This window comes from Brachycentrus maculatus, unplaced genomic scaffold (genome assembly GCF_059751285.1).
Source record: "Brachycentrus maculatus isolate JH-2025_06_01 unplaced genomic scaffold, ASM5975128v1 h1tg000736l, whole genome shotgun sequence".
NCBI lineage: Eukaryota > Metazoa > Arthropoda > Insecta > Trichoptera > Brachycentridae > Brachycentrus > Brachycentrus maculatus.
In genome coordinates, this window is record NW_028281467.1 from 1 (window position 1) to 123,436 (window position 123,436).

Genomic DNA, 123,436 nt, shown 5'->3' on the forward strand with positions numbered 1-123,436 from the left:
TGTCGATTGAGATGATGTTTATTTTACACAATGCCAAATTTTACGACGTGAATTTAATCAGAAACTTGACCCTTTGGTTGCCGGGGACTTTTAGAGACTATACCAGAAAAACCACGATTTAAACATAAATAATTCACAACGTTTTGAGTGTGTCCAGATACTTGTTCACAAATCTGGATTATCTCAAATTAGTTATTTTTTATATTATTTTTTGACTTCTCAACATAGATGAAGGAGAATAAGGAAGTCTGGGCATTTACGGGGCTTACAACCGTCATAGGCAGGTTTAAGTAATCTCTTTACGTGTAACATTCACCAATTAAAATAATGGAAAAAAAAAACGAAAAGGATATTTTCTAGCGTTTTTCAAGTTTGTGAATATAATCCAGGGTTCGGACCTCACATACAAATTAAAGAGTTTCTGCTCAGTACAAAGCGTCTTCTATCTCAACATAGATGTCTCTAGTGAAATTCTAGTCAATTCAAGCAATTTGTTTCGAATTTGAACAAAGTTAACAATGCTTTTAATATACAAAATATATTATTACATATTTTCATATATTTTTTGACATCTCATCAAAGAAGTCTGGGGATTTACGGGGCTGACGACCGTCATAGGCTGGTTTAAGTGATTACTTTATACGCGTGATTCAAGAACAACTTTTCGGAATTGGTTCATGTATACAGAAAATCCAAGAATTTGAGTTGTGTGGTTTTCAATCATGGGTAGAATTTGTGAATGTTACAATTAGATTATTTTAGTTGCAATATGTGTTTTATATATTTGTATCAATTCATCGTTCATCGTTTATTAACCCTTACACGTACACATGTTTTTTTTTTAAATTATATCACAGCTTTATATAACTTACTTATCGCGGAAACAAAATTGGTTTAATACGCCTTGTTTTTCTCGTTTCTCTTTAAGTATTTATGTGAGTTAAATTTTTGTAATGCTACAACTAATTGTAAGATATGAATTATCATTTAAGTCTTAATAACGACGTTTAACTTATTGAAGAAGTAAATACATAATATGAATCGATTTTTTTTCACTATCCTGAAGGAGTCACTAATATACCGTTCAAAATGTATGTGATACTTTTAAAATTCTTTTTTTTTATATCTCAACAAAGATGAAGAAGAAAATGGAATTCTGGCATTTGCGGGGCTTACGACCGTCATAGGCTGGTTTAAGTTATCATTTTACACACGTGTAACATTTACCAATTCTACTCATGATTGACAACCACACTATTAAAATTCTTGGAAGTTCTATTTATATATATATATATATATATATATATATGAACCAATTTTGACACATTATTCTTGAATAGAACTTCACTAGAGGCATCTATTGGTGAGATGAAAAGAAGCATTTAATTGAGCAGAAACTCTTTTATTAGTCTATTCAAATTCTTGGAAGCTCTATATATATATATATATATATATATATATATATATATATATATATATATATATATATATATATATATATATATATATATATATATATATATATATATATATGGATACATATATATATATATATATATATATATATTTATATATATATATATATATATATATATATATATATATATATATATATATATATATATATATATATATATATATATATATATATATATATATATATATATATATATATATATATATATATATATATATATATATATATATATATATATATATATATATATATATATATATATATATATATATATATATATATATATATATATATATATATATATATATATATATATATATATATATATATATATATATATATATATATATATATATATATATATTTATATATATAAATATATATATATATATATATATATATATATATATATATATATATATATATATATATATATATATATATATATCTACATATATATATATATATATATGTAAATATAAAAATATATAATCCAATTTTAAAACATTGTACAAGAATCACTAGACTTTTCACTAGTGACATCTATTGGTGAGACGAAGAACCTTTTTTTATTGAGTAGAAACTCTTATATTTGTACTTTTATAAATCATGACGTCAGATCCGACGGATCCGGTAATTCTCGCTCGAGTACCGAAAGCCGATATTTCGGATTTTGGTGACCATAGGGTCAACATACAAAAGCGGACGCTGGATGGAAGTCTGTATACAAAATTCACTGCGCTCTATACTCTAGCAACGAGTTTCTATCATCAATTTTATCGATGTTGCCAGCTCAAAGGTGGTGCAACGGTAAAATAATAAAAATGTTGCCATGAGAAAATTTTAATATCGCAGGAGACTTCAATTTGCAGGTGTCTCAACTTGAGATTCACATTTCTTGGTGGCACTGCATTTTATAACTACTACTGCTACCAACACGCTGTTTCCCCGCAGGGGAAGACAGAGAGAATGGAACGCCATACTCTTCTGTCCCGGCATACACTCCTCGCTTCCGCCCCACACTCCGCCCTCCGATTACGCAGACTTTTGACACCACCAGATTTAAGGTTCTGATTGATTTGATCGTGCCAAGTCTTTTTCGGCCATCCTCGTTCTGTTCTCCCGTTCACATTGGCCTCATATATTTTCTTCTCTCGTCATTCTCTCGTTATCCATTCGCTCCACATGTCCACACCACCTTATAGAATTCTTCCTAATCTTTTCAATTATCCCTAGTTCAGCCTTAAATTTCATAATTATTTTCCATGCGTGTCTTTGAAAATACTGTAGTAAATATGTAAAAATCACTTATTTTTTTTTATTTGTAATTTACCTTGTATTTTTAAGCAGGAACAAACACTAAAAGGAATAAAAATATATAAAAATAAATAAATAATAAAAATAACTAAAAAACATGGTATGAGGATGGATAAAATTAAAGTTTTGGGATTATTAGAAAAATGTTCTACTCGGCATTTCGGGATACCATTTTTTGTGTGAAGTTTTTCATCAAATTTTCGCCGAAAATGGGACTTTTTCATCGAATTCGTCAGATATTTCCTTTGAAAAGGATCGTTTAAGATCATTAAGGGACATATTTTTTTACGATATTGAATTTCGAACTACACATTGAAAATTTTAGGCATATTATATAATACATACATCCGCCTCCGTAGTGTAATGATCAGCACGCTGGGCTATCGTTCTGGAGGTCTCGGGTCCGATTCCCAAGGGGGGGTCAAATAAATTTCAGTGTTTTTTTTCATTCTAAGATATTTTTAAATATAACCCTGGACTGGTACCTGACGCTGAGGGCTGATCACCTTTCCTTCATGTGCTAACGATCAAGATAACAGTGCGTTTGTATGATGCAGTGCCTTATGCACCATTGGAGGAAGGGTTTGAAGAAGAAGAATAAAATACACACATATTATGTGCCTACAAACAGCATGAAATTTACAACATTTTGAGTGTGTCCAAATACATGTTCACAAAATCTGGATTATCTCCAATTACAGGAGTTATGGATAGGTCGTCAGTCCTGTAAATGTCCAGACTTCCAAATTCTTCTTCTTCTTTGATGAGATGTCAAAAAATAACTTTAAATTTATTTACTCCATTTTGGCCGGGTCTTCCGACACCTCTTTTTGTTCTCCTAAGGTCTCTATCGTAAAATTCTTGGGGTCCATCTTATAAGGTCTTATCTTGCAATATGTCCTGCCTATTGCCATTTGAGTTTTGCCACGCGATCCATGATATCCTCTACTTTGAATAATCTTCTTCCTCTCTACATCCTAACTCAGGGGGTCAGCTCTCCTCGTCCTCAGGTTGTAGGTCCTTCTATCATGGACAACGTCACCTAGACCATGTCTTCAAACCATGTTTTCTCTTTGCAGCATCCATGATTTTTTCGGTCTCCCTCTAGATATCTTTCGAGGAACTCTACTTTAAATAACAAATACTTTAAAATATATATTATTTTTTGACATCTCATCAAAGATGAAGAAAAATATACACTGCAAACGTTAGTGCATGTTTAACCTCGGCTCGTAACGCATGTCTGTGGTGAAAACTTTAGTGCGTGTTGGTCTTGGGGGCGACCAAAAATCGCATGTGTTAAACATTTTGTATAGTTTTAAGTGTGTAAATGGTGCTATGGTGGTGAAGGGTGGTATTGTTCGCATGCTGTAATAGTGATTGTCCTGACGAAGAGACGGGTACGTCTCGAAACCGGTAGACATAAAAATCTCGGTGAGTGGTTATGTACTAATATTATCAACATTTTTGTAAAAAAAAAATAAGTAATTTTAATGTATATTAGTGGTACTTTAAAATATATATTTACAATGATTAAAGAAAACACTTGTTTTTTACCACTTGAGTTTTATTATAGACCACATGTTTCAGAAGTTAAACTTCCATCATTCAGGTCTGTATAATAACTAAAATATAAAATATAAAATTGTTCTATAAATAAGGAGAGGGGAAAGTAAGGGGAAGGGGTTAGCCAAGGGGCGGAGTTTGAAAACAAAGGAAAAATAGAAAGCAAAGGTGAAGAATTTTGAAACAATATATTATAATAAATTATTATTAGAATTTAGGTTTTTTCGGATTTCTAAATTTTCAAGATAATTCATAATTTGGCCTTTATATGGAACAAGGTGTAATAATTTTAATTTATGAGAGTGAAATGAGTGATTAGTATCTTTTATGTGATTTGCAAATTCCGAAAAATAATTACTAACAAGACCGCTATGAACATGTAGTTTATAATAAAACTCAAGTGGTAAAAAACAAGTGTTTTCTTTAATCATTGTAACATGTCTTACCACAAAGTTAATGCCGAAACAATAAATAAAATATATTTGCAAAGTTTAAAACAGATTTTCCTCGTTAGCGACATTGTCCTATTGTATGAAGTTTGGTAGCACCCTTTTCAGGATCTTTCGGCTGGGGGGCGAAACTGATTAGTCAAGAAAACAAAACCCTAAATAAATTAGCAGGACGCCGAGCGATAAGCGCCTTGACGAACAATGCCTCAGAGAAACAATGGGCGCAATGATAATAAGTTTCCGTAATATATTACTCCACTAAGCAAGGTTGGCCAGAACGCAAGGTTCGGAACGAACCGGAGCAAACCGGAGCAAACCGGAGCAAACAGGAGCAAACCGGAGCAAACCGGAGCAAACCGGAGCAAACCGGAGCAAATAGGAGCAAACCGGAGCAAACCGGAGCGAACCGGAGCAAACCGGAGCAAAGCGAAGCAAACCGGAGCAAACTGGAGCAAACTAAAAAAGGGAGCATGTAATATAATGTTGTATAAAGTTATTATAAGATAAACGAGTAAAGACGTACGCAAATTCACTGGACAGACTTTTTACATATTCGTTTATAACGCTCACTCCTTTCAAGAACGTCATATATTAAAAATCGTCAATTTTCATTTGTGCATGTTTTCGGAATGCCCAGAAAATGTACTACAACATATTCCAGCAAAAGCGGCATATTTATAACTTAATATTTACCTGCTACAGGGCAGAGAGTTTTGTTTTTGCATTTTGAAGAAAAAGCATTGTTTAATTATTTTTTTAAATAAACTAAATATTTTTCAAATGGAGAAAAGACATTCAGGTTTTACCTTAAAAGATCTGTTGCACAGTAAAAGTTCAATGAGTGGCTTGAAATTTATTTTTAATACATTGTATTATATTTTTAAACTTTAAAAACGATAATCTGAAAAATCTAGTTTTTTGTTATATACATATCACGTTGTTGAAAGGAGTGAGACATTACTATCTATCATTAGAATCCTAACTGTCCATCAAACCTTCTCCCTTAGTTTTTCCTTCTACCTTTTTCCCTAAACTCCCTTTTTCCTTTGCCCTCCTTATTATCATCTTTTGTATTTATTTTTTTAAATTTCAAGTTGTAATTTATAATATATTGACGTTGCCCACCTTATCAAGCTGATATACCTTGGGAATATTTGATGGGGGGTAGGGAGATGAAAGAAAATTCTGCACCCATAAAACCGGACCCATAAAACATATTTGCGCGCAATGAAAAATGTACCTAAGACTAATTAATTAAAACGATTGAGGATTGATTATTTTTGCCAGGCTGGAAGGATAAACGTGGTTTCACCACGTCAATATTTTTGTAATGTTTAAGTACTATCTACCCTCTGATTGCAAACAGCTATATAAGTATCAAATATGGTATAACGTTTTGAACAATATCACTAGTCTGTTTTTGGTTGGTTGGAAGATATTTCCTTTTAGCAATAACCCCGCCAATGTACTTTTTTCTTTTCTGTACATGATGTTTTAATAAATAAATAAAATTTTGGACATCCCTGCTTCATTAAACGTAGGATAGGGGAGTGTCTCCCGACAGTGGCGAACAGCTCTCGTAGATCGATTCTTAGTTGATTACCGACAATTTATTTCATGATCCGGCCATTGTATTTCACTTATTTAATGTTATAGGTATCTCAACCTGATTGTCCCTCTTTACACGAAAGAAGATGGAAGTCTGAGCATCCCAGGGCTTACGACCTGGCATTCGGCTGGCTTAAGCGATCACTTTATATGTTTTGAATATTGAAAGCATTAACTTTGTGGATCATATTGATATATTATTTCGAGAAATAAAAATACTTTGTGTTCTGATCCACTCACATTTTTATTAACCAACTAGTTTCGGCAACAACCTGTTGCCCTCTTCAGAGTAATAAATGTAACCCTGAAGAGGGCAACAGGCTGTTGCCGAAACTAGTTGGTTAATAAAAATGTGAGTGGATCAGAACACAAAGTATTTTTATTTCTCGAAATAATAGATCACTTTATACACTCGTTCACCATTCTGCCCATTACTTAAACTAACTAACTAACTAACCATCACCCCGCTTCTCCGCAAGGGTAGGCAGAGACAATAGAACGACACACCACTCTGTCTTTGCAAACATTCTTCGCCTCTTCCACGTTCATGCATCTCCTCATACATACCCACCGATTGGTTCGTTTCCTAGCCTGACCGCTTTCAAGTATTTGGCATACCTAATCGTGCCAAGTTTTTCTCGGTCTTCTTCTGCTCATTTTTCCAATTACATTCGCCTCATAAATCTGTTTTACCGTTCTATCCTCACTTATTCGTTCTACATGTCCAAACCATGTCAAGACACCTTTCTTAATTTTATCGATAATGCTTATCTCAGCTTTGCATTCCTCCCTTATTTCACTATTCGAACATCTATTATATATCGTTTTGTCGCACATTCTTCAGAGAGATCGCATTTTGACTGCATTCATTCTACTTTCATCCTTCTTTTGCCAACTCTATGTTTCACTTCCATACCATCGGATCGGAACCAGGACTCCGTTGTTGCCCATTACTGAACATCCATTTTGCATTAATTCTTGAAACCTGTATTTATATATATGCAATGGTCCCAGAACCTTTTACATGTCGGTACAATTTTCGATACGTATGGAAATATGTATGATTGTAGTGCCATCAGTTGAAAAATTGGTGACGTATTTAGAAATCCATTCAATATAGGGCCAGCCAAATGCCAGGTCGTAAGCCTTGCTATGCTCAGACTTCCATCTTCTTTCATATAAAGAGGAACGATAGATGTTACATATCAAGTTGAGACACCTATAATATTGACATCTCATCCGTAGGGTGAGTAATCCAGTGTATGATATGATATATAATAAATATTGTCACTTATTTTAAATTAAACAAGGAAGAAAAAATGTTATCATACACTATCGAATTGCTAGCCATGGTCAGCACATGGTCATAATAGATTTTTGTAACGATGTTGATTTATTAGCTAATAAATTAATATGAAAAATCACAAGACCATCGGTAACATTCTTGTTGAAATCAGTTAAGAACTAAGGGAGATATTATGGTTAAAATTGTAGATATTTGAATAAAACGAAAAACGTGCGTTCCCATACGTCATCAAATTTCCGTCATCGAACGTTTTATGACGTCATATGGTTTATAGAGCTGTAATAGTAGTAGTGTGCATTGTTTGTTTACCACTACACTACCATTTGTGTTATACGAATATGAGGAGAGGGTAGACCGTAGACATCAACAAATAGAGCCGCCAATAATTTAGCAATGTTACCAATGTTTAAATAAGTCCATCGTTTCTGTGACTTCATTCATTACCAACTTACGAAAACAACGTATTTACGAAGGCGAATTTTGCAAAACAAAATGATGAATGAAAATATTTATTATATCTCCTGTTATAATATAAACACAAAACGAGTCAAATACAATCCTGTTTAGGTTGAGTGTGTTAAATTAGATATTCCTCCCGTCTGACAAAGATCCATTTAGCAAACACAAATGACTAACTAACTAACTAACTAACCATCACGCCGCTTCCCCGAAGGGGTATGCAGAGAGAATAGAGCGCCCCACCACTCTGTCCTTGCAAACATTCTTCGCCTCTTCCACGTTCATGCATCTCCTCATACATACCCGCCGATTGTTACCACTCCTAACCTGACCACTTTCAAGTATTTGGCATACCTGATCGTGCCATGTTTTTCTCTGTCTTCCTCTGCTTCTTTTCCCGCTAACATTCACCTCATAAATTTATTTTACCGTTCTTTCCTCACTCATTCGTTCTACATGTCCAAACCATCTCAACACACCTTTCTTAATTTTATCGATAATGCTCATCTCAACTTTGCATTCCTTCCTTATTTCACTATTCGTACATCTATCATACATCGTTTTGTCGCACATTCTTCTGAAAGATCGCATTTCGACTGCATTCAGTCTACTTTCATCCTTCTTTTGCCAACTCCATGTTTCACTTCCATACATCAGAGTTGGAACCAGGACTCCGTTGTGCACTGCCAGTTTAGCTTCCGCTGATAGGTTTTTATTTGCTATAACTGATTTCAGTGCACCATTCACTTTGTTCCCAGCATTCACTCTCCTAAATAAAAATGCATCTTTTAAATATATCTGTAAAAGTGTTGAGATCAAAACGTTAAAGTGACATCATGCAGTACGGAATTTAATTTCATCGGCGAAATTCTAACTAGCCTATAAAATTTTCATCGTAAATAACAAACACATCAATACTCTTTTCACTTAATCATGAAAATAATCGAAGCATATTGAATGAATCCAAAAACCCACAAATCTATTTTTAATGTTTTTATAAGCACACTCACAGGGAACGATTGATTGAGCCGACATTTAAAGCTTAATAGCGTGTCAAACCATGTGTGTTTAAACATGTCAAATCGCTCACTCCTTTCAACAACGTATATATTTTTTTTATCAAAAAACTTGATTTTTCAGGAGATCGTTTTTAGCGTTTAAGAATATAATGAAATATATCAAAAATAAATATCAAGCCACTAATTGAACTTTTATTGTGCAACAGATCTTTTTAGGTAAAACCTGAATGTTTTTTCTCCATTTCAAAAATATTTAGTATTTAAAAAAAAAATGTTTTATTCAAAATGCAAAAACAACAGTTTCTGCTTTGAAGCGGGTAAATATTACGTTAAAAATATGCCGCTTTTGCTGGGATATAGTACATTTTCTGGGCATTTCAAAAACATACACAACTGAAAATTGACGATCTTTTATATATGACGTCTTTGAAAGGAGTGAGCGAATTGTGTGGCACTGTATCTTATTGACGCCCGTGTTGTCTTGATCGTAAGCCACGGGATGCTCAAACTTCCATATTCTTTCATAAAAAAGGGAAGAATGAAACACGTTTCATATCAAGTTGAAATACCTGTAAAAAAAGGAAATATATCGTCTATGAGGCAGCAAGAGTAGCGAGGTATGTCGGCTGACTGGGTGCGTTATGTGCTCACATAATTCTCCTCTGATCCCCTTCATAATTCGTTTGTTAGCCCAGGGATTCGTGAAGTTGATACGCGGCGTGACGTCAAGCCACTGAAGGGTGGGTAGGGACTAATTAATCCTGGAAAGGTTGTTCAAACATGTGTAAGTGTCACATTAACATGCCACAGGCGCTGTGACTACTGCGAATCCTATACAATTGAAAACATTATTTATATTTTTCTTGATTTGCTGTCATATTTTTTGCTTTTGCTCGTTCATTCCCAAAAATTATTCCGATTCCTTAACAATTCCGACTCCTTAACAACTCCGACACCTTAACAACTCCAACTCCTTAACAACTTCGACAACTGAGGTACAATAAAAAGATCAATTTGTGGCTTGGTATTTATTTTTAATACATTTTATTATATTTTTAAACTTTAACAACGATCTCCTGAAAAATCATGTTTTTCGATAAATGACGTTGTTGAAAGGAATGAGCGAATTGTTTTGCCGTTCTTTCCTTACTCGTCCACTAAATACTTAGTATTGTCATTTTAAGTACAGTAAACCCTCCTACAACGTTGAAACAGGCACCGCATTATCGGTGAGAAAGCTGTAGAGTGTAAATGTTTTTAATTTGTAATTTTACATTTTCACAAGCGTAAACGACTTAAATGAGTCATTATTAAATTTGAATAAAAATAAAACCTTATCCGCACCCCAATGGTGCATAGGGCACTGCTTCATATAAACGCAGTGTTATCATGATCGTTTTATACATGAAGGAAAGGTGATCAGCCCTCCGCTTCAGTTACCAGTCCATGGTAATATTGAATAAATATTACAGTGAAAAAATTACTTATATTTATTTTTACCCCTCTTGGGAATCGAACCCGGGACCTCCAGAACGGTAGCCGAGCGTGCTGACCATTACACTACGGAGGCGGACAAATTTGAATACAATTTTAAAATATTTACCCCCTATAAGGTTCTCTCCGATATCGCGGTACTAATCTCAACGTTATAGGGCGGTTTATTGTAGTGTTTTTTTATGTGTAATATTTTAAATTTTCAGTGTTATTTTGCTTTGAATATACGTACGTAAATAATCATATTATTTTTTTTAAAATATTACGTATATATTGTTATCAGTTTTTTTAAAGTTATATAATGATATTTTTTCCATTTTGTAAAATGGCCCTTTTTCCTTTTTTATTTTATTTATTTAATTAAGAGAAATATAAATATGCGTTTTTATTTTTTACAAAAATACTTCAATTTCATACTATTTCTGTGAGCCTAAGCGGCTCATTGTTAGAAATAGGTATTAAATTGTGGTAGAGTGGGTTCGAACCGAGAAACTCTGATACAAGAGTCCGCGACCCTAACCACAGGACCACAACCCGACAGTAAATTCTATGAAGATTGTAAAACAGTTTTTTTGTGTATTAGGTTATAATAAAATAAAAAGAACTCCACCGACAAGACACATAAGATGGTGTTTTAATTTATCAGAATCATTTTATTAAAATTAAACACTTGAATAAACCAGTTTAATGAGTTTTATTTTTATTAATGACTAGTTTCGAAAGCGACAGATGTTTTCATCGTCTGGTACAAATTAAAACTTTAATATAAGGTGTTTTAATGTGCAAGTACCATCTACCCTCTGATTACAAACAGCTATATATGGTATCAAACGTTTTGACCAATATCACTAGTCTCTTCATGGTTCGTTTGAAGATATTTCTTAGTAGCAATAAGCCCGCCGATGTCCATACTTATTTTCTGTACGTGAAGTTTAAATTAAATTAATAAATATTTATTTACTGTTTTTAAATAAATAAATAGTGCAAATTTTCCACCAAAATTTAATAATAATAATAAAACCCTTATCCGCACCCAAATGGTGCATAGGGCACTGCGTCATATAAACGCAGTGTTATCTTGATCGTTTACACATGAAGGAAAGGTGATCAGCCCTCCGCTTCAGGTACCAGTCCAGGGTAATATTGAATAAATATGACAGTGAAAAAATCACTAATATTTATTTTATCCCCCTTGGGTATCGAACCCGGGACCTCCAGAACGGTAGCCGAGCGTGCTGACCATTACACGGAGGCGGACACCAAAATTTACTACCTGTAATAATTTAATTGATTATTAAAACGTTTGAAGACTAATTATTATAATAAGCCTTCCTTAATATATCCGCTGAAATCACAAATGTTCGAAATTCAAGTCGCAACTTCAGAGTGCCGTTAGATTAACACTCGTGCTGTTAAATCCGTAATCACAAAACACGTACTCGGAAATGCATTGAAATGCATGGAATATGTATGAGAACTGCGACATTTGTGTGGAGTGTGGAATTATGCATGAGCCGCAATCGTTTACCTCCAACCGAAATTCTCAGTTTGGGTCGTGCCGAATTTACGGCATTAACTTCCCGTCGCAGTTTAACTGATAACCGAGGGCGTAATGAGGAAACGTCGGATGCCTTTTTTGTGAACAATACTTTTTTTCAAGGACGGTAAATTTCGGATAAATGCCCCTAGGTGATAAATGCCTCGGGGCACATATCGCTCACTCCTTTCAAGAACGTCATAAATCAAAAAACGTAAATTTTCAGTTGTGCATGTTTTCGGAATACCCAGAAAATGTACTATATCCCAGCAAAAGAGGCATATTTTAAACATAATATTTACCCACTACAGGGCAGAACGTGCTGTTTTTGCATTTTGAAGAAAATGTATTGTTCAATTATTTTTTTAAATATACTAAATATTTTTCAAATGGAGAAAAAACATTCAGGTTTTACCTAAAAATATCTGTTGCACAGTAACAAGTTCAATAAGTGGCTTGATATTTATTTTTAAAACATTGTATTATATTTTTGAACTTAAAAAACGTTTTCCTGAAACATCAGGTTTTTTTTATTTATGACGTTGTTGAAAGGAGTGAGCGATATACCCAACTAAGCATATAGGGAATTATTTTTCCCGAAACATGTTCTTCTTCTTCTTTTTACTTTCATCCGTACCCTTATTACGAGTGTGTCCAAATTTTTGTCCACAAATTATGGGTTTGTCTCTGCTACACTTATGTAAAGTAATTCGGGATGAATGTTATATATTTTTCATAAAGGTCTCTTCTAATAAAAACAAACTTACTCAACTCAACCATAGATGGTTCAGTTCAGTGGTTCATAGAGTAGTAGTGACACGTGTATAAAGTGATCACTTAATCCAACCTAAAATAGGTTGTGAACTCAGTAAATATACTCAGAACTCTATATTTTTCTTCATCTTTGTTGTGATATCAATAAAAACAATAAATCTCTTTTGGTCATTCTGGAAAAATGTACCTGTATTAAATTAAAAAAAATCCGGTTACAGGCATTTCAAATGTGGTTACATCTTAGAATGTTTACTGGATATATTTTAATATTTTTTCACCCAATTACGTACATATCGCTCACTCCTTTCAACAACGTCAAATATCAAAAAACTTCATTTTTCAGGAGATCGTTTTTAAAGTTTAAGAATATGTGAAAAGTTTTAAAAATAAATATCAAGCCACTTATTGAACTTTTTACTGTGCAACAGATCTTTGCAGGTAAAACCTGAAGTTTTTTTTTCCATTTGAAAAATATTTAGTATGTTGAAAAAATAAATAAAAAAATACCTTTTCTTTAAAATGCAATATCAACTTGTTTCTGCCCTGTAGCGGGTAAATATTTAGATAAAAATATTCCGCTTTTGCTGGGATAAAGTGCATTTTCTGGGTACTCCGAAAACATGAACAACTGAAAATTGACAATTTTTGATATACGACGTTGTTGTAAGGAGTGAGCGATGTGTGCTAAGATGGTTAATGGCAACAAATGTCTCCCCATTGGCTCGAATGAGCATACCCCCTTTTTCCCTAGTACGACTGTATAGTAACGCATAACGGCGCGATGGTGTTGGGCGTATTTACGACCCTCGGTACACATCTCACACATTCAGTGGTCGGGTTATGGGCATATTGTGGCGTGGTACATGACCCGAACGCTTTTATGATTGCCGTAAAAATCAACAGATGTCCTTCGTTCACGGGCTAGCAAAACACGTGGGATCTGTTGTTCCTTTCACTGAGAAAATACATATGTACTTTTGGAGATGAATTTTTATGCGTAGCTACCCTTAAGAAGGGTGAATGCTGGGAACATAGTGAATGGTGCACTGAAATCAGTTATAAGCAAATAAAAACCCAAAAGCAAATATAAATAACATAAGGTAAAAAAAAAATATATGACCAATCACTACATATATATCTTTTTGAGTGCAGTCGAAATGCGATCTCTCAGACTAATCTGCGACAAAACTTTGTATGATACATGTTCGAATGGTAAATTAAGGAATGAACGCAAGGCTGAAATAACCAGTACCTATCGATAAAATTGAGAAAGGTGTGATGAGATGGATGATGAGATGAGAACGGTAAATTAATTTATTCATTTTTAAATATATCGCATATATAAGTCATATATATAGTATTCCCGATAAATAATTTTTATTACTCATGAAGATTTATTTACTCATATAAATTTTATTACTCATAATAAAAAAAAACATGTACAGGACAAATTGTGTGTACGTACCATATATATGTATGATATATAGTATTTTTTTGTTAAATTTATATGTTTATATGTCACATATAACATGCAAATTAACATTAAAAATTTTTACAAAATTAATTATTTTTTTTGCGAAACCCCCAAACCTCATACGTGTCTTATCGATGGAGTTCTTTTTACATACGTTTTTTTATTACTTTTTATCTATTTTATTATAATACACATAAAAAAAAACTATTTTACAATGTTAATTCTTGATCAAATATATATATATATATATATATATATATATATATATATATATATATATATATATATATATATATATATATATATATATATATATATATATATATATTTATATATATATATATATATATATATTTATATATATATATATATATATATATATATATATATATATATATATATATATATATATATATATATATATTATATATATATATATATATATATATATATATATATATATATATATATATATATATATATATATATATATATATATATATATTTATATATATATATATATATATATATATATATATATATATATATATATATATATATATATATATGTGTGTGTGTGTGTGTGCGTGTGTGTATATGTGTATGTTTACATACATCGTAATTTATTTTGGAATGTAAATATAGTTTACAAATAACCCTTGAAACAATAACCAGTCCATATTTGCCTCACGAATACGTTTAGAAAATAAGTAATACATAGTTAAAGGCAAGGTAACTTTTCCATAATAACTATTTGCTTTGCACACAAGTCAACAGCTTTGTTTGAGTGTAATTATGTAAGAATGCTCGAATCGGAGTTTGTACCATGACATGTATTGATTCAGATGCTAGCTAGCTATTATGACAATAAATTACATTCCTGCTATGGGGGATGGTTTCACCCTTCTTTGTCAATATTTGGTCGCATTTCAGCGATGCGAAATTTCACTAAATCCAACGCAGAAGGGGTGGATGGAAAGTTTTCCGTCTGAGATACTAAGATATGGGTCATTGTGTTTATTTGTTTACGAAAATCTACAAAATGACCCATTTCTTTGGCATTACACAAATAAAGCATCAAAAAGTGTGTGTTTTTTAAAGAATAATGTTTTAGAAACAATATTTTTTTGCATTCTTTAACATCATAGTAAATAACAATCACACATCGCTTACTCCATTTAACAACGTCATATATAATAAAAAATCGTCAATTTTCAGTTGTGCATGTTTTCGGAAAGCCCAGAAAATGTACTATATCCCAGCAAAAGCGTCATATTTTAAACTTAATATTTACCCGCTATAGGGCAGAAAGTGTTGTTTTTGCATTTTGAAGAAAAGGTATTGATTGTTTAATATTTTTTTTTTAATGTAGTAAATATTTTTCAAATGGAAAAAAACATTTAGGTTTTTCCTAAAAAGATCTGTTGCACAGTAAAAAGTTCAATAAAAGGCTTGATATTCATTTTGAATACATTTTATTATATCCTTAAACTTTAAAAACGATCTCCTGAAAAATATTTTTTTTTATACATGACGTTGTTGAAAGTAGTGAGCGATATGTAAACAAAATATAAGTTAAATTCAATGTGACGATCACTAAAGCTTCTCTATTATCTACAACATTTTGAGTGTGTCCAAATACTTGTTCACAAAATCTGGATTATCTCCAATTACAGGAGTTATTTTCATATTATTTTTTGACATCTCATCAAAGATGAAGAAGAATATGGAAGTCTGGGCATTTACGGGGCTGACGACCGTCATAGGCTGGTTTAAGTAATCACTTTACACACGTGTAACATTCACCAATTCTACCCATTATTGACAACCACACTACTCAAATTCTTGGAAGTTCTATATATATATGAACCAATTTAGAAACCTTGTTCTTGAATCACTAGAGCTTCACTAGAGACATCTATTGGTGAGATGTACTCTCTATTATCAATGTCTCCTTTATTTTCCTTATCATTCATCGTTCCAAGAACACAACTTTCAAATGTTAGTTTTCACAATTCTACAAATGTTTGATAATGGTGCTACTAAATACATCGAAATACGTGTCACTTGACACTTATCTAAGATTCATCTTAGTTCAAATTATCATGTTAAACTTTTGATTTTTCCTCCGGAAAGAGTACTGAGTAATTTATATATACCCTTGGGTACCGGCATGTAGAAAAAATATAATAATTTTTCATGGGACACAGTATAGGGTTGCGCTTTTTATGTCTTGCCGACCTTGATATATCGCTCACTCCTTTCAAGAACGTCATAAATCAAAAATCGTCAATTTTCAGTTGTGCATGTTTTCGGAATGTCCAGAAAATGTACTATATCCCAGCAAAAGCGGCATATTTTTAACTTAATATTTACCCGCTATAGGACAGAAAGTGTTGTTTTCGCATTTTGAAGAAAACGTACTGTATAATTAATTTTTTCAAATATACTAAATATTTTTCAAATGGAAAAAAAACCTTCAGGTTTTACCTAAAAAGATCTGTTGTACTGTAAAAAGTTCAATAAGTGGCTTGATATTTATTTTTAATCCATTGTTTTTTTTATTTTTAAACTTTAAAAACGTTCTTCTGAAAAATCATGTTTTTTGATTTATGACGGTCTTGAAAGGAGTGAGCGATATATCCTTAAAGTGTCTACAAATTGACGACCAGGAAATCCCTCGTAAAACGACACTCAAAACGCTGTAATACTTTCATGCGTTCCTATGATAGAAGTATTCCGACACCGATTGAAGTAACGTCAATTTACTACGCAAAAACCTGGAATCTAGAAAAAAAATTACAATGTACTAACTGTACAAGACTGCGCTTTGCTGTGGCTCAGTCTGTTAAATGGAAAAAAAAATAAAAAAATCTAAAATCAAATATTTTTTTTTAATTTATTTATTTGGCGTTTAATTTGTAGAACTCAATTTTAATTTTTGTATTAATTTTTAAATCAAACACAGATATTTTGAGTCTACTAAGTTGTATTTTATTAACAAAAACACAAAAAATTAATATTGTGCCATTGTTTCGCCTAGTTATGGCATTTTCAAACGAATGTTTCGATTCAGTCAGACTCAGTCTGTTAAAATTCTAAAATGAAATATGTTTATTTTTTTATTTATTTTTATTTATTGATTTGGCGTTTTAATTTGTAGAATTCCATTTTAATTTATGTATCAATTTTTAAATCAAACAGATATTTTGAGTCTACTAAGTTGTATTTTATAAACAAAAACACATAAAAAAATTATATTGTGACATTGTTTCGCCTAGTTATGGCATTTTTAGACAAATGTTTTGACATTCGTTTGAAAATGACATAACTAGGCGAAACAATTGTCGCAATATTAATTTTTAATGTGTTTTTATTAGTAAAATACAACTTAGTAAACTCAAAATATCTGTGTTTGTTTTAAAAATTAGTACATAAGTATATATATTTAATTTCAGCCTAGACCTGATTTCATTACTAATGCGTTAAAATGGAGCATGGAGTTTAAAAAAGTACTGAAATTGAAAAAGACTGAAACCAGCCGAAGTGCGATCACTCGGACTGTATGATAGATGTGAGGCAAAATGATGTATGATAGATGTTCGAATGATAATATAAGGAATGAATGCAAGGCTGAGATAAGCATTATCGATAAAAACACTCTCCTTATCGTTCATCGTTCACTTTGTGTAAAACCACTTTAATAAACACTAATTCGTGACTACCGGTTTCGGAATAATCATTACATCATCAAGTCATTGAAATAAAAATAATTACGGTTTGACATTTGTACAAAAATACAATTTTGAAAGAGAGAAAGAAGACAAATTTGTCAGATTGAGATGACAAAAAACAATATGAAAAATAACTCCTGATTTGAGATGATCCAGATTTGTGAACAAGTATTTGGACACACTCAAAATGTTGTAAATAAAATATATGTGGAAAAAAACGTACAATTATTATTACAATATATCGTAGTCGTACAGGAGAAAGTGACCAACTACCAAAACTTAAAATGTTCAGCAGGGACATTTAAGTCACTTTTGCTTTGCAAGAAAGTAAACGCCAATGCAGTTAGTCATTTTTAACGAATTAATATAGGTACTATACTTGCTATTTTAAAATCCTTTGGGATTTTTCATGGCAATATTAAGCTAGTAAAATATCAAATAGTCAATGATCACGTTTCGGCAAAAAATGCACTTCGTCACTTTCTCTTGTATGACAACGATATATTATATAACGTATATTTTAAATTGGTTTTTTATTTGTTATATCATGTTCCTTAAAAGGTCGAATATTACCCTAAACCTGGTCGTAATTCTGCCTCCGTTCGTCAATTGGCAATAACGTCGTGCCAGGCTCCAGATAAAAATATAATTACATCCTTTATTCCTTTACGCTGGTAATATTTCTGCCCGTATTAAATTGTATTAACAAAATAACATATCCTGACTGCTATGAAAGCTTGAACTAAAATACAAAGAAGCTTTTTCTATTCTCAATATTATTAATATTTAAAGCATTTACTTTGTGGTTAGTCATTTTTACTTATTTTTTTCTACAAAAATTTTAGTAATATTAGTAAATAACCTCTCACTGAGATTTTTATGTCTACCGGTTTCGAGACGTACCCGTCTCTTCGTCAGGACAATCACTATCACAGCATGCAAACAATACTACCCTTCACTACCATAGCACTATGTACACACTTAAAACTACACAAAATATTTAACACATGCGATTTTTGGTTGACCCAAAGACCAACATGCACTAAGGGTTGCAGCATAAACATGTGTTAAGAGCCCAGGTCAAACATGCACTGGGGATAAAAATTATAATTCAACGAGCTTATACACTCGTAGGTTGAAAGGAGTGTTTACATGTCAATTTAGGTTAAGGAACAAGATTTTTTGTAAAAGGAAACATAGATAATAATGGTGACGTATTTTGAAACAGTATATTATTAATTAACGTTTTATCTGAATTTAAATTTTGTGTATTTCTAAATTTTCTAAATTATTCATAACTTGACCTTTATTTGTAACAGAGTGTAATGATTAAGTGCAAATCATATCATTGAAACTTACCACTCATTTGACTCTTATACACTTAATTATTACACTCTGTTAGAAATAAAGGTCAAGTCATGAATAATAAAGATAATTTAGAAATACATAAAAATTTAAAGTCAAATAAAACGTTAATTGATAATATACTGTTTCAAAATACGCCACCATTATTATCTATGTTCCCTTTTACAAAAAAATCTTGTTCCTCAACCCCCTCCCTTCCCTATATTTATCAACCCAAATATACCCCTTTATATATTTTTTGTTCGTTAGTTTTAATTTTTACCAGAAGATGAAAACATCTGTAAGTTTTCGAAACTAGTCGTATATATATATATATATATATATATATATATATATATATATATATATATATATATATATATATATATATATATATACATATATATAAATCTCATTAAGTGGTATATTCAAGTGTTTCATTTTTAAAAAATAGTTAAAAATATATAATTAAAAAAAAACACTCTTAGCTACTTTTCCCACAGTTTTGGATTGTTTTTAGAATTATCGCAAAAGGTTAGTTCGGGGTGAAGGACATTATCACAATTGTAATAAAAAAATGCTTTTATTTTCAAATTACAGGAAAAATGACATATCTTTGTCTGGTGTAATTTGAGTGTTGTAATGGGAACCTCAAGATTTAAAATAACAGATCAAATTTCAATTTTCCAATTACTTCGAATATTTTTTGCCTTGGAGAAAATTCCAGATCGTTTTCACGAATTTTCCGAACGTTGTGTCTACAGGATGGTTTAGGTGGAGTTTAACTATTTTTATATCGCAGTCGTACAGGAGAAAGTGACCAACTAACAGAACGTAAAATGTTCAGGAGGGCCATATAAGTCACTCTTGCTTGGCAAGAAAATAAACATCAATGCAGTTGACGAGTCATTTTTAACAAGTCAATATGTTATACTTCCAGGTTTAAAATCACTTAAGGATTTTTTTCAGGGAAATATTAAGCTAGTAAGGTATCAAACAGTCAATGATCACGTTTTTGTAAAAAATGTACTTGATCACTTTCTCCTGTATGACTACGATATATTAATTTTATTTTTTACTTACTGTACTAGGTCATGCATTGCAGTGGCTCACTCGAATTAAATGAAAAAAAATAGATAGCGCATATTTTTAATATATTCTTTTTCACACTGATTGTGAAGCTATGGTATGATTAAAAATCTATGAAAGACAAATCTTCGAGCCCCCATCTGCACCCAATGGTGCATAGGGCACTGCATCATATAAACGCATTGTTTTTTTTATCGTTAACACATGAAGGAAAGGTGATCAGCCCTCCGCTTCTGGTATCAGTCCAGTATTTATTTGACTCCCCTACTGGGAATCGTACCCGGGACCTCCAACACGGTAGCTAAAAACGCTAACCATTACACCACGGAGGCGGACACACAATGCAATAAACACAACGCAAAAGAAAATGCTTAGCAGCTGTCAAGAAGCACGCTGTTCGTCATGAGCAATATTTAATGTTGCGTGTGTTGCTGCTATGTTCAACACATGGCGCTACTTTTTCTCAAAAAAATGTTCCTGTCACTAAAGTCATAAAAAAATCTTTAAAAAAATTAAAACTTAATAAAATTAACGAAATACTTGGACATAAAATTTTGTGTTTTATACATAAAATCTTTCCTTTCTCTTCTCTTTCCATTTGACTTGACTGAGCCGCAGCAACACGTGGCCAGAAACTACTTAGGATAATAAAAAATAAAAATAAAATTATATCTAACAAAAAGTGACTTTCGGAACACCGTTCATATTTATCATATTATACCCAAAGCGTGTTAACTGAAATAATATTTGCAATATGAAAACGAATTTCTACCATTTTTACGATTATTTAACGCCTCGGGATATCCATTACGGTCTTAGGAATTCTTTTAAAAACACTTTTATACCTTTTATAACTCTATGGTTATTTTACCAGTGAAATCGTGCCTTATTACAAAAAATAACCAGAATAAGGTTTAGCAACTTCTTCTCCGTCTTATTACTCATTACTGAGGGTTGTGACCCTTGTGGAAGCAATGACTCTTCTCCAGTTATCCTTTGACTGCGCTGCACGTAGCGCTCCAACCACCGAGGTGCCTGTTGCTGACTTAACTTGATCGGTCCATCACGTGAGGATCTTCCTCTCCCTCTCTTCTCCTCCAGGCTTTACAGATCACAACCAGTCGTTCAAGGCTATCATTGCCACGCGCAACGTGTCCTAAGAACTAAAGAATCCGTCTTGTACAGACATTATTCAGAGTCAAGCCATCCAGGTGTAGTTCCTAGCGAATGGACTCGTTGGTGCGTCTAGCTGTCCATGGAATTCGGAGCAAGCTCCTCCAACACCTTATGTTTTTTTTTTATATTTTCTCATTTGTTATAGTTTCTCTTTTTTATGTTTTCTCATTTGTTTATTTTAAATTTGCTTCTTACCTTATGTTTTTCTCATTTATTTCTATGCCTATTTATTATACCTGTTTATTAGATGCTTTTTATGCCTATTTATTATATCTGTTTATTGTTTTTAAATTTTGCCATGTATTAGTATAAGTTTTAATATTATTTTTTGACATCTCATCAAAGATGAAGAAAAATATGGACGTCTGGGCATATAATAATAATAATAAAATAATAAAACCCTTATCCGCACCCCAATGCTGCATAGGGCACTGCGTCATATAAACGCAGTGTTATCTTGATCGTTTACACATGAAGGAAAGGTGATCAGCCCTCCGCTTCGGGTACCAGTCCAGGGTAATATTGAATAAATATGACAGTGAAAAAATCACTAATATTTATTTTACCCCCCTTGGGAATCGAACCCGGGACCTCCAGAACGGTAGCCGAGCGTGCTGACCATTACACTACGGAGGCGGCCTCTCTGGGCATTTAATATTCCATATTCTTATTCATCTTTGATGAGATGTCAAAAAATAATATGAAAATAACTCCTGTAATTGGAGATAACCCAGATTTTGTGAACAAGTATTTGGACACACTCAAAATGTTGTAAGTATAAGTTTTGGTTATTTAAAAAAAATGGTACTTTATTATTTGTGTTCTAGTCTTGTTAACCTTAATCCCATGTCCCAAAATGAGAAATAGAAATTACTCATCGGGAATATTATATGTATATATGTATGTTATACTTATGTATGTTATATGTTTTGAAAAATAAATAAATAAACACAATATTTTGTAAACGTCAATTTTTCTCCTTTCTGCTTTTATGGTTGACGTTTCAGCAGCATAGAGAAAAATGGAGTGGACCAAACTCCTGACAAGCTTTATCTTGGTGTAGTAACAAGACACTTTAAATCAATATTAATTATATTTTTCATATATCAACATAGATGAATAAGAATTTGGAAGTCTGAGTATTTACAGGGCCTTTGACGTGTCATAGGCATGGTTGAGTAATCACTTTATACGGATTTAAAGGGATGTTCCATATAAATAAAAAGGAATCTGCTAAATAATTTAACTTTCTCAATTTAACCTGCTGCTGCGAACTAATATGAGTTTTATGAGATATGGTATGTGTGAGTTCCAAAAATGTGAGTAGTTTGGTTGTCAATGTTGTTCGGTAGAAAAGGTGAATGTTACACAGCGCTCACTCCTTTCAACAACGTGATATATTTAAAAAAAACTAGATTTTTCCGGAGATCGTTTTTAAAGTTTGAAAATACAATAAAATGTATTAAAAATAAATATCAAGCCACTTATTGAACTTTTTACTGTGCAACAGATCTTTTTAGGTAAAACCTGAATTTTTTTTCTCCATTCGAAAAATATTTTGTATATTTAAAAAAAAATAATAATAATACATTTTCTTCAAAATGCAATAACAACACTTTCTGCCCTGTAGCGGATAAATATTAAGTTAAAAATATGCCTCTTTTGCTGGGATATAGTACATTTTCTGGGCATTCCGAAAACATGCACAACTGAAAATTGACGATTTTTGATTTTTGATTTATGACGTTCTTGAAAGGAGTAACTGACATGTGTAAAGTGATCACTTAACCAGCCTTTGACAGGTCGTAAGTCCTGTATATACCCAGACTTAAAAACTTTTCTTCATCTGCGTTAAGATGTCAAAAATTTAATATTTTATTCTTTCTTATTTTTGTAGTTTTACAATATATTTAGAAGGAAAAAAAAAGTTTTTTCTGGAAAAATTTAGAATAAAATCTAATTTTCCGGTTCTCGTCCTTTCTAAATTTATCCTTCGTTGATTTGAGATATTTCTTTTTTAAATTATAAGCAAATTTATATCTTTATAGAAATGTTTTCGCTTTGACTCGATATAAAAATGCGATATGGATAATAAAAGATGAATTTTGAGAAAAGATTTCCTGTATTGACTTCAGATAGAATTATGAAGTATATCAAAAGAAATAATAAAATAAACCAGCAAAGAATACTGTTTTATGTATGTTTTTTTTATATATGGAAGTGAAGTATGTATTTAAGAAAAGAGAGATGAAGGTCATTTGATTTGTTCATATATTAATTTGGCGTTTAATTTGCAAGACCTGATAATTTTTTCACCTTGTTAGATTAGGTTAGACAATTGTTTCGCCTTGTTAGGTTAGGTTGGACAATTGTTTCGTCTTGTTAGGTTAGGTACGATTGAAATATTCCTTATCATTCATCGTTCAATTTTACACAAAGTGAACGATGAATGTTATATTTCATACCACAAAGTTAACAATACTTTTAATATACAAAATATAAGTTAGGTAAGACAATTGGTTCGCCTTGTTAGGGCATTACAAAAGTACTGTACAGTAATGTACATTTAAAAATTAAATTGAATGCAGTTGAAAAGCAATTTCTTTGACGAATATGCGCCAAAACGATTTATGATATCGCTCACTCTTTTCAAGAACGTCATAAATCAAAAAACATGATTTTTCAGGAGAACGTTTTTAAAGTTTAAAAATATAACACAAAGTATTAAAAATAAATATCAAGCCACTTATTGAATGCCACAGATCTTTTTAGGTAAAACCTGAAGGTTTTTTCTCCATTTGAAAAATATTTAGTTTATTTAAAAAAATAATAAAATAATACATTTTCTTCAAAATGTAAAAACAACATTTTCTGTCCTGTAGCGGGTAAATATTAACTTTAAAATATGCCTCTTTTGCTTGGATATAGTACATTTTCTGGGCATTCCAAAAACATGCTCAACTGAAAATTGTCGATTTTTTAATTATGACGTTCTTGAAAGGAGTGAGCGATATGTAGGTGTTCGAATGGTGATAGTGCAAGGAAAAAGTGGTATTTACCAAGTTATATTTAAATTTAATAAAAAATAAATACAACACGTTTTAATTTTTGTCTTCTGATGATAATAGCTGTACTTCTGGAAACTATTCATGTTTATATTAATAATTTTATATGAATAACTCAAAAGCGGTTTATTTTTATATTTAAATTTTCATTTTTCTCCATAAAGCTAATGAAAATAAATGAATAATAAAACTGAATTATGAAAATCATGTTGATTTTTATGTTCTTCTTCTTCTGTCTGACGTCGACTATCACTTGAAACTAATTGTCCTTGCCTTGGGCAGCTCCAAACAGCCTCTCGACGGTCCTGATCCCCGTCCGATCTCGTATATTCCGGAGCCTGTCTTCTGTCTTCTGCCTTCACCGGTGTTTATGTTATTTTAAAATTTTCGCTGTTTTGAATTGTAATTAATTTATCGTTTTTCTATCTTTTCAGAGTCCGCTCTTCGATGAAATAGAACTGATCGATCCCAGCTTCGCCGAATGCAGCATCAAGAACGTCAACCACAGCTTTCAGGTGCGTCTTATTTTTATTTTTCGTTCATTAAAAATGTGAAACATTTGTGTTTTTTATTATTTATACAAATATTTCAATTTCATACTATTTCTGTGAGCCTAAGCGGCTCATTATTAGAAATAGGTATCAAATTGTGGTAGAGTGGATTCCAACCGAGAACTCCGACTTAAGAGTCCGCGACACTTACCACGGGACCACAAGCCGAAACATTATATACATACAATTATATATATATATATATATATACAACATTTTGAGTGTGTCCAAATACTTGTTCACAAAATCTGGATTATCTCCAATTACAGCAGTTATTTTCATATTATTTTTTGATATCTCATCAAAGATGAAGAAGAATATGGAAGTCTGGGCATTTACGGGGCTTACGATGTGTGTGATTATAATCCAGGATTCGGATCTCACATACTAATATAAGAGTTTCTGCTTAATAAAAAGCTTCTTTACATCTCACCAATAGATGTCTCTAGTGAAGTTCTAGTGATTCATGAACAAGGTCTCTAAATTGGTTCACATATATATAGAACTTCTAAGAATTTGAGTAGTGTGGTTGTCAATAATGGGTAGAATTGGTGAATGTTACACGTGTGTAAAGTGATCACTTAAACCAGCCTATGACGTTCGTAAGCCCCGTAAATGCCCAGACTTCCATATTCTTCTTCATCTTTGATGAGATATCAAAAAAAAAAAAAAAAACAATTATATATATATATATATATATATATATATATATATATATATATATATATATATATATATATATACATATATATATATACATATATTTTCCTAAATTTTGATGGAGCTTACAGCTGCAAGCCATAACACAGTTAGCTTAACTATTTTCTTTTAAAACGCAATCGGTTTCCAACACCCATTCGTGAATTTTCCATCTAGAGAATGGATATTGTGTAGGGTCCTGTTGGGAAATGGTCTGGTCCGATCGCAAAGTGAAATGTTTGCAGTTTCCTCTCGCAAAGCCATAATTCGCTACAAAGAGGTGGAATAAAAGCGCTGCGGGGGAAAGTTGGCTGAACTGAAAGCGTTGTTGTTTTATCACATTCGGAACGGAAAATTGTAAAACCTTTCAGACATTCCCCCGAAGCACGGGAAAGGGAGTCATTTCTAATAAAGATAATAGTTGGAACATGTAATCCGTTTCGTAAATGTTTTATCGATGACTCACAGTCAACATTTTTAATAATAAATAATAAAACCCTTATCCGCACCCCAATGGTGCATAGGGCACTGCGTCATATAAACGCAGTGTTATCTTGATCGTTTACACATGAAGGAAAGGTGATCAGCCCTCCGCTTCAGGTACCAGTCCAGGGTAATATTGAATAAATATGATAGTGAAAAAATCACTTACATTTATTTTACCCCCCTTGGGAATCGAACCCGGGACCTCCAGAACGGTAGCCGAGCGTGCTGACCATTACACTACGGAGGCGGACAAATGCATTTTTAGCGTGTCCAAATACTTGTTCATGAATCTGGAATATCTCCAATTAGGAGTTTTTTTTTTATTTTAATATATTTTGACATCTCATCATAGATGACGAAGAATATAGAAGTCTCTTCCATCTTCCCTTTCTTCTTCTTTGTCTCTATTGAGATATCAAAAAAATAACATTTTTTAAATGTTTTTATCGATTTCAATTTTCAATTTTCAATTTTCAATTTCAATTTCAATTTCAATTCAATTGTTATATCACTCACTCCTTTCAACAACGTCATATATCAAAAATCGACAATTTTCAGTTGTGCATGTTTTCGGCATGCCCTGAAAATATAATATATACCAGCAAAAGCTGCATATTTTTACCTTAATATTTACCCGCTACAGGGCAAAAAGTGATATTTTTGCATTTTGAGGAAAAGGTATTGTTTAATTATTTTTTCAAATATACTCAATATTTTTTAAATGGAGAAAATACATTCAGGTTTTCCTAAAAAGATCTGTTGCACAGTAAAAAGTTTAATAAGTGGCTTGATATTTATTTTTAATACATTGTTATATATTTTTAAACATCAAAAACGATCTCCTGAAAAATCAAGTTTTTTTATATAAGTATATGATGTTGAAAGGAGTGATCGATATAATATTACATCCATTTTCCTTGCAAATAATCGATATATTATTTACTAATTTGGCTTTAACTTTGTGGAATGACGTGTTGATTATCCACACTTAATTTTGTATAGGGCTCTGCATCGTATTGACGCAGTGTTATCATGATCGTTAACTGCATGAAGGCAAGGTGATCACACCTGCGCTGCAGGAACCAGTCCGGGGTAATATTAGATAAATATTAGAGTGTAAAATCACTCATATTTATTTTAACCCCCTCCCCTGGGAATCGAACCCGGTACCTCCAGTACGGTAGCTAAACACGGTTACTATTATACCACGGAGGTGCAAAAATTATATAATACAATTTAACCTTAGTGGAATCTCTGAACGAGCATAATTCGTTCCAGAATCTTAGTCGCTAAACGAAACTTTATTTTTGACTGGGGCGTAAAGCCCGGCAGGCGACAGGCCCAATCTCTTTTAACTCGTTATACGAAATGGTGCTCGTCAAGGGAGCAACTTATTCACTTTTTTATGCTCGCTATGCGAATTACTCGTTATAGGAGGTTCTACTGTAGATAGCAGCTGTAATGGTCACACTCTCCCATTCTACTCGTATCTCTTAGAATCCATCAAAACACTATATTTCAATCACCATTCTGTTCTCAATTCGTATAACATATACCTGCTACCGCTATGTTGAACATTATCTCATTGGATATTAATATGTTCCATGTGTCTGAAGGAGTTTTCCGAAGTTGGATTCTTCTACACCTTTAGCAATAGTATTCTTACTTATTTATTTTTGTACAAAAATGTTAATAAAATTAGTATATAACCACTCACCGAGATTTTTACGTCTACCGGTTTCGAGACGTACCCGTCTCTTCGTCAGGACAATCACTAACACAGCATGCAAACAATTCTACCCTTCACCACCATAGCACCATTTACACACACAAAACTACACAAAATCTCTAACACATGCGATTTTTGGTCGACCCGATGTGCATGTTGGTCTTATAAAAATAAATAAGTTAAAATGACTTACCACAAAGTTAATAATATTGAGAATATAATAGTATTCTTGCTTATTTTCTATTTTTGTTAATGTATACGATTTAAACTTAAGTTTTTAATGTGCTTATTACCTATAAATAAAATAATTTGAATTGAATTTGAAAACAGTATAGTATAATAGTACTCTTTTACCATTTTTTTGTTTCTAGTAATATTTTTTAAAGTCATATCTTTCTGCTTGAAATGTCTGCCTCAAAAATTCATTCATTTCTCGTATTTCTATTTCATTATCTTCAGTCTGCGGTGGTTCGGCTCTCTTACTGTTTCTTCTTTCCCCTCCCCATTCGCTATTTTCCAGACATCTCTTCTTTTATCTCCACGTTCATCGCGAATATATTGAATCCACGAACAATGTTCAAACGACGTCTTAAAGCATTTGGAGACGCTATTCAAGGACATTCCATCGTGTCATTATTTTTATTAAGCTGTTCCATCATCCAAAAATTACACGTTATCTGAATGCGGGTACTTAAAAAACCCCAGTTCATATTTGTATGGAAATCGTAGTACGCAGCTCGCAGCATAGTCATGATGAGTCATAGGTGATACGTCCATTCCAATCCGCCGTCAAGCGTCGACTGAATGCGACTATAAGTAAAGCGAGAGGCCGGAAAAGGGATCAAAGTAAATCATAGTTGTCTAGTTGTCTCGCTCTTTCCTTATGATAATACCACACATTTATTAGAGTTAATAAGAAAATTTTATATTCTGCAGGTGATAACGCCCTGCCGGTCGCTGGTGCTCTGTGCCGAGACTAGACGGGATATGGAGGAGTGGCTCTCCGCCCTCAAGGGGGCCTCTCCGGGCGGGCAGCCCGACATGCTTACGGGGGACCATCACTGGTGAGTACAGATTACATGTGGATGGAAAGACAGGTTGTCCAAGTCGTTTACGTCAAGCTTCTTCTCCTTCTTACTCCTCATTACTGAGGGTTGTGACCCTTGTCGAAGCAATGACTCGCACACAAGTTTTATATAATTTTAATTATGCTGCCGATCTTTATGTCAGCGTTTTTCCATGTAGAATTTTTCAGGCATCCTGAAATGACTGCAGCCTTGTTAATTTCCACCATCACTTTACATCGCAGATCCGTTTGACCACATAGGTCTACTTTATTCGAACTGTCTGATATGTTAAATGAAAATTACTGACTTCGCCCTTAAAGGTGTTACAATGAGATAAGTTTAAAAAAATAAGTGTGATATTCTTCTCCGTCTTACTTCTCATTACTGAGGGTTGTGGCCCTTGTGGAAGCAATGACTCTTCTCCAGGCTACCAATCACAACCAGTCGTTCAAGGCTATTCTCAATGCCATGCTCAACGAATCCAAAGAACTGAAGAATCCGTCGCGTACAGAAGATGAGCTGAAAGCATATGATTGATATGGTCATCAACAAGAATGTATTCCAAAGAACAAGAGTTGATAGACAGTTGCTGACTGATTTCAAGGTCCAGAAGGTGTCCTATCTACGGCAAGTGCTTACAGGAAAGAAGTACGAGAATTGCACCTAGTCAAAAACGCATATTAGAAGGTTGATGAGGTGTGGGCAGAAGGCAGATCTCCTGGCTCCGGAATAAAAAGATTGAATGGGGATCAGGACCGTCGAGACCCTATTTAGAGCTGCCCAAGACAAGGACAATTACTCTAAAGTGAGAGTCGACTAAGAGAGGCCTGACATGACAGGCACAGAAAAAGCAGACAATAAGCCATTGTCACTTACCACGCTTGTTAGATGGGCCACGGTATAAAGTGTATTTCTTCATCATATTTGTTTATTGAACTCTCCATAAAACCGGTTTACAACGAGTCAGATCATGGTTTATAACACTCACTCGATTACATGTCGAAGTATAATAAACCAAATCCACAAGGTATGTATGCGGTTTACGACCAATAAACACACACATTCGTTCCAATCTTTCTAAAATAGTCGGAATGTCTTCACACAGATGGCGCTAGATTGTCATGCACCAATTTACCCCTTGTACTCTGTTTAAAGAGCTTTAAAAGTGCTCAAAGCTCTCTCGGGCGAGCTCTCTCGAGAATTTACACCCTCGAATAAAGTCACCCCTTTCGACGACATATTTTCAGCCCCGCCTGGCGCAACCTTAATTTCGAAAGCACCGGGTGAAATGAGCAAATAAACATTTTTTTAGATCATTTACAAACCTTATTCAATATCAACCTTCATGACATTCTTCAACTTTTTTACTTTAAACTGTTTACTTTTTAACCAAAATTACTATTATTATTTATATATATATATATATATATATATATATATATATATATATATATATATATATATATATATATATATATATATATATATATATATATATATATATATATATATATATATATATATATATATATATATATATATATATATATATATAATATATATATATATATGTATATATATATATATATATATATACATATATATATATATATATATATATATATATATATATATATATATATATATATATATATATATATATATATATATATATATATATATATATATATATATATATATATATATATATATATATATATATATATATATATATATATATATATATATATATATACATATATATATATATATATATATATATATATATATATATATATATACATATAAATATATATTTATATTCATATATGTATATATATATATATATATATACATATAAATATATATTTATATATATATATATATATATATATATATATATATATATATATATATATATATATATATATATATATATATATATATATATATATATATATATATATATATATATATATATATATATATATATATATATATATATATATATATATATATATATATATATATATACATATAAATATATATTTATATTCATATATGTATATATATATATATATATATATATATATATATATATATATATATATATATATATATATACATATAAATATATATTTATATTCATATATGTATATATATATATATATATATATATATATATATATATATATATATATATATATATATATATATATATATATATATATAAACATATAAATATATATTTATATATATATATATATATATATATATATATATATATATATATATATCAACATCAGATTTTTATATGTACGTACGTCTTCTAAGCTTATCACGAGAGTTGAAAACATCTGTAGTTCACGAAACTAGTCGTGTTTACAATAATAAATTAAAAAGCAGTCTTAAACAAGTATTCTATTTTTATATCTTAATCATCTCCCACGGAGTTTATGCCAAATCAATAAATTATACATACAGAGGTGACATAATTCTTTTATATTTTGTACACGAGAATTTGAATATACTCAAAATACTGTCAATAATAACACATTTAATTAGAAGCGGTATTTTTCCTTCGTTTATTTTCATGTTTATTTTATGCGAAGTATAAAAATAACCAAGCGTTTTTCCGAAAATAAATCGCGAAATCGTTTTTTTGTCATTTGAATACCGTGTGGAAATATGTCGCATTCGTCATATTTTTTCCTTTCAGTATTTTCGATTCAGATTGTGTTGTTCTTCCACTTGACTTGCTTTTCCATTTGAATTTTTGTTGATTCATTATTTACAAATATTTCCATCGAGTTTTTATAAACAAAATATAAAAATATATTTATATAAATATATAAAAATAACACTCCTTTCAACAACGTCATTTATCAAAAAACTAGATTTTTCAGGAGATCGATTTTAAAGTTTAAGAATATAATAAAACGTATTAAAAATAAATATCAAGGTACTTATTCAACCTTTTACTGTGCAACAGATCTTTTTAGTTAAAACCTGAAGGTTTTTTCTCCATTCGAAAAATATTATTATTTAAAAAAATAATTAAATAATACATTTTCTTAAAAAGGCAATAAAAAACACTTCTCTGTAGCGGGTACATATTAAGTTAAAAATATAATACATTTTATTTAGTATAATAGTACATTTTCTGGGCCTTTCGAAAACATGCACAACTGGAAATTGACGGTTTTTTATTTATGACGTTGTTGAAAGGAGTGAGCGATATATGAAAGCTTGTCCACCTTCGTAGTATAATGATCAACACACTCGGGGGTTTCTGTTGCCGTTCTGGAGGTCCCGGGTTCGATTTCCAAAGGGGGGGTTAAATAAATATTATTGATTTTTCCAATCTAATTTTTATTCAAGATAACCCTGGACTGGTACCTGAAGCGGAGGGCCTTTCGTTCATGTGTTAACGATCAAAATAACACTGCGTTTATATGATGTTGTGCCCTATGCACCATTGGGGTGTGAATAAGGGTTTGAAGATGTATTTATAAATATATATAAATTTCTTTGAAAAATCCAAATTCATATATTTTTTTTTTTTACAAATTACATACTTAACTATTTTTTTATTTATTTAACATCTTCTTACATATATTACATCTTTTACATCTTTTACATCTTCCTTGTGTGAAGTGAAGTCCTTGAGTGATTTGGTCATCCATCCATTAATTATTCATAGCAGATCTCGCGAGGGTTGACTGGAGTCGGGATCCTTACTCGTACAAAAGGTGGAAAAAGGATCCTGAAGAAATTACCATTTCAATGGCTTAAATGCCAAAAAGCTTGCCTGAAAAGCCAACCTTCGCTTCCTATATACATTGGAACCTCCATATAAGAATTTTTTGGAATCCTCGTTAACTCTTTGTAGCATTCAATGAAAAATATACCTCTCAATAACTAATATGCACACAAACCTTGACGTAATGATTGGTATTATGTACAAAGTCTTGATATCAATCTTTGCGAGGTCTTTGCGAATCTCATCCCTTTCCTTTTCAGTTGGATGCATCGTACAAATTGTGGTGACTTAAGTGTTTATATATTAACTTATGAATATAATATGTTTTGAAAAAATAAATAAAAAATAAATAAATAAATAAGGGGGGGGGGGTCTCCAAGGTCAATCAGTGTTAAAACAGAAATATAGAGTATATCCACTATCGAGTACGTATAGGCTTTAAAACCGCCTAAGAAGGGCCATGATAAGCAGTGTTGCGCCATGATAAGCAGTGTTGCATAAGCCGTATATATATATATATATATATATATATATATATATATATATATATATATATATATATATATATATATATATATATATATATATATATATATATATATATATATATATATGCATACAGATATATAATATTCCCGATGAGTAATTTCTATTTCTCATTATGGGACATGGGATTAAGGTTAACAAGACTGGAACACAAATAACAAAGTTACAAAAAAGATTTTTTGTTAAATAACCAAAACTTTTAAAACCATGGAAAAATATAATAACAGGTATAATAAATAGGCATAAGAAGCATATTTATTCTATTAAAAATAAACAAATAAAAAATGTATATAAAATGAAGTACACGACGGCTATTTTACTGGAGAATTCAGACCTCTTTACTGGGTATGAATATGAACACCTCCCTACCAGCACTGAAAACTTTCTAAAGGAATCAGTTTTCATCGTAGAAAAAATAAATTCAATACGTCTGATTTATTTCGATACAATTATTCTTCTTTTCATCCGCAAAGACCTTCTCGTCTTTCATTATTTCATTACTTTTTCATCTATTCATTTTTTCAAGTGCCGCTCGATCTTCGTAATATAAAAATCTCTTTAGACCTATTCCCATATTGTTTGTACCCAATTCATTATTCCATCCGTATTCAATTTTCTTTTCTCATCCATTTTTTTCATTATCCATATTGTGCAACGTCTGCGAACCGATTTCAAATATTGTTTTGTTCGAATACTACCTTTATTTTGAATAGGACTTTCACATTCTACTTTAAGTAATGTTTATTGGACTACCACTTTCTACTTTAAGTAACGTTTATTGGACTTCCACTTTCTACTTTGAGTAACGTTTATTGGACTTCCTCTAGGTACGCCACGTCGCACGCCCGTCCGACGTACTGCAACGTGTGTCGCGAGGCCCTGCATGGTGTCCCGCCTCACGGCCTGTCGTGCGAGGTGTGCAAGTGCAAGGCGCACAAGCGCTGCGCTGCGCGAGCGCCCCCCAACTGCAAGTGGACCACGCTGGCCTCCGTCGGCTCCGACATCATCGAGGACGGAGAGGGGGTAAGTCTCTGAAACTTATAAAGAAAATCGTTTTATACGTTGGGTGTGAAGTACGCGCTACACGCGTAAATTAAAAAAAAAATCGTGAAATACGCGCTAGGCGCGTATGCCTAAAAACGATGAGTCTGGTTTCAAAGCATCATTAAATAAAATCGTTGGCGATGACATATGCGCCACATTAATTTAACGTTTCCCCTGATATGGAATACGCGCTAGGCGCGTATGCCTAGGTCAGCTTTAGTCAACAGTTGATCTGATGATGGATTGGTTATTCTGACACCGGTAGTCATGTTTTAAAGTGGTATTACATTGCATGTCGGGTTGTGGTCCCGTGGTTAGTGTCGCGGACTCTTAAGTCAGAGTTTCTCAGTTCAAACCTACTCTACTACAATTTGATACCTATTTCTAATAGTGAGCCGCTTAGGCTAACAGATATAGTATGAAATTGAAATATTTGTGTATTTAATAAACAAACACAAATATTTATCTTTAAAATTAAAAATAAAATTGCGAGTGCTGTAGTCCCCACGACAACTCGTGTTTATATTCGATTGTCTCAAAGCGAGTATAAACAAGAGCTGCGCGTGAATGCAACACGCAAATAGAACGGTTTGTACTAATATCTGATTAGAAATTTCATATTTTAATCATAGTTTAGCGTTTTGCGAATTGCTATTTGGTCAGCATCTCGATTGTTCGCAATATATTGAACGCAGTGAACGTTTGAAAGAAAGAAATTGTCTTATCCCAAGTATTTAGTCATCAGATTCAATTGATCTTGGAATTTTGATTGAAATGGCATTTTATCAATCAAATCGAAGGCCCTTACAAAGCTCCGTTGTTCTTTGAAGCGGTTTTTTCTTTATTGCGTTTTTTTATTACGATTATTTATTTCAACGAATCCTAAATCTCTCTTTTAATCTAAATTAATTAATTATTTTTCTCTTCCTGGCAGTGCTATACTATATATATATATATATATATATATATATATATATATATATATATATATATATATATATATATATATATATATATATATATATATATATATATATATATATATATATATATATATATATATATATATATATATATATATATATATATATATATATATATATATATATATATATATATATATATATATATATATATATATATATATATATATATATATATATATATATATATATATATATATATATATATATATATATATATATATATATATATATATATATATATATATATATATATATATATATATATATATATATATATATATATATATATTTATATATATTTATATATATATATATTTCTTGGTTGAATTCGCAAAAAAAACGTCATCGGCCCACCCTAATATGTATGTAGGTATATATATTTATAAATATATTCTTATTTTTTAAGCTTCTTACTTAGAAAAAAAATCCTTTAACCACCCTCATTCATTCCTCTCCTTTCCTTCTCCTTTCTGCTAAACCTATTATTTTATATCATACCATTTTTTTTCAATCTCTGAACGTTTTTCAATAGTTTTATAACATAAATGTGGAATTGTTTAATTGGTTTTTTTTTTAACGTAACTATTTTTGTTAATGTAATGTAATGTTTTTTATTGTTAATGTAACTATTGTTCATAATATCTTTTTTTATATGTAAACTGTACAATTCCCGAACAAATAATATAAAATAAAATATTTAAAAAATTTAAAATTAAGAAAAATAAAATAAAATATATACATATATATATATATATATATATATATATATATATATATATATATATATATATATATATATATATATATATATATATATATATATATATATATATATATATATATATATATATATATGTATATATTTATATATGTATATGTATATATATATATATATATATATATATATATATATATATATATATATATATATATATATATATATATATATATATATATATACATATACATATATAAATATGTATATATTTATATATGTATATGTATATATATATATATATTTATATATATATATATATATATATATATATATATATATATATATATATATATATATAAATATATATATATATATATATATATATATATATGTATATATGTATATATATATATGTGTGTGTTTGTATGTATATACAAAATAAACATTTTTCTGATTTTCATTTATGGTATTACATTAAAAAAATCGCCCCAAATAACGTCCCTTGCGTATTTCATAATCAAATATTATTTGAGGCAAATTCAAATACGAATTCTGAATCAATCTCACCCATGTTCAATCGAAGAATATCAATTAATACATTTGTATATTAATTTGTTTTTTTTTTTTCAGCGTTTTTAATTTATCATACCCACCCATTAGTAAAATCGGGCGTAAATTACCATATTTCATGAGAATTTTTCCTCCCTTTTAAAGCGCACATAAACGCCCCTCCCTAATTAGCTAATGAACTATTAGAAGGTAATCAGGCATTCAATTCAGAGTCGAGAATTAGCGTCGGGCGATTGCGCCTCCAAGGTAATTCTCTGGTCATTAAAATGGCATTAAAAATAGCACAATTACGGCTAATTGCAATTTGAAACTGTTTTCAGTTTGTTCTTTTAATTAAAACGATGTCGGGAGATGTAATTATCAGCTGCGAAAAAAAGTATTTAAAGAATTAATTTATCAAGTATATATTTACTTTTTTTCTTTTTTAATTTGTTTATATTATACAACATAATAATAAAAAAATATATATATAAAATATAAATACAAAAAAAAAATGTATTAATTTAAAATCAAACACAGATTTTTTTAGTCAACTAAGTTGTATTTTACTAACTAAAACACATAAAAAAAATTGTATTGTGACAATTGTTTCGCCTTGTTAGGGCATCATCAAGCGAATGTGAATATCAAATGTACTACGGTCCTTATGTAGCTATACAATTCTAAGTGACAGTTTTAACATGTGCAGCAATAATTTATGGGAGACAACAGTAGCCGCTTCCCCGCAGGGCAGGCAGAGAGAATCGAACCCCACACCACTCTGTCTTTGCAAACATTCTTCGCCTCTTCTACTTTCATGCATCTCCTCATACATACCCTTATATTTATTTTCTAGGAAAAAAAAGAATTTATTGACATGGCAATTTTTTTAGAGAATTAATGTTCTAAAGCTAAATACAACTGTTGGTAATATTATTTTTAAGAATTTATATTAAGTTTTTAAGAATAAATTTAGTTTAACGATTTTCGTCAATTTCGTAAATTTAGTTTTAAAAGTTAATTCAATTTTATGTGTGGCGGGTATTTAATTCTGTTTGAATAATCCCTGTTATTGCTTTAATAACGGATTATTGAATCCAGTCTTAAAATTTACATTTTTGCCAGTATTACCTTTAAAATCAAATATTCCTTCTGTCATCCACAATTTTTGTTGTTGTTGATATATCGCTTACTCCTTTCAACAACGTCATATATAAAAAAACTAGATTTTTCAGGAGATCGATTTAAAAGTTTAAGAATATAATGAAACGTATTAAAAATATAAATCAAGCCGCTTATTGAACTTTTTACTGTGCAACAGATCTTTTTAACTTGAAGGTTTTTTCTCCATTTGAAAAATATTTAGTTTATTTAAAAAAATTATTAAACAATACCTTTTCTACAAAATGCAAAAACAACACTTTCTGCCCTGTAGCGGGTAAATATAAATTTTAAAATATGCCTCTTTTTCTGGGATATAGTACATTTTCTGGACATTCTGAAAACATGTACACACAACTGAAAATTAACGATTTTTGATTTACGACGTTCTTGAAAGGAGTGAGTGACATGTATAAAGTGATCACTTAACCAGCCTTAGACAGGTCGTAAGTCCAGTATATACCCAGACTCAAAAACTTTTCTTCATCTGCGTTAAGATGTCAAAAATTTAATATATTATTCTCTCGTATTATTGCACATTCCGAAAACATGCACAACTGAAAATTAACGATTTTTGATTTACGACGTTCTTGAAAGGAGTGAGCGATATATGGTATGTAGTTTTTTTTACGCGTTATATGAAATTTTGTTCGTACGATATCACAAGTCTTTCCAATACGCACAGAGCATTTTTTCTCCATTCCGCTTCCCAGTTTTCTTTTAATATAAATGTATTTATCAGATCTTTATATATACGTTTGTTATATGTAATACTTTATATTACTTTATTTTGTCCGCCTCCGTAGTGTAATGGTCAGCGCGCTCGGCTACCGTTCTGGAGGTCCCGGGTTCGAATCCCAAGGGGGGTAAAATAAATATAAGTGATTTTTTCACTGCCATATTTATTCAATATTACCCTGGACTGGTACCTGAAGCGGAGGGCTGATCACCTTTCCTTCATGTGTAAACGATCAAGATAACACTGCGTTTATATGACGCAGTGCCCTATGCACCATTGGGGTGCGGATAAGGGTTTTTATTTATTATTATTAGTTTTTTCTACGCGTTATATGAAATTTTGTTCGTACGATATCACAAGTCTTCCCAATACGCTCAGAGCATTTTTTCTCCATTCCTCTTCCCAGTTTTCTTTTAATATAAATGTATTTATCAGATCTTTATTTATACGAGACGGTGAATGTCTTTCCAGGCCTCCCCAATTCAAGATGTTTGTGTAAACAATGTGAATAGTAATGAGAAGAGGTACGTAAAGTAAAACATCCAAAGGTCAGGGGCTCTGCTACGTAAATAAATAAGGGCTGCAGTAGGACGGCGGTCTGTGAGGAAACCAACCCTTTTAAATAACCGAACGCGTATGATATTTTCTCATTCATTTTTTATCCACATCGAGAAACACATTAACGGTGAACGAAATGTTGGCAAGTAGGATTTTCTATATGTCATGGTATTGATCTTGTACATTCACATACAGTTATGTACTTACTTGAAAGTAGTCAGGTCAGGAGTCTGAATAATCGGCGTATATGTATGAACGTGAAAGAGACGTAGATGGTGTGCTAAGATAGTGAGTGAGTCTAAATATTTGTTCACAAAATCTGGATTATCTCCAATTACAGGAGTTATTTTGATATTACTTTTTGACATCTCATCAAAGATGAAGTAGAATATGGAAGTCATGCTCGGCTACCGTTCTGGAGGTCCCGGGTTCGATTCCCAGGGGGGTTTAATAAATATAAGTGATTTTTTCACTCTAATATTTATTCAATATTACCCTGGACTGGCACCTGAAGCGGAGGGCTGATCACCTTTTCTTCGTGTGTTAACGATCAAGATAACACTGTGTTTGTATAATGCAGTACCCTATGCATCATTGGGGTGCAGATAATGGTTTGAATTGAAAAAATATATACTACTACCAACATCACGCCGTTTCCCCGCAGGTAGAAAGGATGGAACGCCACACTCTTCTGTCCTGACATACACTCCTTGCCTCCTTCACATCGAAACATCTAGTCATACATGCCCTCCAATTACGCAGACTTTTGACACCATCAGATTTTAGTTTCTGATTGATCTGATCGTGCCAAGTCTTTTTCGGTCGTCCTCGTTCTGTTTTCCCGCTTACATTCGTCACATATATTTTCTTAGTCATTCTCTCGTTATCCATTCGCTCCAACATGATTTCGAAAATAAACTTATTTCTTTCAATACAAAAATGGCGTCTTAAGCAAATAATTCAATTACATCAAATGTTACCTGGGTTTAAAGAAAAATTAGTTGCGATTTATCGAATACTGGGCCTTAAATCGAGGTATCATTCATAGTTGTAACGTAAGAGGACGTAATAATTATTATCTGTTGTATTTTTAAATTAAAAATAAAGAAAAACATAACTGTAAAGCTGTAAAAAATATTTTTACAGTACTCGCCCAGTGGTTGGCGTGTTATAATATTTTATTCCCCTTCTATTAGTACGTTTAATGAAAAATATAATTTCGCTGAATTTGTCTTTGTCCACTGGGGTTAAGAACCCTCTTTTAGAAGCGTCATTCCCTAAAAGGTTTATAATGTCGCATCTGGTGTCCTTAGAATGACAAGGTTCCAAGAAACGAAATTTTCTAAAATGAATTATTCACGCGAAAATGTTCCTTTTAGTACCGTAATACGTTTCGTCCGGGGAATTTTTTTTGAGTAGGTACTTCACAAAACACTAGTCTGTCAGGATTTCGTATGGTATTTTAAGAAATATATATTTATACATATATAATAAAAATAAATAATAAAACCCTTATCCGCACCCCAATGGTGCGTAGGGCACTTAATAAATATTACAGTGAAAAAATCACTAATATTTATTTGACGGTAGCCGAGCGTGCTGACCATTACATTACGGAGGCGGACAATATATATATATATATATATATATATATATATATATATATATATATATATATATATATATATATATATATATATATATATATATATATATATATATATATATATATATATATATATATATATATATATATATATATATATATATATATATATATATATATATATATATATATATATATATATATATATATATATATATATATATATATATATATATATATATATATATATATATATATATATATATGTATATATAAATATATATATATATATATATATATATATATATATATATATATATATATATATATATATATATATATATATATAAATATATAAATATATATATATATATATATATATATATATATATATATATATATATATATATATATATATATATATATATATATATATATATATATATATATATATATATATATATATATATATATATATATATATATATATATATATATATATATATGTACATATATATATATATATATATATATATATATATTTATATATAAATATATATATATATATATATATATATATATATATATATATATATATATATATATATATATATATATATATATATATATATATATATATATATATATATATATATATATATATATATATATATATATATATATATATATATATATATATATATATATATATATATGTAAAGTAGAGTAAAAGAAGTGTCGGAAGACCTCAAAAACGATGGTCCGACGACATAGCAGCTGTGGGGGGTGGAAATAGGTAAACAAATTAAATTATGTTTTAATTTGTACCAGAAGATGAAAAAATCTGTAAGTTTTTGAAACTAGTCGTATATATAATTAAAGTGGTATATTCAAGTGTTTTATTTTAAAAAAATTATAAAAATGTCATTTCACAAAGTTAATGCCGAATCAATAAATAATAAAATTATTTCAATATTTAAATATTAAATTTTACTACGATTTCTTTCACGTACTTTTTTATTATTCTTGAATTACATATTTTTTAATTTGATCTCACGACCCCGGAAGTGGGTTCCTCTACACAATGTCTCATAGAACCGAACAGAAAACATAAGTTCAGGCATCTCTTGAACGATGCCTTTTGTCGAAAGTCCTTGAGAAAGTCCTCATTGTGAGCCTTAACTTATGCCACTTTGGCGAAATTATTTTCAATTAATTTTGTAAGCCTTCAGATAAATTTCAACCAACTTTTGTTTATTGTTCCCGAACGCTATTATGGCACACCATTTGCTACTTCAGCGGCAGTTTAATTTTATGGAAACGGGAGTATCGCTTGTGATCCTAGACTGAAAAAAAAACAGATTAAATTTTCAGGAAAAAAAATTAATAAAAGTGAGTACCTACTTTGAATTTATTTTTTTAATGTAAAGAGAAATATTTTTGTTTTTATTATTTACAAAGATACTTCAATTTCATTGTTGGGTTATATGTCCAAAATTAAACACAGTTATAAGATTGAATTCTACTTTTATTTTCATATATGATGTGTGACGCGTTTCTTCTTATTAAGACATTATCAAACACTCAATTTGAGTTTTTATATATATATATATATATATATATATATATATATATATATATATATATATATATATATATATATATATATATAAATATATATATACATATATATATGTATATATATATATATATATAAATATATATATAAATATATATATATGTTTATATATATATATATATATATATATATATATATATATGTTTATATATATATATATATATATATATATATATATATATATATATATATATACATATATATATATATATATATATATATATATATATATATATATATATATATATATATATATATATATATATATATATATATATATATATATATAATATATATATAACACTGTGTTTGTACAATATAATGCAGTGCCTTATGCACCATCAGGGTTCGGATAAGGGTTTGAAGAAGATTTTATCCACAACTTTGTCATGATGTTGTGAAATATAATTTAGTCATCCAGGACCACTATCGGCATGTTCCGTTTTATTTTATTTTATTTTATTTTTTCGGGAATTGTACAGCTTACATTTGAAAAAAATTATACAATAAACAATAGTTCCATTAACAATAATAAACATTACATTACATTAACGAAAAATAGTTATGTTAAAAAAAAGCAAATTAAACAATTCCACATTTATGTTATAAAACTATTAAAAACATTCAGAGATTTAAAAAAAAGGATTTGATATAAAATAAAAGACTTTAGTTAAAAGTTCGCAAATATTATATCGCTCACTCCTTTCAAGAACGTCATAAATAAAAAAAAAATGATTTTTCAGGAGAACGTTTTTAAAGTTCAAACATAAAATACAACGTATTAAAAATAAATATCAAGCCACTTATTTGACTTTTTACTGTGTAATAGATCTTTTTAGGTAAAACCTGAATATTTTTTCTCCATTTGAAAAATATTTAGTATATTTAAAAAAATAATTAAACAATACCTTTTCTTCAAAATGCAAAAATAACACTTTCTGCCCTGTAGCGGGTAAATATAAAGTTGAAAATATGCCACTTTTGCTGGGATATAGTACATTTTCTGGGCATTGCGAAAACATGCACAACTCAAAATTGACGATTTTTGATTTATGACGTTCTTGAAAGGAGTGAGCGATATGTATATTTGGTGTTCCTACACAGAATTTTGTCCTTACAAAAGGCGCGGCTTCCTTGTGAGTTTGTTGAATTCACGCTATGATAATTTTCTTTTCATTCCTTATCTCCGCAAATTGTGAGTTTATTGTCTCACCGGTTCCAAACGCGCGGAATGTATAAATTTATCTCACAAAGTGTATGAAGTAATCAAGATCTGTAACGAAAGGGAATCTCGCGAAAGTATAAATGATGGTCCATTCACCGGGAAATTCATGAAAATTCCCCTAAAATTTATTAATCGTTTAATTTTAATTTTTGATTAAATTTTTCTCGGTCATTCCGCATCATTTTCAAACACCGTATACGGTATTTTATCTATTTTTTCGACATTTACTTAGTGGTAAGATATGTTATGAAATTATAATAGATAACATTTGTTTTTTTTACCACTTGAGTTTATTTAAGACAGCTAGTTTCGGAAGCTAAGTTTCCAGATCTAAATGTATAATAATAATAATAATAAAACCCTTATCCGCACCCCAATGGTGCATAGGGCACTGCGTCATATAAACGCAGTGTTATCTTGATCGTTTACACATGAAGGAAAGGTGATCAGCCCTCCGCTTCAAGTACCAGTCCAGCGTAATATTGAATAAATATTACAGTGAAAAAATCACTCATATTTTTTCTTACCCCCCCCCTGGGAATCGAACCCGGGTCCTCCAGAACGGTAGCCGAGCGTGCTGACCTTTACACTACGGAGGCGGACAAAACATGTATACTAAAACATAGTAAATATTTTTTTGAATGTTTGTCAGTAAAAATAACATTAAGGAGTTTTCAAAACGTATTTATAATCATTTTTTTTTAAATCATATTTTCATATGGTGTAGGGAGTGTGTAGAAGTTTTTGGTTAGGGAATGTTATTAACTATGAGTATTTTAATAGTTTAGAATTTAACAAACCCTGATGATGACAAGGTTCTTGTCGAAACCGGTTAAAGTGTACTTATAAAAAAAGTGGTTAAAACAAAGTTGTTTAATTTTATAAAGTTTAATAAATAATTGTTCTATAAATAAGGAGAGGGGAAAGTTAGAGGGAGGGGGCTAGTCAAGGTATCGGAGTTTGAAAATAAAGGAAAAATGGAAAGCAACGGTGAAGAATTTTGAAATAATATATTATTTATTAAATTTTTTTTAGAATTTTTTTTTTTGTATTTCTAAATTTTGTTAATTATTCATAATTTGGCCTTTTTACCGTATACGGCATTTGAAAATGATGCGGAATGCATCGAATGTTGAGATGGTTTGGACATGTAGAACGAATGAGTGAGGAAAGAACGGTAAAACAAATTTATGAGGCGAATGTTAGTGGGAAAAGAAGCAGAGGAAGACCGAGAAAAACATGGCTCGATCAGGTATGCCAAATACTTGAAAGTGGTCAGGTTAGGAGTCGTAACAATCGGCGGGTATGTATGAGGAGATGCATGAACGTGGAAGAGGCGAAGAATGTTTGCAAGGACAGAGTGGTGTGGCGCTCTATTTTCTCTGCCTACCCCTGCGGGGAAGCGGCGTGATGGTTAGTTAGTTTTTTTTTTAGATATTACCGCAAAGTAACTGCCGAATCCATTAACGGATCAATCAGAAAAGTCTATTTTAAGAAAAAGTTTATTTTTCCATCAGAATTCAATTTCAGAACGCGGACGACCACGCATGAGGTCGGTCGTGCCTTCGCTGGCGATTTTTTTTAATACACATTAGCATTTGACTTTTTTTTCAGCTGAGCTCACTTCTTTCAACAACGTCATATATCAAAAATCGACAATTTTCAGTTGTGCATGTTTTCGAAATGCCCAGAAAATGTTCTATATCCCAGCAACAGCGGCCTATTTTGAACTTAATATTTACTCGCTACAAGGCAGAATGTATTTTGAAGAAAAGGTTTTGTTTTATTATTTTTTTATATGTACTTAATTTTTTTCAAATGGAGAAAAAACCTTCAAGTTTTACCTTACAAGATCTGTTGCACACCAAAAAGTTCAATAAGTGGCTTGATATTTATTTTTAATACATTGTATTATATTTTTAAACTTTAAAAACGATCTCCTGAAAAAATAAGTTTTTTTTATTTATGACGTTGTTGAAAGGGGTGAGCGATATTTATTTTTTTTTAACTTCTTATCTTTCAATAACTTTAAAACTTCTTTCTTATCAAACCATATATTTATTACGAAGAAACTTATTTTTAACCTTTTTAAGTGAAATAACTAGCTATCTTTTACTGATAATCTTTTACCACCTTACCACACAATAAATAACTCCTGAGTGGACAAACCCAGAATTGTGGACATAGATTTGGACACACTCAACGTATTAGACATAAAAATCAATTAAAAATGTAATGTTGTGGAAGGGAAAAATCTTGGAAAACCTGTTTATTATAGTCGCCAATAAACAAAATAATGAAAGCTTTTTCTACCATCTCCGGATTTTCCTTTCGGGAAAACAGTTACCGTTGTCGGCTTAGCCGGTGTTATTTTCACGATAAAGTAAAGAAAAATATTATCATTAGAAAACACGAAATCCATTCCATGAAAATCGCATCCGCATTCAAACGAATTTTTCCATTTCACGACCGTGGGTCGCACCCTTGTATCACTCGCTTAGTATAGAGATTCTGTAATTTCTTATTTTTCCTGGCTCCATTGAAACTTATCGTCTTTGTAAACTGTTGGGATCAGTTCTCTTCGTCTTCAGGTTGTAGGTCCTTCTATCATGGACAACGTCACCTAGTCCATACCTTTGAATCGTGTTATCTTTCTGCACCACCCATGAATTCTTTGGTCTTCCTCTAAATGTCTTTCGAGGAAGATCCATGGCGATCGCCTGGTTCACAATATGTTCAGGTCTCTCAAGTTTTTTGCATTATTTGCAAGTATTTAATTTTTTTTTGACATCTCATCAAAGATGAAGAAGAATATGGAAGTCTGGGGATTTACGGGGCTGACGACCGTCATAGGCTGGTTTGAGTGATCACTTTACACACGTGTAACATTCACCAATTCTACCCATTATTGACAACCACACTTCTCAAATTCTTGGAAGTTCTATATATGTGAACCAATTTAGAAACCTTGTTCTTGAATCACTAGAACTTCACTAGAGACATCTATTGGTGAGTTGTAAATAAGCTTTTTCCTAAGCAGAAACTCTTATATCAGTATGTGAGGTCTGAATCCTGGATTAAAATCACACACATGAGAAATGCCAGAAAATAGCATTTTCATTTTTATTATTAAGCTTATAATTTGACCAGATAATTTATTCACAACATTTTGAGTATGTCCAAATACTTGTTCACAAAATATGGATTATCGTAAATGCCCAGACTTCCATATTCTTCTTCATCTTTGATGAGATGTCAAAAAATAATATGAAAATAACTCCTGTAATTGGAGATAATCCTGATTTTGTGAACAAGTATTTGGACACACTCAAAATGTAGTATTTAAAATATTCGATCTTGCCAAGTTTTTCTCGATCTTCCTCTGCTTTAATCACCAACAACATTCCCCTCGTAAATTAGTTTAGCTGTTCTTTCTTCCCTCATGATAATTCTGTCTACCTGTCATAATAATGCTTTATAATGTGATCCAGTTCATTATACACTAAGGTAATAAATAGTCAAAGACGTAAGATATTGGGAAATTCGTCAAAATATGTCTTACTCCAGCGGTGATCTAAAGTAGACGTAAAAAAATATTTATGTACCTACTTCATAAGCTCGTTTGAATTTTAAAGTTTTCAATTTTTTTATGTCTGTAGGAAGGTTAGTGAAATACTTTGTTCCCAAATATTTAAAGTTCTGTTGGAATAATTTGGTAAAGCATTTTGGTATTGTAAAGTCATGTCTCAAAGGTTAACTTTTAACTAACTAACTAACTAACCATCACACCGCTTCCCCGCAGGGGTAGGCAGAGAGAATCGAACGCCACACCACTCTGTCCTTGCAAACATTCTTTAACTTTTAACTTTTATATAGATATAGGTCATTGTCACCCTTAAATAGCTGGAGAATTGCAGTTTTTTTTTTAAATAGTTTCTACTTTTGGGACTTTGAATAATGAAAACATTGATTTACTAAACAGTAACATACTTCATTAGCTCGTTTGAAATTCATATCGTTTACACAACTGTCAAAATGTTCAAGCTAATTTGAAAAGAGATTTTTACCATGATAACACGAGGTGATTTACTTACAACAAGATAAAAAGAAATCTAAATATGTATCTCAATACAAGTCAGGTACAGTTTTGTTTGATTCGATTTGTTTACCAATGTTGTAATCAGTCGCAAAGTCACGACCTCAATTTTCAGAAGCATTTTTAACCTTCGTTATATTTTGAGTGCATCTAAATATTTACATTATTTTTGACATCTCAACATAGATAAAGAAGAATATGGAAGTCTGGGCATTTACAGGGCTTACGACCGTCTTAGGCTTGGTGAATTGGTCTTATTGAACTAATACACATATCGCTCACTTCTTTCAAGAACGTCATAAATCAAAACACTTGATTTTTCAGGAGATCGTTTTTAAAGTTTAAAAATATAATAGAATGGATTAAAAATAAATATCAAGCCACTTATTGAACTTCTTATTGTGCAACAGATCTTTTTAAGTAAAACCTGAATGTTTTTTCTTCATTTGAAAAATATTTAGTATATTTAAAAATTAATTAAACAATACCTTTTCTTCAAAATGCAAAAACATCACTTTCTATCCTGTAGTGGGTAAATATTAATTAAGTTAAAAATATGCATCTTTTGCTAGGATTTAGTACATTTTCTAGGCATTCCGAAAACATGCACAACTAAAAATTTTCGATTTTTTTATATATGACGTTGTTGAAAGGAGTGAGCGATATGTAGAATTTGAGTCCTGTGGTTGTCAATCGTGGGTAGAATTTGGTGAATGTTACAGGTGTGTAAAGTGATCACTCAACCAAGGCTAAGACTGTCGTAAGCTATGTGAATACCCAGACTTTTATTTAATTCTTCACGTTTAATGAGATGTCAAAAGCGTAAAGTACATTTTTACAAACAAGGAATTATGTATTAGCCTGAAATATTGCAATTATTATAGCTTTATAGTTAGGAAGTGACATATTCTAGATATCGATATGGTCCGCGAAATCATTGCCGAGGTTTTGCATTCGGTGTATGAGAGAGTAGATGACAAAAATTGGACTTCATGACTCCCCAGTATGCAGATTTTGTATGGAGGATAACGAAACGCCAATCCACATTCTTTACAGTTGTGACGCACTCGCTCACAAACGAAGTCACATCCTCGGAGGACCTCTACTGGACTCCGAGAGGGTGAAGCTCCTACCACCAACACAGGTCGTGAGTTACATGACTCATGTTGGTCTTGGCAGTGAGCTGTAAAACACAGGGAAGTCATAATAGACCTGACATAGTCGCGCTGACATAACGCTCACTCCTTTCAAGAACGTCATAAATCAAAAAACTTGATTTTTCAGGAGAACGTTTTTAAAGTTTAAAAATATAATATAATGTATTAAAAATAAATATCAAGCTACTTATTGAACTTTACTGTGCAACAGATCTTTTTAGGTAAAACCTGAATGCTTTTTCTCCATTTGAAAAATATTTAGTATATTTAAAAAAATAATTAAACAATACCTTTTCTTCAAAATGCAAAAACAAGACATTCTGCCCTGTAGCGGGTAAATATTAAGTTAAAAATATGCCGCTTTTGCTGGGATATAGTACATTTTATGGGCATTCCAAAAACATGCACAACTGAAAATTGACGATTTTTGATTTATGACGTTCTTGAAAGGAGTGAGCGATAAGAGATGCAAGATCCCTTGACCCCCAAGGAAAAAAATGGGAGAGTATTTAATCCAGACACTGTCCGGCTGTTAATACAGTAAAATATATGACGGTTTCTCGTGTTTCTGTTTGGGGCGAAAACATTTATCATTTGTAATAACAAGGGACAGTCTAAAATATTATTTTAAATTTTGTATACATTTATTTGTTTTTTTGTTTGTTGCAGAATATCACAATGCCTCACCAATGGATGGAAGGGAACCTTCCAGTGGCTTCGAAGTGCGCCATCTGTGATAAAACCTGCGGATCAGTACTAAGGTAGGGTTTTTTTAGATCTGTGTTGCATTTTCAACATTTTGAGTGTGTCCAAATACTTGTTCACATAATCTTTATTATCTCCAATCACAGGAATTATTCTCAAATTATTTTTTGACATCTCATCAAAGATGAAGAAGAATATGGAAGTCTGGGTATTTACGGGGCTGACGACCGTCGTAGGCTGGTTTAAGTGATCGCTTTACACACGTGTAACATTCACCAATTCTACCCATTATTGACAACCACACTACCACGGAACAGTGCAAAGACATTAACAGAGGTCAATCATCGTATTACCACTTAACCATTTTCGACACTCTATTTCGGATCCCTTTCACAAGTAACGACTCATATGTGTACGTATATACACATACACATATACACATATATTATTTATTGATTCGGCATTTACTTTGTGGAATGACATGATTATTTTATTAAAATTAAACACTTGAATATACCACTTTAATGAGTTTTATTTTTATTTACGACTAGTTTCGAAAACATCTGTCGTTTTCGAAACTAGTCGTTAGTAAAAATAAAACTCATTAAAGTGGTATATTCAAGTGTTTAATTTTAATAAAATACACATATATACACACATACACATATATTTTTTTTCTTGATACACGGCTATCATAATCCTAACAAACGATGGACATAAAAAATAAAGAACAACCCTAACTCACAACCTGGCACAAAGTCCTAACGGCGATACTGAAAAACAACAATAACACAACGCAGTACTTTACACAAAGATACACCCTTACGATGCAGCACTTTAGATCAAACATCATCATTTAGAAATGTCTCTGTCCAGGTTGCAGGACTGGCGCTGCCTGTGGTGCCGGGCCGCCGTGCACGCCACGTGCCGGCCGGGCTGGCGCGCGCCGTGCCCGCTGCCGCCGTGGCGCGTGTCGCTCGTGCCGCCCACCGCGCTGCACGCGTCCGCGGACGACGCGTGGCGGCCGCAGCGCCCGCCGCACGCTAGCCCGCTGCTGGTCTTCGTCAACTCCAAGAGTGGTGAGGACTGGAAGTCGACTGTGGTACAGATTCATGTCTCAACATGGCTGGAGCTGGCGACTCAACATGAGGGGTTCTGGGCATTTACAAGGCTTACAACCATAGGCCGATATCAAAGGGTTGTTTACAGGTTTCTCATTTCAAATTGGACGTTATATTGAATCACACCAAGAGTGGTGAGGGCTGAGCACCAACTACAAGTACAAATTTATGTCTCAACATAGCTAGAGCTAACAAGTCAACATGTGGGAGTCTGGGCATTTACAGGGCTTACCACCATAGGCTGATATCATAGGATTTTTTCCAGATGGGAATTATTATTTACCTTGCTTATTACATATATAGAAGGTTTATAGATCTTGAATCCAGTAATGTTTGATCAACGCCCCCTTGAATCCAATAATTTGTGATCAACGCCTCCATGAGCCCAGTAATACGTGATCGATACCCACTCGAATCCGGTAGTTTGTGTTGTTCTTAACGCCCCTTGAATCCGGTAATCAATCAACGCTCTCTTAAATCTAGATTGTGTGAACGACGTGCTCTTGAATCCGGTAGTTTGTGATTAATGCCCCCTTTAATCCGGTAATGCGTGATCAATGCCACCTTGAATCAGGTAATTAGTAATTAACGCCCCTTTGAATCCGGTAATTAGTAATTGAAGTCCCTTTGAATCCGGTAATTAGTGATTAACATCCCTTTGAATCCGGTAATTAGTAATTAACGCCCCTTTGAATCCGGTAATTTGTGACAACTCCCCGCGGAGCTATCTAGTTTACATTCAACATTTCCTCCTTCGCAGGTGACAATCAGGGCGTGAAGTTCCTGCGGCGCTTCAAGCAGCTGCTGAACCCGGCGCAGGTGTTCGACCTGACGGCGGGCGGCGGGCCGGCGCCGGGCCTCAAGCTGTTCCGGCACATGGACCCCTTCCGGGTGCTGGTCTGCAGCGGCGACGGCTCCGTGGGATGGGTGCTGGCCGAGATAGACAACCTCAACATGCATGTTAGTACAATCTCAACATGAATGTTAGTACAATCCCTGTGACCAGATTTCATATAGGTACAGAGAAAGAACTCTAGGCCAAGAGCCTTAGTGTAAATATATATATGTATATTATAATTTATTTTTTTTTTTACAAGATATAACGAAAATGAGAATAAAACATATTTATTAAATTAGAGTTAGGCAATACAAAAAATAATCAGAAAACTTCTCAGTTCTTCTGTTACTCTTCTCTTTCTTGGCCCAACGTCTTTACTAGGTACTTGACGCCATTATATGGGTCTTGAAATTGTCACGATAGTGAAATACTTCCATGTATGGGATATAATACGAACTACGCACGGTGGAATGTTCTTTTGGTGGTTTATGAAATGAAGACCGAGTAAATAGGGAAGGGAGGGGGGGTTAAGGAACAAGATTTTTTAGTAAAAGGAAACATTGATAACAACGGTGACGTATTATGAAACAGTATATTATTAATTCACGTTTTATCTGAATTTAAAAAAAAACTAACTAACCATCACGCCGCTTCCCCGCAGGGGTAGGCAGAGAGAATAGAGCGCCACTCTGTCCTTGCAAACATTCTTCGCCTCTTCCACGTTCATGCATCTCCTCATACATACCCACCGATTGTTACGACTCCTAACCTGACCACTTTCAAGTATCAAAATTAGAAAATTAAAAAAAAAAATTTAAGTGAATTTAAATTTTTATGTATTTCTAATTTTTCTAAATTATTCATGTCTTGGCCTTTATTTGTAACAGAGGGTAATAATTGAAGTGTATGAGAGTCAAATGAGTGGTTAGGTTCCATGATATGATTTGCAAATTCCAAAAAATAATTACTTGTTAGTCCACGGCGATGTTCTCTTATTCTAATTTTTAGACTTCTCGCCGTTTGGCCAGTATATTTTTTATGGATATTGATTTTAGTGATATTGTTCAGCATAGCGGTAGCTCTTCCTACAGGCATAACCATCGGCAGGTTGGTCCTGTGTATAGGAATGTGAAACAATCTATGCCGACGCTGTCCTAAGACAGTTACCTAAGTAACTATCGGGAACATGCAGACGAATGCTCCGGACAATTTCAGTATTATCGATCATACCGCGCAACAATCGATAAAAATGCCTGATCAAATACACATTTGTGTTCAACAGAAGCAGTGTCAGGTGGCTGTATTGCCTCTGGGCACTGGGAACGACTTGGCCAGGGTGCTGGGATGGGGAGCAGCTTGCGACGACGACGCTCATCTCCCCTTGCTCTTAGAGAGATACGAGCAAGCCTCAGCCAAGATGCTGGACAGGTATTATACCCTTTTGAATATTAATTTCATACTAGCTCGCCTTGATATATTGCCTAAACTTTTATATTTTTAATAAGTATATTTTTAAGAATTTTTAGCAGGATTCTCAAGTACATAAGTATTTTAAACAATAAAACTCACAATTGGCATTCCGATAAGGTATTTGATATGAAATCTTATAAAATTGGATCTGGCAGATTTTGAAAGTAGGCGACACAATTCGCTCACTCCTTTGAAGAACGTCATAAATCAAAAAACTTGATTTTTCAGGAGAACGTTTTTAAAGTTTAAAAATATAATACAATGTTTTAAAAATAAATATCAAGCCACTTATTGAAATTTTTACTGTGCAACATATCTTTTTAGGTAAAACCTGAAGGTTTTTTCTCCATTTGAAAAATATTTAGTATATTTAAAAAAATAATTAAACAATACCTTTTCTTCAAAATGCAAAAAAATACACTTTCTGTCCTGTAGCGGGTAAATATTAAGTTAAAAATACGCCGCTTTTGCTGGGATATAGTGCATTTTCCGGACACTCCGAAAACACGCACAACTGAAAATGTACGATTTTTGATTTATGACGTCCTTGAAAGGAGTGAGCGAATTATACTTTTGCAGTTATTTTTAACGAGGCAAGATTATTTTTGGGTCAAATAAAGCGTTATTAAAATGTACTAAGATATTTATTTCAAGTTATCCTTTGGGGTTACTGAAGGAGGTCCGTTATTATCTTTTTAGGGGAGGTTAATATTCAGACTTGAAAATTTAAAGTTTGTGTTCTCTTGTCTAGGGAATTAAATCTGTGTAATATTTTAAGAATGTATTTATAATAAAAAAGGTTTGAATATCAGGCAGGTTCGTGTTATCAAAATATCATCGAAAAACGTGTTTCGATTTGATTTTTTTAACCCTCCCTTCCCGGTGTTGTGTACCTTGTACACATTACTTCTAGTAACCACCAATATCTCTATAAATATATTAAATACAAGGCTAAGATTTTAGGTATTCCTCCATAGCATATTTATGATTTTTTTTATCATTAACATAAATTGTATACGTTTATTCAAATCACAATTTCAAACATATTTAAAACAATTTATTTGCAGAGACCCACCAAGCCACCTTGTGTATCTTGTCGGTGGAGTTCTTTTTGAATACATTTTTTATTGTTTTTAACGATTTCAACCATAATATTATAATATACACACAAAAAAAGAGAGAAAAATTAAGAATATAAACATTTTACAATTTTCATAAAATTAACTCTTGATCATTCACCCATTCCTTTATTTTGTCTTTGTTCTATATTTTGTTTTGACCTCTAACATCCGTCGGCAACAAATTAAAAATGTTCAGAACGATATATTGCAGTGTTCGACTCCCATATTTACTGTTAATTCTTGGGACTATCAAACCTTCGTTGTGTGTAAATCGTGTATCATGGTTGTGTACTAAAGGATTTCGATATTTTTGTCTAGTTTGTTGTTCAACGATGATACTCATCCACAATATTCCACGTACCGGCAGTAATTTTAAATGTTTACATGTCAAGATTGGATTGTCCCTTTGATTATATTTATGACTGGGTTGATTAAAAAAAAATATATTAATAATAATCAGAATTTATCGGGTACATCGGAGGTATTTTGTGAATATCGGAAACAAATTCGCGGATAAACAGCGCGTGAAGAATGTGCGGGAACCGCGATAGTACAAATAGCATCACACTCCTGCATAATTGTACTGTGCAAGTGTGAGGAGCTCAAAGCTTAATGTTCTTTGGCTAGCGGTTAGTGGGGTAGCGGCAGTCGGCAGTCGCTTTTGGGCTTTCGACAAGAGTGGACCTATGCTTTTTCCGTGAGCGTTGCCAGATGGTTTTTTAATGTTTTCAGCAAATAAATCTAAATTATTTTAATTTTTGACTTCATTTATAGTTAATTAAAGGGATTATCTATAAATATCTGTATTTTTCCGATTTAAAATCTATTTATTTATTATTGTATAGTGACTACCCAACACCGGGGCGCGCGTTTTTATTTTAGCATCGGTAGGAAAAGGTTAAATGAAAGGTAACACGTAAAATAAAAGTGGGCAACATGAGTTGTAATAAATGAACCAAAATACAATATATTCTGACTGGGGAATTGTCCTTTATTTTACAATCGAGAGGAAAATTTTATTACAGTTTCCATTTCCGAACCATTGTAGATAATGTAAGGAGGTACATCTAACACGTTTCTGTTCTATCCTACATACAATCCTGAATGTTTACGGGTATGTTTGCATGTATGAGGGTAGTAAAGTCCCAAAAATATAACACTTTTCCTTATTAAATTAACTTTTTATTATTAATAATGTTTACAACATTTTGAGTGTGTCCAAATACTTGTTCACAAAATCTGGATTATCTCCAATTACAGGAGTTATTTTCATATTATTTTTTGACATCTCATCAAAGATGAAGAAGAATATGGAAGTCTGGGCATTTACGGGGCATTTACATTTATATTTATGTAAAGAATCATCTCACCAATAGATGTCTCTAGTGAAGTTCTAGTGATTCAAGAACAAGGTTTCTAAATTGGTTCATATATAAAGAACTTCCAAGAATTTGAGTAGTGTGGTTGTCAATAATGGGTATAATTGGTGAATGTTACACGTGTGTAAAGTGATCACTTAAACCAGCCTATGACGGTCGTCAGCCCCGTAAATGCCCAGACTTCCATATTCTTTTTCATCTTTGATGAGATGTCAAAAAATAATTAATAATGTTAAATTAATGGACATGTGGAGTGAATGGATAACAAGAGAATGACAGCATTTTGAGTGTGTCCAAATACTTGTTCACAAATCTGGATTATCTCAAATTACAGGAGTTATTTTTCATAAAAGAGTTTCTGCTCAATAAAAAGCTTCTTTTCATCTCACCAATAGGTCTCTAGTGAAGTTCTAGTGATTCAAGAACAATTTTTCAATATTCGTTCATATATTATATATAGAAGGCAAAGTGATCACCCCTGCGCTTCTTGTACCAAGAATTTTAGATTTATCAAGAAGTTTACATAATATTCCAAGGTAATATTATATGAATATTAGAGTTTAAAATCAGTCATATTTATTTTCACCCCACTCCTGGGAATCGAGCCCGGGACCTCCAAACACGTTAACCATTGCACCACAGAGGCGGACAAAAAGCAACAACAAAACTTAATGTCACTGTGCTTTAGGTGGAGTATCATGGCGTTCGAACGACCTCTGCCTACTACCACTGGACCGGAAACCAAGGAAGGAGGCGGAAGACAGCTGGTGATAGAGGAAACCATCTACGCACACTTGGACTCCATCAACTTGGTGAGTTTTCCTTCTTACATATCGCTCACTCCTTTCAACAACGTCATATATATAAAAAATCGTCAATTTTCAGTTGTGCATGTTTTCGGAATGGCCTGAAAATATACTATATCCCAGCAAAAGCGGCATATTTTAAATTTAATATTTACCCTCTACAGGGCAGAAAGTGTTGTTTTTGCATTTTGAAGAAAAGATATTGTTTGATTATTTTTTCAAATATACTCAATATTTTTCAAATGGAGAAAATACATTCAGGTTTTCTTAGAAACTTTTTAAATGTAAGTTTTACTTGGTAAACTCACTCTTTTCAACGACGTCATATATCAAAAATCGTCGATTTTAAGTTGTTAAGTTTTCGGAATGCCCAGAAAATGTACTATATCCCAGCAAAAGCGGCATATTTTTAACTTAATATTTACCCGCTACAGGGCAAGAAAATGTTATTTTTGCATTTTGAAGAAAAGGTATTGTTTAATTATTTTTTTAAATATACTGAGTATTTTTCAAATGGAGAAAAAACATTCAGGTTTTACCTCAAAACATCTGTTGCACAGTAAAAAGTTCAATAAGTGGCTTGATATTTATTTTTAATTCATTTTATTATATTATCAAACTTCTGAAAAATCAAGTTTTTTGATATATGACGTTGTTGAAAGGAGTGAGCGATATGAGATACCATATTCTTCTTCTCCTTCTAGCCTTATCTTCAAAAGAGCATTTTGACTGCATTCAGTCTTCTTTCATCCTTCTTTTTCCAACTCCATGCTTCGCTTCCATACATAAGAGTTGAAACCAGGACTCCGTCGCGTACTGCCAGTTTAGCAATTCAACTAATTAAAACTGTTTATTTTATTGAAAATAATTTAACATTGAAACTATTTGTAAGTCCAGATTAATAAAAATGGTTGATTGATATTGAATGTACTTGTCTTTCCTTGTCAATATGATTTCATTCGATTATCCGTTTTTTTCTTATCCGGAATACATTCATCACCAATTAGTTAGGATAATCGAGGTTCTTTTGTATTTGTTTAAAGTTACAACGTTTTGAGTGTGTCCAAATACTTGTTCACAAAATCTGGATTATCTCCAATTACAGGAGTTATTTTCATATTATTTTTTGACATCAAAATTATGTCAAAAAATAATATGAAAATAACTCCTGTAATTGGAGATAATCCAGATTTTGTGAACAAGTATTTGGACACACTCAAAATGTTGTAAACAATATTTCAAATTTACATAGATGGAAGCAACTGTAGCTTCCATCTATGTAAATTTAAAAATTCTTAAAACTGATTTAATTTGTACCAGAAGATGAAAACATCTGTCGTTTTTTAAACTAGTCGTAAATAAAAATAAAACTCGATAAGGTGGTATATTCAAGTGTTCAATTTTAATAAAATAATCATGTCATTCCACAAAGTTAATGCCGAATCAATAAATAATATATGTGTATATGTGTATGTGTATAAACGTACACATATGTGTCGTTACTTGTGAAAGGGATCCAAAAGTGTCGATAATGGTTAAGTGGTAATACGATGATTGACCTCTGTTAATGTCTTTGCACTGTTCTGTCGTAGTGTGGTTGTCAATAATGGGTAGAATTGGTGAATGTTACACGTGTGTGAAGTGATCACTTAAACCAGCCTATGACGGTCGTCAGCCCCGTAAATGCCCAGACTTCCATATTCTTCTTCATCTTTGATGAGATATAAATATATAAAAATAATATGTTCAAAGTTCATTATCAGGGGTAAGGTAAATGGAATAAATAAATGCATGATAAACTGAAGAAGAAGAAGAGACGTTGGCAGAAGATAGCACTGGCATTGAAGAAGTAAAGATTTTTTTTTTTGTTTTTTTTTTGTTTCTTCTAACTAAATAAAAATGTTTTATTTGAATCTGTGTTGGGAACAGGAGGGATAATCTAGTGTGGACCAATCAGTAACTTGTCAGCATTTGCTCATTGCTGGGAGGAAACCACGTAAAACTCTACAGGAGAAGCCGGACTGTTGACAGTCATCAACAGACTTTCCGTTCCACTAGAAGAGGGTTCGGCATTTTGTGTCCTAGCTTGGCTTATGGTACCAATGTCCTTTACTAGTTTTATCTTGTATGATACCACCTCTCGTGACAGTTCTTAATGAACTATGGCGGATCCGACATCGGATAAGTCCTCACCCAGGCTTCTACAACACGCCTCCAGCTGTTGTCTTTGAAACCTGACAAGGGGGCAAAGCATTAACAGGTGAAGGACATCTTGAGGTGTCTCATCATCACACGTACAGCTTTCGACCTCAGGGTGCTTGAAATAATGCAGGTAGCTCATGAACCCAAGTTTGTCAAGTTGCCTGAACTATGAAAGTTCTAAATGTGTCGCCTACTTTCAAAATCCGCCAGATCCATGTAAGTTGATTTTACTAAAATGAAAAATTCTCCGGGTAACATATATGTTTCAAAGATTTGTGTATCTTTAGATAAAATCCGTTTTGTCTGCCTCCGTAGCGTAATGGTCAGCACGCTCGGCTACCGTTCTGGAGGTCCCGGGTTCGATTCGTAGGGGGGTTCAAATAAATATAAGTGATTTCTTCACTGTAATATTTATTCAATATTACCCTAGACTGGTACCTCCTAAAGCGGAGGGCTGATCACCCTTCCTTCATGTGTATACGATCAAAATAACACTGCGGTATATCACGCAGTGCCCTATGCACCATTTGGGTACGGAAAGGGTTTTATTATTATTTATTAGATAAAATATTATGAAATAGAGAATGCTCCCTTTTTTAGAAAACCATTCAGTATTTTAAAAAAAACACGAGACACAAACCGATAATGACATCATCTTCATTTTTGACCTATCCCCGCTCTCTGATTGGCCGATATGGGTCAAAAGGAAAAAGTTCCATGAATATAACGGAATTTGAAATACAATGCTGTTCCTAAGTATTTTTAGAAGGTTTTTCAAATACATAATCATTTTAAACAATAAAACCCACAGTTGGCATTCCGATAGAGTATATATTTTAAAATCTTATTAAATAGGATCTGGCGAATTTTCAAAGCAGGTGACACAAATATCCGTAGATTACTGGAGCGATAATACTTATTATGACTTATTTGGTTTCCAGAGCATCGAAGCTGGACAACCGTGTACACAAGCAACAGAGTCTCTGAGGACAGCCGTGAGGGAGTTGGCAGCAAACACTGGAGGGGAGAGGGGAAGAGAAGCGAGAGCTAAGCTGGCAGCCCTGTTGGACGCTGTCAGAGAAATGCAGCCGAACAAGGCACAGAGAGACAAAACGGAGAAGGTTGGTCATACATAATGATCCTAACAAATATAGGTAGACTGAAGCAGATCACAATACTGCATAAATGTGAAGCCCAGTTCAAATTTTTTTTTGTTTTTTTTTTTAAATCCTACAAAAATATCTACTACACGCTTAATTTTCTACCTTCTTATTAATTGATTCAGTTGTCACACACTAGATTATCCCTCCTGTTCCCAACACAGATGCAAATAAAAACATATTTAATTAGCTAGAAGAAACAAAAATCCACTAAATGATCTATAAAATTTGTACACAATAAGCAAGGTAAATAATAAATGCAATTCCTATCTAAAAAAAATAAAAAATTCAGTTGTCACATTGTGGTAAATCCACTATTACTACTACTACTACCTACCATCATCCCGTTTCCCCACAGGGGTAGGCAGAGTGGATGGAAATCCACACTCTTCTGTCCTAACATACGCTCCTCGCTTCGTTCACATCCATACATCTAGTCATACATGCCCTCCGATTACGCAGACTTTTGACACTACCTGATTTTAGGTTCAGATTGATCTGATCGTGCCAAGTCTTTTTCGGCCGTCCTCGTTCTGTTCTCCCACTCACATTTACCAAATATATTTTCTTAGTCATTCTCTCGTTATCCATTCACTCTTCGTGTCCATAGCATCTGAACAAACTCTTCTTAATCATTTCAATTATCTTTTGTTCAGCCTTACATTCCTTTCTTATATCTTTGTTTTTAATTCTGTTATACAATGATTTTCCACACATTCGTCTGAGGAAAGGAGGATCTATCCAGTTTTAATTTTAGTTTTACTTGGTAAATACCACTATTTCTTGAAATTTAGTATGACACGTGTTTTGGTGCATTCCACATAATTTTCAAATATCGTATGTGAAGCTAAGTCAAATAGGTTTTAAGAAATCGTTATATTTCATTCATTAATTTAAACCCTTATTTGCACCCTAATGGTGCATAGGGCACTGCATTATATAAAAGCAGTGTTATCTTGATCGTTAACACACGAAGGAAAGGTATTCAGCCCTCCGCTTCAAGTACCAGTCCGGGGTCGAGCCGGGCCGGTAGCTGAGCGTGCTGACCATTACACTACGGATGCGGAGTTTACCAATTAAAACTTACATCTAAAAAGTTTCTATTATTGAGGACTATCAAGCTAGGGTCTGCTGTATTAGTATGGACAAATACTAATAAAAACGTCAAAATTTGCAGGAGGAGGTCAACCAAAAAGCCCGGAGTAAAGGAACTGAGGTGAAGAGACGAGGAGACAGCCTCCGCAGAGCCGTTGCGGCTGCTTTACACCCTGCTGATTCCCTCAAGGTATCAATTGGTCGTACAGTATTCTTCTTCCTGGCTACATCCCAACTTATCGTCTTTGTTGACTGTTGGGGTCAGCTCTCCTCGTCCTCAGGTTGTAGGTCTGTCTATCATGGACAACGTCACTTAGGCCATGTCTTTAAACCACGTTTTATCTTCGCAGCATCCATGAATTTTAACCCATTCCGGTTCTATGTCAAATGTCATTCGATATCGACTTTATTCCGGTAAGTCCTATGTCGAGTGTCATTGGACATTTTTTTCTTTATCATTTTGTGTTAAAATTCAAGCAAACATATTTTTTTCATTATTTTTAAAATGTAATAATAAGAGACAAGATTGTATACATTCAAAATAAAAATAAAATTTTAACGCAAGTGTAGTTTTATTTTTAAAAAACTTGGATGTATTGTTTAACCCTGTAATGCTGTAAATCTATTGTGGACCTGGTGGAATTTTTTTTAAAAAGAATTATGGACCGGAAAGGGTTAACGTCTTCTTCAAGTTGGTCATTGAGTATTATCGGTTTAAAAATATTTTTTCAAACCTTTCTATAAAGTCATCTTTTGAAAAAATTTTGATGTATGGAAAATCTCATCTCGATTTTTTCAGATATCTACGGCAGACACTCGATGCTCATGGGAGTTACTTCCAGCGCCAAAGGAGTTTGCGGACCCCAGTAGGAGATCATCTGCAGTATCTGATGCCGGAAACCCTGCGGATGAAGGGTAATTTGAAATTATACTCACTTCATTTGAAAAGTTGTATTTATTTTGATTGGCAGTGACAGGGATATTGAAAGCTTTTAAATGTAAATTCACAGTAAAATCAGGTTACAATTTTGTTTTACATTTTCAATCAATTTTACTTAAACTTAGTTTAAAAAAATTCTTTGCAAGAGGAGGTCTGTCAGGAAGTCTAAATAGCATCTATCAGATCTTGGAATGTGGTGGGACAGCTTTCAATGTATACTCACTCACCTATTAAACTTATAAATGGGTATTTACTGTTGCAGTGTACCCCCTGTAGACCCGGACATAGCGAGGCTCTTCCCTCTGTGCAGCAATCAAAGCAGCAAATCTCCAGATCAGTTAAGCAGCAATTGCAGTTCACAGCACCTCTTAGGCCCCGCCATCAACATAGAGCTCGTGAACTCCAACTCTTGCGCCAACCTCGCTAAGCTAAAAGACTCTTCCGTCTCTGACGGGAACAGCGATATCTGTGATGTTAGTTTATTTAAGGTCCCGAGCTTCGTTGTCTCCGACGAGGCGTCGCCTGTGCAATTAGATGTTCCGTTCCCTGCGGGGGATACTTACGAATCTGACAAGATGACAATCATAGACACGGACACGCCTTACACCGAGGACCTGTCTCGCTTCAAGAGAAACGAAGATCAAGCAGCCGAAGAAAAGATTCCTTACGAATCGCCGTCCAAGAGAGTTCACAGTTCTGACGAGGACGACAAAGATCTCTCGGACATTCTGTCGGCTATTAGCAACGAAGAATTCAGCATAGCCTCCGAACCTATGGACCCGAAGCCGTTCCAAGCGTCGCAGGAGGGTGACGCCAACGAATACATCAACCACATAGATTCTCCGGAAACATCCGACACGACTTGTCCCAACTCCGAAACCATTCACGGAGAGTCCATCATGGACGACATGAGTTCTGTCTTGGGCCAAGATCTCGTCATGGCGATGGTCGGCAGGAATGGCGATATAGAAAATACTTTTACGGACGAGACTACTCTATTTACCTCAGAGACAACATCGGAACTACCGTTAGATAGCAGAAATCCAAGTCTGGAAAAGTATGACGATAGAATATTCAACTTCTTAAGAAAAGTTAGAAAATCGAGTAAAGAACTAGAGGAGAAATTCGGGTTTGAAAATAAGGTTTTCAATCTCGCAACGGGCACAGAACCAATAAAATATTGCAGTCTTGCCCAATTTGTGGAGGGCAACGACATAGCGCGAAAATCCTTCAAACGCCACCTGCGCCACAGCAAGAAAATGAGCAAAACCGATTCAAACATCAACCCGACACTGACGCTGAACGAAGAAGCCGAAACCATGGAAATCGTCAGCAAAATAGAGTCGATGAAGGGGTCGTTCAGCAATCTATCGTCATCCGTGGGGGCCGACAATGAAAGCGTGATAATGAATAAGGATGGTCTACTGAGTGCCAGATTAAAAGAAGATTTCGATATGGAATCTGCGCCATCGCAGAAGGATTTGGAAACTGAAAAGCCCTGCAAGACTTTGCTCGAACCTCCAAGAATGGATTCACTGTTTGTTGAACATGGAGATGAAGAGAGACGACTGAGCAAGAAGAGTATTTATTTGGACGTTGATATGGACGACGACGATTCTCCGAAAGGTGTTCGCATGTTCCCGAGGGTTTCTGTAGTCGTAGAGCCCCCTTCTCCGTCGAGCAGCGAAGGGAAGCGGGGGCTAGGTGGCGTGGGGCTGCTGGGCGGGACGGGGCTCGGGCTGGGCGGGGGGCTCGGACCCGCCTGGCCCCGGGAGAGGAGATGCTCCGACAACGGGCCCCGCACGTCGCTCGACGTGGATAGGTGCTCCTCCGCGACCAGACGCATCAGCTGCGGCAGCTTGTTCCAGCCGGGAGAAGCAGACAGGTAAAGCACATTATTCATATGTATTCTTTGATTTCGTCATCTCAACATACATGAAGAAGAATATGGACTTTTTTAAATTAAAGTTTTTATTAGTAAATACCACTATTTCTTATAATCTACTGTGACACGTGTCTCGATGCATTCCGCATCATTTTAAAACACCGTATGGTGTTTGAAAATGATGCGGAATGCATTGAAACACGTGTCACAGTAGATTTTAAGAAATAGTGGTATTTAGTAAGTAAAACTTTAATCAAAAATGGATATATTTTACCACAAAGTGACTGCCGAATCAATTTGTGAAAGAAAATGGACGTCTGGGTATTCATCGTGTCATATTCACCATCCTACTCATGATTGATAGCCACTCTACTAAAATTTTAAAAGTTGTATTTATCCTTCAATTGCCACGTTCTTTCACTTGCGAGTTCTCGGCGCCAACTAAGGTTGAGTTAAGTATTTCGTGAACATGTGGTCAGGTCAGGAGTCAAAGATAAAGTGAGTAATATGGAAGTCTGGGTATTCACCGTGTCACATTCAACATTCTTCTCATGATTGACAGGACCAAATTTCAGATGTATTTATCCTTAAATTGACACCTATTACATGCGAGTTCTCAGTTACGGTTGAGTTAAATAGTTCGCGAATACGTGGTCAGGTCTAGAGTCCAAATAATCGACATGTATCTATGAGAAGATGTATGAATGTGGAAAAGGCTAAGGTTACAAAGATAGATTGGTGCGGGGAAGCGGCGTGATGGTAAGTTAGTTAGTTAGTTATGTATGAGAAGATGAAGAGGTGAATAATGCTTTCAACGACTGTGCAGTGATGCGTTCCATTCTCACTGCCTAGTCCTACAGATAAGTGGTGGATGGTTTGTTACTTAGAAATGATGGAATTAACCTCGTGGATCCTTATTTTCTTCATCAGATTTAACAGAAGCAGTGTGTCAAGTGGCTGTATTGCCTTTGAACAGTAGGAATAACTAAGCCAGGGTGATAATGATCACCTCCCCTTACTCTTGGAGATTATTTTATTTAATTCTGATCATTTATTCAAAATGAATTTTCTTTTCCTCCAGGCTGTCCAAGTCCGCGTCGGCGCTGTGGGGCGCTGGCGGCAAGGGCTCCGCCGTGGCGGGGGCCCGGCAGCTGCCCATCATCACGCCGCTGGTGCGCCTGCCCGCCTGGCCGCACGTGTCCGGGGGGCTCGTGGGGCGCTGCCTGCTCGCCAACGCGGACGCGCTCTGCGCCGCCGTCAGCCCGCTCATGGACCCGCAGGTAACTATGACAGAGAGAGTAGTCAGTCGTAAGAAGTCGAGGACTCTGAACCTCCCTTGGCCGAGTCTTGCTAAGTCAAGCAAGGACATAAAATGCCGAACCCTCTTCTAGTGGAACGGAAGGCCTGCTGATGACAGTGAACAGTCCGCCTTCTCCTGAGGAGTGCAACGTGATTTCCTCCCAGCAATGAGCAAATGCTGACAAGTTCCTGATTGACCCACACTAGATTATCCTTCTTGTTCCCAACACAGATTCAAATAAAAACATAGTGAATTAGCTAGAAGAAACAAAAATCCACTTAATGATCTATAAGCCTTGTACATAATAAGCAAGGTAAATAATGCAATTCCCATCTAAACAAAAAAATCCTTGCTAACTGCAAACTTTACAAATGAAACTTCTTTAAGTGTGGTAGGCCAAATTGGGCTAAATCAGACGAAAAAAGTATACGTAGAGGTAGACGACTCCCGGGCAGGTCGCCAAAGAGATGATTCGACATCGCAGGAGACTAATCCCTTTTAAAAACAGGTCACGAAGCCTACACCAAGCAGAAGATGAAGATTTTAATATTTAAAAATAATTATAGAGTTCTTCAAATCTAACTCCAAATCAACAAATAAACTGAAAGTAATATTCATTTATCATGAAACTTGAAACTGTGTCGATAATTGATCGTTCCTTTTCTTCCAGGAAACCTTGTTAGAAGGGTTCTACGAACGCTCCGTGATGAACAACTACTTCGGCATCGGGATAGACGCCAAGATCTCCCTGGACTTCCACCAAAAGCGGGAAGAGCACCCGGAGAAGTGTCGCTCCAGAGCCAGGAACTACATGTGGTACGGGGTGCTGGGCTCCAAGGAGTGGCTCCAGAGGACATACAGGTATTGTAGGTGCCTCAACTCGAGGCAAGGCTTCTATCATTTTTATACGAAAGAAGAATGGGTAAGAATGAACATAGAAATAACATATTTCTAATAAAGGTATTATAGGTGTCTGGACTTGAGGGAAAGCATCTATCATTATTATACGAAAGAAGATGGAAGTCTGAGCATCCCAGTGGTTACGACGTGACATTTGGTGATAATTTTATACGCTTTTTACACTGTGATGATTTTTCAGGAGAACGTTTTTAAAATTTAAAAATATAACATAATGTATTAAAAATAAATATCAAGTCACTTATTGAACTTTTAACTGTGCTACAGATCTTTTTAGGTTAAACCTGAAGGTTTTTTCTTCATTTAAAAAATAACTACTTTATTTAAAATAATAATTAAACAATACCTTTTCTTCAAAATGCAAAAACAACACTTTCTGCCCTGTTGCGGGCAAACATTAAGTTAAAAATATGCCTCTTTTGCTGGGATATAGTACATTTTCTGAGCATTCCGAAAACATGCACAACTGAAAATGTACAATTTTTGATTTATGACGTTCTTGAAAGGAGTGAGCGCTGTGTATTACATTTAATACAAACTATTATTTTATCACTTTATTTTATTTTATCAATATCATAATGGAATCGACATTGCAGGAAGCTAATCCCTTTTAAAAACAAGCCACAAGGCCTACACCAAGAAGAAGAAGAAGAGAAGAATATCATACATATTATATTTACATCTTCTTACAGTGCACAAAACATTTATTTTTAAATTCTTTCAGACTCTTTTTTCATTTTTCATACATTCAGGCATCTCGTACATATTTTAGTTATTTTTTAATAGATTTGAAAGTACTCGTATAGCTGACTTTTTGAAAGATGTATATATGCAATGGTCAACGTGTTTAGCTACCTACCGTGCTGGAGGTCCCGGGTTCGATTCCCAGGGGGGGTTGAAAATAAATATTAGTCATTTTACACTGTAATATTTATTTAATATTACCCTGGACTGGTTCCTGAAGCGCAAGAGTGATCAGGTAATGATCAAGTAATGATCAAGAAAACACTGCGTCAATTTGATGCAGTGCCCTATGCACTATTGGGTTATAAGTAAGTAATATATGCAATGGTCTTGGATCCCTTTCACATGAGAGTAGTAATTCAATAGAGTTGAGCAATTCATGAAGTGAGTAATCTCTCTTCCAGGCACCTGGGCCAGCGCGTCCAGCTGGAGTGCGACGGGCAGCGGATCCCGCTGCCCGAGCTGCAGGGGATCGTGGTGCTAAATATCCCCAGCTTCATGGGCGGGACCAACTTCTGGGGCGGCGAGGGCGGGCCCGGCAGCCCCTTCCTGCCACCGAGCTTCGACGACCGCGTCCTCGAGGTGGTGGCCGTGTTCGGCTCGGCCCAGATGGCCGCCTCCCGGCTGATCAACCTGCAGAGGCACAGGATAGCGCAGTGCAGGAACGTGCAGATCAACATCCTCGGTAATTGGAAATGCTATTGTTATCGAGATGGTTGAGTGGAAATGCGATGACTGACCATTTTCTGTAAATGTCTTTGCACTGTTCCGTGTCTGTCTGCTGTGCTGGTCGGGGTTGTGGGCGTCTGTGTACCGGCCAACGTCGAGTCGGAATCGGATCTAGCTGACTAATTGAACTAAACACTAATCCTTTTCACTGCCTACACTGAGGTACTTCTAGAAAATTTGGGATGGACTTACAATCTTGTATTTATTTAGATAAGCAGTGACAGATATATTAAAAGCTTTTAAATGTAAATTCACAGTAAAATCGGGATACAATTTTATATTGTTTCACATTTTTAATAAATTTCGCAACTTAGTTTTAAAAAAATGCTTAGCAAGAGCAGATCTGTCAGGAAGCCTAGATGCTTCTGTATCAGATCTGGGCATGCGGTGGGACAGCTTTCAATATTGTTATCAAGATGTGGGCAGAAGATAGAGCAAGAGTAGGGATACAGTTGATAATATCGAGTTCCGGAATGTGTCCTTTCTGGGACATGTGCTGAGAGGAGACAAGTACGAACTAATGCACCTAATCATAAAAGGCAAAATTGAGGGTCGACAAGATGTAGGCAGAAGGCAGATCTACTGGCTCTGTAATAAACGATACTGGATGAAGATCAGAACAGTTGAGGCGCTGTTTAGAGCTGTCCGAGACAAAGGACATATACTCACAAGCGATAGTAGACTAGGGGGGACCTGACATGATACACAAAGAAGAAGGAAATTATTTTCGTTGTCTTTTTATCTCAATTTGCCTTGTAAGCCTATCTTTAAAAAATCTTTGTTGAAGCTTTTACCAATATGATTTTACTCCAGAACTTGACTGTTTTATGATCTCTGTTGATTGAAGCTTTCGCCAGCATGATTATATTCCAAGACTTGACTTTTTTATGATCTCCGTTGAAGCTTTTGCCAGCATGATTATATTCCAGGACTTGACGTTGAAGATTTCGCCAACATGATTTTATTCCAGAACCTGATTGTTTGACAATCTGTGTTGGAGCTTTCGCAAATATGATTTAATTCGAGAATCTGACTGTCTGACCATATCTGTGGAAGGTTTCGCCAATATGATTTTATTCGAAGACCTAACTATTTAACACATCTCTGTTAAAGCTTTCGCCAACATGATTTTATTCTAGGACCTGACTGTATGACAATACTTGTTGAAGCTTTCACTAACACGGTTATATTCCAGGACCTGACTGCTAATCTCTGTTGAAGCTTTCGCCAATATGATTCAATTCAAGGAATATTTCACCAATATTTTTTTTGTATTTCCAGGAACGGAAGGTGTCCCTGTGCAAGTAGACGGGGAGGCGTGGCTGCAACCTCCCGGAATGATCCGGATAATGCACAAAAACAGAGCGCAAGTTTTGTGTCGCTCCAGAGCTCTGGAAACATCTCTCAAGTAAGAGACTGCAATATATGTACAATGCATACATTACAACCAGTCCAATTTTGATCAAATTCCATTAAAACCTAGAATCATAATTAGATATCAATGATAAGTTTAGATGCACGTCAGTACGTGATAATGCATTGGATTGAAAATGATTAGTTGGTTTTTCAACAATAGTTTTGTATGCTCTCATAACATTCCTTTCATATTGGTAAACGCCCCACCAACATTTTATTGAAACCCATTCAAACCTTTACGAACTATTTGCAAGATCTTTTGTCTAATTTAGTACTTTTCTGATCATGGTCTATCTCCAATGGACACTCTCCATTCCTCCCACATTACACATCATTCTTCATTGATTCTTGCTCTTTCCAAGCAACTCGATTATGGAATGAATAACCTCTTCAAATGACAAATGTACCATCTCTAATTACCTTCCCGAAATGCCAGATAATGTCTTTGCCTTAGACATTAGTATCTATCATACATGATAAAAAATAGTGAAAGACATTGGTATCATAGATCAAGCTAGGATACAAAATGCCAAGCCCTCTTCTAGTGGAACGTAAGTCCTGTTGATAACAGTCACCAGTCCGGCTTCTCCTGAGGAGTTTCCGTAGTTTCCTTCCAGCAACGGGCAAATGCTGGCAAGTTCCTGATTGGTCCACACTAGATTATCCCTCCTGTTCCCAGCACAGATTAAAATAATAAAAAAATTGTTAGAAGAAGCAAAAATCCACTTAATGATCTTTAAAGCTTGTACATAATAAGCAAGGTAAATAATAAATGCAACTCAAAATGTTTTACTTCTTTGATGCCAGTGCTATCTTCGATGTCATTAAGTGGAGGTTTATAGATCATTAAGTGGATTTTTGTTTCTTCTAACCAATTCAATATATTTTATTTGAATCTGTGTTGGTAACAGGAGGTATAATCTAGTGTGGGCCAATCAGGAACTTGTCAACATTTGCTTGTTGCTGGGAAGAAACCACGTTGCACTCCTCAGGGGAAGGTGGACTGTTGACTGTCATCAGCAGACCTTCCGTTCCACTAGAAAAAGGTTCGGCATTTTGTGTCCTAAATAGAAATGAAGACTAAGACAGAGAAAAAGTCCAGTTAATTGACCCCAATCATATAGTGCCCAAGTTACGTTGGTTCCACATTGGCGTAGTGAGAGCACCCGAGTCTGCATCCGGCCCCCTTCCCCCGCACTTAGTGGCCCCCTTGCCCGTTGCAGGACCTGGGGCGAGAAGCAGAGGCTGGGCCCCCCGGCGCCCCTGCCGCCCGCGCCCCCGCCGGACGAGCTGCCGGCCGCCGAGCTGGCGCAGCTCCTCATCTTCATCGAGACTGCCAACACGCTCGTCAAATGGGTAAGGGGACGACGCGTCGTCGGCCGGATTGAGTGGACAACTTATTTATTTACTTCAACATATACATAATTACAACAAAAAAAATTTACAATAATGCGCTATTGTTGAGTTTTTCCGCGCCGAGGGGACATATGTATCGCTCACTCATTTTAACAACTTCATATATCAAAAATCGTCAATTTTCAGTTGTGCATGTTTTCAGAATGCCCAGAAAATGTACTAAATCCCAGCAAAAGCGGCATATTTTTAACTTAATATTTACATTTTGTTGTTTTTGCATTTTGAAGAAAGGGTATATTTTTCAAATGGAGAAAAAACATTAAGGTTTTACCTAAAAAGATCTGTTGCACAGTAAAAAGTTCAATAAGTGGCTTAATATTTATTTTTAATACATTTTATTATATTTTTAAACTTTAAAAACTATCTCCTGATGACGTTGTTGAAAGGAGTGAGCGATATGTAAAAAAAAAGAAAATTGTTTATGCAATCAAATACAACATGGCCGAATGATGCAATCTTTTTCAGATCTGATCCATTTGTGAATAATAAATACCCTTATATTTATTTGATATTTTTAATGACTTTATAGATAGTGAAAGCAGGTTGTACAACTTTATTGCATTATAATCAAAGTTCTTTTAACCAAAAGCGGTATGTGTTAGATTTTGTTCGATGTGTTTCTATGTTATTGATCTTGTGGTTCTGTGTACGTTAACAAACGGATACTCCTGTCGTAAAAACTCACATGGAAACAGTTTGACATCGAAAGTTACAAATTTTCTTCGTAAACCACATGTTGAGAAATTAAGTCAGACATTTATGTGTCGAAGATTTAATTTTATTCTCAAATTACATGTAACAAGTTAAAAATAAACACTTTTTAAAACATCAGATTCAAAATACTTGTGTTGCTCTGTAAAACAATGAAACGACACTCAAGTTTATTCCTCCTCGAAACTGACGTAACGTCGCCATCTTTGTTTTTCTCTATCGCACACTGCTTTATCGACCGAACACTTTTTCTTCACATATATGGCAATACCGCCATGATTCTATGTGGAGTGTTTTTGCCTGGAATTTTCGCTCATGAATTACATGAAATTATGGTAACTTTAAACATGAAAAGTAAATCCACTCACGAGTAGGCATAGGCTATGAAACTTAAAAAGTTGAAGCCTGAGTAGGGTCATGATGAGCGGTTTTACATAAGCCGTAGCTAGATTTCAGAGTCATTTAGACGTTATGTAATTTTAAAAAAAAAAAAACTATGTGGAGAATAAAAGGGGCATCGGAAGACCCCAAAAAAGATGGTCCGACGATATAGCCGCTGTGGGGGGTACAAGCTGGTTGTAAACAGCAACCGACCAAAGGAAATGGAAGAGGCAGTGGTGGAGAACATAAGGCTAGACAAGAAGAATAAAGCCATGGTTCTATGACACCCGTTTTGCACGTGTATTTCTCTCCCCAGGTAAAGATGTCCTCGATCACTGGGTCGGGTAGCAGTGGAGGGACTGGCAGCGCACTCTACTCACACGCCTGCGCCGCCTCGGCTGCCGTGGACGCCCTCACCCCCGAAGGCAGGCTGCTCCCAGCGGGGACCCTGCGACAATACCTGGCTACTTTGGTGAGAGACTACAATTTTCCTCAAATTATGAAGTCATTTATACACTCAACAAATTATCAAGCCAGTACCCACCAAATTATTGATACATCCATCAAATTATCAACCCTTTTAAGCACTTATCAAATTGTCAAGCTAGCACCCACCAAATTATCGAGCCATTTATGACCTTATCGCATTATCAAGCCATTTATACACTCATCAAATTATAAAAACCCATGTTAGCACTTATCAATTTGTCAAGCCAGCACCTAACAAATTATTGAGCCATTTATGCCCTTATCAAATTATCAAATCATTTATAGATCCATCAAATTATCAACCCAATTGAGCATTTTTCAAATTTTCAAGCCAGCACTCACCAAATTATTGAACCATTTATGCCTCCATCAAATTACCAAGCCATCACCCACCAATTATCAAATCATCAAGACATTTATACATTGATTTATTTATTTTTTAATCTGCAAACACTAAGAAAATAATTGAATATGTCATATTACACCCTGAGGTCTTCTAATTCCTTCCAAGTACATAATTGAATTGTGTAATTGTTTCAGGCGAGAGTGTTGGGGGAGCTATGCACAGCCGCGGAGGCTGCGGGTGGAGGGCCCCCCTTGCAGCAGGCCCTGAAGGCGGCTCGGCAGCAGCTGGCGCTGGTGAGGGAGCAGGGGGGCATAGCCTCCTTGCAGCCACCAGACAGCGAGGTAAGAAGGCATTCATGCAGTAAAACACTCTCCATTTCATTCATCGTTCACTTTGTGTACATAATACCACTTTAATAAACACTTTTGTGATTACCGGACTTCTTATTTCGGAATAATAATTCCATCATTAAAATGAAATTGGGAATTAACAGCTGGGAATCGACATCACAGGAGGCTAATCCCTCTTAAAAACAGGCCACAAGGCCTACACCAAGCAGAAGAAGTAGAAGACGTACCATATTGATATAGAACAAAGTGTTTTTTGAGTGTCAACATTGTACTTTTAATTATATTTTTTTAAATGTTAGTATGTAATCACTCACCGAGATTTTAATGTCTACCGGTTTCGAGACGTACCCGTCTCTTCGTTTAGACAATCACTACAGCAGCATGCAAACACTACTACACGTCACCACCATAGCACTACACAAAATGTTTATCACATGCGATTTTGGTCGACCCAAGGACCAACATGCACTAGGGGTTGCAGAACAAACATGCATTAAGAACCGAGGTCTGACATGCACTATATCAAAATTGAAATAAAATTGTTATGACACTTCTTTAGGCTGATCAGGGCCGCAGCAGGCGCGGCTGGCTGCGCGGGCCCGGGCGGCGCGCCAGCAGCGCTGCGCCCGCCTTCTCCTCGTGGAGCACGGGCGAGGTGGGCAACTGGCTGGCCTCCCTGCAGCTGGCCGAGTACGCCGAGCTGTTCGCGCGCCACGACGTCACGGGCCGCGAGCTGCCCGCGCTCGCGCGCCGCGACCTCAAGGACATGGGCGTCACCAAGATAGGCCACGTCAAGCGGATACTGCAGGCCATCAAGGACCTCACCTAAACACCCTGACCCATATCCTGGAATGTCTTCACAAACATATACGGCGCACGACCCTCTAATCCATATCTGTCTTTTGGTATAGATCAGCTAATCCATCTCTGTTTTTTTTTATATTCAATCTCTAATCCATTTTTGTCTTTTGGTATTGCTCCGCTAATGCATCTCTGTCTTTTTGTATTGATCCGCTAATCAAACTCTGTTTTTTTTTATATTGATGCGCTAATCTATCTCTGTCCTTTGATATTGTCTAAATAGAGTTTGAGAACTGTTGCTATCAGCGATTCTCAAACTTTTTGGCGACAGAACCCTTTTGAAATACTTAATGTTTTTCGGAGACCTAAAATAAGAAAAACCAGGTTTTTTCGTCAATTATTTGACCGTTTTAGTGCTGAAGTATTTTCTTATGTATGAAGTGCGATTGCTGAATTTTTTTATGGGAAAATTGTCAAAATTAAATTAAGTGGACATTAGGGTGAAAACAATACGTTATCACAAAAAAGGTTTTTCCGTTTTTCACTAAAAAATCTTTTTGAAACTTTAGAACGCCCATGCTGCGACACAACCTCTCAGCTCGACATCTAAATAACTACCGTGCTCTTGGTAAAGACGAGTTGGTAATTCTCACTGTAGCCATGGTTGCCAGGTTGCAATTCAGTAAACACCGGGCGGTCAGCCATATCCATTCGTGAAGACATTCGCAGTGTACCAGATGTTGAATTTAAGCAAATGGCTAATGTATGCTTTTGATACCTACACAAATTGACAGTGTCCCAACGACAACTAACAGAAAATAATTGTATTCCTCCTAAATACTGTAAAAAAGTTTTTAAACAATTTTCGAGAAAGCGAATTGTGTTTAAAAACGTGATAAGAAACAGTCCCTTGAAAAACTATTTTGTTGCGAATTTCAGTCGTAGAATTGAAATGCGATATTTGCTTAAAATTGTCATTTTGACCATTTAGTCCAATTCAATGTGCGGTAAGAAGTTTCACTTCAAATAAATATTAACACAATCATAAAACAAGTTTAGGACGGTATTAATTGAAGGCCAGGTGTCTCGGACTGTCCCAGGACTTCTGATCGTCATCTACTGAAGCTCTAAATTCCAGATTAACTTATTTCATGTAAATATTTTTATAACTGTCAAAATTTGCATGTCTTAGTTTAAAAAAATACAAATTTCCCTGTAAAACAAATGTAACCTATAACTACGACACGTATAAGCATTATGCCATATTATCTCGATGTGTCAATGACGTGTATATACGTTGTGTCATATTACCTGAACGTGTCAACGTATATAGACGTTGTGTCATATTACCTTAACATGTCGACAACATGTATAGACATTGTCTCATATTACCTGTACGTGTCAACGACGTGCATAGACGTTGTGTCATATTACCTGAACATGTCAACGACGTGTATAAATATTGTGTCATATTACCGGAATGTGTCAACGACGTGTATAGACGTTGTGTCACACTACCATGCATTTCCTTGGTTATATTTAAATTTATTTCATCATACGTTCTATCTGGATCAAGTCGACTTTGGAAAAATAACCCTTTGAGGATTAGATTATAAGAATTAGTGACATTTCTAGAAAGTATAATATTCTTTATATCGACGGAGTTGGAAATTAAGTTGTTCTAAATGAAGACTTATACATTAAGTAAATAAATATTAATCTTCGTACAAATAAAAACAATTAATCGTTTAGATATTAAATATTATTCAAATGTATAATTACTTCACTGATGGGCAACGTAGTGGTTTAGACCAGGTCTTCTGTGAGATTCCGTTTAAAATAAAAACAGCCATCTTTAGGGTGAGAATAAATACAAATAATTTTATTGAATTATCACAAAATAGTCTAAAGATGGTGCTATATATTCAATAAACGGTCATCTTTAAAAGAATATTTAAGTATCTTGATATATTATTAAGTGGTTATAGATAATTGCGGTGATAAGATCCCCTGTTTATGACGTGAATTCCATTCAGCGTGTTCATCAATTTTCTTCGTATTGTATGATAAATTTAATATCTTGAAATTTATTCCAAACATATTTTTTTTTTTGATTATTTCGGTTTATTCTTCTCCGTCTTATTCCTCATTACTGAGGGTTGTGACTCTTGTGGAAGCAATGACTCTTTTCCAGCTATCCCTTGACTGCGCTGCACGTAGCGCTCTAACCACCGAGGTGCCTGCTGCTGCCTTAACTTGATCGGTCCATCATGTGGGGATCTTCCTCTACCTCTCTACCCCTCCAGGCTACCGATCATATCCAGTAGTTCCAGGCTATCCTCATTATGTCCAAAGAACTGGAGGATCCGTCGCGTACAGACACTGGCCAGAGCCATATGATAGTAGAAATGATCGGGATATTTTGTATAATAACTCTGTCCGCCTCCGTAGTGTAATGGTCAGCACGCTCGGCTACCGTTCTGGAGGTCCCGGGTTCGATTCCCAAGGGGGGTAAAATAAATATTAGTGATTTTTTCACTGTCATATTTATTTAATATTACCCTGGACTGGTACCTGAAGCGGAGGGCTGATCACCTTTCCTTCATGTGTAAACGATCAAGAAAACACTGCGTTAATATGACGCAGTGCCCTATGCACCATTGGGGTGCGGATAAGGGTTTTATTATTATAATTATTATTAACTCTGTTCTGTCATGGGTCTGGTCTGTCTGCTGTGCTAGTCGTGGCTGGGCTGGAGGCTATCGCTCTGGAAACTCGGTGCTTTAGGTTTTCAGTGACAAATTTACAGAATTACATTTGGATCAAAATAAATTCTATGTTTGGAACAAAACCTGTGGATTTTCAAGACTTCAATTTTATAATAACATCTTAACTGATTTGTGTAATTTAAATTTTTGGAGGTGTAATGTGACACATATAAAATGTTGTAAATTTTTTTTTTTTTTTTAGAACTTAATCATAATGTATACGTTCATCAAGGTTAAAGGTCATGCTCATAGTAATAACGACATCTATGGGTGTATTGTCAAAATATCAACCTATTATTTCGATGTATATACACATTGTGTCAACGTATCTACGACGTGTATTGACATTGTGTCATATTACCTCAATGTATATACGACATGTATAGACGTTGTGTCATATTACCTCAATGTATATACGACATGTATAGACGTTGTGTCATATTACCTCAATGTATATACGACATGTATAGACGTTGTGTCATATTACCTCAATGTATCTACGACATGTATAGACGTTGTGTCATATTACCTCAACGTATCTACGACATGTATAGACGTTGCGTCATATTACCTCAACGTATCTACGACATGTATAGACGTTGTGTCATATTACCTTAACGTGTCAACGGTTGTCATATTACCTTAACGTGACAACAACGTGAATATACGCGGTGTCATTTACCTGATTGTGTCAACAATGTGTATAGACGTTGAGCCATATTACCTTAACATGTCAAGAATGTGTATAGACGTTGTGTCATATTGCCTTAATGTGTCAACGACGTGTATAGACACTGTAATACCTTGTCAACTTAACTTAATCTTAACTTGTCAACGTCTTGTATTAAGGCTGTATCAAATATGACAGTAATATGGTTATAACCTTAACGTGTCTACAATGTGTATAAACGTTGTGTCATATTATCAACCACTATAGACATTGTGTCATATTACCTCAACGTGTCATTGACGTGCATAGACGTTATCTCATATTATCCTAGCGTGTCAACGATGTCTATAGACGTTGTGCTACCTCCAAAGGGGTTATATTGTTCGTGAAGGTGTTATTCTAAAATTTAATACTAGGTATTATGTACAGTATAATATATAAGCTCTCTGACCCACTTGAAATGTGAAATATTTTCTAATCATCTGTTTTTGATGTAAAATTAAACGTACTGAAGAGTGGACTACTTAAAACCTTAAGTAGATTAAGAAATAGGTATTCTATTTTCCTAAAAGACTTTGGTGTCAAACTGGCAACTGAGACAGTTTAAAATTACTCTTAAAAATACTCTGTGTGTTTCAATCCAGTCGCTATGCGAAAATGTAGGATACATTCGAAATTGCAGTAACAAAATATATCAATTATCAATTGTGATCGTTGGAGGTGTCGTGGGTGGTCTAAATCTAGGTTTCCAGGACCCCAACCCTGTTGCACTATCCGTTATCTTGAATTGTGTCTGCCATAGGCTGAAAATAGTATGAGTATAAAGATAACTTTTTTTCAAATAGGTGAGTGTTTGCATGTGGGTTAACCAGCCAGTGATAGGTCGTAAGCCCTGTAAATTCATCTATGTTGAGATGTCAAAAATTAAAAATAAAACACTTGTTTAAGACCAGTTTTTTTTAGTTTATAATTGTAAACACGACTAGTTAAGAGAACATCAACAGGTGAAAATACAATATTTTTGTATTTTCACCTATTGACGAGAACATCTGTAGTTCTCGAAACTAGTCGTGTTTACACAACTCAAAAAACTAGTATTGTGTTTAACTCAAAAACTGGTATTGCAAAAGTTTTGTGTCTAACTCAAAAAAGTGGTATTACATAAGTGTTGTGTTTAACTCAAAAAAAAATGGTTTTACTTAGGTGTTTTATTTTTATATTTAAATTATCAATGTTATTCCACAAAGTCAAAGATGTTCTCATCCGGTGGAAATATATAATTCAAGGAGGCGGCTTACGCAACAGGGTTATTGTCCTGAAAACCTGGATTAGTATTGTCTTTGATCCCCGCAACGATTAGGAATGAAAATTTTCTGCATTTTATAATTGTGGAGGTCCTAGCCAAAAAGTTACATTTCCAATATTGCACGAAAAATCTTTTAAATGCAAATCTGTTCAGTTTACTGTATTCTATCGAACTCTAAATTAAAGTTGCGACAAAACGTGACCAATCCTGTGTTAAACCAATATGAAATCATTTAATCGGGCCAAAATGTAACAATTTTGCAAGCTAAAATTCCTGATTACTTCTGTAATTATTAATATACCTGATTACATTGTAGTCGGGCGCTTCGAACAATAGACTCTAGCCTATAGCGGACGTTTTTCGCGATTAGTGCAAAAATATATCGCTTTCTTAAATTGACACAATTTCTAAGCCAAATAATATTTTCGATTGAAATTTTCAAAGAATCATATATGACCTTTGATCATCAAAAATAAATTATAATCATAATTTTTAATTAAGTATTCCGAGTTTCACAATTTTAGAAGCATTGTGAACTCTAAAAAATAGTCTTCCCCTCCGAGGTATCATTCCCTATACAATGCTAATATATTCAAATAATAAAATACCAAACAGTAAACAAAACAGTGCGAGCGGTATGAAAAATAGTCCAATAAAGAAATGACTCAAACTAAATTGGAGATTGAGATCGCATAAAAACTCTAGATTTCTGGCGATGCCTTTACAAGCGACACACTAGCCAATCCAGACAAGGCATCTCAAATAACGTCAACAGACTGTCGCCTAGCACCCAGGTAGCAGATTACCCTTCATCGCGTTTTATTTCACGCTGATAACAAACCCGTATATTGCCGTTTCCCGCTGATAACCGACAGTCAACAAAAACGGCATTTGCCATGTCCCGCAGTTGACCGACAGTCCGCGAAAAACGGCAAATGCCATGTCCCGCCGACAACGTGTTAAAGTCATTTATAATGGAAATGTAACGTTTTGGCGAAGACCTTCACAATTGCAGTTGTATGGATTTTCGTGATAGATGGCAGTTTGACTATGTAGAGATGAGATTCTCAAGGATTCGAGTGTCTAAATAAAAATTCTAAATCAAAACAATCACCTTTCTGATGACTTGTTCTCTGAAGAGTGTTACTCAATGTGCTTTAGTTAGAAACACTTAGGTAATACAGGTTTTTCACTTCAAATTTGAAGTTATACAAACCAAATGGGACGACTTATAAATCCAATTTGGTTTGTAAAACGTCCAATTTGAAGAACCTGTAATGTATGTAATCTTCAAGACTATTGTATTAATGTGTATACATTACTATTCCACGTTACTGTACTTGTATTATATGTATGTATCGTCACTTTAAAAAATGTATATCGTTAAAGCGTCTAGCGTGAAATTCCCAGTAGCTTCTTATAATTCCCTTTTCTTCATTTGCGAGTTTGTGTGTTTAAACGAAAATATTAACGATATCTCTAATATATTTCACAGAGATTCATATAAAATTAACTTTGTATATACTCTAGAAAATCAATTATAGTATAAAATATTTAAATAAATAAGCAAAAGTAATATTTTTTAATATAATTATATAATTATATTTAAGTACAATCACTAGTGGTAATAATATAATATATTAATTAATTGACTTTGGAGCGTGAATTGACTCGAATAACATTTTCTATGTTATTCGTTAAGGTATCCATTTTTGCAAATCAGGAAAATATAATGCATATTTAAATGAGGCAGCTGCTCATTATCTATTAATTCATTTTAATCGTTAATTATTTGTTATATATATATATATATATATATGTATATATATATATATATATATATATATATATATATATATATATATATATATATATATATATATATATATATATATATATATATATATATATATATATATATATATATTGTAGTCATAAAAGAGAAAGTGACCAAGTTCATTTGTATAAAAACTAGATCAGAGTTCCCCAAACTTTTTTGTGTCGTAGAGCCCTTGCCATGTTTTTCCGTGTTGGGTAGACCCCCTACTTACCTGATATTGATTTCCTGTAAATTTCTAACTGTAGTGAAGTTTAGTGTTAAAAACTTAAAGTAAAAACACATGTTAATTTATACATTTATTAATTGAATTTAAATTAAAACTACTGAAAATAAATTTTTTACTGACCACAAAGCGAATACCAACATCCTACAACTTACACAATTTTATGAACATATATAATAATTTTTTTACTTCATAGGTACTTTTTTAAATAATGTAAATGTCTTGATATTATAAGATAGTATGATGTAAGTAAATAGGTATTATCAGTGTATGTGTTGAGATCCACTATCGTCGACCCCCATTTTCATTTCATGGACCCCCAAATTTTTTTTCGCTGACGTAGACCCCTTGCAGGTTGTCATAAACCCCTAGGGGTCGATATAGACCACTTTGGGAATCACTGAACTAGATCATTGATTATCTGATATCTTACTAGCTTAATATTGCCCTGAAAAAAATCCCAAAGGATTTTAAACTTGGAGTATAATATATTGACTTGTTAAAAATGACTAACTGTATTGATGTTTATTTTGTTGCCAAGTAAAAGTGACTTAAAGGCCCTCCTGAACATTTTACGTTTTGTTAGTTGGTCGCTTTCCCCTGTACGACTATGATATATTATATTTATATATATATATATATATATATATATATATATATATATATATATATATATATCTCTATATATATATCTCTATATATATATATATATATATATATATATATATATATATATATATATATATAGTATACGATATGCGATATATGTACAGGTAGTTTATTTATCTTCGAAATCATCCTCAAACACTCATTAAAATTAATTTAATCTTAAGAAATAATTACTACATTAAAAAGGCATTTAACATTCCAAAAATATTATCTTTTTCGTGTATTAATCAAAATAATTTATAAAATATTATTATCTTTATAATATAATAAGGTTGTTCGTTTGAAATATTCATACTAACCGTTTTAGTGCCATAGGTTGTGCTGTCTACGATAAAAGTGCGATTGCGCTCTTTGGCACTAAACAATTAATTACAGTTTTTTTTACAATTCTTATGATATAGGCTTTGTCCTACTCTACGAACCTGTTGAGTGATGTGTTATAATATAACTTCTTTTCCTAATATGTTTAAGGTTATCATATATTAATAATAGTTCTCACAGAAACCTATTGAGTTTTGTACAAGAATGAATATATTTTTATCCCACATTACCGACGAACTTTTTCAAGTGCCTCCTCGTATTAATTTTCTTGTGGTTTAATTCCATTGCACACCATACAGGGTTTTCACCGACCACATATATTTAAACTCGATCCTTTTTGATATGCACCCTTTTTTGTACTCATTAATTCAGAATAATGCAATGATATTTCTCTTAGCTATATCAAGTGTCCTTCTTAACCAGTTAAGTACTTTAAGGAAGTTTTTTTGTTCTCTTTTGTCGTGGATGTGCTCGTGAGGCCGGCCACACAAAAAGAGCAAGTAAACTCACTTAAGGGACCTAATTGGTTATGAAGATGGTATGGGACATATATTTAAACTCGATCCGTTTTGATATGCACCCTTTTTTGTACTCATTAATTCAGGATAATGCAATGATATTTCTCTTAGCTATATCAAGTGTCCTTCTTAATTATTTAGGTATTTTAGCAAGTTTATTCGTTCTCTTTTGTCGTGGATGTGCTCGTGAGGCCGGCCACACAAAAAGAGCAAGTAAACTCACTTAAGTGACCTAATTGGTTAAGAAGATGGTATGGGAATGCAGTCACAACCAATCAGATCCAACTTTAGAGATTCCCTCAGGATTCTTCATCACATGGACTTCTACAATCGCCTTTAAGATGAATTTATTGGTCCTTTTCGCTATCCAGGGAATTTGGAGCATACCTCTTCAGCACCACATCTCCAAGACATCGATTATTTGGCTTTCACAAGCTTTTAAAGACCATAATTGTCCTTCATATAGAGGAATAAATGAAAAATTATTCTTGTTTTTCCATGTTCGCTCCCTCGTGTTGGCCATATGGCCAACACGAGAACTCTTCATGTCACTCTTTCACGGGCCATCTTCTTGGCTTCCTCCCAAGTCAGTCCGGCATCTCGATAGGAAAAATTAGCGAAGAGAAATTCACAACACATTTATATTCTGAATTAAATAGTATTAAATATTCTACTTAATTAAATCAAGCACAATTTTATTAAAATAACCTAAAATATAATAGCAATAAAAAATCATTTTTAATAAAATAAACAATAAATCCATACACAAATAATTGATGTTGTAAAATGAAATAATACCACTTAACAGTACTAATAAGCAATACTTTTTTACAATCTTTCTTTATTGAATGTTCAACCCTTTCGCAGCAAAATACCTGGTAACATATTTACAAATCCTATACCATTCGGCGCAGAGCGACGTTATTTACAATAGAACTGTATGATTTTAACTACATGAGGGTAGAATACAAGGAGTGAGACCGGCCTAATATTTTTTACATGCAGTTTTTCTTTATGAGGTCAAATTTTAATAGGATTCGTGAAAACGGATGCTAACGAAACTAACGTGAAGAATTTCGACTGTAACTATATGTTACTTTTGCTGTTAAAAATACACTTATTGCAATCCTATGAACTTATTGAGTAATATATTAAATCACGTCTTCATTATATATTAAATCACTTTGCATAGGGCACTGCATCAGATAAACGCAGTGTTTTTTTATCGTTAACACATGAAGGAAAGGTTATCAGCCCTTTCAGATACCAGTCCAGGGTGATATTGAACAAATATTACAGTGAAAAAATCACAAATATTTATTTGACCCCCCCCACTGGGAATCGAACCCGGGACCTCCAGAACGGTAGCCTAGTGTGCTGACCATTACACTATGGAGGCGGACAAATTAAATCACTATGGGTTTTAAAGTAATTTCACAACTGCATATCACAGTATAGTCAGAACCAATGCCTACAAAATCTGAAAATAGTGGTCAAAATAAAATAAAAAATCATTAAAATACATAGTTTCTGATGAAGATGTCCTCTGTTCATACAACAGATAGCAATGTAATCCCAAAGTTATTTTATCATTTGAATTTTTTTTTAATTTAACTTGTACCACAAGAAACATTCGGTAAGCCCTTTTTTAATATAAATTGTTTATAAATATGCAATATTAATGAGATAAGGTATGTAAAAATATTCGGATGAACCTAGAATAAGAACTAGATTGTATTATATTATGTAATATCTTCTTTCTTTTGGTGGGGACTTGTTGAAGGTTAATACTTAATTGAGTATATTAATAACGTAGTTTCAAAAACGCATGCAATCTACGAAACCAAAGCAATGTAGAAATATATTTGATTGATTCTACGTCCATAGAAAAATGCTCTCAGCAACGCAGATGCTCCTTTTTTATTTCTATCTTTTTGTAGTGTCTATGGTTTCCTGTCAGCGTATCAATGTAGCGGAAATCAGTCTCTCTCTCTCTCTCTCTCTCTTGTCTATATATCTCATGCTGTCGCGTGATTTCATTATTTTTGTTTACATTTCATCATGGCATCTCAAGGTGAAGAAAAGATGTCGCCAGGTTGCAATTCTTACTATATCCATGGTCGCTAGGTTGCAATTCTAAAAATACTGGCCGGTAAGACGTATGGATTCGTGTGTATACCAGCATTAAATGTGCAACAAATTGCCGAGGCATGTGCAAATATATTTCTTTTCGAACCCATATCCGCACCCATTGGGTGCATAGGGCACTGCATCATATAAACACAGTGTTATCTTGATCGTTAACACATGAAGGAAATGTGATTAGCCCTCCGCTTCAGCCAGTCCAGGGTAATATTGAATTAATATTAGAGTAAAAGAATCACTTATATTTATTTGATACCCCTGGGAATCGAACCCGGAACCTCCAGAATGGTAGCTAAACGTAACATGCTGACCATTACACTACGGAGGTGCAAATATATAGCTACTAGTATTATGGGTCGACAGTTGGAAGGATGACATACTACCAATTGCCACTGTGCACTCACATAAAAACCGTATATAGATGAAGTAAACTTTATGTAACAACGCCAGGTTTGTAATTCTCAATATGTCCATGGTCACTAGGTTGCAATTCTGAAAATATTGGCTAGTCAGCTATATGTATCTGTAAAATCACTCGAGTGCTTGTGCCGGTCATTAGAGAATTTAATTTGTTTATAATTTTATTAAATTTAATATATACTTTATGAATGAATGGACGAATTTTTCCTCCAACCCAACCATACTACTCTGTTAGAACTATCAAAATAAGAAAAATCAAATCTAGGAGAATTGTACTGTAAATTTAACTTTCGAATCGTTTCAATTTTGATATATTGTTTCATGAATTGATTCGGCAGTCACTTTGCGGTAATATCTATCCATTTAAAACTAATTTTTTTTAAATGAAGCGGAATGCATCAAAACATGTGTCGCAATAGATTTTAAGAAATAGCAGTATTTACCGATTAGAATTTAAATAAAAAATTGATATACTGCTTTGGGTTTCGTAAGATTTGAGCGTTAAATATAATACTTTGTATGAAGACTGCAGTTTTCAATACATCTGTGATATTTTAGGAAGCAGTCATTATTGTAAAAATACTAAAATCTTGTAAATAAATCACTCTAATAATTACTGAAAATTCTAAATGTTAAAAATAAAACTGTTGATGTTCTATTTCTACGCTTGTTCAATTGTGTTTCTACATCGATCATGTTCTAAAAAAAACATTTATAATAACTAACGCGTGACAATTTCGTATTTTATATATGGTAGTCGTATTCAAAAATATTTTCATATCTTCCAAAACAATTCGTTATATCGACGTGCCCTACGTAAAGTGCTCTAACTACATTTTTGTCAATTTTGAGATAATCGGTGTGTGTTATCAACTGACCGTTATCTACAAATATAATAATAATAATAATTAATAAAACCCTTATCCGCACCCCAATGGTGCATAGGGCACTGCATCATATAAACGCAGTGTTATCTTGATAATTACTTTCACGAAGGCAAGGTGATCACTCTTGCACTTCAGGAACCAGTCCAGGGTAATATTAAATAAATATTACAGTGTAAAATCGCTAATATTTATTTTACCCCCCCTGGGAATCGAACCCGGGTCCTCCAGAATGGTAGCCGAGCGTGCTGACCATTACACTACGGAAGCGGACAAATATAAGCAAACAAAAAATATATATTAAATAAATTACGCCTAGTTTTCAGGCGTATAAGACGCTATAAACATCGAATTTTCTACATTAACTCCTAAAACGCTAACTTAATTTTGACAGCATATAGTTTAATACATTATTTTATCGTGTTTTTGAATGTATTATACTTGTTTAGAATTTCAGATATAACCATTAATTAATTAAATAAATACGTTGAAAAAATCTTCTAAGCTCTCTTCTGTTAAGTAACAGATTTGCAGATAGAGTACTTTACGTAGGAGCCGTCGATATGTACCTATACAATATATATTTTTTAATGTTTGGGAACCAGTGATATATGATATCACCGGCTCTCAAACTTTTTTGGTCTAACACCTCCCTGTCAAATTTCTCTTCGACGGGAGTAAGGAAATTGACAGAATCAAAAAAATATATAATGGTTACTAAAAATTAATAGACCTAGAAGACTTCTCTAGTGCATACTGGGATGTGGAAAACCTATTATGCATAGTAGATAAATTTGAACTAACTAAATAACTAACCAACCATCGCTGGAAGGTAAGGCAGAGAGAATAGAACGCCACACCACTCTGTCTCTGCAAACATTCCTCGTCTCTTCCATATTCATGCATCTCCTCGTACATACACGGTGTCTTTGCAATTTCGCGTAGCAAAAAGGTCCAATCGATATTATTACTCTTCTAGACTTTAAATATTATAAAATATTTTCATGTTGGACGTCTCTAATGAGTTGAATATTTAATAAACATATTAAATAATAGAATATCATAGAGTTTCATAAATCTTTATTTCAAATACCCATCCTTTTTTACTCGCACGACATCCGACCGCAAACAGTTTTGAATTTTTAATTTGCAATTTTGAACGAGTAAAAAGGTAGCAAGCTCAACAGCGTGCAACAAACAGAGAGCGTGAAAATACTTAAACCCTTTGTCTTGTTGGTACATTGCTCACAGCTTAGGGCTCCACATGACGTTTGTGGGAAAACATTATTTTTAACGGAATTGAATAATAAAACGATTCGGAATGTCAATGTTAAAACTAAATGTTGAAGGTAGATTCGTTTAGAGATTCGCAAGGTAAAGTGTATCCGGAACCAATAAGGCCAAATAAATTTAAATAAAAACCAAAATTGTAGAAAAATAAATTAAAATTAAACTTTTTAGTCTAATACTCATTAATATAGATTGACTCTACTCTTCCCTAAATTCATTAAGGTTTCTTTATTTCAATATGATATAAAAATTAAACACTTTTTGTGCCACTTTTAAGTTTATTAATGTAAACACGACTAGTTTCGAGAACATCTGTAGTTCTCGAAACTAGTCGTGTTGACATTAATAAACTCAAAAATGATCCTACACAATCGTTTTAATTTCATGATAAAATTCACAATTACCGTATTTGAGCAGTGCACTGATTTTTCTTTCTACTCTCATCCATGCCCAATGGTGCATAGGACACTTATTTATAATCATATCTTTTTTTTTTTATCTTACGTTTATTTACTACACCCGTTAAATGTTTTATATTTAATATTTTACCCTGTGTTTTGTTTGTCTTTTTAACCTCAATCCCATGTTCCAAATTGAGAAATGGAAATAACTCATCGGGAATATTATAAATATGACATATATGTAATATCGCTCACTCCTTTCAGCAACGTCATATATCAAAAATCGACAATTTTCAGTTGTGCATGTTTTGGGAATGTCCAGTAAAAGTACTATATCCCAGCAAAAGCGGCATATATTTAATATTTACCCACTACAGGGCAGAAAGTGTTGTTTTCGCATTTTGAAGAAAAGGTATTGTTTCATTATTTTTTTAAATATACTAAATATTTTTCAAATGGAGAAAAAACCTACAGGTTTTACCTAAAAAGATCTGTTGTACAGTAAAAAGTTCTAAAGTGGCTTGATATATTTTTTTTATACATTTCATTATATTCTTAAACTTTAAAACGATCTGAAAAATTAAGTTTTTTGATAGATGACATTGTTGAAAGGAGTGAGCGATATGTAATATGTTTTGAAATAAATAAATAAAACATTTGAAAATCACAAAAGCAAATTGTTATGCGCGCCCTATGCACTATTGGGTAGGAATAAGATTCAAAATATAAATTTATCAAATCAAAACAATTTTACTAATTTTCAACTAAAAGTACAATATCCATCTTCAAAGAATATAGGTACATTATGATATAACAGATTATATACAAAATAACTGATTAAAATTTAACAATTAATTCAAACGAACAATGAGCTATTGCTATATATGAAATATTTTAAAACTTATCGGACATATTAAAATAAGCGACGCGTTTTTTACTATAATTTATGTTAAAATCCGTGATATAACGTAAGCCTTACTTACTATTCTGTAAAAAACTATTATACTCTTCTCTTATAAACTATCGTAAAAATCTTATAGCCATGTAAGTTTAAATTAATATTACAGGTATTTCACTTCAAATTAGAGGTTTTACAAACCAAATTGGACATCAAATCAAAACAAATCATATTTTATTTATTGTTTCGGCATTAACTTTGTGGTAAGACGTGTTTCAATGATTAAAGAAAACACTTGTTTTATACCACTTGAGTTTTATTAAAGACTACATGTTTCAGAAGTTAAACTTCCATCATTCAGGTCTGTATAATAACTGACTTGAATGATGGAAGTTTTACTTCTGAAACATGTAGTCTTTAATAAAACTCAAGTGATTTTAAAAAATACAGTGAGATCTTCCACTGTATTTTTTAAAATTCAAACGTTTTATAGAACACAATATAACGTCCATTTTGTTTTGTAAAATGTCCATTATGATTTGTTTTAATGATTAAAGAAAACAATTGTTTTATACCACTTGAGTTTTATTATAGACTACATGTTTCAGAAGTTAAATTACCATCATTCAGGTCTGTATAATAACTGACTTGAATGGTGGAAGTTTAACTTCTGAAACATGTAGTCTTTAATGAAACTCAAGTGGTATAAAACAATTGTTTTCTTTAATCATTAAAACAAATCATAATGGACATTTTACAAAACAAAATGGACGTTATATTGTGTTCTATAAAACGATTAAATTTTAAGAAATACAGTGAAGATCTCATAATGAGTACCTCTCATAACAAGTAATTCGCAAAACGAACAAAAAATGAGCAAAAGGTTGCTGGACATTTCGCATTTTACAGAGAAAAGATAAGTCCCCTTTTCATGATATTAACTTGTAAGCCGGGACTTCCGTCCCAGTCAAAACAAAAAATGTTTCGTAATATTGGATAAATATTAGAGTGAAAAAATCACTCATATTTATTCGACCCCCCCCCCCTGGGAATCGAACCCGGGGCCTCCAGTATGGTAGCCAAGCGTGACCATTACACTACGGAAGCAGACCGTTTATATAGTACTACATAATATAAATATTTTATATTAAAAAAAATTATAAAATAATATATAATGTCCAATTTCTTTTGTAAAATGTCCTATTTGATTTTTTAAACGTCAAATTTGAAGTGAAAAACCTGTATCTAAAACATTTAATATGTAAAAGAAAAAAATGGTCAAAATATATCAGATACATTTTCATTTAAAGATACTGCACGGGTATTATCAATGTTGTGTTTTAAATTATTTCATCTTTAAAATAAGTTGAATCTTCATTCGACTTTCTCAAACCAAAGTTCTTCATAAGCTTATGTAATTTTATTTTATTTGCATTACATATACATAATTTTTTTGTGATAAAAAGTCTTGCAAAATTTGCAATAAAAGAGTACCAATAGAAAATTTATAATGATATAAGTGTTTTGATTTTAAGTATTTTAAATAATTTCCTTAATTTTGTAACCTATTTCTACAACTGCAAAGCAGATATTTTGTAAACTTTATAAAAGAAAACTTGTTTTATTTTTATTTTATAAAGTTTATAAAATGTGCTCAGTTTTGCCGTTGTATAATATCCACAAATACCGAGAGACCATCGTATTACATTTTAAGCAAAATATTACTTTAAAGCAATATTTTTCACTTTTTTTAATATACATGTATTTCTATAAACTTTACTATGTACAAAGTCTCTTTCTTGGCATAATTTTTTCTGCCTTGGTGTTGCAATTACTATGTTTAATTTAAAATGTGATATAATTATGTACATTTAATACGATATAAAGCAATGATTTAATTTTATCTATATTAATAAAAGATACCTCTAATGTGATCTATGTTTGCCCGTTGAATATAATACAAAGAAATTCACCTAACCGATAGTATGGACAAAAAATATTGAATCCTTTTGATTCCGGATCGTTGATCAACTGATTTTGAAAGATCTATCGTTCAATTGATCTGGTCTTATTGAACAGATTACTAGTTTTGCAGATCTCAGATCTTGGCTACTCAAAATACCATTACAGTAAATATAACGTTGAGATAAGTACTGCATTATCGGAGGGAATGTTATACGGGTTTAATGTTTTCAAATTGTATTTTAATTTGATAATTACTTATTTCAATTATTTCCGCTGGTTAAAATATAAAAATACAATTTAAAATATTAACCCCCTGTACGAAAATCAAACTTTACACGTTTAAACTTTATGAACTTTTCGCCTCCGTAATGGTCAGCATGCTTGGCTACCGTACTGGAGGTCTCGGGTTTGATTCCCAGGGAGGGTCAAATAAATATAAAAGAATTTCAATATTACCCCGGACTGGTACCTGAAGCTGAGGGCTGATCACCTTTCCTTCATGTATTAATGATCGAGATAACACTGCGTCTATATGATGCAGTGCCCTATGCACCATCGGGTGCGGATGAGGTTTGAATGAATGAATACTGTTCCCTTCTATAATGCGATACCTATCTCAATATTATAGGGGTTTACTGTACATCTACATCATTCAACAGTAAACATATTCACACACACACTCATACACACGAGAGGTCAAAAATGTGCATGTGCCTCAAGTGCATGCTTGTATTATATATGTTGTAAGTCACTTTAGTTGTTAATGTTTGGTTGAATTACTCAGAATGTGTACAATACTGAAACTGCGTTGCAAACTAAGGAATTGAAAAAGTAATCAGTGTTGACACATGAACTTAGACGCTTCACGTGCCAAAAAGTGTGCTTGTTAATGTAGATGTCTTGTGTTCCTACTTTACGGGGTGATCGAGAGACAATTCAAACGTGTTTGTAATATTACATCTCAACACTTATTGTACAAAGCTCATTGATTCAAACAATTCTTTCTATATTACTCAAATTGAATTAAAACATTCAAGGCCTGCGCGCAATCAATATAAAATTATCAACACACTTTGGACGGGTGGTTTTTACGCCTGTGGAGTGCTGGCGACGGTAATTGTGTACATGCAGTTCAGACCAAGAGATTGGTACATAATATTCATATTAAAACATTAAATAATTCATTTATTGTAACTGCAGACAGTTGGTAGAATTCCATATTGAATATTATCCGTATTGAATTATCAAATAATTCCTTCTTTTCTGACTTTGAAATGAGGCCAGTGCAGGAGGTATAATAGAAATACTTAGTAGAAATACCTTTCCCGTCCTTAGTGCGTTAATAAAAAAATATATATATAAAAATATAAGTATACAGTATACAGCTGCTCTGAGCCCTTGTAAGGTACCATGTCAATAATCAATAATATTAATTACAACAAAAAACCTGTTTTGATCATACTCAAATCAAGAATTGCGTACGAAATTTCTCCAACATATTTTTTTGCACAATTTAGCAATAATCTTCTTATCAAATGTTAGTTTTTTCGGCTTTTAGAATGTTACAACTCATTAAGCCCTCGGATGCTCAGAATTCCGTCTTCTTTCATATAAACGAAAGATGTTTCATTTCAGGTTGAGACACCTATAACATTCATAATAGCTAACCAACTTTAAACGAACATGAAGAGACCGACCATTTCATGACTTACTTTCTACTTCTCCTTCTCTGGTTTCAATCCTGGGATTGGTTTGTAACAATTTCTTCTATTCTTCTCTTCCACTCTTTCCTGTTTTGTGCGGCTCTTTTGAAATCTGCATATGATGAGCAGCGCACGTCCACCGACAGGTCCTCCAGGTACTCTCGGCGTGGGCGTCCCCTAGAGTTTGTCCCCTTGGTCATACCCTCCATGATGGCATGCAACAGACCTTCTTGACATGTTACATGGCCGATCCATCTTGCACGCCTTTCGGACAAGGTCCTGAGCAGGTGCCTTCCTCCTTCCATTCCTTGAAGAACTTCCTCATTCGTGATGTGGTCTTTCTACTTACTCATCCTTATTTGCTCCCTGTGTGGATCATATGGAGTCCACAAACTGCCTCCAGGCTGTTCTGTCAGCTGATTGCTCCATTGCATCCTCCCAAGGCAGGTCTAAGAACTGCCGACGGATTGTCAGCAGTGGACGTCCGCAGTGGGCCATGGGATCCTGATGCCTTGTAGAAAAGGCAAGCTTGATGGCAGATGGAAAGCGTGCAATGTATATGACCTAGCTAAATAAATTGCCTTTTCTTGACAACAATTGTGACCATGGGTTGCTGCATTATACTCTATATTTCTTCATTCATCACAATGTCAAAACACAGCACAAAATTGTTTGTAAACATCTTTTCTCTAAGCTGAGTATACAGCTGCTCTGGGCCCTTGTAAGGTGCCATGTCACACAGCCGTATAAGAGAGTAATAGCAATGCAGGCATTATATAGGTGGCATTTGGTTCTCACTGACTTTTAACAGTTATGACTATGAGTTGCTGCATCCTATGCCATATTTCGTTCCTCACATCCATTTCTATGAAAGCATTCAAAATCAATGACAAAAATTGTAAAACTTGATCACCCCATATATTTGCTTATTTTGTGTATTTTCAAAGCAATCGCAGTACAATCTAGAATTATCACAACTTGTTAAATTTTCCTAAGTATGTAAAATTATTTTGTGTGTAAAAACCTATCCTCGATGTAAATTTTCATACGTCATCTAATGACATTCCTACTTGTGAATAATAACATTTAAGAAAAATATACGATTAATTATGTTCCTTCTAATGTATTGGTTAGTAAAAATTTACAATATCTATCTTTATAAATGTTTTTTTTTAGTATTAATTGTACTGTAAAATAAGTTATGAAAATTATTTATTGAAGAATTCCTTGATGACATTATTATACGAATTAATTGTTTGTTAAATATGTACATATTATGCATAGCTCGCGATAAATCAATGCTGTATGTAACAGATTTTTTAAAACAAGATATTAGCCGAAACCATATAGTAACGTAACCTCATTACCGGATGGCCATCTACTTTTTAACCTTTATCAGCACCTAATGTTTATTTTGCATAGGATACTGCATCGTATTGATGCAGTATTATCTTCATCGTTAATTGCATGAATACAAGGTGATCAATCCTGCGCTTGAGTCGCCAGTCCAGGGTAATATTAAATTAATATTACAGTGAAATATCACTTGTATTTTTTTGTTATCCCCTTGGCATTGAAACAAGAGCCTTCAGTATGGTAGCTAAACGCGGTAACCATTACACTACAAAGGCGGACAAATTATTGATTATTATTTATCTACTTTTAAATGTTAACCTAATTCCGGATATTAACCTAATACCAGATAATATCTTTATTCTATTAAAATCAAATAAATACCGGATTGAGATTTTAACCACATTTCGGACAGATCCGGATACTGGATTTTAACCAAATACGGGAAATTACAATATTTATTACGTTTAGTCCTAAGGCAAAATATACCTTAGACTGAGATTCAACTGTAAGAATGTGTAAATTTCTTGCATTGTACAAATTTTATATATACTGTATATGAATTTTTGGCATTTTTTACAGTATGGAAAACAATTCATTACTTTCCCATGATCGATATGTAAAAAAAAACATTATTTTAAACAATAAGTAATGTAATATTTTGTCATACTTACTCAGAATTAACTTTTAAAAAACATTCCACTTAACTTTTGTTTTTTTTTTTTTTTTTGATTAATTTATTGTAATTATTTTATATTTTTAAAAATAAATTGTTAAGTTATGATTCCGAATCAGTCAAGTACCTTTTTTATATTATAACACAACTTTTTGTTTTATATAAAACATTTTAATCATTTATGCAATCTTTTCATGAAAAAAATTATACAATTTTTGGTTTATTCATTTTCATATCCATACATATAATGTGTGAAGCATCCCTTGTGTGAAAAATTCACCAATATGTCAAATTATGTTTTCTTTAAATATCATACACTTCCAATTTGCTTTAAAAACTAATTAATTTTTAACTGAACTTCATTTTACAATACAACTCAAAAACCCAACTGTGTATTCTTTTTTTAAATATTGTTTATTTTACTTAAACTAAAATGTATAAAAAACTGTAAATACATATTTTATATTCAACATGTATACATCGTAATTGGTTGTAATATGATATAGAAACGTTTGCAATGAAAAATGTGCTAACTCTGTTATACTTTTTTGATATTTTTTACACTTTCACCTTTTAAGATTTGAATCAAGTATGAAACATCTGAGGATCGGACACACAGTACTTGCATCCCACCTCAAAAAGATTAACATTCTAACTTGTTCGTTGTGCGCGTGTGGAGAGGAGGATGAGACTGCTGACCACATATTTTTCAACTGCCCCTTACTCCCTAACCTCGAGTTCATTCAGGACATTCGGTCGGAGGGTTTGTCCTTCCCACTGAATGTCCAACACCTATTGTCAATCAACTCCAAAAATGTTAACGGTGCGATCATTAAACATATAAAAAAGTATGGCAAATGCGTGTGACCCCAAAAAAATCAATAAAAAAAATATATATTGTTTAAGTAAAATCACTAGTATGGCATACCTGCCAAAATTGGGTGCTATGCCAATAAATTTAAAAAAAAAAAAAAGTTTAAACATCAGTAATTTCTTTCATTTAATTGCTAAACGATATGTCCTTCGAACCTTCTATAACCTCAAACATGGGCATTGTTTAGAAAAACAAGTCTCTTGCCTCAATCTTAGTCAGTAAATCCTATTGGACTCCATTCTTGTATACTCTACTGTTGACCCTTTATTATTAATAAGAAAAATATGGTGGGTACAAAAATAAAATTCATTATTTCTCATTGTATCTTCAATTTTGTTTAAAAATACAGTAAAACCTCGATATATCGAACCTCTATTTAACGAACTTCTGATATAACGGACAAAAATCCGGTCGAATTAGAAACAAAAAACATCCTTTTAATATTATTATACATACTAAAATTCAAGTGTCGCCGCATGTAAATAATTTTCAGCGGCCATGATAATCACAAATACAATTTTGTTTGTGTTTTTTTTAAATTACCTAACGTCCAAGTGACTCTGAAATCTAGCTACGGCTTATGCAACACCGCTTGTCATGACCCTACTCAGGCTTCAACTTTTTAAGTTTTATAGCCTATGCCTACTTGTGAGTGGATTTACTCTTTATGTTTCTTCTTCTTCTCCGTCTTATTCCTCATTGCTGAGGGTTGTGACCCTTGCAGAAGCAATGACTCTTCTCCAGTTATCCCTTGACTGCGCTGCACATAGCGCTCCAACCAATAAGGTGTCTACTGCTGCCTTAATTTGATCGGTCCATCGTGTGGGGGATCTTCCTCTCCCTCTCTTTCCCTCCAGGCTACCGATCAAAACTAGTCGTTCCAGGCTATCCTCATTGCCACGCGCAACGTGTCCAAAGAACTGGAGAATCCGTCGGGTACAGATATTGGCCAGAGTCAAGCCATGTTTAAAGTTACTATAATTTCATGTAATTCATGAGTGAAAATTCTAGGCAAAAACAAATTTGTTTGTGTTTTGTATTGTTTATTTATATCTAAATACACTGTTCATATTTTTAAATAGAAATATGGATTTATTCATCAAATCTATTTTATATAGAGGACTTTAACGGACACCCCTTCCCACTATTAATCCATTACATCCATGGTTTTACTGTAAATGTAACTAAATAAAATCAAAAGTAACAAAAACAATTCACCTACCCTATAGGAATGCCGCCCGCCTCCGTAGTGTAATGGTCAGCATGCTCGGCTACCGTTCTGGAGGACCCGGGTTCGATTCCCAAGGGGGGTAAAATAAATATTAGTGATTTTTTCACTGTCATGTTTATTCAATATTACCCTGGACTGGTACCTGAAGCGGAGGGCTGATCACCTTTCCTTCATGTGTAAACGATCAAGATAACACTGCGTTTATATGACGCAGTGCCCTATGCACCATTGAGGTGCGGATAAGGGTTTTATTATTATTATTATAGGAATGCCACATACCTCTCTACGCACAGTACTGAGTAGTAAGTATAATCCATGCGAGGTATGTAGCAAATTCTAAATTACTGCTACGCATTGTCAAACAAATGTTTTTTTTACTGCACCGTATAAAGAGAGAGAACAAAATGTTTCCTACTTGATTTTTAATATTTCAAAGATGTTATATGTATATGTTAAATTTATCTTTACAGAGGTAAACTGTGTTGTGAGTCACAACTATAAATTTTCGATAATAATCACCCTTACATGACGACTTGACTATAATAATTCTCCAAAATATCCGCCATTTTTAATAAAAATTGCGCATCTAAAATGTGGCTGTAACATAGTCTACCTCTCAGATGTTTTAACGGCGTTTTTCTGAGTGATTATGCCATGTATAGTTCGCATTTCCTCCCTTTTGGAAAACCAACATCACACGACATCATAACCCAGAAAAAAGCAAGTCTCGTATTTTCAAATCACCTCGACTTTCAAAGTTCCTTTTTTAAAGTAGACGCTTCTTATCGAATAGTCATATATTGTACCTTACTTATAAATAGAGCAATTTTGTATTGTATTATGCTTAGATTATTTTCATCGATTGCTATATTAAATAAATATACTGTATGTATTAATTAAATTATTTTAGTTTGTTGAAATTCGTCGTGATAAATTAATTGTATTCTGATATAATCCGAAATAAAAATCAACTGATATATTTAAAAATGTCTTTATTAATTTTCTTACCATAGATTTATATTATCCACTGACACTTCGTGATGGAATTGCATTTTTAATTTATCATTAGATTAAAACCAATATTTTTAGCTTTTCCACTTTTTTATTTGACCAGCGACCGGGTTTCGTCGTTACCGACATCATCAGACTGGGGGTCCCCCAGTCTGATGATGTCGGTAACGACGAAACCCGGTCGCTGGTCAAATAAAAAAGTGGAAAAGCTAAAAATATTGGTTTTAATCTAATAATTAATTTTCTTACCCTTACCAATCCAACCAAAGAAGGATCTTGTCCGCTTCCGTGGTGTAATGGTTAGTGTGTTAATGCTGGAGGTCCCGGGTTCAATTCCCAAGGGGGGGACGTAAATAAATATTAGTGATTTTACACTCTAATACTTATTTAACATTATCCTGGACTGGTCCCTAAAGTGTAGGAGTGATCACCTTGCCTTCATGTAAGAAACGTTCAAGATAACACTGCGTTTATATGATGCAGTGCCCTATGCACCATTGGGTGCGGATAAGGGTTAAAAGAAAAAATATATATATATTTATTTAACATTACCCTGGACTGGTCCCTAAAGTGTAGGAGTGATCACCTTGCCTTCATGTAAGAAACGTTCAAGATAACACTGCGTTTATATGATGCAGTGCCCTATGCACCATTGGGTGCGGATAAGGGTTAAAAGAAAAAATATATATAAATTTATTTAACATTACCTTGGACTGGTCCCTAAAGCGCAGGAGTGATCACCTTGCCTTCATGTAAGTAACGACCAAGATAACACTGCTTTTATATGATGCAGTGCCCTATGTACCATTGGCTGCAGATAAGGGTTAAAAGAAAAAATATATATATATTTATTTAACATTACCCTGGACTGGTCCCTAAAGCGCAGGAGTGATCACCTTGCCTTCATGTAAGTAACGATCAAGATAACACTGCTTTTATATGATGCAGTGCCCTATGCACCATTGGCTGCGGATAATTGTATAGAGTTATCACTTAAAGCTGTCGATGCCAGGTTGTATGCTCAGACTTCCATTTGCATGTTTCATATCTTAAAACCATTTAAAAATATATAAAACTCGAAAATAGAATAACTGTTTTTATTTTTCAAAATCTAAATTATTATATGAAATAGGGTTCACGTTTTAATGCAGTAGTCAACCTATGTATGGTGGCTTCCTTTCCTAGTACTTGAATCATCTCGGCCACACTCGGCCCCACTTCCACTCCGCTCAAAACACTTCGAAACACCTTCATTGTTTGACTAAACTCAACACCATTCTCATCGGCCAATTCCTTGAGCATTTTCTTTAGATATTCTCTGTTCTTCAATCTGTTATCGTCGTGATCTTGCAATTTGGACACGAGTTTTTCCAAGATGGAGGTAGTGGAATCGGGCATAAACTGAAGCGGCTCCGGCAGAACCCACAGGAAGGCCAGGTTATCGGATATGATGTCGTTCAGAGACGTCATCCTCCCGGAAGACCATTTCAGCACGGACTTTATATGGTCCGGGTCGCATTTGAGATTTTCGCGACTGAAGCGAGATTTAATCAACATCTCGGCTTCGTCCACTAAATTGTCAATCTTCGCATCGTCCTGTATTTGGTCCATGATCTCGAGGCGGTTGCATTCCGTCAGCAAGTCGGGATTCAGACGACTTGAATTGGAATTAACGAGTTTAAGTTGAAACTGTAAAAAAAATATATATAATTAACACAGTTATTTATTGTAACGCAGACAGTTGGTAGAATTCCATTTTAAATTTTTGGGTAATATATCCAAAATCAAACAAGGTTATTGGATTGAATTCTACTTTTATTTACATACATATCGATGGTCCCTACGTAAAGTACTCTATCTGCAAATCTGTTACTTTACAGGAGAGAGCTTAGAAGATTTTTTTCAACGTATTCTTTTTTATTAATTAACAGTTTTATCTGAAATTCTAAACTAGTATTATTCATTCAAAAACACGATAAAATAGTGTATTAAATCATTTTAAAACTTTATACTTTGTCAAAATTAAGTAGTTAGCGTTTTAGGAGTTCAGTTAATATCGAAAATTCGATGTAGATAGCGTCTTATACGCCTGAAAACTAGGCATAATTTATTTTATACATTTTTGTTTGTTTGTTTATATTTGTATATAACGCTCAGTTGATAACATACACCAAATATCTCAAAATTGACAAAAATGTAGTTAGAGCACTTTACGTAGGGCACGTCGATATATAAGGATAATATGTGACGCATTTCGTGTTATTAAGACAATATCAAACTCGCAGGCATCAGGGTTTGATAATGTATATCAAACTCTTGGTTAAGATCTTAACTATACGCACATAATTATTAAATCCCCTCGCCAGCTATCCACAGGCGTATAAAATACCTGTGTAAAATGTGTTAATATTTAAAGCTACTTGAAGATAGCAGCTCTTGGGAGGCATGCGAAGTACATGAGCTAGCCAACTTAATCGCTTTTTTTGACGACAGTCGCGACCATGGGTTGCTGCTTCCTGCGGTGTATTTCCTCATTTCTCACAAAGTCAAACCACCGCACACCTAAAATTCTTTGCAGACATCTATTCACACAGCTGAGTATACTGCTCTTCTGGGTCCATGTAAGGTGCCACGTTTCACAGCCATGTAAGAGAGTAGGAGCAATGCAGGCATTATATAGTCGGCATTTGGTCTTCAGCGAGTTCAAATCTCCAGACAGCTTAAATACTTTTATAGTGTCTCAACTTTATATGGAACATCTATCGTTCTTTTTTATATGAAAGAAGATGGAAGGTTGAGACCCCATCTTATTTCATATAAAAAAGAATGACATACATGTTTTATATCAAGTTGAGACACCTATAAATGCACATCTCATCTGTAGGGTGAATAATCCAGTCTCTGACATAATAAATAATATTAACTGAGTTGTATGCGGTGCCCGCGGGCTCTAAATGTACTCCCGGTTCTATTTTAAGGCTACCATTTTCTGTTACGTTTACTTCCAAGTATTTGAAACTCACAAACCTCTAGATGACCTAATTACTCAAGGCCTATTAACGTCAAGGGTTGCTGGCTATCTAGGAACAAGCTGTTGCACAAAACATGAGTTTTTTTAAACAATTATTTTAAGCCCCATGTGTGTGGAATACCCATTTTCCTTATAGACAATGAATTGAACAAAATACCATTACATATTTAATGGAAGAGATGTTATAGTATAATTAAAATGTAACTTTGTTTAAAATCACTATAAATATTTTATTATAACTTAATTATGGCGTGATCGAGTCACCAACCTAGAGGTCACCAATAAAGAACTCGTACCAACCATCAAGCAGAGTGCGCTGATGTACTTCGGACACGTCATGAGAAATGAAAAATATCGTCTTCTCCCCCTAATCATACAAGGAAAGATTGAGGGGCGAAGAACTCAAGGACGCCGAAGGACATCATGGCTGAAAAACCTATGTCAACGGTTTGGCAGAAGCACCAAATCTCTGTTCCGAGCTGCAGCATCTAAAGTCAAGATAGCCATGATGAACGCCGATCTTCGTTAGAAGTGGCACAAAAAGAAGAAGAATGTCTAACGGCTTCGAAGCTAACCGCTTCTTTATCAAGATTAGCTTCGAAACCGGTTACATTATAATAAAATATTTATAGTAATTTTAAACAAAGTTACATTTTAATTATAAAATGGAAAATCACAAAGTTAGTACTTCAAATATAAATTATAGATGTTATAGTTATTGAAGGAATTACCGATGCAGCGAGTTCCTCCATAGTGGCTGCTCTCATCCCTTCTCCGCGAGCTCTATCAAATCCCCCTCCCGCCAGTGTCACATAGTTTACCAGAGCAGCTGGTAATATTCCTGTATCCGGAAAAAAATTGTACCCGGTTATATCGCTCACTCCTTTCAACAATGTCATGTATCAAAAAACTTGATTTTTCAGGAGATGGTTTTTAAAGTTTAAAAATATAATGAAATGTATTAAAAAATAAATATCAAGCTAATTATTGAACTTTTTACTGTGCAACAGATCTTTTTAGGTAAAACCTGAATGTTTTTTCTCTATTTGAAAAGTATTTAGTATATTTAAATAAATAATAGAACAAAACCTTTTCTTAAAAATGCAAAAACAACATTTTCTGCCCTGTAGCGGGTAAATATTAATTTATGTATTAATTTTAAATCAAACACAGATTTTTTGAGTCTACTAAGTTAAACATAAATTAAAATGGAGTTCTACAAATTAAACTCCAAATCAATAAATAGGTAAATATTAAGTTAAAAATATGCCGCTTTTGCTGGGATATAGTACATTTTCTGGGTATTCCGAAAACATGCACAACTGAAAATTGTCGACTTTTGATATATGATGTTGTGGAAAGGAGTGAGCGATATATAAAATCGGGATGGTATAAAATTGCTATATAACCATATCAAGTCACTTCCAGTATATGGAATAATGTGAATGAATATCATAGCTGAGCAACAAACTAGTGAAAAGTGTAAAAATTCTCTAGTACACGACAATGTACCCGCTTCACCCACAATGAAGGGTTGATGGTCCCAAGAGTGAACATCAAATATGGAAGAAAAAAACACATTGTTTTGAGCATTTTTAGGGCAAAATAAAATAAGGAGCAAAGGCAAAATAAAGAAATGGGTATACGATAAAGAGTTTTACTTTTTTCTTTGCTTGTGTGTTAAAACATGTTAAAACATTTTTTTTATTATGTATACATTTTTGTCCGCCTCCGTAGTGTAATGGTCAGCACGCTCGGCTACCGTTCTGGAGGTCCCGGGTTCGATTCGCAAAGGGGGTAAAATAAATATAAGTGATTTTTTCACTGTAATATTTATTCAATATTATTACCCTGGACTGGTACCTGAAGCGGAGGGCTGATCACCTTTCCTTCATGTGTAAACGATCAAGATAACAGTGCGTTTATATGACGCAGTGCCCTATGCATAATTGGGGTGCGGATAAGGGTTTTATTATTATTTATTACTATACAATAAGTCCTCTACATACGTTATTTCGATTACACAATTTTTTTTAATTAATTTTTTTTCAAGTCATTTGTTTACATAAATAATGCCATCACAAGCCGTAACAACTGTTACAACTTTTATTTTTGTATTTTTAATAATAAAACACAATTAAGTAGACTCAGTCAAAATCAGTGTTTTATTTTAATATTTAATATATACATACTTGTAAATTAATAAGTAGTTTGTACTGAAATGTAACTCTGTACATACACTCTGTATCTGATTAAATACATAATAACTTCCAAAAATAATATTGCTTTATTTAATCCATGCATGTAGATACATTCTGTTTTCACATATTTACTATTATCCTTTGAAACAACGACAATATTACTATTTATTGATTTGGCGTTTAATTTGTAGAACTCCATTTTAATTTATGTATTAATTTTAAATCAAACACAGATTTTTTGAGTCTACTAAGTTGTATTTTATTAACAAAAACACATAGAATGCCCTAACAAGGCGAAACAATTGACACAATATAATTTTTTATGTGTTTTTGTTAATGAAATACAACTTAGTAGACTCAAAAAATCTGTGTTTGATTTAAAATTAATACATAAAATTTATTATTAGATTAAAAGCAATATTTTTAGCTTTTCCACTTTTTTTTTATTTGACCAGCTACCGGGTTTCGTCGTTACCGACATCATCAGACTGGTGAGAGGCTATACAAATTGATATGTTATATATAAAAGAAGGCAGGAGTAAAATTATATCAAATCATGGTTATCAACTCCTGCCTTCTTTTATATATAACATATCAATTTGTATAGCCTCTCACCAGTCTGATGATGTCGGTAACGACGAAACCCGGTCGCTGGTCAAATAAAAAAAAGTGGAAAAGCTAAAAATATTGCTTTTAATCTAATAATAAATTAAAAATGCAATTCCATCACGAAGTGTCAGTGGATAATATAAATCTATTAATACATAAAATAAAAGAATATTACTACATACAATATTTTTTCGACTCACACGAAAACCTTTGGAACGAATTAATTACGTAAGTAGAGGGCTTACTGTACTATAAAATTTTGACTTTTATTTGCTACAGCTGATTTTAGTACACCCTCCACTCTGTTCTTTAGAGAACTTTTTCCGGAACTTCTTCTAGAATCTAGAATCAAGTCTACCAACCTTTTTTTCGATACTCCTCTATCCGAATATCCCCTTGTCTCTTGCTGAGTTTGGTTCCGTCTGCATTCATTATGAGGGGAAGATGGCCGAAAGCTGGAGGCTCCCATCCAAAGGCTCTGTAATTAAAAAAGAAAATTCCAATTTACATAATTTGCGTCAAATACAGAAATAATTGAACCTTAGTCCGATCCGGTATTATAAAAACGTTACAAGTCCACTAACAGCAATTTCTCAAGAGTGCAAAACATGTATGCATCTCCATCTTTTTTAAATGAGTACAGTAATACCCCGCTTAACGCCACTTCTATATACGTTGTTGTTTTGCAATAACGTTGTTTTAATAGCGCGGTTCAGTGATACACTAAGGAACCGAAAATGCAATCTTTTACTCGGGAATTTTCTTAATATTTATTCGATCGCGTGTTGATTCCCAATCAGTTTATACCGTTTCAGTCGTATGTAAGGCATGTGCATTCCCAATAAGTTTACATATCTCTCACTCCTTTCAAGAACGTCATAAATCAAAAAACTTGATTTTTCAGGAGAACATTTTTAAAGTTTAAAAATATAATACAATGTATTATAAATAAATATCAAGCCATTTACTGAACTTTTTACTGTGCAACAGATATTTTTAAGTAAATCCTGAAGGTTTTTTCTCCATTTGAAAAATATTTAGTTTATTTAAAAAAATAATTAAACAATACCCTTTCTTCAAAATGCAAAACAACACTTTCTGCCCTGTAGCGGGTAAATATTAAGTTAAAAATATGCCTCTTTTGCTGGGATATAGCACATTTTCTGGGTATTCCGAAAACATGCACAACTGAAAATTGACGATTTTTTATTTATGTTGTTCTTGAAAGGAGTGAGCGATATGTACAATACTATTTTATCGTTTGAAACGCATTACTTTTTGTATATAAAATTGCAATAATTAAACGCTGCGTACAAAAATGGCAGCATTTGTGCAAGGAAGTGTGTCAAAGGAGCGCAAAAAAGACAAAATATTTCAAGTATTGCATGTGGAAAATAGACCTTGCTTAGCGCTGATTCGTTTAGTACGCCATTTTGCTGGGTAATCAATAGTGCTTTTTGCAGGTAATCCCGCACCAAGCAGGGTATTGTGAACCATTGGGTGCGTACAAGGGACAGAAGGGGAATCTATATAAAATGGAAAACTTACCTATACATGAGTATGTGTTTGGTTGTTGAAATTTGCCACTCTACACCCCTCAGGACATGTGAGATTTCCATGAGATGATCATCTACAACGTTAGCAAAGTGGTATGTCGGATAACCATCCGACTTCATTATGACAGGGTCGCCTTCCATCTCAGATATGTCGTAAGCGATGCTACCGTACACCAGGTCATCGAAGTACTTGCAATCTGGCGTTAACTAAGAAAATACATGTTTTTTTAATTTACAACATTTTGAGTGTGCCCAAATACTAATTCACAAAATCTGGATTATCTCCAATTACAGGAGTTATTTTCATATTATTTTTTGACATCTCATCAAAGATGAAGAAGAATATGGAAGTCTGGGAATTTACAGGGCTGACGACCATCATAGGCTGGTTTAAGTGATCACTTTACACACGTGTAACATTATTAAATCGGGAATGAAATCACCAATACACAAACGTTTTTCATTGTTTGAGCACATGCAGTTGCTTTATGTATACGCCCATGTTGTTGCAAGTTTAGCAGTGCGCAGACCGTCGTATGCAGCGGCCGTGTCGCTACGCTAGCTATTGCGACTGACTTTGCAAACACTCTTTGCCTCTTCCACATGAATGCCTCTTCTAGTACATATCCGCCGAATATTTCAACTCCTGACCTGCTTTCGAGTATTTGACATACCTGATCATGCCAAGTTTTCCTCAGTCTTCCTCTGCTCCTCTTTCTAACTACACTCGCATCATATAAATATTTTTTTTTATAAGAAGAGTGGTATTCTTTGATTACCTTAAACCTGATGCAGTTTTGATTTCCATTATTCAGCTTTTCTTTGACCTCTGCAGTGGACAGATGACGACACCTGTTGTCATACTTGGGAACCTGCCTGTTCCGCAGGGCGTCCCGTCTCAGCAGATCCAGCCGCTTATCCGTACAAAAACATCTATATGCCGAACCATTGTCCAGTAAAGTTTTGACTTGCCCTCTAAAATAAATAATTATTAATTTTTTTATCAGTTTAGACAATTGATGGTGGTAATATGTATAAATGTGGTGTCGGAGGCGCATGCTCCGAATTCCATGGACAGATAAATGCAACGAGTCCATTCGCCAGGAACTAGACTTGAATGGCTTGACTTTAACCAATGTCTGTACATGATGGATTCATCAGTTCTTTGGACTCGTTGCGCGTGCCAATGAGGATAGCCTGGAAGTCGTTCATTAAAAAAATCATTTATGTCATTAATAATAAAAAAACTTATCTAATAAAATTATTATTCTAAAATTTCAAGTCCCTATGTAAAACCATTAAAAAAAACAGCATTCTTCAACTATTAAATATATATAATGAAAAACCCTTATCCGCACCCCAATGATGCATAGGGCACTGTGTCATATAAACGCAGTGTTATCTTGATCGTTTACACATGAAGGAAAGGTGATCAAGCCTCCGCTTAAGGTACCAGTCCATGGTAGTATTGAATAAATATTACAGTGAATAAATCACTTATATTTATTTTACCCCCCTTGGGAATCGAACCCGGGACCTCCAGAACGGTAGCCGAGCGTGCTGACCATTACACTACGGAGGCGGACAAATATATACTATTATATATTTAAATAAAAAAAGTTCATTTTTGAAATGAAAAAATGATTTTACAATAACAAAATGCAATACCAAACAATTCCAACAAAAAACATGTTGTATTTTTTTTTCTTTATTTTTTTTATTAAAATTTTACTTGGTAAATGACTGGTTGTGATCGGTAGCCAGAAGGGGAAGAGGGGGAGAGGAAGATCCCCACAGGATAGACCGATCAAGTTAAGGCAGCAGCAGGCACCTCGGTGCAGTCAAGGGATAGCTGGAGAAGAGTTATTGCTTCCACAAGGGTCACAAATCTTAGTAATGAAGAGCAAGACTGAGAAAGAGAATATCTATCAATTTTATTTTTTATTTTACTCTATTAATACCACTATTTCTTAAAATCTAATGTGTCCAGACGCATTCCGCACCATTTTTGGTGATCGAAAATGAGGCAGAATGTATGGAAACATGAGTCGCAATACATTTTAAGTAGTGGTATTTACAAACTAAAATTTCAATTCAAAAAATATATTAGAGCTGTCTTATACCGATGATGTAAGGTGTGGTTCGGGAACATCCTTTTTTTTTTTTAATACATAAAACAAAAAGTATTGGATATACCATTTTCTATTATTTTCCATTTATATTGACACCTCTGAATTAAATGAGTTTAAATGTAGCTCTATGTGAAGGAAAAAGAAAAAAATTATATCTTCAATACTTTTTGACTCATATTTTTCTTAAATAAAGAAATTCAGGAAGTTCACTCAATGTTCGCCTGCGTAGTGTAATGGTCAGCACGCTCGGCTACCGTTCTGGAGGTCCCGGGTTCGATTCCCAGGGGGGTCAAATAAATATAAGTGATTTTTTTCACTGTAATATTTATTCAATATTACCCTGGACTGGTCTTGAAGCGGGGGGCTGATCACCTTTCCTTCATGTGTAAAACGATCAAGATAACACTGCGTTTCTATAAAGCAGTGCCTTATGCACCATTGAGGTGCGGATAAGGGTTTTATTATTATCACTCAATACTTTATAAACTTTAGAAAACAGTGTCATTTTAGAAAAATTACAACCTAAAAAAATATTATTCTTTTACACACATACATACTGATAAATATCCAATCGTTTGCTTTGAACATAAGGGCCTTTCTGGCCACCTTGAGTCGGCCCTTCGTGACAGTTTATTCCGGCCCAGTTCAAATTCTCTATTAGCGCCTCCGTCGCACCTTCTACCAATCTCGTCTGGTCTGTATCTTCGATTCTCAGTATCATTTTCCCATTATGAGAGAGAGCGAACAAATAATTATACAGAGCCGTCCTCAACCCTCCGAGATGGAGATGTCCCGTAGGACTCGGCGCGAATCTCACCCTTATTTCCTTAGTTTTATAGGTTCTGAAAAATAAATTTGTTGACAACGATCGACAAGCCAAAATTCTTTGACGTATCATTTTGAAGTCGATTTAAATATTCCAATGGTCAAACGACACTACTAAATCTCCAAACTCATCGCTAAAACTTCGCACAGAAATAAAAATCCTGGAAAAATATTGTGTTCCTCGCCGTCGATTTGACGTTTGAATTCGCGCTCATAGAAAACACGAAACACAGACGAAAACTCTACGCACGAAAAGTAATATAGGTCGCAAGGTTAAATATGAAGAAACACTTCATAATTCACGCATTCTATCCGATTGTATTATGTGAGAAAAAGATAGTGCCATACAAAATACACTTCATCTCTTTTTTTTTAGTAACCCCATAATAAACTCTACAAAAAAATAAAAACTTTCTAGCTCTGTCTCTTTCTGCCTTGCCTAATTTACAGAAGATAAACAAAGATAAAAATATATTGTTAAATGATTACAGAAGCATTTGTGCTAAGCTTTCAGGTGTATATGCGCCGAGGTTAGGTCATACGTCAAAATTTGTAGGTTAGCTGTCGCTTTCTGAAATTGTTCGGCTTCTTCTGTTGGTACCGTGATTTTTACGCGTTCAGATGTCTGGCCTTTCACCCTTGTTTTTGTAGTGTAAATTTATTAATTTTGCAAAAATGGTGAGTTTGAAAGCATTTTACAATACCCGAATCATTAACGCATCGATTGAATCGTATAAATTGCGACTTAAATCGTCCCCCCCGACGCTATAGCGATTTTGGCACGGGTCCGTAACTAACCTGAAGTTGTTTGTATGGAAACTGATTGATGTCTTGTTTTCTTTTTCAGCACAAATTAAAATCATCACAGAGAGACAAAGTAAAGAAATTTGTCGCTTTTACGCAGACGACGGAGAGTACGGCGATATTCTGCTTGACCCAGAACGATTGGAAATTGGACTTGGCGAGTGACAACTACTTCCAGAACCCCGATGCGTACTTCAAGGAATCCGCGAAGACTTCTGTCGACAGAAAGAAGCTCGAATCGCTGTTCGTTAAATATAAAGACCCGCAAGAAAGTGATAAAATTACCGTGGACGGTGTGATGAAGTTTTTGGATGATTTAAGCCTAAGTGCGGAATCAATATTAGTGCTCATCATAGCATGGAAATGCAAAGCGGCCGTTCAGTGCGAATTCACGAGAGAGGAGTTCTTAACGGGAATGCTGGATCTAGGGACGGATTCGATCGACAAACTCAAAGCCAGATTGCCGACCTTAGAAAACGAAATCAAAGACGTCCAAAAATTTAAGGAATTCTACCACTTCACATTCAATTATGCCAAAAATCCTGGCCAAAAGGGGCTAGACCTAGATATGGCGATAGCGTACTGGAACATTGTATTGAGAGGGAGATTCAAATTTTTAGATGCCTGGTGCAAATTTTTAGTGGTAAGTGGATATTGTATGTATATTTCCAGATATGTTTTAGTAATTCACACAGATGACCTTTTTTTAGAATGGCTTACATCTAAATATTTTCACCTGAATTTTCTTTTAAAAAGTCACCACACAGCTTGCAGTGAACACATTATTTTTATTTAAACATAATACAATATACATAAGTCCAGGGCTTTTTTTTTTAGGGCATAACAAAAAAGGTCCCATAAATATTCATTATAATTACATATTTTATCATTTTGATGAATTATATAAATATAGATTGTAATTATGTAAGCGCAAACATTGTTTCATCTAATTGATTTTAAAAATTAAAAAAAATATATGTATCTGTGAATAAAGGTGCCAGAACGCCGTTCCACCGTGTAACACAGAAAAAAACCCCAGCATAAGAAAAAACCATTCGGTTTTACCTAAAAAGATCTGTTGCACAGTAAAAAGTTCAATAAGTGGCTTGATATTTATTTTTAATACATTTGATTATATTTTAAACTTTAAAAATGATCTGAAAAATCAAGTTTTTTGATATATTGCGCTCATCCTTTCAACAACGTAATATATCAAAAAACTTGTTTTTTCAGATCATTTTAAAAGTTTAAAATATAATCAAATGTATTAAAAATAAATATCAAGCCACTTATTGAACTTTTTACTGTGCAACAGATCTTTTTAGGTAAAACCTGAATGTTTTTTGTCCATTTGAAAAATATTTAGTATATTTAAAAAAATAATTAAACCATACCTTTTCTTCAAAATCCAAAAACAACACTTTCTGCCATGTAGCTGGTAAATATTAAGTTTAAAATATGCCGCTTTTGCTGGGATATAGTATATTTTCTGGGCATTCCAAAAACATGCTCAACTGAAAATTGACGATTTTTGATATGTGACGTTGTTGAAAGGAGTGAGCGATATATAATATTCCTGATGAGTTATTTCCATTACTCGTTTTGGGATTAATGTTAACAAAACTGAAAAACAAATGAGAAAAAAGAAAACACTGGGCGAAATGTAAAATATAAAGCAATAAAATGCACATATCAACCCCTTTTCCAAACGATTTAAGCTTGATCTGGAACTGTTTGTAATGTAACATGATATTTCTACATATTTTTTAGGCAAAGTGAATTTTCAAAAGAAAATTACTAGATCATGATAGCTTTCAGTTAGGTTAGGGTATAATAAACAGATATTTTCAACAAATTTGATCTATGTTAACATTTTTGCAGATCCAAGATTATTTCTAGGTTAGGTTAAAAATAACAAAATGGCAACAGAATTTATTAAACAAATGAAATATCAATTTGAAAAAAATTTAAACCCATTTTGAATTTCGGAACGCCATCTGCACTTAACACATTATGTGCATGAAACGCTTAGAAGCGTCTTTTACATACTGTTGGTGATAAGGGAGCTAATTGCTTACTTTTGGTAGAGCGCGAGAGATGCCAAAAAACATTATACAGTTCAGAATTAGGTTTGCGGTTACTTGTGATTAGGTCACTTTGATTAGTATACGACCCTATACTAATTAGAGGGTTGATGAAAAAACAGCCCAACAACGATATGTTTACATTACATTTGGTTGAATTGTTTGTCTTAAAAATTTTTTGATCAGATTTTTTTGTATTGCTTTTATTTTGTAATTAATTTGGTTAAAAATAACTGTTTTGAATTATAGCTTGTTGAAGCTTTGTGTGAATCTTTTGAGATTTGTTTATACTCGTATACCTGGTTATAAAAAGCAAAAGATGTCAATCTTTGTCTACAAATTTGTCCTAGCATTATTTTTTCTACTTTTAGCTGCAGCAGCTAAGAAATAATTATTGTCACATTCTTTTGTTTGTCATACTAAATTTATAAAAAAATCTCCCAGCCATTGTCAGAATAATTAAACTTCCCAACCCAGTGTCTAAAAATTCCACATGCTCCTTAGGGGGTATTTGAAAAGCCCCAGTCCTATAAAATATTGGTATTCCTCTCTCTTCTCTGTCTTACCTTCTCATTCCTGAGGGTTGTAACGCTTGTCGGAGCAATGACTGTTCTCCAGTTATCCCTTGTCTGCGCTGCACGTAGCGCTCCAATCACCGAGGTGCCTGCTGCTGACTTAACTTGATCGGTCCTTCGTGTGGGGAATTTTCCTCTCCCTTTCTTCCCCTCCAGGCTACCAATCACAACCAGTCAATTTACCAAGTAAAATTTTAATCAAAAATAAATAATAAGAAAAAAATGTTTTTCTTGGAATTGTTTGGTATTGCATTTTGTTATTGTAAAAGTATTTTGTAATCTCAAAAATTAAAAAAAATTGTATTCAAATATTTATCACCCTTTAATAGTAAAAGAAGAATTGTTTTTTAATGGGTCTACATAGAGATTAAAATAGAATAATTTTGTAAAATAAGTTTTTATTATTAATGATGTTAATGATTGTTATTTATTGAATTGGCGTTCAATTTGTAGAACTCCATTTTAATTTATGTATTAATTTTTAAATCAAACACAGATTTTTGAGTCTTAACTTGTATTTTACTAACAAAAACACATAAAAATTAATATTGTGACAATTGTTTCGCCTAGTTATGGCATTTGCAAACGAATGTTAAGACGTTTCATTTGAAAATTCGTTTGAAAATGCCATAACTAGGCGAAACAATGTCACAATATTAATTTTTTATGTGTTTTTGTTAATAAAATACAACTTAGTAGACTCAAAAAATCTGTGTTTGATTTAAAATTAATACATAAATTAATAATTGTTCTCTGAATATTTTGATAGAGATTAATTATCAATTATGTATTTCTCCTTCAAACTGGCAGTTATTTTTGAAGCTGCCAAATCGCGAACACTGTGAATGTTGCGCACAACGACTCATATTTTCCAGGATATATTTAAGAATAACGCATAAAGCAACCACTTAAATATGCGTTACAACGTAACAACCGTAGGTGAAATTCGCTTCATCATATCAGCAAATAAAGTTTATATTTTGATTGTTCCGGATAATCAGAAATCCAGATAATAGAGTCCTGAATAATCTAGGTTTCACTGTGTATCCAAATTAGTGAAAATTGATATACAGTGTTATGTGAAGATAGTGCTGTAGATTTTAACGTATTGCACAATAGAATTTTTCTCTGATTGGTTTTATGTGCCAAAATAATGTTGGCAATCGTCTCTGTACACAATCATATCAGTCCACATTTATTTAAAAATACCACTGCATATAATATATATATATAGCTTATTCTAAATTTGTGTATTTTGAACTAAACATCTGTATTTTTATATTTTATTAATATTTCTACTGAACATTCCTCGTATATATACTAATTATTTTATGGATTAAAATATTAGGCTGTCCGGGATTGAGTTTCTGCGGGCAAAACTGTATCTGGGGAGTGATTTTATTTTATTTTTTTTACTTTTTATAATTTTTCATCATAGTCAATACTATAAGCAACATATTTTCTTGACTAAAATAAATATTTACACCAGTAAACATGTTTTATATAAATATTATTGATATTTTATTTCATGGGTTTTCTTTGACAGCCTCATTACGATGAAGTCACAAACTTTATTTTATGTAAAATGTCGTGGGTAAAACAGAAAAATAGATACACAGATGGCAGTAAACGTCCTATTTTATAAATAAATGTCACCGGGCTTTTATGGCGTTCATGTATGCCTATGTCCGCCTCCGTAGAGTAATGGTCAGCACGCTCGGCTACCGTTCTGGAGGTCCCGGGTTCGATTCCCAAGGGGGGTAAAATATAAGTGATTTTTTCACTGTAATATTTATTCAATATCACCATGGACTGGTACCTGAAGCGGAGGGCTGATCACCTTTCCTTCATGTGTAAACGATCAAGATAACACTGCGTTAATATGACACAGTGCCCTATGCACCATTGGGGTGCGGATAAGGGTTTTATTTTTTTTTAGATTTTATGTATGCCTATACTCTCCTTTGAGGAAATTTATTTACATACTTATTATTCACTTATTTTTTTCAATTTGTGAACTTTGTCAATTCATTTTTAATTAAAGTTTTGCTTGTTAAATACCACATTTTCTTAAAATCCATTGTGACGTATTTCGATGCATTCCACATCATTTTCAAATGTGAACCTAAGTCTAAATTTTAGAGTTGTCTTTGGAACGTTGGCGGATGAAGAGGAGTAGGGACTTGTTAATTTTTTTTACTTTTGCATTATTAAGCGTTGAAGGGGCGTAATGGTTAGTTAGTTTTCTTCTTCTACTTCCATGTTCGCTCCCTAGGTGGAGCATATGGCCAACACGGGTCGTCTCCAAGTCACTCTGTCACGCGCCATCTCCTTGGCTTCCTCCCAGGTCAGTCCGGCGTCTCGAAGTTCCGCTGAGTATAGTCGGTGAATGGTCGTCAGCGGCCTTCCGGGACGCCGGAATCCTCAGGGTTGGAAGAAGAGACACGAGGGGTTGATGCCCTCAGGTGGCATTCTAAGGACATGTCCCAACCATGTCCACCTTCTTCTCTTCAGGACTTCCAGTATGAGGGGCTGTTGAGTTCTTCTCCTCACATCGTCATTCCTGACGAAGTCATACCACTTTATACCCAGTATTCGCCTCAGGCATCTATTTTCAAAACTTGCTAGTTTCTTGCTTTGAGCTTTGGTGAGGTGCCACGACTCACATCCTACTAGCTACATTAGTTAGTTTTACTTTTATATTTCTTCACAAAAATGTTTGATATTTAAATTAATATTTATGGACCAATTTAGAAACTTTGTTCTTGAATCACTAGAACTTCACTAGAGACATCTATTGGTGAGATGTAAAGAAGCTTTTTTATTAAGCAGAAACTCTTATATATATATTGTGGTATTTTCTGGCGTTTCTCATGTGTGTGATTATAATCCGGGATTCGGATCTCACATACTAATATAAGAGTTTCTGCTTAATAAAAAAGCTTCTTTACATCTCACCAATAGATGTCTCTAGTGAAGTTCTAGTAAATTAATATTAGTATATAACCGCTCACTGAGATTTTCATGTCTACCGGTTTGGAGACGTACCCGTCTCTTGGTTAGGACAATCACTACAACAGCATGCAAACAACACTACTCGTCACCACCATAGCACTATTCACACACTTACAACTGCACAAAATGTTATCACGTGGGATTTTAGTTGACCCGAGGACCAACATGCACTAGTGGTTGTAGAGCAAACATGCATTAAGAGCCGAGGGCTGACATGCACTAGGGCCTCAGTAACATTTTTGTAAAAAAATAAAAGTAAAAATGACTAACCGCAAAGTAAATGTTTTAAATATTAATAATATTGAGAATAGAGTTAGTTTTGGTTAGTTTATTATCTATATTTTTATGAATTACTATAGGTTTTAAAATGTTGTAAGTAAAATTTTTAATAAAAATGGATAGATATCGCAAAGTGACTGCCGCCTAATCAATCAATATTTTTTTATTACTTATTTATTTTTTTACAAAAATGTTAATAAAATCAGTATATAACCACTCACCGAGATTTTTATGTCTACCGGTTTCGAGACGTACCCGTCTCTTCGTCAGGACAATCACTAACACAGCATGCAAACAATACTACCCTTCACCACCATAGCACCATTTACACACTCAAAACTACACAAAATGTCTAACACATGCGATTTTTGGTCGACCCGAAGACCAACATGCACTATAGTTTTCAATACAGACATGCGTTACGAGCCGATATTATTATTAGTATAAAATGCTGGTCTTATATTTTTTGGTAAATATTTAGTTACTTTGTTCGTTACATTATTTATAAACATTCTTCTCCATTTATTATTATTATTATCATTAATTACTTTGGGATATAAAAACTGTTTTAAGGTTCTTTGTTTAATTTTTTTATTTAAAAGAGAATTAATTAATTCTACATTATAACCATTATTTAACGCAATTTGTTCAATCGTATTAAGTTCGTTAATTTTTTTATTATTATTAGTATCCGAAATATTCATTTTGTCAATTGAAAAACTTTCAGGAACATCATAAGAGATCTATACCCAAGGACACGTGGAACTTGCTGCTGGACTTCGCCTCACACATAGACGAGGACATGAGCAACTACGACGCGGAAGGCGCATGGCCGGTGCTCATCGACGACTTCGTCGAGTGGTGCCTGAAGCAGGACGGGGCTCGGGAAGCCCCCGCCTGCTAGGCCCCCTCCTGGCAGGCCCCGTCGCTAGCAGGCCCCCCGTGTAAATAACTTATGTTAGTCAACATCACCCTCCAACACTCCTGACGAGATCCACCCGTGTCACAGCCACACTGAAGTTTGTGCATTTTTAATTTAAGTTTTACTTAGTAAATACCACTATTTCTTAAAATTTATCGTGGCACGTGTTTCGATGCATTCCGCATCATTTTCAAACACCGAATGATTACCACAAAGTAACTACCAAATCAATCAATTTTCAGACAAGTCATTTTGTTAAATCTTTTTAATTTTTTTTATTACTATAGTTAGGTTTGTTTTATTTTTTAATATAAGGTTTAAAAAAGAACATTTTCATGGCATCTGTTCTGTTTTTTTTTTGAACTGGTCAACATTTAAATTATGTAAACTCTTTAAATGAAAAAAAATAGCCAGATATTTCAAGTCTCATTTGGCAGTCACTTTGTGGTAATCGTACGGTGTTTGAAAATGATGCGGAACGCTTCGAAACACGCATTACAATAGATTGTAAGAAATAATAGTATTTGCCAAGTAAGACTTAAATTAAAAATGGATAGATTTTACCACATAGTGACTGCCGAATCAATTAATGAAGTTTGTGCAATCTGTTGATTCAATATTCTGCCATGCGTTGGGTTATTTATTTCTATCCCTATACTGTGTTTGGGATCTGTAACAAAATAAAATTAAAATGTGGTATGGTTCTGAAACACGGTGTATATTGACTGCCCAGCAAACGATCATATGTTTTAGGAGAAAGTACAGTTTCATCATACAATTATCCTCCCTGTATTCATGGTTTTGCGTATTCGCAGATATATCATCAGTTTAAAGATAAAACTCGTAATTTTACACAGAATAGTCACTATGATCATGCTCTACCATTTCAAAAATAGTATTTTTTTTGTTTCAGAGGCATATAATTTGTCTAGTTTTTGATGTTAAAATTTTCTTGACAAATCTGTTTGTTAATGTGCCCTACCTTTGAGATATTATTCAAAAAGTATGTACTCTAGAGTGTGAACGAGTGTAAAGCTATAATACTAAAATGCGAAAACCATAATATCGATATCACCTCGTTGATATATGTACACTGAACTTCCCATTTGTACATTAGATACGTTCTATGTTTAAAAACAGTATGCTACAATAAAATTTAAAATGGTGGATAGGTTTCCTTGTATAAAAATCAATATCTTATATGGAATCTTGATTTTAATTTGAAAAAATCAGAGGTGACAAAAATTATTCACCTAGCTCCATTCTACACACATCTCACAGAGTTTTAAATCAGAGTAGGCAGTAGGGTTGGGTAAGGATAAGGCATAGTAGGCACTGGTCGTGTTTCTATATGGAACGCAATTAATCCAGGGTAGGCACTGCTTTTCTGCCTATGTAGAATGCACGCCTCTGCCTCTCTCGCATAGTACCGAGTAGCAAGAACATGCGAGAGATGTAGAATATCCCAAATTACTATAACGCATTGTTAAATTAATATTTTTTCCCCTTTTTTTGCATTGTGTTTTTTTTCAAAATTGTGTTTAAAGGGAGTATGTGTAATATTTGTCAGTCAACCTATTTGCCTTGATCTTTTGATTGCCCAGAGGCGTGCATTCTATATAGGCAGAAAAGCGGTGCCTACCCCTGATTACTCGCGTTCCATACAGCCACACGATCAGTGCCCACCATGCGTTATCTTTACCCAACTCTACTGCCCACTCTGATTAAAAACTCTGTGCACGCCACTGCTATTACTCTATATGAGATTACTGTTATTTCTCCTCTGTAAGTACAAACTGGTCTTTACAGTATTTTGCTGGGTAGTCCTCGATATAAATTAACAGTCATACCAAAATTATTTCACAACAGTGGCTTGTGATAAAAACAAAATCTGAGTTTTCCAATTTTCGATCGACAATATTGCGATATTGTCGTGTCAATAATTATATTTTTACTTGCTTTCTTTCCATACATAGGGATGCATTGGATTAATGCAACATTTTTCAAATTATAAATCTTTGGTGATATTGCAAAATCTAAACACATTGTTTACGGGCGATTTTTTCATCAACCCCGACCATAATAAATCACATTAATTCAAACCCTTTTCCGCACCCCAATGGTGCATAGGGCACTGCATTATAAACACAGTGTTATCTTGATCGTTAACACACGAAAGAAAGGTGATCAGCCTTCCGCTTCAGGTGACCAGGGTAATATTGAATAAATATTTGTGTGAAAAAATCACTTAAATTTATTTGACCCCCCCCTGGGAATCGAACCCGGGACCTCCAGAACGGTAGCCGAGCGTGCTGACCATTACGCTACGGAGGCGGACTATACTAATCATAAGTAACCGGAAACCCAACTCCGATCTTTACCATGTTTGTTGGCATCTCGCGCTTTACCTAAAGTAAGCTAATAGAATGCTTATAAGCTTCTCTCGCTCTCCATCAGCAGTATATTAAAGACATACTGTTGATAGAGAAACACTTTGAAACAATTATGCGCAGTTTTTATATGCCTGCAACAGGTGTTTTCTTACCTGTGACACATAAAAACATATTTTTTCTAAATGGCAGCACCATCTGTTGAACGTAACAGCAACACGCAATACTAAACATTGCTCATAGTGACAGCGTGTTTTTCGACAGCTGCTAAGATATTGTATAACCCACAAGCATTGTGAAATTAAACATATTAAAAATGTAGACTTTTCCTTTTTTTATTTTCTGTTTAATTGGACTGAGCCACAGCGATGCGTGGTCGGCTACAGCTGGTTTTTAGATTTAACAACTTTGAATTGTGTACAGTGCAAATGCAACATTGTCCTCCATAATATTTTGCTACTTACGTTTGGAGAGAAGGGTTCAAATTGTCTCGTTTTGCAATATCACCAAAAATATATTAGAGCAAGGACAGAATAACGCTTCAAGGTGACATATTATTAGTGTCAGACCGGTATTCGAACCAATAATGATTGCCAATATATCAAAGTGTATTGTTTTCAATCAGAATAAATTCAAACGTTACTTGTTCAAACAAAATTTCATTTAAAAAAATATATAAAAACATGTCAAATTATGATGCTACTTTTGAATGTAAATAATTCTATTGTAACACGTCCAATAAATTTTAGAAAATGTTACGCATTGTAAATTATGTAGATATACACTTTGTTTTCAAATTTTTGAAGAAATTTCATAGCGATTTGTGATTCCCACATTTGAGTAGATTGTTTTATTCGGTTGATTATCAAAATTTTTATAATCAAAGTACGCAGGCATAAAGTTAATTTATTTTTAAAAAAATTCTCTCAATTTCTAGATGATGGTTTGCACAACAAACTGTATGTCTTTATGTTTTTTTGTTTTTTTTTTTTAATGCAAAGCACTTAGCCTTAGATTAAAAATACACGTAGTTGCCCTACTGTGCTGTTCGGACATCTCCATTTGACAACATTTGGCAAGACCTTAAAATATGTTATTTTTTATGGTAATAGTTGTGACCATGGGTTGACGCCTTATCTCTTCATTCCTCACTGAGTTAAACTACCGCATGCCTAAAGGTGGAGACTGACCGTAGAATTTCGTCATAACATCGCTCGCAGCGAGCATCACCGAGCATCCGAAACTATGGATGGAGCGCTCGGCTTGCTGTACTGACTGCCTGAATGCTCGCATCGTAACATGTTACGTTACGACGAAATGCTCCGGTCAGTCTCCACCTTTAGGCGTGCGGTGTTTTAACTCTGTGAGGAATGAAGAGATAAGGCGTAGAATGCATCAACCCATGGTCACAATTGTCGCCATAAAAAAATATATGTTACGACGAAATGCTCTGGTCAGTCTCCACCTTAAAATTGTTCCCAGATATCTATCCTCTAAGCTGAGCAAACGGCTGCTCTGGGCCCTTGTAAGGTGCCATGTCTCACAGCCGTATAAGAAAATAGTAACGATGCAGGCATTATATAGGCGGCATTTCACATCGTATAATTTTTATTATCAATCTTTACTGTTTTTTTTTACAATTTTCAATATATTTTTACAAAAGTCATTTATTTAGATCATGGGTGGCCAACATTTTCTTAAGCCGGGCCAGATTTTTGGAATGAGATATCCTACGGGGCCGTAAAACAAAAAAGCAAACAAGATGGTGCTTTTCTAACTTATTTGCATGTTAAGCCTCGTAATGCTGTTTAATGTTATACTTTTTCTATAGAAACAGAATCATTGCATATCAGGCATGTTAGCTTTGTTTTAAATTCCACAAAAAAATAGTTTATAGTCCATCTGTCTTAAAAACTTCTCAGTTCTTCTGTTACTCTTCTCTTCTTTAGTCCAACGTCTTTACTACTTGACGCCATTATGGGTCTTGAAATTGTCAGGATAGTGAAATAATCCCATATCCATATATCCCATGATATGATACGAACTACGCACGATAGAATATTCTCTTGGTGGTTTTGTGTACACTAACGGAAAAAATGTGTGATTCGCTCCGCGGGCCGCAAGTAGACGCCCGCCGGCCGCGGGTTGGCCACCCTTGATTTAGATGTTTTCAAAAGGTCTTGCGTAATTTTGTCAAAAGACACAGTAACGTCATAATGTTTTAAATGCGTGTATTTATTATGTCTCTCTTTTTCACTTTTAATCTTGACTTTTTAAATTATGTGCTCCCTTGATCAATTTAATCAACTTTTGTTAAATTTGAAATATCTAACGTTGAGTATTTATTCCTTTTAACAAGATACAGTCGAACTTGGTTATAAAGGCAGGAGGATGATCAAAATATCATCGTTGTTACTGTCACTCACTTATACAGCCAGATTATTGTCATAAAATTAATGGCCATCGCAATAATTCATCCCCTAAAGCACTGGTCTCCATAGTAAGGTATGTGTACCCTAAAGGGTGTGTGAAATTTAGAGGGTACGTAAATAAATAATAAAAAAACACTTGATTTTTTACATTTTTTTCCATTCATTTACCAAAAAAAAACATTTTTGAGACACGCATACAAAATATGTTTATAATTAAGGGGTATAATTTATAATTATTTTCCTCATAAGGGTATGCGGCCAAAAAAGTATGGAGATCACCGCCTTAAGGTACAAGTTTTGCATTTTTATCATATTCAAATGATTTTTTTTCTCTTAGTATACAAAGCAACAAGCAATAATTTACTAATAACCCTTATCCGCACCTGATGGTGCATAGGGCACTGCATCGAATTGTCGCAGTGTTATCATGATCATTACTTACATGAAGGCAAGGTGATCGCTCTTGCGCTTCAGGAACCTGTCCAGGGTAATATTAAATAAATATTTAGTGTAACATTACAAATTTCACAAGCAATAAAACTATATAAAAAATAACACTATCGATTGCACCTTAAATTGATTTCATTTACTGGGACGTATGAAGTTGCCCAAATGTTTAATGTTAGGCGTTGTGGAAGAGAGTTGAAGACGCATGTCAAGCTCAGCATCTAGGCCAGTGGTTCTTAACCTGGGTTCCGTCGAACCCCAGGTGTTCGATGAGTCAGTCTCCCGGGTACAGCGGAGGTCAAAGCACACACCCGACTTATTGTATGATATTATGAAAAATGATACCACGTACGATACATTCATTTGTCCAATTGATCTAGTATATTATTTTAAAGGGATATATCAATCTAGCAATAAAAATAATACAAGAGCTCACACACTAGAACAACGTACGTAGTCTACATCATACATTTTTTTTACTGGGATGGGACTTCAAATAAGACATAACAAATTTGTCATAATGTATCGTCATTGTGAAAGGTGATTAACGAAATCGGGGAATAACATAGAATTTCATTCAAACCCTTATCCGCACTCGAACGGTGCATAGGGCACTGCATTATATAAACCCAGTGTTATCTTAATTGTTGACACACGAAGGAAAGGTGTTCAGCCCTCCGCTTCAGGTACCAGTCCAGGGTAATATTGAATAAACATTAGAGTGAAAAAAATCACTTATATTTACTACCCCCACTTAAAAATCACTTATATTTATTTAGTTATTGTCCGCCTCCGTGGTGTAATGGTCAGCGTGTTTAGCTACAGTGCTGGAGGTCTCGGGTTCGATTCCCAGGGGGGGGTGAAAATAAATATTAGTGATTTAACACTAATATTTATTTAATATTACCCTGGACTGGTTCCTGAAGCGCAAGAGTGATCACCTTGCCTTCATGTAAGTAATGATCAAGATAACACTGCGTCAATTTGATGCAGTGCCCTATGCACCATTAGGTGCGGATAAGGGTTATAAGTACTAATAAGTAAGTTATTACCCCCCCTGGGAATCGAACCCGGGACCCACAGAACAGTAGCCGAGCGTGCTGACCGTACACTACGGAGGCGGACTAAAGAATAGAGAAGTGATAATTTCCTGGCACACTGCCGCCCAATAGTCACTGTAACTGTAGTAAGACGCATTTCTGAACTGGTCTCTGAAAGGCACCAGCACAAGTCACACTGATTTGCATTGAATATTCATTATTTTGTTTTTGATTTTATGTGAAAATCATGTTATAATGATTTTGTCCTTTGTTTTTAACACCTTCACTCTTTTTTTTTTCAAGAAATTGGTCCAAACAAATCTTTTTTTATTGCATTTTAATCATGTACTCGTAATTTTGAAACAACGTTTTTTTTTGTATGAAGATATCAAATGTGATCGAGCGCGGATATAACGCCAAGTGAACGCGCTCACAGGTGAGAGCGCGGATCTAATGTGAAAGCTAATTCGAGTGTGAAGCTGCTAATGATTTTGTTCATTTTGTGCACGTATGTATATATATATATATATATATATATATATATATATATATATATATATATATATATATATATATATATATATATATATATATATACCTATGTTTTGAATTTGAAAAAATCATATTTTATTTTTCCAATCAAGGGTTCGGCGAACGCGCATATGAAACTGGTGCGGTTCGGTACCTCCAACACGGTTAAGAACCACTGATCTAGGCTATTGCAGTATTTGATCTTTGCAGCCGCATATGCTGAGAATCCCCTTTCACACAAGTGTGTCGTTGAGAAGACACCTACTCATACAAGCTAAATTGTTGTTTCCATTTTGTACTGTAGTATTCGGCTGTCCAAACTCAAAACACAGTAAGGGACATTTTTTTGTAGTAGGTTTTTTTGTATTTTTGAACTAGATTCTATTTAGTCCAAAAATGCAAAAAAAATGTACCATAAAAAAAATGTCCCTTACTGTGTTTTAAGTTTGGACAGCCGTATTGTTGTTCAAAATTTTGTGTTCCGCAAGGCCTCTTTGCCGCGAAGTTGTATTCACAAATACAACTTCGCGGCAAAGAGGCCTTGCGGAACACACATTGATAACAAGTCGCTCTAGTGTCAGTTTGCTTTTTATTTATTGTTTCGGCATTAACTTTGTGGTAAGACATGTTACAATGATTAAAGAAAACACTTCGTTTATTACCACTTGAGTTTTATTGTAGACTACATGTTTCAGAAGTTAAACTTCCATCATTCAGGTCTGTATAATAACTAGTTATTATTAGTTATTATTAATTAGTTATTATACAGACCTGAATGATGGAAGTTTAACTTCTGAAACATGTAGTCTATAATAAAACTCAAGTGGTAATAAACGAAGTGTTTTCTTTAATCAGTTAACAAGCAAACTGACAACAGTTTGCTTGTTAACAAAAGTGTATCGTAAACAGAAATTACGGTGATTCGTTGCTCGAAATCAAATGTTCCTTATAACCGAGTTCAACTGTATTCTTATATGTCATTTTAACAAATATATAAAATAGTTGAATAAAAAAGAGATTTTGTGCAAATTTTAATGGATACTTCTTTTATTTTTATAAATTATGTACCAACCAACAACTCAATGAAAAATTGTGGTAATATACATACATAATTTTAAATGTACATGAAAAAATACTCCCTTTTTTTAATGCTTTCGGCAAATGTAGAGAATTACATTAATTTAAAACGCTAGATTTCACGGACACTTTGAAAATTGTAATTTATCAAAAAATACTATTTTAATGCCTTCTATATTTTTCCATGACTTGTATGTGAATATTTTTTTTTTAATCTTCAAAATTTTGTTTTGTAAAATGCATTGTTATGTTTGTAATTAATCGATCATTTAGTGGTCAATTTAATAATCCTAACATATATTTATTTTAATTTTCTAATCTGAAATTTCCTTTCAATATCCTTCTATACCACTTAACTTTTAAAAAAGTTTTGCTTTATGATGTTCAAATGAAAAATATTGAATTGTATTATTATGATCGAATTATTGTATCCATGTTTGATAATTGACGATTTTAACAAACTTTGAATGTATTCTGAACATCGTATGTACAGGGTGGCGCAAAATTAATTACCGTATCGGAAGATGCTATAATTCTTGCAAATGGCATTGTAGGTCAATTATATTTGAGATTTGTAAACTTTTGATCTGTGCATAATATTGATTATATTTTGAATATCGAAAGCATTAAATTTGAGGATCATTGTGAAATATTATTTTTGAGAAATAAAAAGACTTCCACTAACATTTTTAGTAAAAACGTTGGTTTTTACTAACTAGTTGTAGTTTCAGCAACAACCGGGCAACCAGGCTGTTGCCGAAACTAGTTGGTTTTTAGTAAAAATGTGAGT

General features: G+C 33.6%; 3 protein-coding genes across 6 annotated transcripts; 2 read left to right on the top strand and 1 right to left on the bottom strand.

Moving 5' to 3' along the window:
* Positions 1-25,322: 25,322 nt before the first annotated feature.
* LOC148300369 (diacylglycerol kinase eta-like) lies at positions 25,323-73,558 on the top strand (the record flags this gene model as incomplete). The annotated part of the gene is made up of 20 exons (XM_088274889.1): positions 25,323-25,403; positions 29,290-29,417; positions 34,557-34,752; positions 49,877-49,968; positions 50,789-50,991; positions 51,794-51,993; positions 53,154-53,299; positions 56,530-56,653; positions 59,791-59,970; positions 61,187-61,294; positions 61,904-62,019; positions 62,307-63,929; positions 65,011-65,209; positions 65,900-66,090; positions 67,296-67,576; positions 68,902-69,028; positions 70,260-70,392; positions 71,861-72,016; positions 72,574-72,720; positions 73,289-73,558. Coding segments are annotated over 20 exons (4,701 nt in total), but the record flags the coding sequence as incomplete, so codon positions are not given.
* Positions 73,559-97,542: 23,984 nt separating this feature from the next.
* On the bottom strand, positions 97,543-107,968 carry LOC148300370 (nondiscriminating glutamyl-tRNA synthetase EARS2, mitochondrial-like). 2 transcript variants are annotated; one of them, XM_088274879.1, is made up of 7 exons: positions 107,849-107,968; positions 106,783-107,067; positions 104,873-105,068; positions 104,086-104,300; positions 102,900-103,015; positions 100,459-100,568; positions 97,543-98,385 (listed from the first exon to the last, which is right to left on the bottom strand). In XM_088274879.1, the coding sequence occupies exons 1-7, from the start codon at positions 107,911-107,913 to the stop codon at positions 97,816-97,818; spliced, it is 1,557 nt and encodes a 518-aa protein (XP_088131005.1). In that variant the 5' UTR covers positions 107,914-107,968; the 3' UTR covers positions 97,543-97,815. The 2 variants fall into 2 exon arrangements, with proteins under 2 accessions (XP_088131005.1, XP_088131006.1); XM_088274880.1 differs by having other exon boundaries at positions 106,779-107,067; positions 107,849-107,950.
* LOC148300371 (DCN1-like protein 1) lies at positions 107,127-121,926 on the top strand. 3 transcript variants are annotated; one of them, XR_015838950.1, is made up of 4 exons: positions 107,127-107,728; positions 107,898-108,497; positions 114,535-114,764; positions 121,683-121,926. XR_015838950.1 is itself a non-coding variant. In XM_088274882.1 (4 exons), exons 1-3 carry the CDS (start codon positions 107,726-107,728, stop codon positions 114,709-114,711), a joined length of 780 nt encoding a protein of 259 aa, XP_088131008.1. In that variant the 5' UTR covers positions 107,127-107,725; the 3' UTR covers positions 114,712-114,751; positions 121,683-121,926. The 3 variants fall into 3 exon arrangements, 2 of the variants coding, with proteins under 2 accessions (XP_088131008.1, XP_088131007.1); XM_088274882.1 differs by having other exon boundaries at positions 114,535-114,751; XM_088274881.1 differs by lacking the exon at positions 121,683-121,926 and having other exon boundaries at positions 114,535-121,597.
* Positions 121,927-123,436: the final 1,510 nt, after the last annotated feature.

Coding starts and splice junctions, on each gene's coding strand:
- LOC148300371 (XM_088274882.1), top strand. Junction 108,498..114,534: donor CCTGGTGCAAATTTTTAGTG/GTAAGTGGATAT, acceptor AAAAACTTTCAG/GAACATCATAAGAGATCTAT.
- LOC148300370 (XM_088274879.1), bottom strand. CDS start 107,913: ATGATTTTAATTTGTGCTGAAAAAGAAAACAAGACATCAATCAGTTTC. Junction 104,301..104,872: donor AAAACTGCATCAGGTTTAAG/GTAATCAAAGAA, acceptor GTATTTTCTTAG/TTAACGCCAGATTGCAAGTA. Junction 98,386..100,458: donor TGGAGGAACTCGCTGCATCG/GTAATTCCTTCA, acceptor TTTTTTTTACAG/TTTCAACTTAAACTCGTTAA.